Source organism: Ammodytes marinus (assembly GCF_949987685.1).
Source record: "Ammodytes marinus genome assembly, chromosome: 6".
Taxonomy (NCBI): domain Eukaryota; kingdom Metazoa; phylum Chordata; class Actinopteri; order Uranoscopiformes; family Ammodytidae; genus Ammodytes; species Ammodytes marinus.
This window is the reverse complement of record NC_137235.1, coordinates 10,480,530-10,624,708: the sequence shown is the minus strand read 5'-3', so window position 1 is coordinate 10,624,708 and position 144,179 is coordinate 10,480,530. Positions and strand designations below refer to the sequence as shown.

The 144,179-nt window shown below is 40.1% G+C and overlaps 7 protein-coding genes and 1 long non-coding RNA gene across 9 annotated transcripts; 1 reads left to right on the top strand and 7 right to left on the bottom strand.

The window, feature by feature from the left end:
- Window positions 1-14,341: 14,341 nt before the first annotated feature.
- On the bottom strand, window positions 14,342-37,479 carry ncf4 (neutrophil cytosolic factor 4). Of its 2 annotated transcripts, XM_080029478.1 has the most exons (10): window positions 37,343-37,479; window positions 36,516-36,600; window positions 36,268-36,427; window positions 31,595-31,665; window positions 30,708-30,835; window positions 28,717-28,765; window positions 21,213-21,311; window positions 17,962-18,113; window positions 17,216-17,281; window positions 14,342-14,705 (listed from the first exon to the last, which is right to left on the bottom strand). In XM_080029478.1, the coding sequence occupies exons 1-10, from the start codon at window positions 37,372-37,374 to the stop codon at window positions 14,498-14,500; spliced, it is 1,050 nt and encodes a 349-aa protein (XP_079885604.1). In that variant the 5' UTR covers window positions 37,375-37,479; the 3' UTR covers window positions 14,342-14,497. The 2 variants fall into 2 exon arrangements, with proteins under 2 accessions (XP_079885604.1, XP_079885605.1); XM_080029479.1 differs by lacking the exon at window positions 36,516-36,600 and having other exon boundaries at window positions 37,343-37,399.
- An 8,024-nt stretch (window positions 37,480-45,503) lies between these two features.
- On the top strand, window positions 45,504-47,034 carry pvalb7 (parvalbumin 7; the record flags this gene model as incomplete). The annotated part of the gene is made up of 4 exons (XM_080029218.1): window positions 45,504-45,567; window positions 45,763-45,892; window positions 46,027-46,136; window positions 47,009-47,034. Exons 1-4 carry the CDS (start codon window positions 45,507-45,509, stop codon window positions 47,032-47,034), a joined length of 327 nt encoding a protein of 108 aa, XP_079885344.1. The 5' UTR covers window positions 45,504-45,506.
- Window positions 47,035-48,340: 1,306 nt separating this feature from the next.
- Window positions 48,341-57,793, bottom strand: baiap2l2b (BAR/IMD domain containing adaptor protein 2 like 2b; the record flags this gene model as incomplete). The annotated part of the gene is made up of 14 exons (XM_080029677.1): window positions 48,341-48,416; window positions 48,949-48,992; window positions 49,112-49,418; window positions 49,743-49,808; window positions 49,972-50,179; window positions 50,366-50,468; window positions 51,121-51,225; window positions 52,075-52,206; window positions 52,341-52,430; window positions 53,254-53,325; window positions 53,896-53,957; window positions 54,740-54,826; window positions 57,402-57,477; window positions 57,740-57,793. 14 exons carry the CDS (start codon window positions 57,791-57,793, stop codon window positions 48,341-48,343), a joined length of 1,482 nt encoding a protein of 493 aa, XP_079885803.1.
- A 1,686-nt stretch (window positions 57,794-59,479) lies between these two features.
- On the bottom strand, window positions 59,480-111,445 carry LOC307252287 (extracellular serine/threonine protein kinase FAM20C-like; the record flags this gene model as incomplete). Its single annotated transcript, XM_080029924.1, has 10 exons — window positions 59,480-59,726; window positions 60,042-60,101; window positions 60,203-60,284; window positions 102,379-102,488; window positions 103,163-103,343; window positions 103,569-103,684; window positions 103,912-104,004; window positions 104,382-104,460; window positions 106,115-106,286; window positions 110,915-111,445. The coding sequence occupies 10 exons, from the start codon at window positions 111,443-111,445 to the stop codon at window positions 59,480-59,482; spliced, it is 1,671 nt and encodes a 556-aa protein (XP_079886050.1).
- dnhd1 (dynein heavy chain domain 1) lies at window positions 62,334-99,511 on the bottom strand (the record flags this gene model as incomplete). The annotated part of the gene is made up of 43 exons (XM_080029831.1): window positions 62,334-62,762; window positions 62,920-63,545; window positions 64,241-64,390; window positions 64,471-64,562; window positions 64,736-64,961; window positions 66,506-66,580; window positions 66,706-66,880; window positions 66,977-67,987; window positions 73,136-73,314; window positions 73,719-73,895; window positions 74,445-74,543; window positions 74,954-75,365; window positions 75,485-75,904; window positions 76,040-76,231; window positions 76,427-76,555; window positions 76,934-77,036; window positions 77,422-77,608; window positions 77,741-77,852; window positions 78,045-78,150; window positions 80,218-81,772; window positions 81,880-82,153; window positions 82,262-82,421; window positions 82,661-82,775; window positions 82,861-85,972; window positions 86,092-86,189; window positions 86,324-86,449; window positions 86,600-86,828; window positions 86,982-87,073; window positions 87,155-87,353; window positions 87,730-87,857; window positions 88,044-88,320; window positions 88,435-88,560; window positions 91,069-91,226; window positions 92,951-93,194; window positions 93,287-93,519; window positions 93,714-93,825; window positions 95,351-95,494; window positions 95,871-96,095; window positions 97,301-97,457; window positions 97,642-97,752; window positions 97,843-98,046; window positions 98,503-98,700; window positions 99,150-99,511. The coding sequence occupies 43 exons, from the start codon at window positions 99,509-99,511 to the stop codon at window positions 62,334-62,336; spliced, it is 13,539 nt and encodes a 4,512-aa protein (XP_079885957.1).
- LOC307252399 lies at window positions 108,217-110,168 on the bottom strand. Its single transcript, XR_013844927.1, has 3 exons — window positions 109,780-110,168; window positions 109,354-109,419; window positions 108,217-108,838 (listed from the first exon to the last, which is right to left on the bottom strand). It is a non-coding gene; the product is annotated as an uncharacterized lncRNA (long non-coding RNA).
- Window positions 111,446-121,102: 9,657 nt separating the features above from the next.
- On the bottom strand, window positions 121,103-124,520 carry LOC307251364 (dynein axonemal light chain 4). Its single transcript, XM_080028713.1, has 4 exons — window positions 124,441-124,520; window positions 123,869-123,948; window positions 122,312-122,395; window positions 121,103-122,085 (listed from the first exon to the last, which is right to left on the bottom strand). The coding sequence occupies exons 2-4, from the start codon at window positions 123,938-123,940 to the stop codon at window positions 121,921-121,923; spliced, it is 321 nt and encodes a 106-aa protein (XP_079884839.1). The 5' UTR covers window positions 123,941-123,948; window positions 124,441-124,520; the 3' UTR covers window positions 121,103-121,920.
- A 10,110-nt stretch (window positions 124,521-134,630) lies between these two features.
- Window positions 134,631-142,518, bottom strand: nptxrb (neuronal pentraxin receptor b; the record flags this gene model as incomplete). Its single annotated transcript, XM_080029037.1, has 5 exons — window positions 134,631-134,876; window positions 136,101-136,280; window positions 137,388-137,629; window positions 138,809-139,235; window positions 141,793-142,518. The coding sequence occupies 5 exons, from the start codon at window positions 142,516-142,518 to the stop codon at window positions 134,631-134,633; spliced, it is 1,821 nt and encodes a 606-aa protein (XP_079885163.1).
- Between the last annotated feature and the right edge of the window lie 1,661 nt (window positions 142,519-144,179).

The window sequence follows — 144,179 nt, the reverse complement described above, 5'->3', positions numbered from 1 at the left end:
CAGTTATTTTTTACTGTGCCAGGATCTCAAAGCCATTGAGGATTTATGGGATGAGGTGGAAACGGTTTACAGCAAGAATATGCAGCAATCCAACTTGTAGAATCCGTGTCCAGACATATTCATGCTGCTCTAAAAGCCACCATGCTAGATACAAGATAGCTGTTCCAAATACACTGTAACAGAAAGGACTTACATGCACTGACACACATTTACTTTACAAAAAAATCAACATAATTATTCCAAGGTGAAGACAAATACTGTATGACTACAGAACATCACAAATGTATGTCAAATTGCATCACAGTTGATGTTTTTTTTTCTGTAATGGCATAATCATTTTTCCTTAACTGGATACGTCAATAGCCTACACACAGTGACAGTGTCAGTATCACACTGAATCCATTGAGACATCGAGCCAACTTCCATCCCATAAATCCTACTGATGCATTGTATGGAGGCAAAGTAAAATCCAAATGGTAGAAGGATAAAAAGAGCAAAAGATGAAAGAATATGGTATTTTTCCCAGCAAACAGACTTCTTTCTCTTCCATAATGATCTTGATTATGAATGGCTGCCCCGAGGACAAAACAGAGGAGGAAGAGGGCAGAGAGTAGGACGAAGAAGGGGAGGGATGAAAGGAGGAGAGGAGAGGGAGATCAGAGGCTGAGGAACGTTTGTCATGGGAGTGCATGAGCACTGAACGCACAACTATGAATGTCCACATGCATGACCTTGCACATATATTGTATACCCGTAAACAGGCATGAGAGTTGGGCAATTATAAACATGCAGCTGCATAAATAGCCAAATGCACAGATGCGTGAAACGTAGACCTGCGCACACACACAAACACACACACACACACACACACACACACACACACACACACACACACACACACACACACACATACACACACACACACACACACACACACACACACAAACACACACACACACACAAACACACACACTGTTCAGAATACTGCACACACACCATGTTAAGATGCCGTGTGCAGCAGCGTATTAAAACTCTACAAATCCTTTCCTTCAAGGTTTAGAGAGGTGGAGGACGAGTTAGGAGGATTGTTGTATGAGGTGGGATTTGGTGGAAAGATAAGGGATGACGGGTTGTGTGTGTGTGTGTGTGTGTGTGTGTGTGTGTGTGTGTGTGTGTGTGTGTGTGTGTGTGTGTGTGTGTGTGTGTGTGTGTGTGTGTGTGTGTGTGTGTGTGAGTGAGTGAGTGTGTGTGTGTGTGTGTGTGTGTGTGTGTGTGTGTGTGTGTGTGTGTGTGTGTGTGTGTGTGTGTGTAAATAGGCTATAAACCCAAGGGGGACTGCAGAAGACACAGCTGTTTCACATCCATCCATCCAGATGTCAGTGGAGAAATAGAGAAGGAGTAACAAAGAGGGAGAGAGACATGCACAGACCTATACTTTATACACATCAAAGTCCTACAGTAGCACACACACACACACACACACACACACACACACACACACACACACACACACACACACACACACACACACACACACACATACACACACACACATATATGTTGTTAGGACTCATTGAGTATCAGAAAAAGCTTTGAACTATTCTTCCTCACTGTAGTAACAGGGTTGTAGCCACACAAGCATGAGCTATAACAAACATAGTGTGGCTGCCAATGGCTGTCGTGACAGAGAAAGATCAGAGTGATGTTGGTCTAACTACTTTACTTTAAAGGCAGGGACATGAGCAAGTGTATTCTTCAACTTTTATTCAAAAGTTAAGTTCCTGAAAATTGGACAGCTACTGATCGTTCTAGGTATGTAAAGTACTGTACATGGTGGAGTTTTCAACTGCCACTAGCTATACTGAGCTGCTAGTGTTTTGATTTTGTGCTTGTATCCTGTGTTTCATTAGCATGATCAAGAGTGATCCCATTTTAGGACAGTGTATTTCTTTATAAGATAGCTATTAGTTCAGATATCACATTTACATGATGAAAAATGGTTGCTGGACGCAGACCCGAGAATGTTCTTTTTTATGGCCGCTGCATACACAAGGAAAGCTTTTCAGACTAACTGTAAGTTTATTTATTTTGTATTATTATTATTAACTATGCTGTCTTAGTACTTGAACTTATTACATTATGTACATGGACAATAACTTCAAGCAGGAGGAAATTTCAATGATCGAAATGCCGAATATTATAGTTGTTATTCTGTCTAATGTTTATCACAAAGTGTTGTGCAGTGGAGCACGCCTCCCTTCAGGTTCAAGCATGTGAGCTGCTCAGATAACTTACTACAGAACATTTCCATTACACACAAAAACACAGTACTGAGTGATACAATGGAAACTACTGTTCACAGAGGCAATATGATGTTTGTATGATGTCATTGGAGTTTGAATCTTCTATTAATAACACTAAACCAATGTGTTTATGAGTCCACTGGTACACAATGTATTGAGATCCATTCATTTTTCAGGCTCAGTGGCTCTGCTGTTGCTGTTGAAGAAACAAAGCTCTGTTGTATCTTATGACTGCGAGCGTTGGAAACGGACACATTTGCCCCATACAAAGTTTCACAGTTCTGTTTGGTCTGACACCAAGTAGGAACAAGATATTCTCATCTACTCACTGTGTACCCCTATATATCAGCTTTTGATGTTCTCATCAACAGCTCAGGCTACATCTTCTAGTCCAAGTTTCCTTATACTCAGAGTGAATAAAAGAAAGGATTATCTTACACTGTTTTACTTCTGGTTATTCAATGTTGCATTCACAGTGCAGCTCATGCTGTCCTTTAACAGTAAACCATCCAATGTGTTTATCTCTGAGTGATGACGCACCACTTAAACTCTCAAACCTGACATAACTCTAAGTAATAATTAATATATAAACTCCTGTTGCCAATTAATATCACACTTCTGAAATATGCTTCAATTAGACACAGCTTTTTCAGACATCTTTGTAATTTGTGATATACTGTATACTGCGACAGCCATGGAGGAAAGCAGTGAGCTGTGTGTTTGGATTGACAGCATGACTGATCACCACGAGAGCAGCACAGAGTGGGAAGTGTCAGCAGTTCATCCAGCTACACCTGACGACTGAAACACAGAAGCCGGGCAGTTTGGTTTTGAGTTGAAATAAATCAGTCGGGTTCCTCTATCTGCAAATCCTTTATTCACCATTAAAGTCCCTGTTGCATGTTTCACTTACAAACTAATGTTGGTAAATGGTAAATGGACTTGACTTATATAACGCTTTTTAGCCGATTTTCTCAACCCCCGAAGCGCTTTACAGCTCTTACCACATTCACCCACACACTCATACACCGATGGCATGTTAACCAAACCCCTACTTCCCTAGTTCTGTAAGTGTATGCTGTAGGTCTCACTGTGAATGAAGTACAAATTAAAGTAAAATAACTTTAATTATGATTAAGTGCCAACAAAACAGGTAGTTGAAAATTATGATAATGTTTACAATAAAGAATAATTCTTTAAACAAAAAAAACATTGGCTTACGCGCCGTTTTTCTCAAGATCCTGCAAACCAGTTTTGTCCACCCTGTATATGCAGGGCCTACGTGTCAGTATGTCCTATTTGAAACGTTACAAGCTGTGGTGGTGGTAGTGGAAGTGGTTTGGGAGTGAAAGAGGATCCTTCTCCCGTCAAGCTGTTGATAGGGGATGAATGCACTTTGGCTAACTTCTACCTTTTTCACACACTGAGTGTCTCACTAAAAAAGAACCTAGTGTATCTATTTCCCTCTTCAGGATGTTTTGAAAGTGAAAGTGGAGCCTTTTCTGTCTTTCTTCTATTGTGTATACGGGTACACATCCACTCAGACACACACACAACACACCAGCATCTTATCTTGTATCTGTCACCTCTTTAAGTGGAAATGTTAATGTGGTGCAAGCGCAGCTGCATGGTGCGGCTTGTAGGAGACGACACAACAAGAAACTCAACATAAACGTGACAGTGGAGAGTCTCCTCCTTGAACAATAACTGACGTTTCTGAGAGCTTGTTATACTTTTCTTGTTATTCTACATAATATTCATGAAGAGAAAGAAAATAGTCCCTTAAGTAATGTCTTGTGCTGACAGTCATTGAACAACTGTAGAGGTGAATATAATGGACTATCGTAGTTTATCAAACAAACCTTTCCAAAACCATGAAAACATGTCTTGAGTGCTTACTGCTATACTCCAATATGATGGAGGTGAATGGTATTACAGCATACTTGAAGTTTTTTCAATTGGATTTGATGATCTGATTATCAGTTTGTAACAAGGACTCAAATGTGTGTTGATGATTAGTATGGTGCATGGCGGTTTACACACCAAAGTGCTCCATTGTATAGCCCGATTACAGAAGTTGTGCATTCAGCTGTGAGGCAAACCGCAGAGACCAACTCAAACACATCTAGGTCAAGAGTACACTGATACACAGCCTCCACCCCACTCACCATTGGAGGTGTGAGTCTTTCAGTACTTCATCCACACAAAGCCCATCAAGGGCAGCAGCTCTTTGTATGGGCAAACCTTAATTACAATTTGGATCGTCATGAAAAGGCTTCCGCTCTGACATCAAATACGAAGTCACTGAAGTACAAAGGCTTTCATTTTTGTTCCTTTTGTTTCAGATGCCAGCACAGCAGAAGGAGCGGAGGACTGAGGCGGAAACAGCAGAAAGATAACGGGATTAAGAAAGAGCTGGCATATATATAGAGAGAGAGAAAGAGAGAGAGAGAGAGAGAGAGAGAGAGTTTGGACAGAGACAATGGTGGTGACAAAAATGGCAAAACGAGACAAGGAGACAGATGAGAATGAATGAAAAATGTAAACATGATAAGAATGACGCATGTAGAGAGAAATAAGTACACACACACACAGACCAGTGGAAATGCCATTAAGTTTGGATGTGGATGGAGCGTTAAGAGATGAAGCAGATCAGAACAATGAAACACACAGAGATTATTCTCAAATTTCATGAGCAACTTTTTTCCAGCTTCCGCTTCAGCAGCCCATATCAGTCATAGTGTGTGCGTGTGTGTGTGTGTCTGTGTGTGTGTGTGTGTGTGTCAATTTGAGGGACTTTTTCTAATTGTTTTCTTTTCTCTGTCATTTAAGGTTAACAATGGTCTATTCTGTGTTGCACTGGGGAAGGAGACTGACACGCCCACACCGCTGTCTGACCATGGTCCAGTGTGTATGTGTGGGTGTGTGTGTGTTGGATATTTTTGGGCCAGTTATTCTTATGACAGTGTTGCTATTTGATAAAGATGATAACAGTTTATTTTCATGCATTTGTGCGTGTGACAAATTAATTTGGTGTGTGTGTGTGTGTGTGTGTGTGTTCCTGTTTGTCAGATGGGACCGACAGTTTATACTGCAGATCCTGTGGAGGTGAGGATGTGTATGTGTGTGTGTGTGTGTGTGTGTGTTTAGAGAAAAGTCTGTGTGTGTTTCTCCCACATAATATCCGCTTCTACCTTTGTACTTTGCCTCCAAATGTGTCTCTGTTTTGTCTCTGAGAATGAACATTTGATGGTTGAGAGACAGATGACGAAATTCTGTCTCATTGTCTGTGCTTGATGGACGTTTTCCTTTCTATCTTGTCCATTGAAAACAAACGTAAAAAGCAACACAAATTTAAAATACATTTAAACATCAATAAATCATTACATTCATTCAGACCCATTATAACAAAATAAAACACAACAAACTAATTAGATAAGGATTGGTACTATAGAGCAAGGTTCCAAACCCGTCAGTAATTGGGACTGCCATATGAGACAAGCAGCCCCCTTGCTTTGCCTTCTCTCATGACATTAATGCAAGTTTTTTTACATCCTGTTTGTGCATGCTTATATGTTGGGCCTGTGGGTGTGTCTGCAAATAACAACAGAGTCGAAAAATAGAATTTCCCCCGGGGGATTAATGAAGTATGACTTAATCTCCTTTCAAATTGTATTCACGTAATTCTATCTCATTTTGTTTATCAGTAAACAGCATCTATTTTCAACCCAGTCTCCCAGTGACATGTGTAATAACAGCTACACTGAGAATGGGTTGCTATTTTAAATGCAACCGGTCAGTCAGATGCTAGTAAAATCCTTAGCTGCCTGCCAACATTAAATTGTGAATAGGTAGTTAGTTACCCACAGAGAAGAAGCAAAAGTTCCCAGCCACAGTGCCCCACAGTATGTAGTTCATGGGATCCACATTGATGAAAGAGAGGAGCACAAAATAGGAGAGATTTTATTGCTGACTATGCCCTTTTCCCGTACTTCAATCATTTCACATATCAGAAGTTGATCTTTGATCTCTTTATGAAAATCCTCATCACCCATGCACAACCCCCCACCACCCAAAACACACAGAGACACACGGACACACACACACAGTGAACTATTTGCCCGGTTTACTGTAATCCAGGATTTTTTTTTACATGTAAATCTGCTGGTGTAGCCTTTTTGCTGTTGTCTTGCACATCAAAGAAGTTGCTTCTTTTTTTTTAACCCTCCCTCACTTCTCAAACCCTCATATGTTTTCTCGTTTCATTCTTCCCTTCCACCCACCTGTCTGAATCCCTTACCAACTTGTCTTTCATATTTAAGAGAGACAGATTTCAGACTCATGCACAGACAAAAATACACACCAACAAGCACACACACACACACACACACACACACATAGTATCCTCACACCAACATCTCAGGCCAAGTTCTTGACAACAGACTCCCAGCAGTCTCTGCCTCCTCCACAGCTTCATAATTGACCTTCTGTGTGTGTCTGGCCATCTGTGTGACTCCAGTCGCCGTGTTTGAAAATGTTCACTGAGTGCCGCTCACCGCTCCATCTCCACTTGTTTTTCTTTGCTCTCTCTTTCCCCTTTTTTCCCTGCCTATCCACTCCAACCCTGCAGGCCTAAACGGAGATGACAGTATCCACTGATCTCCCCCTCTCTCACCTCTGATGGAAAGTTGACTGCAGTGCTATACGCAGTTGTACCCATGCAGTCATGCTTCTTTTCTGACCGCAAGAGAATATGGGGTGAATCGTTTCTCTTTCTCTTTTAGGTATAAAAGAGAGCTTGCATACAAATATCAATGGTCTAAGAAGAAGTTGTGAAGCATAGAGAAGTGGCTGTCGTTAGCTGTAATGTTCGGTATTTATTTCTGCTACCAATCTCCTGCAAACACAATAAAGCAGTTTGGAGAGCGGTAAAGGGTAATTTTGTTTGCTTTATTAGAGGCTAATCTGCAGGAAGCTGCTAATGTCGATGCTGATAATGGTCCTGATGCTGATGACCTTCATGATGATGATTATGTCCCGTGAAGATGTACCGTGCCTCTGCAGCAGACAGTCATCTGACAACTGCACAGAGTAGATCAACAGCGCCCCTCTGTGGCAAGGACTGAAAGGTCAAGATGAGAGAGATCCTAAGCAACACAGGGTCTTTATATACAGTTTGTTTTGTTTTATTAAAGTACAAGCATCTGTCCACTACACACACTGAAGTTCTGGATTCATTTAAAATTGGATAAGCTAAACATATAAACTCTAAGATGTTAATTTTGTGGATGGAACTGAGATGTAAAGAATGAATTTATCCGTCAGGTCACTTTAACTCAAGTTTCTGATAACAGTAAATGGTCTGCAAACTTGTTCTCACAATGACCTCTTTCTGTAAATCGTAACAGGAAACCAGTCACAGTTTTCAATACTGGTAGTGATTGTCTCCACCATAACAATGTAAAGCTCTAATTTCCTCCCAAATATACTCTTTATTGTTATTATTCATAATCGCTCTTACTTTGGAACAGTTCGAAATTCAATTTATTTAATTTTTTATGTTGTATTTTACATTTGATAAAAGCACATTTAACCTTTTCTTCGATGAATTGATACCTGGTCACCCCTGCAGCATTTACAGTATTTATCACACGCTGCCCAAAGCAAATAAACAGCGCCCCCTTCTGTTATAAAAAAAATAACATTAAGCCACATTTTGAATCCAGCCTTGTTAGTGTAATGATATCATGAGTTAATTGTCTTTAAGTGACAGGGTTGTTATAATGTGTGTATAATCTCATGTCTCATTGCTGCTACATATTTCTGATTCTACGCTCTGGACACCTAATATCACATGCACTCATGTTTTATCCAAGGTCTGTCTGAAGCCTCTGTATGTGTGTGTGTGTGTGTGTTTCATTGTGTGCTATGTGTGTGTGACATATCTCTACATGATCATAGATGTGTATGAGGAGGGTGAATGTCTGCTGGCCTGAATAGATTGAGATAAAGATGGATTGAAGTCATCGCCGAGAACCAGGAGCAGACAGACAGATCCATCTCTCAGTAGCAGCCAGTGTGTGGAGGCTTTAGCTCCATGTCCCCCATTAAAAAATCATTCATCACTGTCATTATACAGCAGACATTGACCACAGCACCATGCTGCCCTCATGTGACCTGACAAAATCATACGAAATCAGTGAGTCAGAAAAGGTGACTGCAGCAATTAACAGGAGCAATGACACAGCGCTATATAGGCTGACTCTGCAGTACCTTATGAAATCCAATGAGTGGCAGCATGGACAGCTGATTTGGGAAAGGATCAGTGCAGAGGAGAGGGGGGTTACTTTCTCTCAAATGATTGTACAATGACTGTGACATGTCAGATGAAAAACAAAGTTGAAGCTCTTAATTCAACACTTGCTGTTCTATCCGTTTTCTTTGATATACTGTAATGTAACATGAACAACAACTATCAAGTGCAGCACCTCAAATTTTAACGAGATAACACAAAAGAGAAGAGAGAATAGAACAGCAATATAACTTGTTGTTTTGCTGAAAAAATCTGACCTTCGATGGGCATTTCAACAGTTCAGTACGGCTCTTAAAGGTGGAGACAGCATTTCTGGAGAACACTTCTTTTCAAAATCACTTTTTTTTTGTCAAAATCAGCTAATAGCTCCTTGTTATCAGCTACCTGTCCGTACTGTGTGTGTGCTGAAAATAAATCTGGTGTTTATACACAACCTAGGCTCTGGAAATTGGCATGTCAAAACCCTATCAGGGTTCAACATAACTTTTTTTTCCTACTGGCCCGCCGGGCCAGTGGATCTGAGTTTTACTGGCCCCTTGTATATTTTCACTGGCCCTGCACACACTTTTTTTTTCTTCATAATTTAGTGTCAATAATTATAATACCTGTATTAGAAAAATAAAGAAAGATAACCAGATCTAAAGGGAATATCTATACTGTAACAGTATAGATATTCCCTTTAGATTTGGTTATTTTTATTTTAGTTAATTATATGAAATGTTGATATTGCTCATACACATAATATAAAACCAGGCAAACATATTGAATTAGAAGCCTACAACTGAAAGTATGTTGAAAGAGTCGGCCAGTATTTTAAAGTCCAGTAGTTTGATTTTATGATTTTTGATTGTTTTTATTCTTGAATTTGGGCAGTTTAATGAATAGTTCACCTGCAGAAGTCATGTTCAAACATAAAAAAAAAATAAGAGATGAAGGTCTGATCATTCTTTGTGGTGTGGTAGGCTGTTTTTACTTTCTCTATATGCATTAGGGATGTGAATGTGTCGACCGAATGACCGGTTTTCCACTTGCGCTCAAGTTGACTTTAAAAATAGAATAGAAATACGAAAATCAGGGGGTTATGCCGTTTTTTTAATGGGATATTTCACCGTGTATGTGAGTTCACGTCTGGTCGTGAGCGCGCTGCAGGAGTGTCACTTCTCCATGAAGTGTCAGCTTCACATAAGAGTCCGGTGTGGGACCATTTTTTCAAACTATTGATAAAAAACAATGCAGTGCAAAATATGCAGCATAAGTTAAACGCTCGTCTGAGACTATGACGTTAAATCACCTTAGAAACACACAATGCGTTCGTCCGATCACAGCAGCGTTTCACCGTGTGATCTCGCCAGCGAGTGAGCCGCCGCGCAGATGAACTGTGGTTTGTGGCTAAAATAATAACCAGGGATATTCTCCCCGTTAGCGATTTCAATGGGAAAGACTTCCGCGATTTGATTGAATGTCTCGAGCCTGAAAACACAGTGCCAAACTGCGCGACTATAGGAACTGTACAGTGAGCGGAGTCCCTCCGTTCGTTTCTGTCTACAACCGACACAATCACCGGAGACGCATTCACAGCGTTTAAATAACGCCTCTCATTTGTATTACCATTGGGGCTTGTATGCAAATACTGTAACATTACGGTGGCAGATAAAGGAAAAGCGCAGTTATCACTTTCTGCACCTCAACCTCTGCTGTGGGAAGAAAGAAAGGGGGCAAAGCAAGTCGATTGATTTGTCGACTCGCAGGCGGACGGTAGGCAGCTCTGCCAACGGAGCGAGAGTGCACCCGCTTCTTGCTCCACCTGTCAAAACGCCCACGCATCGGTTGTCCATTAAAAAATATATTTAATATTAGGTTTATTATATTGAGTCTTAAATAAACACTGCTTTCATTACGACTCTCAACGCGCATTTCAATGAACCATGATAGTCTACAAAAAAGGTAGTCTACAAAAAGATACTGAACTGTGATTGGCCAGTCACTGGCCCGGGCGGGACAGTGACTGGCCAATCAACTTGCCCTGCATATGATTTTACTGGCCCCGGGCCATCGGGCTATACGTTATGTCGCACCCTGCCTATGGTGCACAGGTGTTGCTGGAGCCATTCCACAATCCTAAAAAGAATACACTAGGCATAGAAGTATCCCTCAACACTGCACTTAAATGAAAGCAATTCTCTAACTATTCTAAGCATGTTGGTATTTTAGATTAAGATTTAATGTAGTCCTTCATCCCCTGTGTGAATGCAATTCTCAGAACATGGTTGAAATAAGCAGCTATACATAATGCATGTGGGATAAACCTAAGAAGAAGAAAAAAAGCATGCCATTGTAAAAGCAGACATTCACCTTTTATTAAAAGGTCCAAGAAACAATTTTAGATGGCTACATAACTCAAACTAATGGCAGGGCTTTACGCTATCTGGAAACTTTAAATGGATATCCTCCTCACTACAAAGCTCTTCAAAAAGCAATTTGGATTGTAGAGTAATGTGATTTTAAAAAGGCAATCTCCCAAAACAACTGCAGTGAAAAATTGCTAGAGCCGAAGCAGTAACTTTTCAGGGTGTGATTCAAATACCTCTTGTGCTATTCTGAGTGGGGAACCTACTGCAAGTGTAAAACTGTTATTTCAGTAAAGGGGAAATGTATGCCAAATGGGAGAATAACAAGAGAGAGAGAGAGAAGAAGAGAAGGTGAAAAGAAGGTCAGGGAGGTAAAGGAGACAGGAACAAAATGGAAGGAAGCCAGACAGCACACAGGAAAATGAACACCATCCACAAACCACACGTTGGTAAATTTAGGCCGAGACTGTTACATTTGTCCAGTTCAACAGTCACTTAAGAACGACCACCAAGTCAAGGCACTTTCTGACATGAAACCCAGTATCTGCACTTATTGCATCTCAAACAGGGTAAAGTTAAATAAGATGAATTTTCCCAGTCAGGATCATTGGGTTTTGGTCAACATACAGCCAATAACTGTGATCCGCCGTGTAGGTCTTTGGGTGAGTTTTGAAATATATAGTATATTAGTATACAGCATCTAATAAAAAGTTAAAAATTAAATGTTAATGTTTTGTTTCCAACTGCCTCCTACATGAGCATGTACCCCATGTTTCATTGACAGCGCATGGTACAGTCTTAGTTCTCTGGCTGACATGACTTTGGGGCCCTAATGACATTCATAATGGCCTTAATTAGATGTAAAACAGGCCATCGTGACAGCAAAGATGAATGTTGATAATTAAATTCTGTGCAAAGGTTAACTGGAGAATATTCTACTTAGATAGACTCTGCCCTTTCTCTCCGAGTAAATTATGACAAGACTGAGGATGACGGACGGGGAGAGATACATATTGTGAAAGTGAGAGAATGACAAATGGACAGACAGACAGAAAGACACTAACTCACATAGGGGAATATGTTCAACATGTATGCAGAGACAAGGTGAATCATTCCTCTTCCTCAACTTTCACCAACACCAGGCTTCTGTTGTGTTTCGTTAAAGATTTGATGTGAGCATTTCATTCAGCAATTCTGGAGAATGTTTGCTGACAAATTACTTTTTGTCAAAATCAGTGAATACCTCCTCACAATCTACTACTGCTGAGGAGCTATTCAGAGAACGGAGGAGGTGGAGAAGTGTTAATAGTGTTATTAGTGTTAATAGCGTTATTAGTAATAGCCTGAGGGATGGCCTTGGTCTTGGTTGTCTGCGCCTGAGTACTGATGTCCGGCCACAGCATAAATGTCCTGCCGACGCAAACACTATGACAACTGATTATAGAATATCTATTCATGCATTTCCCTAACATTGTGTTTCTCTGTCTATCTTCCACGATCGGCCGAGCGATGCCTCGGGGGTTCTCTCTCTTTGTCTTCCAAGCATTCTCCATGTTGCTCTGACTCGGGGTTCTGTGCGGAATCAGCCGTCCAAGGAATGGACCCTCTACTGCTGATGGTGCAGGATAGTACTCTTTCATTTTGCTTTTCTCATTGGTTGCTGTCTGTCCTCTTCCAGGTTTCCCTGGTGGAGACGAGACGGTGTGGAGTCCTTCCTCTGGCAGCATCTGAAGTCCTCCTGCATCCACACTATTCATATTTTACTTAAGTATACCATGTAAACATCTGGTCAATGATTCGACTAATTTTCTCGACATATGACATATTCCAGGATGTCCGTCCCGGGAGAGGGATCCCTTTCTCTGGCAACTCTCCCTGAGATTTCAAAATGTTGTAATTCTGATAAAGGGTTTTTACTTGGAGTTTTTTCTTAGTCGAGCTACGGGTCTAAGGGCAGGGTGTCATACTGTATGGAAAACTGATTTGATTTGATTTAAAAAAAAATAAAAATAAAAAAACACTTTCCATCACAGCTCCACTTTAAATATAGAGAATAAAGATAACGGTTATACTTATTATGTTAGTACACACCATTAGGGAATTTTGCTAAATGCTTAACCTAAATAAAGCGATTACTTCTGTCTTCAGAGAAGACCTATAACAACACCTCCAATCTGCCACAGTGTTCGTCAGTAAGCTGTGTGTCCTTGAACAGGACCTGGAGCCTCCCATGCTCACTCAGCGTTAAGTTCCCCGGGATGAAAGCATCAGCTAAATGTGAGTGGAAAATGTGACAGCAGGTTAAGACCATGGTGCCGGCGATGGGCTCTTCTTTTTATCATAACGAAACCAAAGCAGTAACTGAAAGCAATCACACAGCCTCATTTGGAGAAGGCATTAACATGTGCAATAAAAAAAGTGATTGTGTTCATAAGTCATAGCTGCCTTTTGAGTGGCATCACTGAAGCAGGCCTACCACAGAGTGTTTATTTCACTCCAGCTCTGCCAAGGTCACATCAAGGTCACTGTGCATGTCAATCCCTGGAAGCAGGGGAATGTCACTGGTTCTATAGAAATTAAAAAAGGCAATAAATGTAATTGGAAAAACAGGAATATGTATAGGAAAGTACTACACAGACGGACTGGTTTATCAAGGACACGGCACCCTTTCATCCATTTAATCCCCATTGTACTTCAAAGTGTGTATTTGTGTGTGGTCACTTGTGTGTCTTTACATGAGTGTATTTGCATTTGTATCTGAGCAGTGTCTGTTGCTTACCTCGGGTTTGGCTTCCCCTGTTTTACAAATTACATTCTTTCATCCCAAAAATATCATTACAATCGTAACACTTTTCGCATAAGGCATGCAAACTTACATTTGCATGACAGGCGATTATAGTGGTGTTCCTCATGAAATCAACAGATAATCACAAAAAAAACATTAACACCTGAGAACACACCATTTGCACCAACATTTGTCCAGGGATCCCGAACTATGTTTAAGCTGTTCTAAAAATGTTTTTGAAAATAAAATATTAAACTGAAAAAAGGACAATTTGCTGTCATATCTACACCTGTATCATGAAATAATGTAATTTTCCTTATATTAATGACTGAAAAGTGCACATAATTAGCTTTAACAGCCAGAATGGCCATCCCCACTTCTTCTGGTTAACCTAAGGTTCATGTCCTTTTGCAACTCTTGGCTCCCAGGCGAACGATGCACAAGTCAGGCTATGTTTTGTTTTGCTCTACTTGTACAGTCTGCAGCAACTGATTGCATCAACCCCCCTACAACAACAACAAAAATGACCAAATGCAAAAAATGTATTTAATATGTTTATTACTAGGTGAAATGTATTGGGCATTAACTGAGAAGAAGTGACATTTTTTAGCTTAAATAAGACTGTTAATTAATGCAAAAGACAAACCAAAATCAGGCAAAATCAGAAACAACATCACCTGGTCGAGTTCATTGTTCTGATATAAGAATATGAAATATCTCTTCTCTACTTCCTTTGACTTCCTCTCTCTCAGGCCTCAGTGTTGTAAACAGAAAGGTCGGAGGCCATAGTCGCGTGCAGCTCCCAGGGAAACTGATTGACAGGTCTCTTAACTTTGCCCTGCTGACCTCTGCTCTCCTTGATCATCAGCAGCACGTCCTCGTCGTCCAGGATACGGATGAGGTCGCCTTCGTGGTCGCGGTAGTTCAGGGCGATGTCATCCTCCTTGAAGACGCTCCTGAAGAGGGACAGAGAGAGGGGGCAGCTGGAGAATTACTTCAGGTTGATTTGAACCAAAATAATCATATTAAGATTGAAGATTGTCCAAAAATGGGAAATAAAATGGGGTTTTAGTCGTGTTGTGTAGCATTATAACCTGTATAAATAACAATCACATGTTGTGATTTTATCAAAACGTACATGTTATCAATAGATTAGAAATGTGTTTTAGACCAATTGAAATGTAGCTTTCAACATTCTTTAAAACATCTTAACAAACACACTTAGAGCATTGAGACAAAATGAGACCAGCAGCAATAAAATCTGTATTAAGTAAAAAAGGTTTGATATTAATCGTACACATTTACACTTTTTGTGGTTTTGTGAATCTTCGTAAGGTTCTTATTTAGACTGCTCTATGAGAATAACCCTGCTTTTATATGTTTATTTTATATTGAGAAGTTGTTTGCTTTAATGGTAAAAATAATATAAAGATATTTAATGATGACATTAGAAGAAAGCATACACTGTGCTCACACGGCAGCAAATGACTTCCCCCACAGGTTCTTTGTTGATATATTAAAGTTTAATTAAAAAATTGCTTTGAGAAACTATCACAGAGAAAACATATGCTGAACCGAAGGAGGTGGGTAGTAAGTGCAGAGATGGAGTTCAACAACGGCACCACTTTCTCTTTGGTCAAATTTAATGTGTGTGTGTGTGTGTGTTCAGGAATTAATAAGACAGAGAAACAGAAACCATTGAAAAGAGAGACACAGTTTGTGAAGTTTTCTGTAGGATTCCTGGAGGTGCAAAATGATGAAGTATTACATCGGGTGAAGGACGTGCAAAGAGTAATTCAAATTCGCCTCCTGCCATCGGTAATGAAAGGACTTTTTAACAGACAACCATTACCAATCCGAATCTTGTACAGCTATGTAAAATCAACATGTAAAAAGATATCCTTTTATATTGGTATCATGGTCATAATGTTTACAGTTACACATTATACATATTCAAATACTGTATACTAGTGGTGAGGGGAGAATCACCACCTGCAGCATTGTTGCAGTCTTTCTCTACTTGTACCAGCTGATACAAAACCGATGTGTGGGTATGATGGAAATATAGTCAAGTGTTTTTAAATGCATTAAAATGTGTTCAAACATGTTGAGGATAATCATTCAAACTCAAAATCCAACAAAAAAAACAAAATTAGGCATTTTAACAAGCTGATGTCATGTGATGCTGCGTGACAGCACATTCAAATGTAATGATTTTACTTATTGTTTCGCTCATTTATCAAGTAAAAGTTAGTTTGCAAATGTATTTCATTATCTAGTTGTTTAGCAACATTTGCAGTTGCATCACCCCTTCCTCACCGTTTCTTTGATCCTTCCTGTTTACTGTTTAACACGATACAATCCCCTCTCTCTCTCTCTCTCTCTCTCTCTCTCTCTCTCCCTACTTACTTACTATCTCCTCATGCAACTACCCCCCCCCCCCCATCCCATCTCCCCTCCCTTAATCAGTGCTAAGCCATAATATTAAAAACTCAAGGCCAGGGTCTCATCCATTCTACTCCAGGGCACTATAGGCCCAAACAACGAAAAACAATAATGAGCAGATTCGCTGAAGGAATGAACCGATTATGAACGGGGAGGGCTAATCATCGTGGCGCTCACCTATCTAAATTAGCAGATAATGAGAGATGGAGGGAGAGGGAGAACGGAGGAGAAAAGGACAGAGAAGAACAGATTTAAAAGCTGATGAGCATATGCATCCGGTGATGGCGATGCTATGGGTGTAGGGGTGTGTGTGTGTGTGTGTGTGTGTGCGTGCATGCATGCATGGGTAGGAGGTCTCGCAGGAACTAATTTGATGAGAAGTGATGAGGCAACTAGCAATTTGCAGGTTTTAAGTGCACAACGGCTAAATATGCTGTCCCTCAGGGAAGGCCAGTGAATGAATTGACTTTTACTCATCCCTGTATGTTCTGGAATTAACATACACACTGACAAAAATAAGAAAAACAAAATACCGAGCAAGTGAAAATCTGAAATTAAGGTCACAAACACCAGATATCTGCTCTGCTTTGCAAATATTTATGAAAAAAAAACACTTTAATTTGTGATTTAAATCGCCACCTTTTAATTTATTGAAATGGATTCAAACACTTTTGAAATGCTTTACAAAGCTGAGGTCAAAGACTACCAAGCAACAATAATATTTATTTCTCAGAAAATGGGAAAAGATTTGCATACAATTTCTGATTTAATGGGATTAGAAATGTGAAGATTTTGAAATGGTGGAATCATCAGGTGGTCCACAACCATCACTTCGCTTTTAACTGATATATCAGGTTTACCGTATGTATATTATCACGCTTTTTGGAAGGTTTCATAATTCGCCCACAGGTGTAATATTGAACAGGTGTATGGGTGTTCAAGAAAAAAAAAATATGTCAAATCAAATCCAGCTCTACTAAAAAGTTACATAAAAATGGTCTAGGATTCAGTGTACACCTACCTCATACGAGACAGGAGGTCTTTGTACTTCGGCTGGATAGTGAGGTCCTCTTGTACACACACGTCTCTGTGAGAAGGAACACACAACACACACCACACACCGGCCACTATTTAGAGGTCTGCAATATTCACTCCTAAAAACTTAACTAGACAATCTAAAATCCATCCATAAAGTAGAATTGCTTTCTGCACAACATTTACAAGAACGTTTCACAGAGTTTCACTTGTTATTTCATACAAGTGAACTATTGAGGAATATAAAACCCCCCTGGTGTGGAGTGAATCAATCATCACAGTCTAATCTTGTCAGGCCTCTTACTGCTAGTTTGAATACAACTGTGCAGTTAGATAATATCAGACCTAAAGTTTGAGATGCTGTGAGTTAAACTTCACTTCATTTCCCCAACAATATTGACGTCAACATGGTGCAATGTTAATGTTGGGTAACTTTAAGAATGAAAATCCCAGGACCTAAGCATGGATTCTATGATATGTCTGTAATATCAAAAGAGTCAGGAAATGAGATCTGAAGGGGACACTCAACATCCTGACATCCTGTTAGCTAACCAATATCAAATTAGTAATCCCTTTGATGTACACACACACACACACGCGCGCACACACACACACACACACACACACACACACACACACGCACGCACACACACACGCACGCACACACACACACACACACACACACACACACATACACACACACACACACACACACAGTCCATCTGAACTGACCTGGTGCTGACACCAGAGGGGGTAAGCAGGAAGCAGCGCAGACAGCTGTAGGTGTGGCCTCCACCTTCACCTTCTGATTCACTCTCTGGGAGGGGCTTGATGATCTTCACAAAGGATTGTGGGAAAATACCTGTTTGATTGTTCACTGTGCCCTGAAGAAAAGACAAGAGGAAAGCACAGAGGAAAGAAGCGGATAGGAGAAAAGAGAAGCGAGGAGAGGAGAAGAATGAAGAGGTGATGAGACTCATAGACTGTATTAAAGCGGCTGAGACATTGCAAATGACTCCCAGACGATGGAGTGATAAGGGACTGACAGAGAGTTTTCCAGAGTAATTAGCCTCTTCATAATATCCTGCTGATATTAGCAAGCACTCAACACAACCATACAGCCTTTTTACAACCCTCCTGGTGTCTGAGTTTGTCGACATGAAAGACATACACGGCAGCACAAGGCGACCATTTTATGAAAAACCTCCCGCTATGCGTGATCAGGCAACAGTAAAATAATTTCTAAAAATGTGGGGCTACAATCACACAAATTTCTAATCTCCAATGAGATGTTGAGCCTGCCTACAATTAAGCTTTACGATTGTACTTCCTTCTCTGTTTGCCTAGTCAAACAGAGCCACCAGTGCTGGCATAAAGTGGTACGTGCAAGATACAGAATAATAAGAGAATGGGTAGAGGTATGATGGCACTTAGTCCCTCATATATGGACTATGCTTCAAAGCCTAAAATAAGTCCCCTCATAAGCCCATATAGTAGGCCAACATTACTGTTACTTGAGGAAATGTCTCAAACTTGATAAAGCTCCTCCTGAGAGACAGGCTGAGTGGTTCTGCTCATGTGATATGTGGATTCACTGGACTTCTCCTTCAAGGTGAAATGGATGAACGGTCTGAGGAAACATATCAGCTCAATAACTCTCTTTCCTGTTGGCCACTGAACACTGCCACCCGCAATAATTTACGCTGCAAGTAAATTAATGCAGGTGGCAGAATGGGGCACACACTCAAAAGAAGGAAGGGCGCATTTGGGAGAGTAAAAAGGTGTTACACTTGAATATAAAGACCTGATTTAGGGTAATAATTAACCTTATTATGTTACTATAGATATTATGTATAGTTACAGTGTGTGTTCAGTGTAAGAAAAGGCACATATACAACTAGAAGTATTATGATATGACATAATGTCAATAAATAATTCCCATTAGAAATGCAAATCAGCCATAAACAATAAGGAAAAGTTTTTCTTAACTCACATATTAGCTGTGTTTTTCTCTATGCATGGTGGGGCAAAGCTTACCCTGACTGATAGATGTAGAAATGTCAAACTACCCATCTATGTCAACGTTGAATTCATCAATAAGTTTAGAACTTTTAAGTCTTGGTTTTTGGCCATCCCTCACAGAAGCTGCTCTTAAACGTTCTCATTTTCCCTAAACCCTAAAACTTTTAATTTTTCTCTTCACGTCTGTTTGAAACATTTACCTTTATCCACCAGTCCGCCGGTTGGATTTGTCACGTTTTTGACCTACAGCCGCTCTGTCCGCTAACTAAATTAAAGGCACTCACTCAACTTTTCTCTAGTTGTAAGTGTAAGCTCACCTACCCCAAAAAACGAAACGTTTAGGGTTGCTAAAAAAAGAGCAACAAGATAGTGTTCTGCAGTATTGTTTAAGGATTAACAGCTTAACAGTGTTTTCTGTTACAATTTTGAATCTTTCTAGAAAGCCAAGGGCAGGAAAAGTGCAGAGTCCTCCTCCTTCATGTTGATTCTCACTCTCTCTCTCTCTCCCACCACATCAACTTCCACCGCCCCCCTATCTCACTACCTGTCTCTCTCTCTCTCTCTCTCCCACTCACCCACTGCCGGCATCTCTCTGGCACTCTATCTCAAGATCTTACACATTTTTATTCAACGTGTTTCAAGGCCAGTGCCAGCAAGTCACAGCAATTCTGTTTTGTCACAATGTTGCAGTGTTGCATTTTGATTTTGAGCAGCAACCTAAAATGTTATGCAAACATGCAGTTTTTTTGGAAGATGACTTACACGTGACATTGGATTGAATTTTTTTAATATCTTTTTTTTCCATTGAGAAACTATTCCTCTAATGGATACTTGAGCAGGACACCTCCAATCAGATCATTGGATACACCTTGTGGTCACTGTACTTTGTGGTCAGCTGCTGATGATATGTGTTATTATACTCAGTACATTACTGTTTGACTGTTGCAACTTGTCAAGGGACTGGAAACATTTGGCAAGGCAAAAATACTAAATTAAAACAAAAAAATACAAACAGAAATAAAATAATTAAATAAAGCAGAAATGGAAATACAAACTACATTGGCTAAAAGTATGTGAACACTCAAACAGATTTTTTTAATGTATCATTCCCAAACCCCTGACACTTACCTGCTGATATAACAGCCTCCTCTCTCTTGAGGGGAGGCTTTCTGCTAAATTTGGGGACCTGAAAAAGCATTAGCGAGTTCGGGCTCTGACATTGGATAGTCAGTGCTGGCTCACAAGTGAGGCTCCACTTTGTCCCATAGGTGTTGGATGGTGTTGAGCTCAGGTCTCTGATGACATCATATAACACCACAACCATCCATAACCTCATACCAACCTTGAATACCCGGTTAGATAACACATTGTACTGCATGCAGACGCATGTGACCACACAGACACTAGAAATGTAAAACCGTACTTAAGACATTGTGGTCAGCCTTTTCGAAAAGATGGAGAGGAGGTGGTTGCACCTCTACATATTCAGGTAGCACCAAAATATCACTCTGTTCCCCTCACTCACTTTCTTTCCATTTTGTTTGAATTATTTATGCCTTCACTTTTCCCCTCCTTCAAGCCCTTTCTCAAGCCTCTCTCTGCTCTATAATCTCTACTCTTTTCCCTCTTTTTCCCTCCCTACTTTTTCCCTCCCTTCATTCTTCTCTCCTTGCACTAAAGCCTTTCTTCTCCATCACTCTCCGTTCTTTCTCGCCTCCACTGTCCCAATCAAGACGCCTCCTTCTCTCTTTCCATTTTTCTCTCTTGTGTCTCCTCTCCCCCTCCACCTCTTCTCTATCTGTCCCATCCCTCCCTCCTTCCCTCTCACTCCCACCCATCTCTCACTGCCTTCCACTCTCCTACATCGTTCTCTCCCTTACTCATTCTCTACTACTCTCTGCCTCCCCCCCTCTTCACACACACATCACCCACTCTCTCTCTCTCACTCTCTCCGCTTTTACCTCGAGCCAGTCAGAGTTGACTCGTTGCAGCAGGAAGATCACCTCTCCCTTCTTCAGGTTCAACTCCGCCTTGCCGTTGCCGCGAAAGTCAAACATCGCCTGGGAAACACAGACACAGAAGAAAAGCACAAGTTAGTGAGAGGAGAGAGGAAAGAGAGAGGGAAAAGTTCGGACACACTCGGCACAAAAGAGAGTCAAGAAACCGTGAGAGAGGACAGGTAAGACTTCACACACTTTTTTGCTGATGGAGAACAAAGTTTGAATGTAAAAGTGAGGGAAAGACGATATAAAAAATAATTCAGTTTGACAAATGAAGGAAGTTGGTCAGGGAGGGGGAAATTGACGGGAAAATAAATAAAGCAGTAAGGTGTGTGAGAGAGAAAGCTGGGAAATGTAGAACATTTAGGGTAATGATTATTTTATGAAAATAGTGAACAATGCCAAGCAGAATTGTGTAATGCATCTTCAAATGTCTTGTATTTCCAGGCCGACAATCCAAAACCCAAAGATGTTGATTTTTGCTATGACATAAAGCAGAGAAAAGCAGCTGAGAAGCTGACCTTGATTAACTGTGATTGATCAGCTTTCTGCATTGTCAATCTGTCATGATTTATTGATTTATCAACTGACTGACCATTTCAGCACTGCATTCACGTATGCAGCGCCTGTGCACTGTGTGTACAAAAGGTGCTGTACTAACTAGTGAAAGTACTTTTGCATCTTGAGTGAGTGAGTATATGAAAGGGTGTGTGAGAGGGTGTTTGTCTGTGGCTGATGGCAGTAAAAAGTATGGATGAGTAGTTTGCAAAGGAGGTAGAGCCTGAGGAGAGAGGTGTGTATGTATGTGTAAGAACAGGGGCGCTGAATGCTTGACCATCCTGGTTAACATCCCTGCATCTGCCTAAAAGCCTGCCACAGTAGAATTAGAATAGAGTCCTTGCAGGTGCTTTAAACCTATTCCGGTCCATTAGAAAAGAGAGTTTTCAAACAGACAGAGTATATATTATTACACATGCACGCACGCGCACACACACACACACACACACACACACACACACACACACACACACACACACACACACAGGCATTTGGAACTTGTACTTTGCAATGACAACTACCTGATGTGCATGTGCATATATTGATCCAAAAGCTGACATAGTGTATGAGCTAATCTTGTTGATATACACCCACACACACACAAGTATACGCGTCTGCTTTCAATATCATCTGAAACATAGAAAGGAAGAAAGAGAGACAAATATGAGCAATTATTTTTGAAAGAAGAAATCGGGGAGAGAATCACAGCCACAGTGGGAGAGCAATCACCAGAGGCGGTGAAAAACCAAAAGGAGATTGGGAACATCAGGAGAGCTACAGAGAGACTAAAAAAAGACAGAGGAGCGGTTAAAGCAGTGGGAGGGAGGTGAAGAAGAGGAGGAGGAGGAGGAGGTGGAGGAGTAGATATGGAAGGGAACGTTAAACAGCGGTGCAGAGCTGCAGAGGACTGATAGAATTGCTGTTGTCTTTACGCGCATACAGCTGGATTAGTCAATTTTTTCACATCGACAATAGGTCCAATGACCACGTGTAGTATGAAAAGTCTGGCTCATATAGCGATGAACCAACAGACAAAGGAATACAGTTCCCCTCAGCACACGGAGCACTCTAAATAAAGTATAATACTGAACATGTAAACTTTTAACGTGTTGTCTATATCAGCTTTCTAAGGTAATAATAAGTCAGTGCTGTGTCGACCCCCTGCCCCATGAAGGGACCAAAATAAAATTAATTTTTACAGGATTGACATTGCAGTCCTGGTTGATTTAATGCATTCGATCTGTAGTGGTAACAGCTAGAGTAATGGAATTATACTAGCGTGTGTCAACCACTAGAGGCAGCGAACACACGTTGTATGTTAAAAAAGAAACTCAGTTATCCGTTAACAATGCATCACACAAATCATTGGATAAGAAGATTCATCATAATGCGCTGTTGTAACATGAACTAAATAAAGACAGCAGCTAAAGTTGAAGAACACACTGAAAAGATGCAATGGACAGACAGCATCACAATTGGAATTGACATGTTGGAAATCATGAGGATTATATGTTTGAAGTATATGTTATGTATAAGTGTGTTCTGTGTGCCATAAATGACTGCATGTTCAAGAGTGGGTGGTGTGTGTGTGTGTGTGTGTGTGTGTGTGTGTGTGTGTGTGTGTGTGTGTGTGTGTGTGTGTGTGTGTGTGTGCGTGTGCGTGTGTGTGTGCGCGTGTGTGTGTGGGTGGGTGTGTGTGTGGGGGTGTGTGTCTACAGAGAATGCCATAGAGGCATGGTGGCAGATTAATGAAACTGGGGAGAGAGGGAGTCGGCTGGATTAACAATCCATTGAGATTACCCTGACACAAAAACGCCTGCGCACACACACACACACACACACTCACTCACAAACACACACACTCTTTCAATTCAGCGCTGCTATTTTTAATGTATTATTCCAGGCGGTGTTTTATCACAGTGTTGACCTGCCGCTGGTTGTAATTTATAGATGATGTGAAAATCTGTTGGAGGCGATAAACTACTATCTCCAACACAAACACCAAATGTAATGTGACAAAGCAATTCCCGATCTCGCTGTCTCACCTTTCATCTCTCTCTCTTTTCTCTCCATATCCTCACCATCGTTGTTCCACCTCTTCATCCCTTTACTTTTACTTGTCATTTTCACTCTGTTTTTGTCCCCTCTCTGTTTTCCTCTGTGTCTATACTAAGGGTTAAGCCAACTAATCAAGTGATTTGATGAGTGAAATATAATAACTCAGCGCTGTGGGCAATGCAGTAGTTGCATGAGCGTACACCATTTAAACAGCTGCACAGAACAGGCCAATATGCATCAGTGTTTTTTTTTGTTTTTTTTTAAGATTATTTTTTGGAATTTTCAAGCTTTATTAGATAGTACAGAGTTGAAATGGGGAGACAGAGAGAGAGGGGGAATGACATGCAGTAAAGGTCCACGGGTCGGATTCGAACCCGCGACCACTGCAACAAAGGCCGGAGCCAATATGGTAAGTGCTCTATCCACTAAGCCACCGGAGTGCCCAATGCATCAGTGTTTAACTCAAATGTTATTTTTACAGCAACTGGCGAGCAAAGACAACTTTTATTTTGTGTTATTCTGTAAAAGTAACACATTTTAAAAACGATTGATAGCTAATCATAAAACATTGCTAGATGGTACCTGAATTGGTGTTTTTCATGACTACCAACATGCAGGTTTAAGAGTTTTTTTGTTTATGTAGATTTCCACCTGTTCAGCTGAATCACTTTTCATTGATATGTTCTATTTTTCAGGAGTATTGCTAGGTGATTAATTGGTCGTACCATATGTATTAAAATGATGCCCTAGTTTTAATGTCCCCAACAAAGCGCAGTTTTATCAGCTGGGGGAAGAAGCTGTCAATGTGCAATATACCAGACCAACTGAGTAATTAATTCAAGGCTCTGCACATCCCCACACATGTTCTTTGATAGTTGCTGTGAATGATGCGAGATCAGTTGATTGCTTAAACAAATAAGAATGTTCAAGGTGCAGATAGTCCCATCCTCACAGGTGCAACAAAGCTAACCAGAAAGTCGGGAGATGTCAATCAAACAATCAGCCCACATCAATAGACATGGAATCATCCGTGTGGTTGCACCATAGGTGTTAGACTCTTCCAGAGACTTGAAGCTGTGGGCATCAATTCAGAGCTATGGATCCATATCCATATCCAGGCCATATGCTGAAATCTGTTGCTCTAGCAACGTGATGTAACAAACACAGCCATTTGTAAGCAAAGACACAACCCTATAAACAAAAGAGAAAGAGCTCAAGTCGAGTCTATGATTTACCACCTGCAACGTTTCTCAACAGTTATGCAAGATAAAAATCATTCACAGACGAAGCAGAGACACACTTTCTCTATACCCGCAACAGTAGCAAAATACCAGAATGCAATGCCCTTACAAATCTGGCTTCTCTAATATCTAATATGTGAAATACAGTTGCCTCTTCAATGACCTTTGTATAATTTGATTGTTCATGCGAAGCAATAATAAGCGACAATGAGATAATTCTGTGTCCTCTAAACTGTATACACAATCCGGTTTATCTAGAGCAGGTATTTTGTGTTGGTGTTCTGTGCCCAGTGAAGTGCCAGCCTCTAAATGTAGCCACACAACCCTTGGGTTCAGAAAGCCCCGGGAGCAATTATCTGGTACAATTAGACTCACGCCGACCCTGCCTTAATGAGCTTGTTAAACCCTCAGCTTGTTAGTCTTGCAATAGGGAGGATGAGATGAGAATTAAGTTTTTTTTTCTCTCTCCCTGACGTTTAATGAAAAAAGAAAATTCTTAAGTAGATGGCCCAGTTCCTAGAGGGCCTGAAGTGAAGGATCATAGGAGGATTTATATGAATATACATGTACAGTAAGAGGTACAGGTTAGAGAGGTTGTGTGTGTATATCTGTGCAGGTTATTTCTATTACTATGGAGTCCTGACTTAAACCTAAAGCATGATTTGATTTTGGTGAGAGTGCACCAAATAATTTATTAGTTTTGAGACCAAAACAGTGAGCTACAACAGCCTAAAAAGCACCGTGGAGCTGCAGTTTAGGTATAAATCATTTACATGAGTCATTTCATCCATTTTTTAAATAAGAAATGTATGCAGTATTTAAGCCTGTGTCAACCCAGTTAACTCGAAGGAACAAGCACACTGAATTATTTGAGCTGCTAACAAATGTATTATCTTACCCATTATATTCACTGTTTAAACATATCCAAAAACTGGTTAAATGGTAAAAAGCAATTCCACAAAACAGCTGTTCTCCAATCTTCCTCTAGACTTTGCTATAAAACCTCCTAAATCTATAGTTATTTCAACACAATGGCTCACATTTATATGCACCAACGCAACTTACAAAGCACATGTCAATACAGGTGAAACTGAACATCTGATAAGTCATATTTCTTGCTGGTGAGGATAGATGCTTAGCGTACCTGCATATCAACGCTTTTTTGCTCAGGAAGGTCTTTATCTAAAATAGGATCTAATTTCTAATTTCAATGGCTCTCACTGCAAAAGAAGAAGGGCTGAGCCTCGGTCGATTAGGACCTGCTTGGTTTCACAATTTGATGGGTTCTTTTCTTACATTTTTGCACTCAATCTTTCTGCCTCTCCAATACTCCCCGCTTCTTTGTCTGTCTCTCTTCAATTTCACCACATTAGACAAACTGGCCTTCCAGCCAGTACATCGTTAAAATCATGCTAACCAAGGCCAAATTCTATCATTGACCTTGTTTTGCCTTGTTTGAAGCTCATGTTGCCACAATTACTCGTCATGCTGTTTGGGGCCAAACCTGAGCTAATACTAAGTGAAGTGGAATGAAGTGTTGCAGCATAAACCTAAACACCTGCACCAGCACTGTGACAGATGGGTGCACACTCCATATTTATCAGGCTCATAACGGCCATTGATCATTGTTTGTACAGAGCTTAACAGCCACTTCCCTACACTGAAAAGACACATGGCAGGACCCTCAAAAATACACCGAGAGGCAAGCAGTGAGAGCTAAAATAAAGGTTGAGTAGGCTGGCTGCTTCGTGAGCAGGGTACACCAATGTTTTACTTGTGTGTGGGAGAGAGGCAGAGAGAGAATGAGAGAGAGAGAGAGAGAGAAAGCGAGAGAGAGGAGAGTACAATTGGGTTGTTACTCTTAGTTTGGCAATAAAGCACTGCTGGAGAGTGCAGGGAGATACAGTTTTTATTTAATTTTTATTTATTTATTTAATTATTTCAGGACAATGCACATTGATAAACATAGTCATTCCAACATGTAAATGTGCCAGATTGTAGCCCAGGGGCTCATTTCCATCTGTTGTCGAGGGGTTTTTGCACGTATGTGCCACACTACATGAATTAAAGCTGCAAATCATTTGCTTGCAAAATGACGCAAACAATGAATCGGTTATCCAAATGAAGCCAATTTTCTGTCAGTCAACTAAGGGTTTAATAATGCAGCTCTAATACAAAAATCTACTTTTATAATGAAAATTATATTCGGAAGAGTGCTGCATTAAAATAATTAAAAAAATATATTTTAAAACTACAAGGTAGTGTATGCACACTCACATATTGTACCTAGAGCAAGACAACACGAATACTTCCGTACATTTTTGCAAATGTACATTTTCACATACCTTTTTAGCTTAACCAAGGACAGAAACAAAGGGTTGAATCAGGTGAAGAACACAGTATAAGATCGTAAAGTAAGACTTATAAATTATAAAGAATTCCCATTGCAACATCAGACAGAATGTGTGTAGACCTATTGTGTGTGTTAGTGAGGACATGTTTAAAGGGTGAAGTAATCTTGGCCTCTTCTCAGTTCCTAATGGGTTGTTCAACGGTTTTAACGTTGTTTAGGATTAAGGTTAGATTTACGGCCAGGCTAAGGTCAAGGTAACGATCAGGGCTAGGGCATCTAGCTGTGATTGATGAAGTCAGCTTTAGGGGTCAGGGAATGCATTAACTACAAAAGAATAGATCTACAAAGGAGTGTGTTTGTGTGGTCAAATGTCAGTCTGGAATTGTGCTGATCGTACAAAGAATAAAAGCTATTTTTTTTGCATCCTTGGAGAATATATATTGGCAGATTGTGAGGTCATACCCCTGTGATGTGACTGTATTCCCTTTCTGCAGACCTACATCTGAACCTCAGCTAAACAACCTCACAAACACACAACTTCTACGTAAAAAAAATAAACGACCTTAGAATACAAACACTCTTTATTTTCCTTTGTTTAAATTGTCGGAGCAGAGGGAGTGAACAGAATAAAAATGAGAGGATGAGAAGGAGATGGAGAGAAGGGGGAGAGAGGGATGAGAGATGGTCGCAACCTTGAAAAGCGAGAGAGGAAGGGGAGAGGAAAAGGGAAACAAGGACAAACTTGAGGGCTGTTTAGGGTGAATGGTGGAGAGGGGAGGGAATAGGGAGGAGGGCAGGAAGCTTGGAAAGAGAGAGAGGCTAATATGAGAAGAGAGATTGATACAGAAAAAGTAAGTGAAGAAGTGAGTTTGGAAACTATTGATGAGGTCAGTGGAGTCACAGGCCAAATGGACGTGAAAACGTGTGACAACATTGACGTATTAAGTTGTCTTTATTGATTTGATCAATCAATGTGCTTTTGTATGTTGTTTCTTCTATAGAGTCTTTAAATACATAGTTTGACTGCTGTGTTGTGGGCAGGACTGTGTAAACTTGTGTGTGTGTGTGTGTGTGTGTGTGTGTGTGTGTGTGTGTGTGTGTGTGTGTGTTACAAAGTTTGCTGATCATATGGTGTTTTTCGCAGGGTTACGTAGTGCATTATGCGTGGTTGTTTGACTAAAAAGTTTTAATCTGTGGGTGGCCATTGGAATGGTTACCAAAGCAACAACAACAAAACGACTGAAACGAGACGTACCTCTGCCCTGGGGGAGGAGAAGAGATCCATCTTTGGTTTGACTGTCTTCCTAAAGGACAAAAAGGACAGAGATTAGACGACTGATACAAGTGAAAATGTCATCGCCCAACATTCTGCAAAGGTGATTGATAACAGGATGTCTTTCCTTTGAGGTGAGATCACAATCTGACAATTTAAGGCCTTTTACAGTCTTACACTTTGACCTCTCATTGAAGTTCCTGTCAGCCAATGTCTGTATTCTTAGCCATTATTGAGGCCACCAGTTTAAGCAGATGTAAACGTCTCAACAACTTTTGGATATTTACATTAAATGGAGTAATGTATGACCCCCCACTATGAATTGTAATAATTGTGTTTGTCCCCTGACTTTTCATTGAAGGCCAACATCATATTAAAGTTTAAATGTGTCCAAAACCTTTGGGTTAATGTCCGAATACCAACAAGATATCAGTCCCAATCAGTCCAAATGTTTTAATTAGCATGCTAACACGGCCACACTTAAGAGGATGAGCATGGTTAACTTGATACTGCAACTTTATTCTTCAGTTAGCATTCTGATGTTAAGAATCACCACCGTCCTTAGGTCCAGACTCACAGAACAACAAGCATTTCTGTAGTGTTTTGTTTGAAATAACCAAGAAGCAATATGAATCATCCTTATACATTAATAAAAAAAACTGTCATGTCTGAGATATACATTTGAGCATACATTTAACTCTAATCAATATTGTTTCACCAATGGACCAATTTTAGGTTGACATTTGAAAAGTTTAGAATTCCCTTTAAATTGTTTCAACACAATGCATCTAGTTTTGAGGTCAATGAGTAAATCAAACATATGACAACGTTCGAAACAGGAAATGTCACAGTTCCATGTAATGAACCAACACATAAATCATCACCATGATCACCAACCATTTGTCAATATAAATAAGGGCAAGTCAGAAGCAAGAGCAGAGGAAGTAATGAGAGTCCAGCTTTGCATCATTTCCTCTTGAGAGAGTCCTCCTTTACATCAGCGGGACATTTGCTAATGTGACCACAAGAAAATGGGCCAATCAGAAGCCTGAATAGCCGTTATGAATGAGGAAATAGTCTGTGAAAAGAGTCTCAGTTTACTTTTCTGAGTGCCAAATGTATGTATTGTTGCCTCGATCGCTCCCTCGCTACTAAATTGCATCAATTTATAATGTGAGGGACAGATGCAGAGATTACAAGGAAGGAATCAATGTGGCACCCAGTTGTCAAATGCGACATTAGAACATAAGACATAATTTCTTTGTTTATTTTGGGGGACTAGTTCTCTCAGTAGAACCCTTATTTCCCTGATACACTTGTGTATCATTGTTTCAGTTTGCTCTCTGACCGATGCAACCGTTTTTGCCTCTGCTGATAAACAGTTCAAAACAAAAAAAGTCATTAAATATGTCTGATTATGATTGATGATAAGAAAAGTGCACATCTCCTCTGTATAAGTAATTGTTCACTCTAAATGACTTCCATGAATATAAACGAACCTGGTAGAACTAATCTAGATGGAAAACTCTTCCAAGTACAATTTTGATTTGATTTGGGAAGAAAAGTCCCTTCTCTCTTTCCCTTTCCCTCTTTTTAGGGGCCCATCTTGTTTTTGGAGACCCTACAGGACTTCTTACTCACAAATAAATTCATGCACATCAATGCAGGGCACAAACTAGCCCTCAAATGCCAATTACTAGCCTCCTTCATGATTCATTGCAGGTGATTCATCTTTAAACCTGCTTAACCAAGGCTGGCACCTTTGCACCTTCAAACTCTTTTTTATAATTGGAGTTTTGTCTCCTCTGATCTGAGGCACTGATTTAAAATAATAATAAAATAAGATCTCTTGCCTGTAGTGGAAATTACTACTTCATATTCAGACACATCTGGCCTGGTGCTCTAAGGGGTTCAGCTAACTCATTTGGTCAGTGTTTCTGTGCTTGTTAGCCATGTATGCAAGGGGGGCTTACACTTTGCGGGTGGGTGGACGAAGGCGCCTGAGGGCCCTTGGCTGGTGTTCGCTGTCCTTGTCCGTCTGGTAGAAAAACATCCTGATAGCCTCGTCTAGTAGCAACCATGTTGGCAAACCCAGCAACCTCTGGGAGGAAGGAGAGAGAGAGAGAGAGAGAGAGAGAGAGAGAGAGAGAGAGAGAGAGAGATGAATGGCAAGTGGTTAGAAAAAAAAGTAAGGTAGATGTAAAGGAGGTCAAAAAGAATGACAATGAGGAAGTGTTTGAGGTGACATGGAGGAGAGATTTAAAAAGAAGGAAATATGGATGAATGGTTAAAGATGTCTGAGAGAAAAAGAGATGTGTAAGGAGAGTGGGAGTTTGATGGAAGGAGGAAGAGAAGGAGAAGTAGGGTGATTGAAAATTCAAGCGAGAAGGGTGGAAGGAATGGATGAAAGAGTGGGAAAAGATGAAGGGAAAAAAGGTTCCAAGGGCAAGGCGAGCGAAGGCAAAGTCAGAACCACGTAGGTTGTGGAAGGAAAAAAAAAGAATAAAGCAGAAAGGAGAAGTGAGTGAGTGGGAGAAAGGGAACCTGAGTATGTTTCTAGCGATGGAGCAACAGTGAAACATGTCAAAAGTCCCACAACTACAGTTAAGTCAGACGTGATGTGGGCACAGGGCAGAGCAGAGAGAAGAGCAGCAACGCCTACACGCTGAGCTCCATCTGCAAACTACCACTGAAATATCCGAGTCAGTGCTTATCCACCTACAGCTTTGTTCAGCCCACTTAGTTGTAGGCTCCTGCACTGCACACAGCAGAAGATGCCAAGCATGCCAACAACTCAACAACCTTTGTTTGTGCAAGAAAACAAACGACTGCAGTGTAACTAAAAATCAAATGACGTTACCTTCATATACGTGTTGAGTTCGGGGATTCGGCTTTCTGCAATCTCCTTCTTGTTGCCAATAAAGACTTTTCCTAAACAGAAAAAATATTCACTTTAAAAAAAGGTGCAGGAATCAAACCACCAGGGGTCGGATGCATAACCACGGCCTACATCATTTCCCACACGTTCTGTAAACTGGTATTTATGGAAGAAGATTAGAACATGCAGAATGTGCACCCCTCACACCTACTGAACTTAAAGAGCTATTGTAAAATAGAAATGGAAAATGAAGGTGAATGACTTCCTGTTAATATGCAATTCTAAGTAAATTTCCCGATATTATTTTTGTTTCATGTATAGAAATGTAAAGATACCCTGTGCAGTATAGAGCAAAGAAGACAAGAAATGCACAGATGCGACAGAACAAATGAAGAAGAAATCTAGTATCAAGCAAACATGGAATAAGATGACAAAGAATACACATTAAAAAAAATCCTGCTTTGCATACTCTATATGATATGAGGAAGAAATCATTCAATCATCAAACCATTGTTTGTCATTTCCTGTTTATGTCCTTTTCAGTTTATCCTTACTCTGTGAAACACTACAGCAGTCAGCAGCCTCTCTAAGACCAATAATATAGGTGTAAATGTTTGTAATAATATTTATATCAAGCATCTAAACTATGCTTAGCTCTATATTTTTATGGGTTTTTTGTTTTTTATAGTTAAAAAATGCCTACCTATTGAAGCAATATAATTAGTTATTGGTATATTTAAAATCAACTACGCATTTTGTCCCAAACCTTGAGAAATGCTCTTCTACTGAACACATCCTTCCTTGGGCTTCAGACACTTTTGTCTAGTCACAGTGCAGACTTCTAACACTCTAAATCAAGTCCCTCAAAAATTCATCCAATGCCATCTAACACTGCTGTTAAATCAAATTTAGCACAGTCTTAATGACCCTCCTAAAGCCACACATTTCAGCCACCCCTTCTCTCTCGGTTTCTCTCGTCTCATTCGCCATAGAGAACGATCACTCACTCAATCACCCTTTTACTCACATACTGATGAATCACCCATCTGTTGAAGCCTCACTCAATAAAATGCTTATTTGACCGTGAATCTATTGTAGAGTAGTTTAAATTCCTATTCTGTTTTATCGCCAAGTCTCACCAATCTTTTGAAAAACTTAACAACACAGTAGGAGATTTTTCCATTAATTAGTTTTCATTAATTTGACCAAAACAGACCTATATCGTTTTCCATTACATTCTTTCTTTTTGCTTCTACCCATCACCCACCCTCTGTCTCCCTCCTCTCTCTCTCTCTCTCTCTCTCTCTCCCGCTTGTCTTTCTTATTCCCTCTCCATCCTGATGAGATCTGGCACTGCAATTAAAGCCATCACATCTAATATTATCCAGCAGACTCCTCAGTGGCAGATACTAAATTAGAGTTTGTAGAAAAGTAGAACTTTCCCAAAATAGAAAGCCAATGAGAGATGCTGCCTCAAAGTCGTTAAATAATTTATGTTAAAGATCTCTCAATAAAAGCACACACATTATTTAAACAGTATAACTGAAGAGGCCCGTACTAGTTGGATGATTGTGTAAATTAATTTGCATACCATAACATAACAATAATTCTTACTCCTTACAGATACACTATGGTAATTGCATTAGGATTACTTGGTTTCTACTGCTGTTCATAGCACATGCAGTAAATGTGACATAATGAATCATGATTGAACATAGAAGACATTTGTTTCATTTGTTTAAACACTGTCCACAAGTAGATATCTAAAATGAAGATATTTTAGTTCCAACAGAAATAAAACTCCACATAGGAGTTATTGAAGTGAAAATCAATGTAACCTGATTCACCATCTACTGTATACTATACACAAACACAAAAACCTAAATCTGTCCTTATCTCTCCTAAATAGATGTTCCAAGCCACAGGGTCAAAGCCTTCAGGCTTTTATTGGTGCAGATGCTGGTTTCCAGTCTCCCATAATCAATACAGACGCTCAAGGCGGCTCCTAGACAGACAGACTTATGGGAAAAACAATGAGCCGGGCAGATGAGGACTAGAGGACAAACAAAGACATACAGCAACACTGCCATTACTGAGTATACTGCATGTAGTGGAAATCTTATACACACAGTTTTATTTGAAAGATTATATGGCCTGCATACATCTTAAATGGAACGGGAGTCAAGCTACGATTCAAGCATGCATCCTCACTTCAATGCCAGATTTAAATAAATGCTCTATAGGTACTGTTATTAGCATATCAAGAATTGAGTATGAAAATACAGTTTCTGGTTTCATATGTTCAGGCCTCTGTCATCTCTGACTGAGCCTCGTTATTGAACTGTTTGACACTGTCTATTTAAAACTTTCTGTGTGAATATGGCCAGTCCAGGTGCTTCCTCACCTCACTTCCATTACAACAGATCACTTGCATGGGTCAATGACTTTCCCTTTTTGGACATCCTGTTAACTTGTGTGATTAATTATTATCTTTAAGCATCCCTGTAGGTCAATAGAGGCCATGAAAGAAGAGTCACTGGAGAACGAGCGGATGAGTCATAAGTCATAAGGTTATGACCATGAACAAGAGGTGTAACACACTATGTTACTGACTAAGGCCTGACAGAAGTGTAGAATCTCCCTCTTTTTTTGTCTCTCACAAACCTTTGCCCTTCAACATAGCTGTCTGTAGCTGTCCCAGTTTTTTTCTGTATTTTCTCAGTGACAATCATCTGTTCATCTATCCATCTGCTCATTCCTGACTATTCTGAATGTCACTGTGGATTGTAATTCTTAGTGTTACTTTGATGACTCAAGGCGATGCAGAGTCTTTGACATTTACCCTGACAGCATGACACTTTGCCACGGGCATATCTAAAGAGTTAAAAAAAATTTTTTTTAAATCCTTTTACATTATGGTTATTGAGTTCAAGAGAAGGAAGCTTGTAAACTACTATCTGATATTTCGTCTTTCTATACTGTTACCTCAGCCTGTTATGTTGCAGCACTGATCTCCCTTGGCCTACTGTGAGAATTTGGAATTAGGATGCAGAAATGTGAAAAATTATTTGTATGAGTACATTGTATGAGTACATTAGTATTACTCTTCCGACAGCAGATATCTCACTGGAAAATGATATGGTGCTCATCTTCCAATTATTATGTGATATTGATGAGATCTGACCTGACCTCCAACACATGTCATAGATCTTTATTTTTAAAGCCGCGTTCGAATTGGTTTCAGTTCTTCCAGCCATGAGGAGAAAATGTATCTTGTTGTCAGACACAGCAAAATCATTGTCAAAGTGGAAATTATAGTAGCCATGGCAACTGCACAATATTTTCTCTCAACAAGAAGGAAATGCAACCCATCTTATTAGAATGTAAGTGCTTGGCAATGCATCAAGAAATACAACTAGAACTACGGTGTTAGAAATAATGTTGGTCTAAAGTACCTAAAATCTCATTATCATAATCCTATAACACATTTCTACTTTTCATTTCTTGATCTAATTTCAGTTATAAGCACTTAGTAAAATTAAAATATCATCAAAATACACTAAAAGGTCATGCTGTCAGTGTCCTTCATGTATTTATTTGCTGTAGAGTTACAACAGTATGGTCCTACTTTACTGTGGCGGAACACGTCACGACAGTGACAGGTTGTAATTACTCATTAAAGAGTTGTCAAAACAAATAGACAAGTCGAATAATGAACAATTGCTTCCAAGACTTGATACAGCTTTTACACACAACTAGATTGATGGGGAAATTATGCAGTGTTTTCGTGTGTGCTGATTTCGTCATACACTAAAAAAAAACTTTGAAGAAATAAACTAATTTTGCTCAAATATGAAACAATAGTTGGTTAAGCGTCAACAGCTGATTTTAAGATAGAAAGTCAGCTTTGGGGTGGTGGGGGGGCATCTTGTAGGTTAAGAAACTATTGAAAATGAATCAAATAGGAACAAAAAGTTGAGTTTAATTGACACATCCATGAGTTTGAAGACTTATCACACGCGAAAGCAATCCGACAGTTTAGTATGGCATCACTCACCGTATGAAGTAATGGCTTGCAAATAATTGATTGACCAACATGTGTTGAAAGACAACATCACATTCTGTAATGTGCCTCATTGAAATGAATGAGGAGCTTTGTTTTGTTCATGCAGTGTTGCTGTCTGCATAAGAAAGCTTTTATGGTGTCGATATTTACCGTTGAGAATTGTATGTCAGGATCAAGACACACTGTTTTGTTTTTAATTCTTAGCGGCTGTTACATCTGTGGTTATTTGCACAAAGAGTTAAACTTGCAGTGCTCACAAATTATGGTTCCTCAGTCCAAGTTGTCTGGATTTATAAGGAACATATGTATTTACAATTCATCTAGCCAGGAAAAAACATCTTAATACAATTGGAAATCAGCAACCAAGACCGTTGACATAGTTTGAGTCAGAAATGTCCTCATGCCGATCATAAATAAAATGAGTAAAAAACAGTTTATTGCCATATTGAAGTGGCCTTTGAGCCGCAGAGCCCCTGATAGACATGTATTTGAGCAATGTGAAATGTGACACAATGTTGAATATTGTGACGGGATGTCTCTACATGCCGCGGCAGTTGTCAGTGCTATGAACACACTCACACACACACACCTGGAAGAGAAGGCAGCATGCAGGTGTTGGGACCAGGTTTCTCTGGGTTTTCAGGAGAGTATTTGGACTCGAGGATCTGGTGGAGGTTGAAGAACTCTGAGTACCTCCTGTAGATGAGATACTTACTCCCTCCTTTAGTCTTCACCTCCATCACAAACATCTAGGAAGGAAACATAGACAAGAATGAAAGAGAGTGCTCTGCTCAGCTAGACTCAATCGAAAGTTTGCGGTAATTTCTTTAGACTTACAAAGTAGACTATGAAGCCTTTCTTCTCTTCAATATCAGCAATGGTGGCTGAGATAGGGATGTTATGAGGCAGCTGATCAAAGTCACTGAGTAAAAGAAAAAAATCAAAACCAGATTTAACCTTGAATCTGTTTTATGAAGGTGTTGCTGCCGGAGGGGGACTTAGGCCTACTTATCTATAATACATCAGATTTTACATGCTGGTGTTGAACTATTAAATGTTGAATCAGTGAATTTTTTTTGAAAAATAAAAATAAAGTTGGATAGCTGAGGATATCTGCCTGTATAGTCTTCATTCTATCTGAAGCTATAGCCTATAGCAGATTTGGGATTTTTATTTTATTTTTAGGATGCAACATTCACATCTAGTAGCCTATTCAACTAATGACTTCCATCAATAACAGCATAGCCTATAGGCTACGACAATAACGCACAATACCTGAACAATAAACTACGGAGCTTTGTTGATGACATTTGTGAACAAAATATTTTTTTAAAACATTGCCTGGCCATGACTTTACCGCATGAACGAGATCATTAAGTCGTAGCCACACGATATTAGCCTATTTATTTATTTATTTATTTAATTTTATTATTTTAAACTTTATTTTCCCCTCAAAAAAAGTCCATCGCAAATCCACAATAGGCTACTTCTAGTTGCATTAGCCTACGTTGTTATGTTATGCAAAAAGTGAAACCAAAATAAATCGTGAATTGAGATTTATAACTCTGATAACTTATTGTGAAAGTATAAGCAGTGGGCCTTTTTAGGCCCCTACATTCATTAAAACAGTGGTTAGTGTTTTTCAGTCCGTCAAACAAACTCACCTTTCGTCTCGTAAATGCTGCGGCAGCGGCATGATGTTGCACTCAGAAGGGTAGGCTACTTACTGCAGACAAACGGATAGACTTTTGTGTGGAAAGAGAGAAGCTCGGGTTACAGAGGTGTAGCCTATGTTGTCACGTAGGCAGCTGAGTCTGACTGCGAATGAAACTGTCTGCGGGTGTAACTAGCTGTGCGGGTACACAGGCAACAGGAAGAAAGAGTTCCCTAAAGAGACTAGAGGATGGTGCGTTCATATGGACCTGCCGGTGAGGGTGGGGAGAGCGTCTGGGGAGACAGGTGGAACATGAGACGGCAGGTAACGTCTTTGAATCTCAATCAGCTGCTAATCACAGTGAGCACAGCTTATGCAACTTTCATTCAGCACTATTAGCCTGTTCATCTTCCACTATCTATGATCCATAACAGTATTATGTTTTGGACTGCTTGTGAAGTAGGCCTACCGGCAAAGACCGTACAATGTTCAATGTGTGAAGCCATGCCCAAAGCTATTAGTGGCAATGTGCCATGTTTCACTGGGTGTGTCCACAGAAAAGGTATTAAACAAGAATATGGTTAAACCAGCCCCCCTGTCACCTACGTACAATATGCTCATTCTACTTTGTGCTGTGCAAATAAGCTTCTGCTGCCTGTTTTTTTGTTTAGGGTGGGGCCACATCTTCATCATTTCAATTTTTCTCACCACTTGTGAGTTTCACATGCTGTGTGTGCAGTAGACTAGTGGCATTAATTGTACTTTCATGTTGCGTTTTATTTTGTCCCTTTTTTTTGTTGCGTTTTCTACCTTGTATAGAGGCCCCTTGTACCAAAATCACCCAATATAAAAAAATATCATGCCGTGGGACTCCCTAAGCACTTTACAGGATGTGGCCTTTCACTGACTATTTTTACAGGGCTTCTGCTTTATTTGAAAGTTCAGTTTCACAGTCACACCCCCAGAGCGGTCTCCTCCAGAGTGTGTGCAAATAAGTGGCACCAGATGCACCATCATAAACATGAATGAATCACTCCCACTTTCATTTTGACAGATTATTATAAATACTGACAAGCAGGAATATTGTTGACTATTTGCAGCCTCTTCCAGCCTCCCACACTGCATCACACAATGGGGGATTCATTTGTGACACATTAACCACAAGCACAGCCTTACTCCAGTGTTTGGATTATATTATTGCGTGATATTAGTTTGCAATGTCAACATGCTTAGGCTACTGGCTAAAGACAAATACATACTCCACAGTGTTCTCCTGCAGACTTACTTACTTACTCAAAACAGGTTGCACCAACCAAAATGTGTAAGAGAGTCTGTTGTAATTCTTCAACACATGTCACATAACACATAGTCATTTCACACATTGCTAAGAGCAGCTTGATTTGAGCAAGCTGATTGAAGCCGCTAGATTGAATGAATGATACTTAGTGTCTTTTTATTAGTGTCAAACTGATCAACACTTAGATGTCTGACAGGCTTTTTCCAGTCTTGCCAGTTTGAGCTACTCAGTGCAGCTCAGCTTAATAATATAAGGTCTCAAACTACTACTAAACTGCCTTAATATACCATGCATCCAAAAATAATTACTCATATCATGTATAACACTGTAATCCAGTTTTTGATTTGGAAATGTGTTGTGGGAAAATGTGCATCCTTCAGGAGACAACCTGTCCACTCACATATTTAGGTCAATGTCAACTCTTTTCTTGAGTTTACATTCTTACTTTGTTCTCTCAATTCTTATCATACTTGGAGCAAACACACCCTTACACAAACACGCCTTGTCATCGTGTTGACTTTTTACCCATTTGCAGGGCTGCCTTTACCTGCCACTAGGCCCCGGGGCTGAGAGGTTTCGTAGGCCCCCCCGGGCGGCGGTCTTACAATACAGATGCGTTAAAGCCATGTTTGTCTACACCACAATATCTCTATTGATGAAATACAAAATCACTTAAGGTAACATGTACTTAAACCCCTTCCTGGTCTAATGACTTTTAATAACCAGACACACATGGTTGGTTACAGTGTTTTTCCAAGTTATTGAGGAGACAGCGGTGGGGACCCAGGACCTTCTAGGGTGGTCCGGGGGCATGCCCCCCCGGAAGAAAAATGTGAACCTTTTAAAGTAAAATGCATCAATCTGGTGCACTTTGAGAAGAAAACTAAGGCTAAATCAACTGTGTCCTATGTGAGCTATTTTCTGGAATCATTTGGAGACACAGACCAAAAAGCAGAAACAAAAATATACAGGTTTAAAAAAATCCAGTCAGTCAGCATTCCATTTTTTTAAAATAATCCCTTATCCTAAAGCTACTTCTCTCTTTGAATTCTTCGTTTTGTTTTTAATGGCTCACCTCAATGTAAGCTCTTGATCTGCGTTGCCCCAAACAATGTTAATTAAACAAAAATAACAAAAATGTACTAGTGAATGATAGGCCCCTTGATCTTCATAGGCCAAACATAATGTGATTTTTTTTCCTTTTTCTTTACTGGTTCATGATGGGCCCCTGATCTCCGTTAGCCCCCCCTACGAAGATTAGGGGCCTATCATGAGCCAGTCAATAATTTATTGTTTTAAATGACAATGTTCGGGGCATTCTTAGATCAGGGGCCTATATTGACACAGTAAAAAAAAATACATGTTTTTTTTTAGAGGCCCCTGGTCTTCGTAGGCCCTGGGGCTTCAGCCCAGGTAAGCCCGTGCATAAAGGCGGCCCTGCCCATTTGTTATAGTTGACAATTATTAGGGGACACAACATTAAATCTGAGACGATTAAAGCTTACAACACTAGATGTCAGCAAAGTTGTTGGTATGCAGGATGCTTAATGTGTGTGCGTGTGTGTGTGTGTGTGTGTGTGTGTGTGTGTGTGTGTGTGTGTGTGTGTGTGTGTGTGTGTGTGTGTGTGTGTGTGTGTGTGTGTGTGTGTGTGTGTGTGTGTGTGTGTGTGAAAGACAGAAACAACATCCATGATTTATTGTCCAATCTTGAACCGTTTCTTGGGTGCTCAAGACGAAATGTGATTGTGGTCATAATTTATAAGGAATCTTGATCCATCTGATCCTCCCTTGTGTCTGCAAGTTCTAATTCAGACTTTCTGAACGCTGTCACCATCATTATATTTACCATCCACAGCCACTTCAAGCTAAGGAACTGCACACTGTTGTCTGGCCTGCAAAACAAGAATCACTGCATCAGTGGCAGTCACTGATGCACAGATTGACAATGATGGAATGAAAAAGGATAAAATATATCAAACAAGGTGTGTTGAAGGCGTTTAAGGGGAAACGTTGTCCTGTTAACTCTTTGCATTGAGATACAGGTGTTTACATAAATGTTTTAGAGTTGTGGTTACGCTGAACCAGTGTAAACACAGGTGTGTAATATTTGCTTGTGTTTCTTATACAAAGTCTGAGAAGTCAGTGTGTGTGTGTGTGTGTGTGTGTGTGTGTGTGTGTGTGTGTGTGTGTGTGTGTGTGTGTGTGTGTGAACAGAAACAAAGAGTTCAATAGCGTGTGCTGTGTGATTTACAAAATGTACTGCAACTTTTTTGTATATTGCATGCTAGTATGGGAGTATAACTTTTAAACATTAAACTGTACGCAGTCTGCTGAAGAAAAATAAGCAATTTAGTTGACAAACAGGTACCAAAGCACACACACACACACACACACACACACACACACACACACACACACACACACACACACACACACACACACATTTAGACAGCTGGTTACCATTGAAATATCATTAGGGAAGTAGAAAGAGGAAGAGGTCGACCAGAAAACAGGAGTTATCTTTTTGTCTGAGAATAAAGTCACATAAGGGCATTTGTACTGATGCAGCAGCAGATAGTTTGGGTTCACCTCTTGTGATATGTTATGTCATATGCATATCATAACCAAATATAAATTGACTCATCTTTCAAATTCATTCAGTTGTAATGTTATCACTGAAGAGATAATGCTACTAAATCTAAAGTGAATACTGAACAATTAGCATGACTAACTGGAATCTACCAGACAGATGTGGAAATGCATTATTTAAACCTGATCACTTAACAGATTGGCTGTGTAACAATTCGAACTTGGTGCATTCCTTTTAAAAGTTAAACAACTCCCACACCTGCCTCCTCACACCAACATTAGCACTAAATGTATCAATATAACCAGAACCTGCAATGCAGTCATTTGAGAAAGAGCTTGGATTTCTTCTCCCAATACTGTACATGTTTTTGACGGGGGCTATAGTAAATTCACTATCTATCTATCCATCCATCCATATGTACATCCAGCTATCTATTTATCTATCTAGCTATCCATCTATCTCCAGGTTTCTCCTGGCCCTTTTTTTCTTTCCAATGCAAATCCTTTGAGGGTATTTGCCTCCCTCGTCCTTCTACTTCTATGCTGATGAAATGTAATTCAAGATAGAGGAGAAAGCTGTGTGTGTCAGGTCAGAACCCAGACAGAGCTTTGGGTCAGCACAGGACATGAAGGGACAGAGTCAGACAGACATTTTGCATGCATAAAGTTGCCAAGCAACGCAGTTCATGGACTGTGTGACAGGGACATGACCTCTCAGATGCAGTTTGCATTATTATTTGATATGTATATGCGTTATGTTGTTCTATTAAAAAAGGATTATATGACAATAGGTTGCACTCGGTTCAAGAAACTGCCTTGTTATTTATGTAAGAGGACTAAGGGTCACCTGGAAGATATTCATCACACAACTGAGCTCATGTTTAGCCAATCTTACAGTAACAGATTTTCATCTTTTTTTGGATGATTAATTGACTTAAATAAGACAATAATCAAAGAAAGAAATAGACAATATTTGTAGGTGAGTGTGATCCAGGTGAACTTTTGATGTCCAATTTTTTTGTGTCATAAGTTAATAACCTATAACGACATGCATTCACATGCTTTAATAATAACATCAATATCATCATAAAATATTACTTACAACAAAAAGTCTACTTTGAGGTAAACATGTCTCATGCACTTTTGTTTATCTGGCTTATAAGTACCACTTGTCTTAACCTTGACTAGCATCAAGGAAGGAGATGGCCCACTCCATCAATCAACAAAAGATAAGGGAATGAGGGAGAGAACAAAGACGGAGATAGGATGGGACAGAGAGTCTGAAGCTGTCGGGGTCCTGACAGCATCTATATTGATAAAATGATAAAGGAAGAGGTAGAAGAAGATATGGATGCAGAGAAAGAGGAGCTCATTTGTTCTTTGATATGGAGACTGGAAAGTGGATGGGGAGGAGAAATGTTAGGGAGATTAGGAAGGTAATGGGCAGACTTCATGCCGAAGTGATGAGAGGAGATATATGGGAGTTAGGATGTTAAGAGTAGAGGTCGTTTGGGGTAAATAGAAGGAGATGAGCACATACAACTTCGGTAAGGCCTCAGGGGGAATCATAATAAACAAACCTTAACAAACTCCTAGGTTGTACACGTTCAGCATATGTGTGAGTGAGAAAGAGGGACTGAAAATGTGTGTATAAGGGGTTTGTGTTTGGGATTTTCTACAGATTGTGCTGCATCAGTTTTCAAACCACGTTGGCAAAAAACATCCACATCAGGCTAAAAATCTAATTTTTCATGCCATAACCTTGCAAAGTTTTCCTGCACACACAATATCTAATGCGTGCCTGTCCATCATGGTAGAGGGATCCCCCTTCTGTTGCATTTTTTAAATTTTCTTCCACTTTTGGGGAGGTTTTCCTTTTCTGTATTGGATGCTATGATACAGAAGTTTAAAAATTAAATTGACTTGGCATGACATCCATCAACACAAAGCAACATTAGATTCCATTTGGAGTTGTAATTGTACAGTAAGTCTGACATTGATTATGGGGGTAGCTGTTTGCATCCAATGTTTGTATTAAAAAAAAACATGATTGATTATTGTTGATAGTTTTGGTAAATGATTAGTACAGCTTTAATAAAAAGGCAGCATTGTTATTCTACAAAACGCAGATAAAAGTAGAAAAGATGTGTTTGAAAACAAAATAAGGACAGGGTCACATAGGAAATGAGAAGAGATACGGTCTGAGGGCGTTCAGATAAAGTGGTATTATCACTTGGCCTTTGAGAGATTTAGTGCCCAAGAGAAAGTGATCACACTCCATGGCCAACGGTGTGTGCGACTCATGTCATGACATAAATCCCCATCCCTACAAGATAGAGAGAATACGGAGTGGACAAAATGTGGTGGGTGAGCCAGTCAGAGTATATGGGTTAAGTGTGCATGTGTTCGGGGGAAGCTATTGTATCTTCCCACTGAATCTGCTCATCTTACCTCCATCTCTAACCCTTATCTCTCCTCTCCACACCATTCTCTCCATCCCATTTTCTCTTGCCCTCTTTCTCTCCTCTCAGGTGCACTCGTCAATCCCTTCATCCAGGTAAGGCAGAAAAAACATTTTAAATGTTGTTATTTGGAAAGGAAAAAAAACACAATAAATATCAGGGGTTATTTATGTGCTTTGGTCATTCAGAAGAATGAGCTTGGGGCTATTGCGAACAGAGGAATAAAAACTGATATAGTGCAACTGAATGAAATACCTCTGGTATTTATATTAATAATTAAGCCAGAGTGAAAGACTATTTTTACTTTTTTTGTAGCCATGGAGTGTGTAGCAGGACTGCTTTAGGATAAACGTCAAGGCTTTGCAGCAAACTGACTCCACTATAGAATATTAGTGAGCCAACATTCTCGTGTATTTGATGTTGTTTGATTAGCTAATAAACGTTTAAAAAAATCAGTATTGGGATTATTTTGGTATTACGTTTTTTTATTGTAGCTGACTTTCGATCTCCAGTAAGAGTCTGTCATTTGTTGAATAGGTATGTTGTGTTGCTCAAAAACAAAACAAAGAAAAACGTACACACATTGGTCTTATTAATTGCAACAATTGCAGACACGAGCTGCCATCGTGTCTGCAATGCATTTTTAAAATTGTAAGGTACCTTGTGGTAAAGGAATGCGATCAATGGCACTCTTTTGCTCCAAATGGTTACAACTTTGGCCTTTTGATTACAGGATGGTTTCCCCAACCACAGCAATCACCTGAAAACCTTCAAGTCAAAGCTGTTGTGCAGGAACCTGTGAACTTTACATTAGGCTGAAGGAATGCTGTCAAACACATGGATGACTGAGATGCATTTGTCATGATGACTGTCAGTTATTACCTTTTAAACAAGACTGACAGGATGTCAAGATCCGAAACAGCTTGTCAAGGTTTGCTGTTGATAGATAAAAGATGAAAACACACACACACACATAGCGATTACATACACAAGGGAGCTTGGTTCCATGATTGGCACAAAAACATTCATCAAACATCTGTCTTGACAACTTAACATTTGTTCAGTGCTCTATTCTTAACACATCAATAAGGCCACTACACTGTATTCAGCCCAGTTCTGACATATATTGCCATCTACAGGTTACTGCAAAGCACTGCCACTGAGGGATATATTCAACCCTTTTCCCAAACTTGACTTACCAGACCCATTACACTCCTTTGCATACTCCAGACATATTTCAGTCCTCCACTGTGAACACAGCAATCTTTTAGGGTAAGAGGTTAAATATCTTGACAAAGAAAAAGATCAAAGACATAGAATTACAGGAAGATGTGATTGTGTGTGTACATGGTTGAACAGTACGTGTGTACAAATAGTAAATGGTAAGATCATGTGGTTGTGTGTGTATAAATGTGTCCACCAATTGAGGCATATGTATTTGTGTCCCTTTAGTATGCCAGACTGAGTTTATGCCTTTGTCAAAACTAAAGTCTTGAATCCTCTCATCCGCTTTGCCTAATTCCACTGAGACCGTCTTTTGAATAGATGTCTGAATATTAAAAATCGTCCTTGCCCATGTTTTTTGTATACATCATGTACATTCATCAGACTATATTAATTTAATTTCAGTCAGTATCTCTAGTTCAGACATTTAGTAAAAAAAAATTAACAGCAAATAGTTAAAACTTGGCTTTGAGCTTTTGTACCAGATCATCCTCTCCTGTGCTCCCTTTTTAGCTGTTAAATGTTATTCTTATATTTTTCTCTTTGTACCTTGTGTGCCTTCTCTGCCCCAATTCTCTTTGTGCATCTCTCCAGCTGACAAAATGGCAATGACAGATCTGTTGAAAGCTGAGGAGATCAAGAAATCTCTCGAAGCCTTTGCAGGTCTGTAACAGTTGTATCATCAAGATGATATTATCAGCAGAAGTAGTTGGATACTGACACCGTATCTTCATAAGGTCTTATTCAGCCAACTAATAATAATTTTGATTTCCAAAACATTTCAATTTGGCTGTTGTGATGGAAGAAACAAGAGGTGTTTCGGGGTTCAGTCTGTATTCTCCGTCTTGCCTTTTCTAGGAGAAACATTCGACCATAGAAAGTTCTTTGAAATGGTGGGAATGAAGGCCATGTCAGCTGAAAACGTCAAGAAGGTCTTCCAGGTTCTGGATGTGGACGGTAGCGGCTTCATAGAGGAGGAGGAGCTCAAGTGAGGAACTCACACAGACACAAAAACATACAATACACAGAAGGAAGGCTCGGCCTAAAAGACTGCACAATGCCATATGTTCATGAACACTGTCCAGTGTTATCCTTATCTGCAACATCCTGTACTTTACTCAGGTTTGTACTGAAGGGCTTTTCCAAGGAGGGCAGAGATCTGACCGACGATGAGACAAAAGCATTCCTCGAAGCCGCAGACAAAGATGGAGACGGCAAGATCGGCATCGACGGTAAGGGAACATTGTAGGGATGAAGGGAAGTTATAGGTTGGGAAGTGTACAGGTTAGCATTAGAAGATTAAAAGTGGCTAACTGTAGCTCTCCACATTCAGCTTCTGGGAGAAATCCAACCTGGATATTAATGATGAAAACATTTATATTGTTGTTGTTACTTTTGCTATTTTATAGCCAGTATGCATTCTGAAGAGTTAAACAATTAAAATTCAATGGTGAAAGATAGCATACATTTTAAACAAGCTAAAAGTAAAAACGGTCTTACTTGTTTATAGAAATGATCATACCAAAAGCATGTTGGCAATGTTTGCTCCTCTGGTTTAGTTTAGTTTTTGTTTCGGTATTTAAGTGTTTAAGATGTATGGTGGATATATGATCATCATTTTGTAGTGTTTACATCATTTCAGAAACCTTTCTGAAAAAAATAATAACGCATTAGTCCGTGTCTCAATATTTGTCCGTAAGGTCCTCTGTTCACAGCCGATAAAATAATTTTTAAGAACTTTTCATAAATATAGAGTAAAACATTTTTTTAAAGGCTCAATCATTTTCTAAAACAGTTGGTCACTGTTGTTTTAGATTAGTTACTGAAATGGGAGTTAAATGTGTCTTTGTTGGGAGACCATTTTTAGACACAGATAATACACATCTGACACTATAGTGAGTTTACGTATTAACAGCAGCAGGATGGTGAATGCAGGGCTAATGCTTTATGGCACAGTGGAAATAAGATATATCGAGCGATGGCTACACAAACTATGCTTGTTAGTAGGATCAATTCATTGGATTTGTTGATAACATGGAAATAAAGAATATTGCCAGAGTTTTTCCTCATCATTTGTGCAAATGTTTTCATTTTTCTCTTACAGAGTTTGAGGTCTTGGTGCATGAGTAGGGGATAGCTGAACACCCTCCTTTATCTTCCTCCTCCTCTTCGTCCCAGCATTCATATTTTGTAAACGCTGCCTACAAGCTCCTCTTACCTTTCTCGGGACTCCGCACACAGAGTCAGACCGGGCCTGCTCTCTACAAAACCCTACAGAAGCAGGCCAACCGGGCGTTACCATGAGGAGTAACATGAAGCTAAAACTGGCGCCAGTTTCATTCTTTAGTTTTCAATTTTTCAATGTATTTATTTATCCTGTATGGGTTTCAGAAGCTTAATAGTTTCATGAAGATAGTTAGTGTTCTCAAAACAGGTGGAACTAGTACTGTAGATGGTGTAGATGTTCTCAAGACTCCTTTTATCATTATTTCCTTTCTCTGTGTGTATCAGGTTGTGCATTTCTTTTCTCATTGGTTTTACTTTTAGATGTTCACATATCAGCACACTTTCCTCCCACTCCTCTTCCTCACCCACCTTCCCTCAACTCACCTCCTCTGTTCTATCTCCTCCTCCTCACTCCCTGCCTCTGATCACATGATGTAGTTAATAAAATTATAATAAGGGAGAGCTGTGAAGAGAGAAAATATCGGTAGGAAATGATATTAAAGAACCTTGAGTAATAACTGTCTCTTTACTTATTGCTACAAACAGCAGTCACAATACACATTAAACTCACACACATAATGCACTGAACATTGCAAAACATATCAATCATAGCAGGGGGAAGAGATTACAGTCACTAGGTGAGAAGTGTAACTTTGAAGTAAAACAGTTAGTGTCATGTGAGAGATTCTGATATGCATCTTAGTGTTTTTAAGATAAAATATAAAAGTCTGTATGGAAAGGATTATATTTTCATGACCAGATCTGACGAATCAGATCTGTTTCATGTGAACAAACAAAAAAATCTGATTTGGGACAAGTTTGTGTATCATTATGCTTAGCTGACCAGTTATTGTCTGTAGATTCATGTTTAGCAAACACACAGGGGGTTATATCAATCTTCTCATCTAACTCTCAGCAACAAAGCAATCAAGCATATTTCCCCAAAAAATCCTCCTTTAACATTGACTTTACACATATATACTTTACAAATATTTGATGAAGAAATTACTTGAAAAATGTATGGTTTTTATATTAAATCTACTGTAACACTGTACAGAAATTCACCAAACCTTTCTCTGCCCCTCTGGCTCAAAGCCGTCACATCTCAGCGATGCCATTACATTCCCCTAAAAACAAAAATGTATATCCTGCCTCCACCACCTGATCCGGCAGCCTCGGTTACCAAGCGGCCTGCATGAGCGCTGATGGATCAGTGAATCTGAGGAGAGGATCTGTCATTGGTCGACGTGGGGCGAAGCTTTACTGTGGCGAATGGGTTTGTGCCCCTGAAACAAGAGGATGATGGAAAAATGTAACACAATACCTCACCCCGATTGTTCTCTGCTAACACAAATAAACCACGTATACACACATGCACACACACTCTAGGTTGGGACACTTACATCAGACCCATGCCAGAGGATGGAACATTTTGACTGTGGCTAGTGAGCATGCTTCAGTGGTTGTCCGTTTTTTACGCTTTACTCGAATTTCAGTGTTGCTTATTGGTTTGAAATGTTGCGGTTTGAATAAATAGCGGTTTGACCTTGGATTTGCTTTGATTGCTGATTTCTTTATGGATTCAAGCTGCAGTCTGCAATTCAAAATGTTGCAAACTCGGATGAAAAATCCAGCCAATATTGTAACAATCTTAAAACAAGTGCTTAGTGAAAACTATAAAACTAATGTGAATCTTAAAACAAACATTCACCCGAACTTTATATATGATGAAGGTCAAAAAGATACTAGAATTAATCCGACACTGAATTCAGTGAATGCATTTTTTTTATCATGTTATTCATACATGCTGAAAATTACCTGGGAAACAGTGGGTTTTCAGGTGGCCCATGGGGTGATAATGCCTAAGAAAAGAGAAGAATGCCAATGTGAACAAACAAAACAAATAAAGTAGGATGAGTGCACCATGCTTATTTTCAACAACTTTGAGAGTAAATTATTTTCAGATTAAAACATGTGGTACCTGGACATCAGATACTGATTCACCCTTCCTCTCAAGGAAGGGAGACACTGGTCGAAAATCTACTGCAGAGCCCCTTCTGAGATTGTGACCCGGGGGAAGAGGGGGGGGAGGGGGTGGAGGTGGGTGCTTTGTCTCCTCCACCTTCCTCTCAGGATGAGGAGAGGTCGGCCGGAAGTCCACAGAGGCTCTGCGGTTTGGTGTTGCTGGTGGCGGGACGTCTCCATAGCTCGTGCTCTCTGATTGGTCAGGGTAGGTGTCAGTGGGGTCCAGCAGATTGTTCATACTGTGGCTTCTTATAGAACCACCACTGAGGGGTCAAAGGTGCACATATATAGGAGCTTTTAAGTGAAAGATTAGAACATTTTCAACTTCTTACAGAGCAGCAATCTAAGTAATTAATATAGTCGTAATGTGATGTTAAAAGTTTCGGATCTGCATTAAAACAGTGCTCCTGAAAATGTGAGGCGTTCAGACTCTTGCTCAAAAACACTTTATCTTTTCATATGCTGTCCAACATCTGGGAGTTTGTCCATTTATCCATTTTCAGGTCTCTCTAAGTCCATTTAAATTGGTACGTTATAGCAGGCATCCTCTGGTGAAATTTGTTGTGCAGACTGACAGTAATTCCTACCTTGTCGCTATATTGTTGGAGAAATCCTCGATAGGGGCCACATAGGCAGCAGGGAACCAGCCCTGACTGGAGGATATAAGAGAGATAAGGAAACAATGAAAATAACTTAAACTCCATAAATCCTCTTGTCCTTGTACTAGGAGTATATATACATTATGAACACACCTAAAAATTGCATTAACCGATGGATTGCATGCATACACATTCATCTTCAATCTCAGCTACCCACCGAAGGCTGCTGTCGGTGCGTCCATACAGCCATCCGTTGCGTGGCTCTTGCACCAGGACAGTTACAGTCTCTCCCCTGTTGAACGGTAGAAGCTTTGGGTTGGATGAAGAGGGGTGAGACACTAGAGCTCTCATGGCTCTCCCTGCACCCAGGCCCAGAGACTCCCCCACTGAGCTGGAACGAGATCGGCTGGGGAGAGGAGATGGTGCTGGAGGGGGGAGAATAAGTGAACAATAAAGCAATAAATATTTAATTTGAATTCACACAATACAATGTACATACTAGTTTATATTAGATACTGTGTAAATAATAACATTACTGATATTGTTTGGCTTCAAAGGTTTTACAAAAATCATAGCTTGCACAAAGTACATACAAAAAGTCTTCATCCCACCTCTAGAGGGCACTCCGCCCAATGCCTGCTGCTCCCTCCTGGCCCAGGACATATCTTCGTCTCTGGCTACTGTCTGCAACAGCGAGCTCACTGAACCCCGCAGCTAAAACAGCATAAACAGGTCAATTAACTGCTATGTCCATTTAGCTTGAATTATTTATGAAACATAACACAGTAAGTTTTTTGCCCTAAGCTTTAGTTTACTGACGCTGATAGACCCTAAACAAGCTGGGTTTGTGCTGATCACACAGTCAGTCATAATAATTACTTTGTGATCTCAATGTAAACAGTTCAACATAAATAGTCGTCTAATTTTGACGCAATCTATGAATTCCAGATAATGTATACTCAGTTGCAACTTTGTTAGATACACTTGTGAAATCTAATGCAGTTCAACAGAGTTCAGCCATAAAATCCTTCCTCAACGGAGATAATAATAATGTTTATGTTTGATGTGAGAGTGTAAAGCAAAAGTATTCCAATGCAGTAAAGTAATTCAACCAGTTGGCCAAAGTGACCAGAGCAGATCAGAATTATTTTGTATTTTTTAAATAAAAATATAATAAAATAGAAAACGGGGATCAACAAGGGAATTATGTATTAATTAGGGAATAAACAAATTATATCTCTTCTCAAAATTAAGGCCGGTTCTCTCTACATTACATCTTTTTCACAGACTGGTGTTGAGAATGCTAATTAACAGAGTAAAATGTTCAAATTGGATCAATATAATTGACCATGTAATGCGTTGTTACCTGTGCCTCTTGGTCCATGTGGGTGGGTGTTCGAGGTCTAGACCCTCTGGTGTCATTCACTTTCTCTTTCCATCCATCGGCCTTTTGCTGGAGAGATGCACCAGTCTGAAAACAGAGAGAGGTGAGCAACTGAGCACCTCATTAAATCTCAACCCATTCAGGCAGCAACAAAATTAACAGAAACGCTTTAGTAAATGAAACTTTGGTTTTAATCAGATTACAAAGCAACTGAGATGCAATCACATAGGTGGAATACAAATGCTGTGTAGCCCAATGATCTGTCCATGGTGTCTTAAAAAATGGTACTGTTGATAATGATGAGGTTAATTTGGCATCAGCTAAAAGTACACCTTCAGCCGACAATTAACTCTGCATAAAAAAATCATAACTCATAATGTTATGAAAGTAATTGTGTTTAATCACAGTATTCACCTGTAAAAAGGTGGTGAAATTCTGTGAAGCGAAAGTATTACAAAACTTTTACAATAATCCCATAATTATTTAAATATTGCTATTAATGTGTGTGCTGAAAAGAAATCAGGTGTTAATTCACAGCCTAGGCTCTGTAAACTGGTATGTAAAAAGGGGCCCACCATAGCTAGCTACATGCTAGTTTACAGAGCCTAGGCTGTGTTTTAATACTGGATTTTTTTTCAGCACATACACAGTAAGTACAGGTAGCAGATCGTGAGGAGATATTCACTGATTTTGACATCAAGCATGGTTCAGAACTGCTGACTAATGATTTTAGTGCATTTCTCATTCACATTTTCCATACTAAATTGCTAATTTCGCTTTGTAAGAGAAGAGGCAGGTCCCTGTAGTTTCCCTGTTGTTGTGTGGTGCTGGAGTGTGTGTGTGTGTGTGTGTGTGTGTGTGTGTGTGTGTGTGTGTGTGTGTGTGTGTGTGTGTGTGTGTGTGTGTGTGTGTGTGTGTGTGTGTGTGTGTGCTAACCTTGTTTATAAGGAAAAGCAGTGACTGAGTGAGACCACAGTGTTTCTCTGCCAAGAAGCGATACCTCCTCTCCTCCTCTTTCAGAATCTCCTGCTGGCTCTGCCTCAGATACAGCATGTACTCACTGTTCTCCTGAAAATACACACACAGTGAGGCTCGCACACAAACACGTATGATTAATGACACATATTTAATGGTACAGAAGTATTGCTACATTTGTTCCAATATAACCTGCATGTAACCTGTGTTTATGTGTGTGTAAATACCAGAGAGTCTCTGTAGGCTCCTCGTCTGAGTTGTTTCTCCAAAGCTTCTGCCTGGTTCCTCACCTCCAGCTCATACACTCTGCGACTACCCTGTAGCACAGGAAACTGTTTCATTTTACAAGCCCTGATGGAATAGTGAAAAATTCCCTGAATTTGCTCATGATCAGATATTTTCTTTAAATATCTCACCTTTCAGATAGTTAGGGACTAACTATGTTTCAAATTAATCTGGTCTTGTCTGACTTAACCTTACTAAATAATTCAGACTCCAATAAGTATGTGACCTTCTCAGAAAGATTCAAATCTGCAGAATTACTTATAATGGATTATACAGTAGGTGTTGAATCTTAATCTGGTAGGTGCTGTATCTTAATCCGGTATAGTGACTGCTCTGCAGATAAAGATTTAAAGCCACAATGACGCGGTACACTCAAGTCATTATTGCAAAACCTTCCAGAACAACAGATTAAAGATTTTCTGAGGTTGCCTGAACTAAAAACATTGCTAGATGACAGTGGAGATCTCTTGAGCTATAGGAGGATTTGTAGAGATGAATTGTGTCGTATTTGCAAGAATATACTGATATCTTGAAAAATACGAATGCATTTGGAGAATAAAGAATACACAAATTGCAATACTTTATTTAGTGGCCCTTATTCAAAGTAATGTATATATATATATATATATATATATATATATATATATATATATATATATATATATATAAGTAATGTATATATATATATATATATATATTTATATATATATATATATATATAAAACAGAAAAGCTGTGTATAAATCATAGTCCTAACCAAAATATTCCAGTATGTTCCCCAAAATACTTCTTGACGCAGCAGTCCTCAAAAAGATCAGATGCATAAACACATGCTTTTCCCCCTCTGTAAACTCACATCAATGTACTCCTCATCCAATTTGACATTCTTCTCCATGGCTTGCAACACCTCTACCTGGAACCATCGAAACTGCAGCACGAAGAAAAACAATTTACCCTTATCCAACCAGTAGTTTTCATTATCCGTCCTTAGGCCTACTTTGAAATCAGAGGCCAAGTTTTGCTTATTCACGTGTCGTCAGTGAAAGCCACAGCAGTCATGTGTAAGGGTTTGAGTGGCATTGCGAATTTCAAACAGGCAATGAAATGCAAGAAGGTCCTCGTCTCCCCACAGCATTCTGGTAAACTCAGCTTTGGTCCCCAAGTATGCTTACAAGTAAATCTTCTAAACCTCCCAATATTCTTTTAAACAAGATGCTATTTTCCAATTTAGTACTATCAGCACAACATTATCTGCTATAGTGTCATTGCTACACATAAAGTTAAATGTCTACTGGGTTTAATAAAATGTATTTTAGAAAGATGAACCAGTCAGTTATTTTTTAATATGATACTTTTATATTTAAATATGAACTTATCACCACCAGCCCAATTACAATATTTTAAACATTTACACTTTTATCTTAAATTTTCACAATTGTTTGGAATGGTGTGTTTTTGCTTTGAATAACGAGAGTATTGACTGAAGGCATTAACTTACCACGCCCTCCATCTCTGCTGTGAGTCTCCTTTGTGTTTCCGATATCTGGATTAAGACATCCCCTGTTTTAAAGAAAAAGACTTTGGTAAGTCAGAGATAAAACTGGCAAACACCAGACTACATCATCAACACACACATCAAAAACCCTACTGTCCCAATGTAAAATATATTCAAGTGATGCAAATACGCATGAAAGAAAAACTTAGCCAATGCCCTTCATAATATCGGTGCCTCTGCTCTCGTCTATTGTCATGAATTGTGGTTGAGTTAATGAATTGAGTGCAGCTGAAAGACTTTCCCTATCAATAATTTAGAGGCTGTCACTCAATAGGGACCCTGGACACGCTGTGGCTCCCTGACCTTCTCAGTTAGCCAATCTAGCAGAACCCTGTGTGTCATGCAGAACACACATGCACAACTGACGTAAGAGCCCTACACTATCTCAAATGGGATATGTTTGTATACTGCTAATTACCGCTGACAATGCCATCACACGTCCCCAGGGTCAGAGTGAAAGTGATGCTTGTGGAAAATATGCACTCATGCATGCACTCAGGACTGTACACAGACACACACAACTACACATACATGAACACACATACAGATATACTGTACACTAGAGAGGGTAAGTGGAATTAATTTTATGGTTACTGAGTGTGTGTGGTATTTTTCAATCATGGTGGCATCAGTATGATTAGGCTCAACATTAACTTGATAGAGCACTTGGCCATCTCTATGACACAACTCTGTGTATGTAATGAATGCAATAAATTAAGGCTGAACCCTGTAATGGAAAGACTCATCAATCACACATACCTACAAACACACACAGACAGACACTTACCAAGTGAGCGAGATGAAAGTGTGTGAATGGCCTGGTCTCCCATCTTAGCCACAGCGCTGAAGTAGGCCTCACTAGAAATAGCTAATGCTGCAGAGAAAGCACAAAAATGCACATCAAACTAAAAGCGTTTCAGGTTCATTACTTTATAAACTTTTAGGCTGTAACAAACATCACATCCAGATAAAATACTCTTAATTCTGTTGATCATGTCTGCCTTTATTCATAAACACAAGCCTCGCAGTGCATGTGATATGTGATTTTGGTCTAGGAATAGCCCCCTAGGAATAGTGCTTATAGTTTTACCAGGCTGCTGCCTTGTTGCCCCATGACTGACAGTCTGGTGTTGTTTTATGAGGCACAGAGGCACATTAATGAAACATGCTGCTCACCCAATTACCAATGTAACGCACAATAGATATTGGAGAAATTTAGGAAGGATTAGTGAGGTCAGGCAGGAAAATACAACGGGAGGCACACACAAGCTTCTGTTTTAAACCTTTGTACACCATGTTTTGAGGAAACACATTTCAGATTCTGCTTTTAAATTGTTATTAGTACCGAAATCTTAACTTAATTTTACATATTTAATTATTGCATTGCTTTTTGGCCACATACAAGCACAGTGACTGACTACCAGCTGTATTGAAAGATGGTGCTTGTTCACAAACACTGAACAGAAAACCTAGTATGTAGTATGTATCTACATGATTTACAAATGAGTATTAAAACACGTTTATAGTCAGTGGCGTGCACAGGTAGACCTGAAGTGGTGCTGAAGCACCTGTCCTTTTCCCCTGGCCCAATCAAATGCCATTTTTTTATTTATTTTTTTTTTTTTTTACAGTGTATGTGGCCCATGCCGACATTATCATCTATAAATGCTCAACGATTAAAAACATTTGACAATAATGCCCCAATAAATATGCCCCCCCCCCTCCTCCTCCGCACACACTTCCTTAGTCAACGTGAACGCGCAGAGTGGACTCAAACGGAGGTGCGTTGCCGCAGCAGTTCACAGCTGCTGCACACACACACACCTACTCCCTGGCCTGCCCTGCCCCACCAGTGAGGTAACACATACATTGAATGGAGTCAAGAGTGTATTGTTTGCCCCCTAAGCCTCAGTTGCCAAGCTATAACTTGCATTTATTTGTCTCTGTTTTAAAGTAGCCTCTATCATGCAGCGCCACACAGCTGAGCATAAATTAGCCGACTGTCCTGCTTAACAAGCTAGCCCAAAAAAAATATTGATATGACGTGATGAACACAACTAATGTCGGCAGAGTTTGTCATTGGTGCAGCATGTGAATCTATCAGTATGCTGAATATTTAGTGTTGTTTAGGTTTACTTTAGGCTATATAATTAACACATGCAGTAATTTATTTGCTATATGACAAACAGGCAATTCCCAATTGCCTGCAGATAAAGTAGCCTTGTGCCTGGTTGTAATGTAACCAAGCAGTCTTATTTTATATGGTTGGTCTCTTTTTATTTACAAATTGCAGTATAATGCCAAGAAAGGAGAGGTTAAAAAGGAAAAAGAAAGGGAGCTACAGCAGGCAGCCCAGGGGAGCAGCTCTCTGCTCTCCTGGATGAAAGCATCCACCAGCAGCAAGGAGGAAGATGAAGATGAAAGGTCAGAGTCAAGACCAGAGTCATGTTAGCTGTTCAGGGCCTTTTAAAGCTCAGATTTTAATGTTGAACTGTTCCTCAAATGTTATTGAAATATCTTAAAAGCTGTCCACACATTTTATTTTAACTACGCAAAGTGTGTTAGTGGTACTAAATCAGTCATGAAGCTATACAAGCTAATTATATTATTTTGTCCCAACCATAAGTTATTTCTATGTTACAAGACTTGCAGTAATCTTGTATTTACCTTAATAGGATATTGTTAGTACCGAGATCAGGGGCCTAACGAAGACTTCAAAGAGAGAATTCGGGATAAGGGATTATTTAAAAAAATCCGAAGCTTTTTTTTCAAACATGTACATTATTTCTTTCTGCTTTTTGGTAATTCTGTGTCTCCAAATTATTCCAGAAAATAGTACTAAATAGCCCACATTGACACAGGTGATTTAGCCTTAGCTTTCTTCTCAAAGTGTACCTGATTGATGAATTTTACTTTAAAAGGTCCAGGGTCCCAAACACAGTCTCCCAAATTCCTTTGAGAAACACTCTATGTGTGGCCGGGTATTAAAAGTCATTAGGCCAGGGGGGGATTTTGTACAAGTACCCTTAAAATGATTTGGTCATTCATCGATAGACTATATTGTGCCCTTTTTTTTGCAGTGAGCACCTGCCCCCCAAAAAGTCTATGCACGCCACTGTTTATGCAATGTCTGTAAGTGGTTGGTTAAAGAATCATTTTCGATTATCTATGATAGAAATAACAGCAACTCAGATAATATAATCCAGTTATAGGTCCTACAGTGGTATTTTGTGTAGTTAGAATTTGACTGTTATTCATAAAAACATCAAAGAGTATAACATTAATCTTTTTTTTTAACACATATGAAGAACCAAATTAAAACATATTGGTTACAACATTTTATGTACTTCTATATACCTTCAAAAAATATATTTAAATAAAAACACATGCATACATACCTACACACACAAACAAGCATTATATTACTGGTCCCTTACAAGCTCACTCACCTTGGAAAGCTTTGACATAGCTGTTTCCTAGAGCAACAAGCTTCTGGAGGCCAGGGTTGAAGTGCTCCATCAGGTTCTACAGTAAAATTAACACACACACACACACACACACACACACACACACACACACACACACACACACAAGAGAAACACATGCAAACCAACACACCAAAAGAAACACTTGTTACTTCAGTTATTAGCAATCACACTGAAAGAGATTACTCTGGCCAAATTAGGATAAAATATGCATCAAGTTCATAAATGCTGCAATAAAGCCCATGTGTCCATGCCATCAACATAATCCAAAAGTAGAGAATAAGGAGACATAATAAACTCACCAAATAGACGGTCAAAGTTGATCTGTGCAGCTGGTCACTGGTAGCTCCAGACATAGTGATCAATTTCAAAGACAATTTGAACAATTAGAAAAAAAGAAAAAGCCTCAAAAAATGAACGTCAGAGGCCGAAGAAACTTCTGTGAAGAGTCTGTACTCCCATTCAAACCTCTGAAGATGCTTGCTCCGGTGGGTTCTTGTCCTATGTGTATCACTGTCTTAAGGCCGTGAAAGTCACCTTCACTGCAGTCCCACAATTCCTGCTTTTGTTCTAAGGACCAAAAACACCTCTCGAATGATAGTGCTTTCCTCCGTCTCTCCTTTTCTCTCTCCTGTCATTTGTTAATGGGCCTTTTACTTCCCCTTGTCATCAACAGTTTTCATTGAAAGAACGAGCGAGAGGGTGAGGGAAAGAGAAAAGGGAGCAGGTGCCATCGATATGACCGGGCACGGTAAATTATAGATTATAGCCCTGAAAGGAAAGGAGGACAGCCAGCTGCCCAACTAGCTGTGACGTACACTCACACCTAACGGATGACCTCAACTTGAGTAAAAAAAACCCGACTACCTTATAAAAAAGGTACATATTAGGTACTTGTATACAGTTAGATAGAATGACATAACTAAACTTGCTCTTCAAAGCTTCAAACACTATGAAGAAATAACTCAGATGCTAAATATACCGTAGGTATCTGCTTCATAACACTCACATATCAAATATCTATGAGCCACATACTGTAAGCCGATCACACACACACTGTACATGAAAATGATATAAGGATCACCTTCTCTGCCCATGAATAGACCTACGTATATCTTGAATCCAGATGAAAGTTTCAATCTATAACTCTAGTTGTCAGTCAAGGTTAGTTGAAAACAGGTCTTAAAACAATTCAAATGTGAATCAAAGAATCAGAAGGTTTTGAAAATTAAGAAGCGGCTTTTCACGTTTTATACTTTATTATACACGTTGTCCACACCACTAAAAATATATTTCCATTGTTGATGTTTTAGATCATTTAAATCATGTCATTAATTTATCAAAAGAACTTCACACTGCCTTCGGTCGGGGTAAATAACAAGTTATTAAGCACTAGACCCCAGTCCCAAATGGTATTTTAAATTTAAAAGAATCTGACATTATCTGTAAATCGCTTTAATATTTTAAAATTTAAGAATGTTATCATCTTCACAAAATGCAACAATTAAACTTCCTGAACTTAACAAAACTAAAATACATTTCTTGTCACCAGCTAAACTGATCTACATCTTAAACATGTGGTCACAATTCCTCTGCCTTACTTCAAAGGCAGAGGAACCAGAGGACCCAAACATTTTAATCCGTAGCCACCAATTTTATAATTTTAGTATTTGATTTACAGTGGTTGATCATTTCTCCCAATAGTTGGTACAATGGTTTCTTAAAAATCGTGAAATTGCATAAGATATCGAAACCAACAATCAATTCCATTGTTGCTTCCTATCCTAGCAAGAGACTATATCATCAACACTTTTCAAAACATTGTAAGTTGGCAGTATGGATTTGAGGTGCATGTTTTTTTATAGCTATAATAGGTCCTTGTGACACTAACCATTTTTCAGCGATTTACAGATAATGTCAGATGTATGTTTTAAAATGTAAAATACCTTTTGAGACTGGGGCCTAACAGCGTGATGTGTAATCATTTCAGTCACTTTCAAAACACAAGGGCGGCACAAACTGCCCAACCCAGCAGGTGTGACCTAGTCTTTCAAGTGGGCAATATCGTCATAGATGACCTCATCGTCTTCATTTGATCCCTTCTGGCAATGACTTACAGTATCCAGCACAGTTTTTAAACGTCTATCCAGAGCAGCAAGGTGTGGCTCGGAGAGCAGTGGCGCCACTCTGTGAAGGGGATCATTTTGGAGTGAGGCCCTCATGATGTCACTTAGACGATAATCTGGCAGAGACAGTAGACTAAGGCGTAACCAGGTGGATCGACGGATTCTAGAGAAAGAGCAACATGATAGAGAGAGGTGGTGGACAGAAATTAGTACAGGCTGAGGTGTTTGGGGAGGAGGAAATAATGGATAGAGGAGAACGAACAGGTGACATCAAGGTGATTATATTATTATATGTGATTTATAAATCCTGACAACATAGTAAAGACAAAGAGTATTACAAATAACTGGATTAACCTCAACCGTGCTAAATTGAAAACTATTCCAAGTAATTGAATTTCACTAAAGACAAAAAAGATAAATAACTGCAGAGTAGACAGGCAAAGATTTGATCAAGATTTGATCACATTCTTGTTTTTACCTGCAACACTGTTCTAGAGGAACTAGGATAGACGGCTCATCTTTGGAGTAACGTCCAAATCTGCAATGAACACAGACGAGTCAGTCAGGAGACTTCAAAATAACAACCCCTGCATCTTTTACAAAAAAAAGGTCAACAAAGACACACACAGAAATACTCACGCCCTGCCATTGTCAAGGTGTAATAGAAAAGTGCTGTTGCCAAACTTTTCAAACGTTTCATAATGGTGCCTGTCCATGTTACCTAGAGTTTAAGGACAAAAGAGCTTGGTTATTTTTTAATATGAAAAAACATTATAGAAGTTAATTTTCTTCTGAGCTTTCTGTTGTCATTATCAAAAAAATTTAATTATCCAACAATCAGTTGAAATAGCCAAAACATGTTAAACAATGAAATAACATAATTAAGTTTCAAAAAAGTGCTATTTGATGTATTGTTTCACTAGGTATGCAACACTAAAAATATTTTGAAAGCACTAAAACTAAATAGAGCAGACATTTCTGACATGAACAGTTTTGTGTTTACAAACACATATTTTATTTTATTTTTCCTTGATTATAAAATATACTTGCAATGTTTTTGCTGTATACATCTGGACAAACTACTTACACAAATAATTTAACATTATATAATACAATATGCAAACACTGAAACACCCAAAAACCAAGAACTGAGGATAACTGCAAATATATTATTTATTTATGGGTGCAAAATCATATGTAGGGGAGAACGGGGTAATCTGAGCCACTTTTTACATTTGCTCCCCTCTAAGGGAGCTAAAATTATTTATCACTCAAATTTACACATTTCCCATTAATTCAGGATGTTTCCTAGAAATGGGCATTCGCAGAATTTTTTCAAGACAAAGGGCAGTGAAAATATGATTGTTTTAAAAAAAGTTGTCATGTGGCTCACTTTACCCCAGCTGTGGGGTAAACTGATCCACTTACTTTTTCCACTCAGAAACTACCATAACAACACATATTGTAACAGTAAGAATCCTGAAAGCTAGCCACACATTCCAGAACTAATGTCGGACCAGTAAAAGAATGATGGGGTTTGGTCAATTAAGCAAAGCTCATTTTCTAAACACTTGAAAGTAACTCTGAACAAAATCAAATACAACATATTATAATTCAAAAGGTTTTAATAAGATTCAAATGAAAGATAGAACCAGTTAGATTAGAACACAGTCTGGGGGTCAGAACACAGGACCCTTAGAGCCAGCTAGTGTCTTGGGGGTCAAAGCATAGGAAAATCAGAACCAGCGAGAACAGCCTGGGACTCAGAACACAGGAGAAGACCCAACTGGATTATAACATCAGCCTGTCATACTCTACAACTAGGCCTACTCTACATTCCAGCCCTGAAGGTTACAGGGAAAGATGAGAAGGTGCTCTTTCCGTGTGGTTGCCCCAGGTCGTCTTCCTGGTGTATTTCCTTGGCATGATGGCTTTTCTACAATGTGTATGTCATTAAAATAAAACATATGTTATGTAATATTACATTAAAATATGTTAAAGACTAAACTTAACTTGTGCCTCATGGTGGGGGAAAGTGAGACAGTGGCTCACTTTCCCCCACAGCATTTGGCTCACTTTCCCCCACCACCACAATTTGAGAAAAAACTACCTCTCTTCGCATTTCAGGCTAATCTTCAGTTATCAGCATCACATGGTTTCATATGTTGGTAGTTCATCAACACGTATGACAGAAGTTTTTCTACGTGAATACATTTGCTTTGGCACAACAGTTGATTAAGTTGACAGCAAGAAAATTTACTTTAACATGCAAAATACCTATTTTGTTGAAAAAAACATGCTTACCACAGCACCATGAGGTCCTCTCTTTCAGGGCCATGGGGAAATGAGAGGGGCTTGAAAACATATATCTCACATGACCACAAATGTTTTCCGTTGCCTAGATACAGGGGGTGGCTCACATTACCCGATGCCTCAGATTCCCCCGTTCTCCCCTACACTGTAAATACAGTATATGAACTTTTTACCAGTTTTCACATAACTTCACACCTGATGAAAACTACCTGGGCACAGCTGTATCACATACAATGCTCTAAATTGCCATTTTGACATTGTGTAAACATTTTAATGAAAAGAACAAAATTCAAAACATTACAAAACTTCAAATACAAATAGGCATTATACAGCAAGAAGAACAAACTGTCACATTAATGTATTTGAACACAAGCCCTCATTATAATGGTGTATCAAACTGCATTGCATTAAAGCGCCAGCCTGTTGCCTCGCTGCAGGTAAAACCAGGTTGTTTCAGTCAGAGCATACTCACTACCCTCACCTTTCTCAAACTACACAACACAGGATTTAGCTTAGAAGGAAGGGGACACGTAGTGATAATGTTAACATCTGCCAGTCCCCAGTCTCCACTGTCCCGCTCTCCATCGAGATAGAGCGGGCAGTGGTAGAGTGGTAACTGTGGGTCAATCGATAGAATATCATATGCATCCTGGACCATACTGGTATCCTCTAAAGATGAACCTGTACAAGTTAAGGTATCTTGTGCATTATTTGTGCTCTTGTCTTGAGCCTTGACACAAACAAGTGGCAGTGAGCATGGCTGCATAGAGAGTGTGTCCTGTATGGCTCTTAGCTGTGGATCCCATGATGCTCCTCTCAGCTCCAGGCCACACAAATACACAGCATCCAGAGGAATTGAGGTGGGGTATGTACTATCACTCAGAACCTGTGGGGAAGAGAATAATAAAAGTGATCAACCTTTTCACAGTAAACCTCAGAGCATGCTCTAAATATTTAGCGCAATATTAGGAAATCCACTGGATTATTTCACTGGGTTTGAAATTCAAAAGGCCATATTATCATTCCCTATTTGTATGCATTACCTGAAAATGCAGAGCTATATCACTGATATGTTTGCGATTCACTCGAGCAATCTCTGTCATCACTGCCACCAGAAAACCTTTGGCATTTTTGAATGCAGATAGTCGGTAGGCACCAGGTGGATCTGAAGTGTTGTGGTGCCAGTGATAAGCACTGAGCAACTCTGCCCTCCTCTCCAAGAGAGACAAGTCAGTGAGCTTGAGGAGGGAAGCAAAGTTTGATGTGCTGTATTGAACGGGCTGTTGGAGCTGTGAGAGAAGCAAGGACACTTGAGCAATGAGATCATCCCACTCAGAATGGAAGAAGTTGTGTAAGTAACTGTGAGATACAGCTCCTGCATTTGTATCTGCGCTGTCCTTCTTATGTTCAAGGTAACTCTTCAGAGCCTTAAGTCTGTCTATAGCGTGGCTGTAGGCTGGCAGTATGGCAGGCTGGTTTATCTGGCCGAAGAAACTCCTCACTTTTCCAAGAGGGGTCTGCGAGGCCTTCAGTAGTATGTTCAAATTGTGGCTATTGATCTTGATTATCTCAACTGCCACATCTGCATTGAAGCCCAGCACGGTGGGTTCATTGAGGTTTGCTGAATCCCGAAGACCCAAGTCGAAAATCTGCAGCAGTCCCGACAAATCTGAGGACATAGACATGGACACAATCAGTACAGTGTTCTCACACAGAATAGCTAATTAATAGCACCAACTGTGGCCCTTTTGCTTGTAATCCATGTGAGAGTTTATTGCTCTATTGATTTGAAAAGTCTCTTTTTAATAATGATGTAATCACCAAAAGTAGCAGGAACCTTTAGTTCCCGGAAACATACACTGTATCTAAAAGTAGACTACTGCTGCGTGGATGCTCTTATATGTTAACACTGCACCTAAAAAAAAAGTGCAGCAGATCCATCCCTGGCATTAGCATGGAGGACGTTCAAGTTGTGCTCTTGCTGATCGTTCTTTATTACATCGCAATACATCAGAAAGGAGAGTTTTGAACATGACCGGAAATAAAATACTCTCTCTCCCCAAAGTTCCTGAACCTTTATAAAGTACTTCCCCCAAGCAGGGTATTTTACAAAGAACCCAGGAACTATGTTTAGACCCTGGTTTTTGAGGTGGAAACACAGAGTTCCTACAAAGGTTCCTAGTTCCTTGGGAAAGTACCTGTTGTGGAAAAGCGGCTTCAATGTTTAAGAAAGAAAGAGTAGGGGGGGAGGGGGAGAAAGAGTAAAGAATAACTCATGCATGATCCCTTCCATGCAGTTCACCATCTCATCAACCAGTTTGTAAACAATATACTATGCAAAATACAATGAAGTGGTTTGTTTACCAAAGTGGCCTGGATTGCTGATAAAATGTGGGAAGATTTGTGGTTCACTGCTCCAGAGAGGTGAAGCTGTAGAGAAGCAGGTTTTGGCAACGGTCTCAACCACCTCCACATCTGTAGTGTCTTGTACATGGCCACCATGCACTAGATTGACTATGAATGAAAAGTATAACAAGGTTAATGTATAAAGTAACTGAACTACAGAGACATTTTATCTGATAATGCTGCCTCACCTGCAATATACTGTAAAGCCTTAGCATTGTCATGGCACACACTAGCAATGGAGATGTGTGCCTCCGTCAAAGCTAGGAGGTCTTCCTGGCTCCTTTGAAACAAAGACAACCACATGCACAAGCATAAACTCTAAATCAATCATGAAGGGCGTAGGCCTTTTTCAAATAAATTCAGTTCACAAAGGTCATAGCAGGCAAATATACTAATTTACGAAGAGACAACTCTACCATATATTAACTACAGTACATGGGCCCATTCCCTCACCAATTGTAGATTCTTCCTTGGTCTCTGTGGTCGTATGTCTGTCTCTGCAGTAACACAGAGTGGAAGATGGCACAGCGGAGGAGGAGCTCCATGTTGTCTGTTGTGACACCTGAAGGTGACTGACTCTGCATGATGGACAACACCTGTCCCAAGGAACTGCTCAGCTCCTCCCTCAGATCCCAAGGAGAGTCACAGACCAGTGGCAGGGCACACATTCGCACTGTTGCTGATAAGTAATAAAAATAATAATCATCGTTAAAATCATAATTATTATTACAATCTGAGCAAAACAAAAACATGTCACTGTTTTACTTGAGGCAGTAAAATAAATCACTTCATAAATCATAGATTTCGTTATTGAGAGAAAAAACTAAAGGTTGTGAGATCATCCCTTAGACTGCAGCTAAAGTGACTTAAAGCTCCCATTTTGTGCAAATGCACTTTTCCGATGTTTTTGAACATAATTATGGGTCTACGGTGTGCCTACAGACTGCCAAAGTATCAAAAAAAAGAAAGCTCTCTCCTTTTCTGAAACCCTCCACCTCTCCACCCAATATACTCCAGTCAGAATTCTCCCCGTTTCTGACGTCAAAAACTGGAAAGCCAGAAGCTTCCACTGTGCAGTCCACCCCCCTATTTCTTATTGGTCCACGGCCCCGAGATCGCCTCGAAAAATCACCCCCATGTTGTTTGCTTGTTGCTAAGCGACAAGATGCCTGTAGTACGGCAAAACATGATGAATGTTGCATAATCCACTAATTTATCTTAACCACAGCAGCCTCGTTTTTAATAACACAACGGATAGGAAGCTAATTGTGCTTTTTTTCAAACAGTGAAACTGAAATAAATGTTTTATTGGTATTTTTGCCTGACTGGTGTATAGCTATTAGCTTTGGGACAAGCATTCAGCTTTTGCTCATAAAAACATATTTCTATTCCCCACACCAGTCTGGAAATGCCTCGTTTTTAACAGGACAAAGGATTGGAAGGTATACTGAAGAAGTCTGACTTTGAAGATAATTTTTTCACTGATTTTAGTGGTATTGTTAGCAGCTAGCTCCCGAGCTAGCTTCAGGACAAGCATTCAGCTTTTGCTCATAAAAACATATTTCTATTCCCCACACCAGTCTGGAAATGCCTCGTTTTTAATAGGACAAAGGATTGGAAGGTATACTGAAGAAGTCTGACTTTGAAGATAATTTTTTCACTGATTTTAGTGGTATTGTTAGCAGCTAGCTAGCTTCGCAGAAGCCACCATCTTTTGCAGCATTTTTATTGTGAACATGCCGTTTCCATTAGCGTGTGGCTGTCAGTGCATCTGTATGAACATAGTCTTTCATGTAGACAAGGATAGGTCATGTCAAACTGTTCAAAGTGCGTTACTAGCACTAGACTTGGTTCTTCTCATGGGTAGGCTAAACCTAACTGTGCTAACAGGCTATACGTCATCATTGTTTACAAACAGACAGAGGGCGAGGCGTATCTGGCTTCGCTTCCGGACAGGGGGCGGGGGAGCTCAAAGATTGTATATTTACGAGGGGAGCTGCAGCTCTTTTTAAAAAATAGGTCATTATGAGATTAGCTGAACATCAGCATAGTACAATAAATTATCTGAAAGTTTTTTTCAGCAAACAATTGAAGAAAAACGTATTAGGGACCACTAAGACCATATAATATGGTGTATAATAGAACCGAAAAGTGTATAATATGGGAGCTTTAAATAAGAAGGGAGGCTTTGAAAAAACTGTGATGGACATATAATAGATCTACCTGGTATGGAGCATGATGCATGTTCTTGAGTTATAAACCACAGTCTGAAGCGCGGGTGAATCAGGCATCGCTCCTCTATGCAATAGGAAGTTAAGAGAAATACATACATATAAAGACTTGATTATATCTTGGGTTGTAAGCATTTTACTAATTATACCAATGATACAAATTCAGTTTAGAGTTATACATTTCTCAACTACCTCTGAAAGATGAAATCAATAGACTGAGGTTAGCCACAACTTTATCATCCCATTGTTCCAACAGGTGACAGTTGTTAAAAACCAACCAGTGGCCATCTTTAACAGCTTTGTCCAGGATTGAGAGAAGCATCTCTCTGTCAAACAGCGGCCCACAAGAAATCACTTTCACTTGAACCTAAAACATATTCATTAAGAAAAACATCAAGCACTGCATGATTGATTGGTTACTTACAGCTCATAAGTTTAAACAAAATGAAACAGTGTGTGTTACCTCCTTTGTTTCTGATACACATTTGGCCATTTTGTCTATAAGGTGAAGAGGCTGAATGCTTGTCCCCTTATCTCCTCTTGAACTGGGCAATGTAAGGATGATGGGTCCCTCATGTTTGACAATATATTTGAATAGGGCCTCTGGGTTCGCAGTGTGGGGGACTTCAGTCTGTCCTTGCAGGTAGAGGTGGTACATGGCCATGGCATCAGCTAGTCCCTCCAGGCAGTGCGGGAGCATGGTCTTCCAGAGGAGAGCCCGCTGTAGCAGGGATAGATGAGAGTGAGAGCGACAGGGAACAGCCCCTGCTACGGTGGAGGAGGGCAAGTGTAGGTACTCTTGCCATTGTGTGGGGCAAGTGGAGAGAGAGGCAATCAACCCTCTAAAGACTGGGATCTTCTCCAAGCAGAGGAGCTCTGGTTGGATATGAGTTGGTATCCAGCTGGGCAGTGCACTTGTGGAAGGAGGGTAACAGGGTTTCACTTTGATGACAGGATGTTCAATGTCCTGAAGGCCCCTGAGGAATGCCACCCTTTCAGCCTTAGAGCAGAGCTGGGTGTGTTGGAGCAGAACCACAGACACCAGTAGCTTCAGAACGGAGACATGACTCTTGTTGAGACAAGGCCTGTATTGGCCAATCAGCTGGGCTACCATCCGGTGTGTTACCTCTGCTATTATGCCCTTTGGCACTTTCCCAATGTTATATGATATTAATGGCCTGTCCTTCAAAATAAAGGCCTCCCGCATGATTGTGGTAAAGCCACGCAGGGAAAAGTAGTAGGCAGGGGAGAGACGGGACACCTCCTGCAGAGCCTGGTACAGAGCAGCAGCAAGCCTCATTAAGTGTCGGGGCGCAGCCAGCAGAGACTCATGGTACCCCAGCTCGTCACTCAGCTGCTGAATCTCAGCCTGGGGTTTCTGCTTTGCTTCATCACAAACAGACACACGGGGGAAAAAATGAAGGTCCTCCAGCAGTGAGGTCTTACACTGCAGGATGTAGTCCATCAGAGCATCCTAAACAAGAATATAAAATAGTCAACTGATGCACAGCAGCAGCAAAAAACAACAGATTATTATTTGTCAAGTTGGATTTCATTAATTGTCCAAAATCACAGTGGCTTGACTGAGAATTTCATGGACCACTCTCAGGCCCAGTACAAAATTGGTGTACAGTATCCTCGCTCAATCACCAAATCGTGTCTAATGCAAATGGTCTCCATTCCAACTGCAGCCCAGGAAATTTACACATTTCAAACTCTTATGTAACTAATGTGGACATGCAAAGTCAGACTACGACTTGTGGACACAACATACATAAGATTTAAGTCTGAAAAATGATTAACAGATGTCGCCAGATCATTTTGCAAACTGCAGAGGGGATTTAGATGATGACATGACACCTCACCAATGCTCAAGAAAATATTTCTAAACAAGGTAAAAAGGATGCTCCAATTAAAATAAGTATGTTGAATCTGGTGGTTAAACACTCTCTAGTGATATGGGTGCAATTGAGGAAACATTTTGGGTTGCATAACTTCTCCCTGCTGAGCCATATTGCATCAAACCACCTTTTCAGACCATCAACCCAAGATCCTGTCTTTAAAGAATGGCATAAGAAGGGTATTATGCACTTCAAGAACCTGTATATGGGTAACACTTCAGCATCATTTAAACAACTAAGCAACAAATTCGGTCTTCCAATGTCAGATTCTTTCAGATATTTGCAAACAAGACATTTTGTGCTATCCAAATTGACCAGCTCTTCTATACCAGCAGACACAACCCTTGTTGATTTTGTTCTTTCCATCAAGGAAGAAAGCGGCAGCAAAAGAAACGGGGCACCGTGTTTACCGCGGAGGAGATGGGCGTCTTAGTGGAAGAGGTCTGGCAGCACCGGGGAGTTTTATTCGGGGGAACAAGGGGCAAAAAGAACATCACGGTGAAGAACCGTGTTAGGCAGGCCATAGCCGAAAATATGTCCCCCTCCAGCCCATGTGGCCTGCGTGACTGGCGTGCTGTGAGGAAGAAGTGGCAGGAGTTCCAGAACCAAACAAAAAGGAAGAGTGCGAAGATTTCACTAATCAATCTCCCTTTGTTGCGGGTGATGCAGACGCCCAGTAAAGACAGGGCGGAGTAACCCCTCCCCCATATGGTTTCAATAAACTATTTTGGTTTCTTTTCAACCATGTATTGTGTGGATAATTTTGCAATGAAACGAGGGTGTCAAACCTAGCAAAAAAAAGTCCCATGCAATTTGTAATTTATCTAACCGTATAGGATCAAAACGTGTGCGTATTGTGCGCCCTTTCAACACAGCATGTTTTGCCGCTAATTTCTCACTTGTTACATGGTCACCTCAGAAACGTGGACACTATAGTCCCACATACTATATGCAACAATACTTTCAGGTAAAGCACCCGGACACTGCAGCAATAAATTATAGTGTGCAGGACGTTACATGTAGCCTACATCTGCTGGTTCCGTTTATTTATTTCAACCTTCAGGCCTGACAGTTGATATGGGTGGTGTGGTAGTTGTGGGTTTATGGTTTAGTGATCAGTGCTTGGTGACTGGTGGTGAAGACGTAGGGGCTGGGGTTGTTGGACCTCCTAAAAACGCAGCGCAGCCAGGAGCTGCATCTCCGGGCCGAAGGAAAAATTGCAGCGGGTTGCTCTGGATGTGTGGAGACACCAGAGTGATCAGCCGTTGGATCTCCGCACGGGGCAGCCGGTACTTTGCCTGGACGGCCCGGTCTGATAGCACGTCCAGTGGGGAGAAGTGCCGACGCACGTATGCATTTATGTAAACCGTCTGGCTTCGTGCATGGTGAGGCTGTTGGTTCGCAGCGAGAATGTGTTGTATTGCAGCCATGGTTTCTCACACGCGTGGACTTTGGCAACGCCTTTATAGCAGGTGGAGCCGCTCTGGATGAGGTTCAGCTGAGTTCAATTAAATCTGTTTCCTTGATATCTGTGAAATGCCACAGGGTTGTTGATGTTTTTTTATGTGTAGTAGTAGCCTAATATAAACTATTGTGTGTGGAAAACGTAAACGTCTAATTCAGGGGTTTTCAAAGTGTGAGAGAGTGAGCCCCCCCACAGAGAACAAATTTCAGCGGAGACCCCCCCCCCCCCCCCAACAAAAAAAAGTTCTAAATCCCTGTGTGTTTTGAAAGATCTTTTATTTAGTTATATTTAAAACACATTTTAAGCATATTTTTTAAAACATTCTAAAAAATGTTGTGCATTTTTAAACACATTTTTTAATACATTTTAACATCTTTATCTAAGTATGTTTTTTTTTTTTTAAATACATTTGAACATCTTAATCCAGTGTTTTAATCCTGCTTCCTTTAAGCATGGACTGAGTGAGCAAATGTTAATGTCATTCACACACCCAGTGTTTTTTCGCTAGAGCCTCCTATGTCCTAGTGGGGGAAAATAGTGGCCAGCAGAGAACCTGACCCTCCTAGGTGGGTCCAGGGGTATGCCCCCTTTTTTCACCTTTTTAAAGTGAAATGCATGAATCTGGTAGCCTGGCATTCCTAGACCTGCCACTAGGCGCTGGCAAATTAAATTTGCTGCGCGTGTTGGTCTGGACACGCTCCGTTGAAGCTTTATCAAGAAGACCAGAAATCTGGGCTCACGTTTCAATTGGTTCTATCTCATATGGGCGCGCCAGAGCCCTTTATATGGTACTCTGGGGAGGACGTAACCGGATGACGACAGTGACGTGCATGCGACGTTGAAGCCGTGATAGTAAACATCAGAGATGGCTGCGGATATGTTGTGTGAGTTTGAGACTGCTTTGGCCTCGACCCTTAACGATTTGGAAGACGGCACTCAAATCTTTCATTAGCAAGTAAGTGGAATGTTCTATTTTGCCGACCGACAATGGCAAACGTTTAATTTAACAGTTTAACAGCTGTTCGCTAAACGAAAGGGGCTTACGTCGCCTTGTGCATCGCTCTGATTGGTTGTAGTGCTATCCAACTGCGTGCAGTGGCATTTGAAATGCACGAGTAGGAGCCGCCCCTTGAGTTGGAAATTACAATTGATCGTCGCCAGACCCTCTATCGTTCAAGATATCAGGGTCTGGATTTCCAGGCTATGAATCTGGTGCACTTTGAGAGGAAAATTAAGAGGCTTAATATGAGGAATTTTGTGTGAACAAATACTTTGGAGACACTGGGTCGGACGAATTAGAAGCTATTGAAGAAAAACACATGTATTTTCCATAAAAATATTAATTTAAAATAAAAAAATGTATGCAGGGTCCTCTGGGTTGGGCTTGGAGCTCTTTTTCTTCAACAAGATCTATTTCTCTGTAATATAGTGAATGCATTTAAATGCAGTGAGAGGAATGAAGCAGAAGAACTCTTGTCCAGCTATGCAGTGATGTTAATATAAAAAACACAAACTAAAAAAAAATTAAATAAAAATGTTTCACATATTCATCCGCGCCCCACAGTTTGAAAACCACTGGTCTAATTAATAAATAAAAAAAAAATCTCTACTATTAGTCTATGTTTATTGCGCCAGGTTCCGCATTGAGCATTGTTTTATTATTTCGAAAAGTGGAGGAAATAAATTTACCAGATGCGGCATGATCACTGACGATTTGGTTGCTAAGAAGGCTGTAAGAATGGGTCAGCTCCATCTTACAGTTCCGTCTTAGTGAAAGAGCTTCTTTCGCAAATCTGGGAAACACATTCTTCTTTCACATCATTCTTTCAGCGCTCCAAAGAAGAACTTAGTTCCAAAGAGGCTCTTAACGAATCTGTAAAACGCGGCCAATGACAGCTGCCATGATAATATCATCTTATCAAGTGAAAGATGGATTGATGCTGATGTGTGAGAGGAGAACTGGTTACTCATCAACAGTGTTGGGAATAACGCCGTTTAAAATAACGGCATTAGGTAATGCCGTTATTTTTCCAGTAATGGGGTAATCTAACTAATTACTTTTTCCGTCGTTACAACGCCGTTATCGTTACTGAACGTTAAATGCGGTGCGTTACTATGAATTGATTGAATAAACTGTGTAATCCGAACGCACCCCTGGCTCCATACTACATAAACTGCTAGTGAGGAGACCGGTGTGTTTTAAGTTGTGTTTTATTCAGTGTGGATGACATTATAACTGTCAGTTAGCGCCGTCACGTCAGTCAGCCGGAGCGCCTGTTTCGTGAAGTTTATTTTTCTTTCTCTCTCTGTTGTGTGAGCGTGCACGTTGCAGCAGTAACCACCTATCAATCCACGGTTGAAACGTGCTCTCCCTGAGTTTGTTTGCATCGCCCTTGTGAGTAAGTGCATGGAGTTTCCCGATCTCTATAAATTATAATTTATGCACGTTATTAAACGGCCGCGATTCGCCGGTTGCAACAGCTGTTTAGCGTGGCATCACGAGACGAATATTGCTATTGTTCTTTTCCTGGGATCTGTATGCTGCTGTGCATGTTAAAGAAGGAAATAAACAAAGGATAAATCCTTACTCCTCCTCATCGTTTCATGCTTCATAGTCTGACGTTTTTGAGTGGTGTTTTAGCTGACACCCCTGAAGTGAATCCAGTGATATAGCAGATCAGCACGGTACATTCAGCAGTTTCCTCTACTACTTTTGTTGAGAACAAAATACTTGAAGTGCAGGATAAACCTTTTGCTGTCTGTTGATGTGTAATACATATTGAAGGTTATGTAGCCTACAAGTAGGCCTACCTGTCTGTTCTACTCATTTCAACTGACTTGTGAAAACTGCTTAGAAAAATCCAAATTTGTTGACATAGCCTATAGCAACTTTTTTTTTTTTTTACAGTAGGCTAACGCAAATAGTTACTTTCCGTGGTAACTAGTTACTTATATTATAAAGTAATTCAGTTACTAACTCAGTTACTTTTTGGAACAAGTAGTGAGTAACTATAACTAATTACTTTTTTAAAGTAACGTTCCCAACACTGCTCATCAATTATACAGTGAATTAAAGTCTGACTGTCAGACAGAAACCAGGTTTTATTCCAGTTACAGATTAAGCCTTTAACACTAAACATACTGAGAAAATAAGCCACGTGTCCCACATTTCATTGGAAATCACTGTATTATATGAGACTTAATAACCAATAGAAATAGTATTGATTGATATGATGGTAAATAGTGGTCTCGTCACCTCTTCTGCGATCAGTTTCTCCTGCAGCAACTGCTTGTCATTCTGGAGCTGCAAGTGTTGACTCAGCATCTCTTTACTTTCATACTGCAGCAGCTGTGTCAGCATCAGCTCCTCAATCTCTTCTGAGCTTAGAGAGAGATCAATCACACGTACTTGAGCCAAGATGGACGGATGGATATCTAAAGAACAAAAGCAAGAACGCCTAGTAAGCCACTGCTTTCACATGAGTTAGGGGCTTGTTTCTGGAATGTCCATGTTATTACTTTCTCTTTATAAATATATACTTTTAGGATATAACACTTTATTCACAGACTAATACCAACGGTATTGAACCGTATGTTGTTTAAAACTGTGTGTCATTATGACATGTGAAAAGTTATTGTCTCTTTATAAATTAAAACCTCAGATGATTACCAGTACTAAGAACTGCTCCAGTGCATACATTGTACTAAAAGATGAATGAATTTGAAAATCCTGTAATTCAGTCACCAAAAAATTTAAAAAGCAACTTTGACAAGCAACTGTAACAGAGACAATACCCGATTACCAGTACAGTTGTATAGACTCTACCAATCCTTCTTACCTCTGTGAAGTAGTTGGACAGGCAGATGGGTGCTTAGGAAGAGGCGGAATTCAGGGTGGGTCGGCTGAACATGCTGTTTTAAACCAGGGAGGCAACAACCAGTAGGGTGTGCATATCTGTCCAGAAATGTTGGACAGTGGAATGCATTTTCCACATGAGTTACCAGGACTCTTAAACCTGCAAAATTAGAAAAGGTTAGAATAAGTTAAAGGTGCAGTGTGTAATATGACATCATCAAGAAAGTTCTACAAAGTTCTAGAATGCAACACTCCCTGGGTAACCCCACCCCTTTAGAATAATAACAGAAGCTACAGTGGCCTTCAAGGACAAGAGCAATTCTAAATTTTAAACAATGCACCTGATGACATTCCAACTATGACACTTTCAAGATGGCGGCACTAGGCCTTGGTCCAAAATATGCAGAAATATGGACATTTATGAGACCCTTTCTAAGGGGAAAAAAAATATTCAAAAAGGTTTTTTCAGCTATTATGCACTAAATTAAATGTACTTATGGATATTATATTTACTTTCTACAAAATCTGCTAGGAAATAAAACCCCAAATTCTACACACTGCAGGTTTAAGGCTGAAAAATGATACTTTTACTTAGAAATGTGTACAAAGTTAACTACTACATATCATATAAAAGTGGTAATATTATTATTATTAAATTGTTATCTTTTTATTCATTTTATATGCTGATTTAGGTATCCCCTTAACTTACCCTTCTCTGCAGACTGGTCCAGCTTGTCCAGCAGCTCTGGATCATCAGCACAAACCACCATTCCACACTCTAACTCCTTCTCAAGCTTGGCATTCTCTCCTGCAAATAAGACACTATTGTACTTAATTTAAGTTTTTCAATACAATTCACATACATTTTGTAATGATTTTATAGAAATCATTGAGGGTAAAACACTGAGATTTGCAACATGAAATGCCTGAGCACAATGTTTGGCTGCTTGTAATGGTTATCCAAGTAGGTACAATCACAGTTAAAAGAATACTTTGGGGGTTCTATCAGTTTTGGAAAGACATTATAAAGTGATGACATAATTTCAGCATGGGGAAGTTGCAATAGCCATTTTTGTAATTATTTCTTATACAGTACTTTGAAAACTACAAATGTTAAAGTAAATTTGAAGGGATTTGATTAAAGTATTAAAACAACCTGGGACATAATAACATAACACAGGGTGGAAGAAATAAGCATATGTAAATCTAAGCACCTACCTGTGATAAATCGGCTTTGAGATCGTATATCTAGAGGTTGCTGGGTGTCTGCCAGTAGATGCCAGCGCTGAACCCAGGTTCTCCTGCAGCCCAGCAGCAGCAGCTTCACAACCATTTTTGCAGATGGAGTGTCCTGGGACATACCCAATGCCTGACTCAGAGGCAGCTCCAGCCTCTCAGACACAGGGACAGGAAAACCAAGAAGGGGGTTTGAAGGTGCAGCTTCAGAATGTGTAAACAGCGAGGTTCTGGGATCCTTGGGGTATATGTTGATGATCCCAGTCTGACATAGCTCCCTCCACTTGCTCAGTAGTTCTGTGCGCAAATCAGGTCCAAAGGGGCCTAAATAAGAGATGATTGCAGCCAGGATTAGGGCATCTCCTGGTAAAGCTTGTTTACTTAACTTTGTCTCCTAAAAGAAAATAGAGAAAAATCATAATTATTTAAACAATAAATACAATTAGTAACACTTATGTAGGAAAGTAAGAGGTGTGAGAAGCATTTACAGTTTATTTTCACATTCTGTGTTACCTGAGCAGCAGCCTTCCAGTCTCTGACATGTGTCTCCAACTGGCTTTGGGCTGAAGCAGTTTCTTTATGTGAGCTCTCAGCTTTCTGCAGCCGCAGCATTTGCTCCTCTATTTCTTCTTGTACATCTTGCAGGTCATGCTCGATATAATCTAAACGATCGTATGCAGCCTTCTTGTGCAGGTTGTCCAATTGCAGAGTACTTCGCGCAACTTCAGCCAACAGCTCCAATTGCTGCCTGACCATTAGTTGGTGATGCATAGAGCAGTACTCATACACAGCCAGTACCCATCGACACAGGGACTCACAGGCCTTGCTCACCTCTCGAACAGACTCTGGCACAAAATGGGGACTGTGGACTATCTGGCCAAGCTGCTGCAGCTGCTCATTTGTCAGATTGTAGCGGTCAAAAAATTCCAACTCCTAAGAAAGCAATGCCAAACGAGACTCTTATTTTAGTGTATGCAGAAATTAGACAATTCCTTCACCATTAACGGTAATATCTTGTATATGATTAACACAATAGGTATTTTCTAATGTGAATATTTTTCCACAAACCTGGAAAAAGTTGGATTGTCCAAGAAGCTGTTTGGCATTCTCCCAGCCTGGTGGACAATTAAACAGCAAACAAAGGGCATCCATTATTTTCACCACTCCATCGGGTGGATCTCTGTAGTGACGCACCTCTTCCAGGTCAGACGGATTCAGACAATTAAGAATCTTGAGGCCTGTCAGGAACACAGGCCTCAACTGTATAAAAAAAAAGTTTAAAGACATTTTGTCATTTTTCTGTGACACTTGTATTAAATGCTCAAAAGTATTCATGTTCAAAATTATTCTCCCAATATCTAAATAACCTAAGACGGTAGAGTTGGATGAAAAGGAAAATTAGGTGAATTAGGTGATTTTGGAAGCAGATTTAAATACAACGGGACATCTGTTTACGTGTTTCTGGGTGGACTGTATCTGCTCTTCCAGATAATACAGCTTGTTCTCTCCTACTACACACGCCTCTTGGGCCTCTTCAAGCACCTTCTTCTGGACTTCAAAAGCTCTGAGGAGCTCGTTCTCACCCTGCAGAGGAGATGGACATTAATGCAAATATCTTAATTTGTAAGGTACAAATTAAGATAAAGGGTAAAATTACGGAAAATTCTAATTTAAATATCAACTGAGGTGCATAGGGTAATCTCTTTGAAAAAGTGATACAAAAATATTTGTATGTCACTGTTAGGCGTTTCTCAGTTTGAAATAAATAAACAATGTGTCCTGTGTGTGTAGTGTGTTCTTCAGCCTTCATTCATCTGAAGCACACTAAATACATGTATGTTCGATTGAGGTGAAAAATAATATATTGTTCTATAGAAATGATGGCAGTCAATAGGCCTTCTACTGCTATCTAGACAGAATATTGATCCCACTTGAACTGTGTGTTGAATTGCTCTATATTACCTGCTGTATCTTAGCAATCTTCTCTTGCAGTCTTGTTAAATGGTATTTGAACTGTTCAGCTGTGTTGTCCAGGTCATCAAAATTAGACAGAACCATGGCAACTCTGTAAAAATAAAATTGTTATTGTTGGCCAGCATGTGTAGTTCTGTTTTGTTAAAGAATAAAAAATTAAATTAAATATTACAATAAATATAATTTGGACCTATAAAGGCTACTGCAATCCAACTAAACAACAACTTTGCGACAAACAATTTGTGAAGGTTTTTATGTTCAAATTAATTGCTGCTGATCTATAAGATCATGAAGTTGTTTTTGATTCTCGGCTGTGTTGGACTGACACACGCTATCTGTATGTTGCTGTGCATATATCTGTATATTTCTGTGTTGTACTGGCAGTGAAAACAAATCTCCCCTAGTGACTTTAATCCAAATATTAATATTGTACAGACAGTGAGAAAAGACAATGAGAAAAGTACTGGTTTAACTACCTGTTGGCTTGGCAATGCTGTTGCTTGTGCAGGTGCTTGCAGAGGTAACGAAAGTGGGCAATGAGCTCCATATAAGTTTGAGGGCTGAAAGGCTGAGTTTGTAGAAGGTCAGAAGCATATTGGCATGCAGATTGATGTATGCCCGCCATAGTCACAGACAGGCTGGCCTCTGAGCCCTCTCTCTCCACTAGATAAAAAGAAAATTAAAAATTATATGTCTTGCACACCCTGGGAGTAAGAGGGCGAGTAAGACTTGGTAAAAAATAATATATAAATATAAAAATGATTAAGATAGTATACATTTGGTTGCGTGACTCACTGTGGGTATTGGTTTTGAGAAACTGAGTAGCAACCTCCTCTAAAGAATGGTTGGACCAAGGCTGGTATACCTCCACACAGCAACTGAGGCTCAGAGCCTTGGTCAGTTGTGCCTGGATGAAAGAGTCATTCATTTAGGCCTACTATTTAAAATTAATTAATTTAGCTTAAAAGCACAACCTACTTTATATTAACATTTAGTATAGCTTCCAGCCCAAATATCACATCACAAGGTTTTCTTTTGGATTAAAAAGGCACAAATGTTCAATAGCAAGTTTAGTCATTCAAAGAAAATACTTATTTACATTCCACCCATTGGGTCCATTGTTGGCAGGTATTTGACCACTGTCTGACATGGTAAAGGGAAGCAACAGGAACACATGTATATTTTTGTGGATTTGGCTCAAGTACCTTTGTTAAAAGAAACAGAATACATTCAGTTTACAATTCACAAGTACTATTCAAAATGATTTAAGGGATGAATGCCTACATCACAGATATACTAGCGGTAAATACATTTTGGGTGTCAAGAAATACACTATTATGTAACATAACACAATTTGATGCATTTAGTTGGTAATGAGTACCAGTTGTCTCCATGTTATGCCAAAACAATGTGGCAAACTAACATGAGTACTAATAAGCCCCTCTTACACAGAGATTGCAGCATATTGATGGAACGACAGTACGCCAATATGCCAGCTCTGCTTGAACCAAGCACAGCCGGCATGCTGGCGCATCAGTGTGCCAATATACACAGCGTTCTACATTCCGGAATAAAAGAGGGTGTCTGTCAGGTGTGACGTGTACATTTAGCGCCGCGCCGGTCATGTGCATGTAAACAACACTGGCCGGTGAATCGAGAGCAGAAGTCTTTTACTGTCCCCATGATGTGCCGGTTGATCTCGCCCTCACACACTAACTCACTCACTTACTCTCTCACATACACACACACACACACACACACACACACACACACACACACACACACACACACACACACACACACACACAGTGGCGGCCTTAACGATCTGGGGGCCCCCACTTTTTTATTTTCTTGAAAAAAAGAAAAAAGAAATCTAAAAAATGTTTTCCGCACATATACAATTAATGGTAAAAACATATTAAGGAAGTCAGTGTTTCTCAAAGGGTTTAGGGATACTGTGGGAGGGACCCTGGTACTTGTTGCGTGGTCCGGGGGCATCCACCCGGGAAGAAAATGTGTGCCTTTTGAATTAAAATGCATCAATCTGGTGCATTTTGAGGGGAAAATTTAGAGGCTATATCAAATCCTGAGATGCAGAAAGGAACATTATTTTTCAAATTTTTCTTAATCAGGCAGCACTCTTTACTCTGCAACTGTTAAACAGTAGATTGGTCTGCAGAGTGCAGACTCATGTTCTATGATGGAGAGACTCATTTCAACAGATACAGGGTGGATAGCTACTTTTTATGAACAGTATAGAATTTACACATATAAATCTTATTCCTGTCTGTGTGTGGGGGCCCTAAAGGCTCATCATGAAGCCCCTTAGACAGAGCTACTAATGCTGTTTTCTTATACTTTTGTATTTCTTCCCTACTAGTTGAGGGGCCCATGATGATTTATTTCCTTATATTCAGGCTTATTCCTTTTTGGACCCTGCTATTGACATGAGTGACTGAGCTCTTTGACAATGCGACATGAAAAGTTACTCTGAGTATCTCTGGCTTAGGGCCCCCTGAGCCCGGTAGCATGCTCAAGAATTATAAAAAAAAAAAAAAAAAATGTTGTGGGTTGAAACATAGCTAGGCCGCTACTGCACACACACACACACACACACACACACACACACACACACACACACACACACACACACACACACACACAGTGTCTGAAGTCACATTACTGTAGACAGAAATAAAGTGTGGAGTTACGTTCAGACTTCAGGATAATAATAGCGGCGGCGTTCCAGACGCAGTCTAGCTTAGCCTAGCCTAGCTTTTCCACTTCATTACTTCCCCCGGGCAGAAATACACTCAGGAAAAAGAAGTATGGGGGTTTGGATTGAGCAGCGGACCTAATAACCAGCTAGATTAACCCCAGTTCCTTATCTTTGGGGATATTTACGGGAAATTGGGCCACATTGATTCATGTGACACATTTACATTACTCCCTCTTATGTGATATTGCCATATTGCTTAATCTATCGTCCTTCAACTACTACCATGGTCACACGTTTAGAACGTAGGCTATTGAACGTCACACTCGCGCCCCTGTTCCGCAACAACATGCAGACGCATTTAGACAGAGAGGCGCAACAGATTGTGTAGGCAATTTTCCTACCTAGTAAAATTGCAAACACAATCTGTTGTGCCTCTCATCCCCCGTCCCACAGTGGTACCATTTATACAGCATGGTGAGGTGCAGGAAGGCCGGCATTGTCACTGGCTGTGTAAAAGGGGCTAGTAGTGATTAATGACATATTTTATTCTTACTTCTCAAACATCCAAGTGTCCATAAGGTATTTTCTTGAGTTCTTCTCAGCAGTTACTCTGGAAACAATATTTCTCAACTCTTCATCGGTGTATAGCCCTGGGTAGGTTCTGTGGGTCATTGCCACCAAAAGTTCTTCTCTGATAGACTTACTAATTCCTTCATGGACCAGGATGATGACATGAACTCCATCCACTCTAGTTTGATTTCCAGCCGCTTTAAGGATTTCATGCAACATATTTTCATTACCAGGATGCACTTCCATCAACTTGTAGCCCGTTACATATGCAGCTAAACGCACAGTTGTTTTACGGCCTGTACCTCTGTCTGAGCCGATGAGCACTCCGTGACCTCCAGGTGTGAGCAACACCCTGAAGATATGTAACAGCTGACTCGACCTCTGTTTAGATACGATGTATTTGGTTGTAATGTTGTTGTCATCATCAACTTTCTGTCCTGTTTCTTCCTCTTTTTGGTTGATTATTGCATAGAGCTCCTGCTGTAGTACATCAAGGTCTTGGTCCTGATAAGAACAGCTATATTCAAAATCGTGTTGTTGATTCATTGACTTTAAGGCTTCAAAGAGTTCAGGACCATAAACGAGCTTAGCCATTAGGTCTTCCATATTCTGAAGAATCTGGGGTTTCAAATGGTGAGTTTTTGGACTTTCTGCTTTGGAGTTATTGTGTTCAGAGAGTTGGTTAGGTTCAGACACTGTATGTCCTTTCTTCGGTTCTGAATGGCGAGCTGGTTTGAGCTTTTGAGGCAGATTTAGTGTGCCTAGGCTTTGAGTTACTGCATTACAGGTGTGTGCTTTCTTCGCTGGTAGTGTTCCAATAACAAGCTTTCTGATAGGGGGTGGTTCATTTAAACTGACTGGTTGGGTTTCATACGCCAATTTAATTCCATAGTATGTTGTTGCTGTCTTGGCTATGAGTGACACAAGAGTTTTTCTTTCATCCTCTGAGCATAACCTATCACTGAAAGTACGCATGCACTCATGCATCCAGATATGTATAACGTTAAGAATTGATGCAGCAGGCCCTGACAGGACTGATATAATACCTGGTAAAGGGTTCGTATTTGTCTGCATTGTACCTATATTTGAGATGGCTGGCTGCCACAGGTGCATTCCCATAAACACCTTTTGAAGGTCATGATGGGAAAATATGAAATGGGGCCTCTGAACAGTATACTTGAATTGGTCACACACTGCATGATACAGATTCTTAGTTGCAGTGATGATACAATATGCCAAATTCTCACCACTCTGCTGTAGTGGCACGTCCTTGAGCCACATATCTAGCCGAGAAGCATGCATGGATAATATAATGTCCATAGATAGGCTAGGGAGCACAAAGATCGAGAACAGGCGTGACAGCCTGGAGGATATCACATTATTGTGATTGCCAGATCCAAAAACACAACAGGTAGCCATGTAGCTGATGCTTTCAGAGCTCAATAACTTGAAGTTGATGGTATCAAATGTTAGAATCCTTCCCATTGACAAAATCTCCCGTAGTGTTTCTAGAGCCATTGACGTCTTTCCACAGACATCTATCAATATAAAACCATGAAATATCAACCATATTACACTTCAACTTTACTCAGTGAAAAATTGTATTAAATTCAATTAAAGTAAAAGTAAGTAATTTCTTACTCACCACTGGGGGCTTCATGCATATCATCTACAAAAAGAAGCAGTCCTGGCTGTTTTGTTATGGAACCAATACAGCTCTTCTGGTAGCGGATGTTGTTCAGTATAGTACGAAGGTTTCTGGAGCTCAGGAGTGGACTGGCTGGTAGGCTGATATGTGGCTTGTCAAAACTCAGCAAAGTTTTGCACAGAGTGGTTTTTCCAGAACATGGCTCTCCCACCAGCAATACTGGCTGGTTTGCTTCCAACATGAGGTTCAGGAGATATGCATATTTCCCATACTATGTAAATAAGTTTAAGAAAACTTGTTAGTTATATGTTTAAATTCGGAGATCACTACTTTTACAGTATGTATTTTCATTATATTTGACATAATGTTGAGGACAAACCTGGGGAGTGACAGAATTTGTCAATGGTGTGTTTTTGAGGCATATTTTGCTGTCAAAGTTTAAAAAGTGTTCAAAAACACTCTCTTCATCAGGAACCAAAATGTTGTATCGGCAAGTTAACAGCACTTGGCGGGCCAGTAAGTCAAATTTTGACTGGTGGCTGAAGTCAACACATGAAAATATGAAGAAAATTAGTGATAAGTGATTAGTGATGTTCATCTGGAGTGTTTTTGAAAAAACTAAAGGGTGACTATATGTGTTTAAATTTTATTTAAAAGCGTATTTCACGGCTCTCAAGAACACCGTGCAATCAGACAAATATACAATATAATCAATGCAGGTACACATAAATTCTGTAAATATATGTGACTACATAAGTCCCAAAAATAATCTTCTTACCGAGGATGCAGATGTCCACCAAATCCCCAAATATAAGCCACCAGAAAAAAGTTCCTTGCCAGCAGGTTTGGTATAGTGTGGGAATCTGTTTGTGCTGTGCCAGTTTGTTCTTTATCTGGAGAAAAAAGTGAAACAGTATTAACAAAAGTTAAGTCCATAACTGAATTTGTCATGAATGTTAATAAGTAATGTTTAAATACCTCTTTTGTCTTCTTGTGGTATTGGCTTAGGTTTTTCAACTTCCTTCCAAAAATGCTGTAAAAGGGTTCGTAGGATCCGAACAAATGACATGATTTCTTGCAGTCCATACATGAGGAAAGATTCTCCTTCATTATGGATTGCAGAGGTTAACGCCTTTTGCCTGAGCAAACTCAGAGTGCTGGAGAAAAGATCTTCAGCCAGACGATTCCACATATTCAAGGTTCCTTGATCCAGTTTGTGATCAAAAAAGAGAGCATCCATTTCACTCTTCCACACAGCCTTCCACAGATCAGTACTTTTGATATAAACAAGGCTGCAATGCGTCACTGCAGATGGACTTGCATCACATAAGTCAGTGATCTCCATAATTAGCTTAAGGTGTGATTGGGATAGAAGTGTTTCACCTGATGGCAGGCACAGAAATGGGTCCTCAGGAATGCAAAGTGTGGTTAAATAATCTAACCAGCCAGGCTGCCCTACAGGATTCCCATCCATTACCAGCCATTTAACTATAGGTGTCTGATCACTTTTTTCCTTATTTCTGCTGATTGTAGATCTTGTTGGTTCCTGTCGTTTTGAATCTCGCAGAACCTTTGCAACAGCTCCATCTTGCCATCCTCTCTTTTCACAAAAAAAGCCAAATATCTCTTCATGTTTCATGGCGTTAGGGAATAAGACCACAGTGTCAACAGAGTTCCAGGTTGAAGCAGAGCTTTGTGGTTCTTTCCGTGGGACATCTCCTTCAATCATTTTGTCATTTTCAAATACATATTCCACTGCCTTGGCATCCAGCCGATTCAGTGCTCCAGCAAGAGCACAGTAACAGGTTGTCTTTCCACTACCAGGAGGGCCTATAAGTATTACTGCCTGAGACAATTTCATTGTCTGGTAGAGTGTAAGAGCACTGCAAATTATTTCAGGGTCAGATTGCAAAAATTGCCTTTGTAATTCTTCTGTAACTCCCTCTTTTAGTTTGTTTTTTTCTTCTTCCTCAATGTATTGCTGGAAAAGGGGAAACTGAGAGGATATAGGGAATGTGTGCTTGAAAATGTTGTAGAACTGTGAGGCTTGCTTGTGCTCACACACAACAGGATATAAGACAGAATAAATTGCTTTGGTAATGGCTGTCTCCTCCATTATCCCCTGAATAACTGACAAATGCGAACTGTGCAACCTGGAAGGCTTTTCAGTTTCTTTCATTTGTTCTTCAGATAATACTTTTACCTCTACTGACATTTCATTTTGCATTACGCTTTGTTGTAAGTGTATTTCACAGGCAGAGATGATCTTTTGCAAGACAACAAGATAGCAGCTTTGGCTATCAGTAAGAAAATCAGGCAGACAGAGGGAATCCTTTGCAAGGCTGATTAGGGACACCAGATGTCGACTTAAAGACATGGCCTCTAAGAAACCAATGGAAGTAAGCATTACTTCTGCAATGATCCTGTAATCTGGATGGGTTAAAGCAATGGGTCTGGTTGCACACCGCAGACTCTCTGGAACCACAGATGTATACCCCTTTGATGAGATGAGAACACATCCATAACTTAGGCTGGCAGAAATGCTTTTCCCTGCAAGTAGCATATGGCATTCTGCATCAACAATGTTTTTACCCTGTGTGACCCCATCATCAGCCCCTTCATTCAAGTATTCATTCACTCCTGGATTCTTCTTTCTTGTGAACTCAGAGAAGGATTGGTGAATGTCTACTAGCTGCTGTCCTAGTAATGACAAGACCTGTTCTCTCACTAAGTCCACAGAGTCCAGCAGAAGCCATGCTCCAGTCTGGAGGGCACCCAAGAGCAAACGCTGAAACATACTGGGTCTCATGATTGGACAACACTGTATACTGACAACCTGCCGCCCCAGTGCTTTTCCTAACTGGACCACAGTTGTCTTCTTTCCAGACATGCAAGGCCCACTCACAAACCCACATCTGTAGCTTGTCAAAGCAAGGAGAATCCCCAGTATTGCCCGATCAGTGGATGGAGCATGCACCATCACCCAATCTTCTGGACCAAAATACTCATGATCATACTGGATTCGATGGCCCAAAACATCCACATGACATGTTGGATCATCTGTGACTTTCAGACTCCTATCCTCTGAGTTTATCTGATACTTCATCAAACTTAGCCACTCAAAAGATGACTCCAGAGGGACAAATTGCACCTCCATAAGTCGAGCTAGCTGCTGTGCGTGATTCATTGTAAGATGCACTAAAGCACGCAGACACATCATTGTGTACTTAGAAACCAGGGATTCACATTTATCCCCTTTGATGCAATCCCTTATGGAACGGCCAATGTTTTTCAGTTTTTCAGAGTTGTTGTTTTTTATGTCGCTTAACTTCAATGGGCTGGATTCTTGGAAAGCTTGCAGAACATCCTTGCACCAAATTGCCTCCTCAGCCACTAGGAGACACTGAAGAGGATATTCAGTAAGCAGATCCAGCAAAGGTAGTGCAATTTTCCGCCTATCAGCAATGTGGAGCAGAATTTCTCCAACTTTTTTATCACATGAAAAATCTCGACTGGTGGGTTCAAGCTGGTTTCGCACGACAGCACATTGTTTCACGAGTTGGACCATGGTCATCTTTAATTGTTTCTCAAAGCTACAAAGCCAAACCATGGCATTGGTATTTGTTTCCAACGGAGACAGAAATGTAATGTGTTCCTCTAGGCTGCCAAAAAAACCTGGGACCTTGATCCCTCTATGGCTTTGAGATGTAACTCCACAGCTATTTACATCACTTGTATTCAATGGTATTTCATAATCTATTTCAAGCCAATGCACTCCTTTAAAGCATTTGCGTACAAATGGTTGAAGTGCAGAAGGCATTGGGTGAAAGGAGAATAGTTGTATCACTTCCCTGTTACTCAAGAACCAGAGTCTTGGAAACTGTTCACATAGGGTGTCCAGAAGATTCCCCATCTGGTTGGAGATAGCTTCCATTGAAGACAGACCATCAATTAGAATCTGGCAAAGGCTAATACCATGGAATCTGTCATTCTGCTTCTTGAAATTAACAAAGTTCAACAGGTGAGGGTCCTTTGTTACAGAGTGCATTATTTCCTTAAATGTCTCATCAACTGGTAGGAATTGCTGCAGCTATGGAAAAAATAGCAAAAAACACACAATATGATATTTGAGTTTAAAGAAAAGTTCTGGAATTTATCAGTTTCATAGCATTGCAAAAATAAGATATGTTTGAGGATACAGGGACATACCAAATCCACTCTCTGAACGATAAAGGATGTTTCATGGTACATCTTGGTGAGAAATGCCCATCTTTCCTGGTATCTTCCAAGTAAATGAAGCATTTTCCCTATAAATATTGAAAGGTGAAGCAGATGATACATGATACAATACAATGTTGTTACTATTTCCTGCACTTGGTGTTTGTTTTTATACATCTTTGTTTCTTTAAAACACATATATTTATAGCAACCAATACCTTACCAAGATCTTGTAATGATTGCACCCAATCTTCCATCTGGTGCCTGAATTCAACACTGTGTGGGGACTTCGACATGGTGGACAAAGCCATCATATCATTGTCAATCTCAGCCAAGTGCATTTCCAAACCTGAGTGAGAAAATACATGGCATATTCCATTGTTAGCAGGATGTTGCTGTCACTCATTTCTCCACATCTATGTAGAAAAAAAATATTTTAAAAAGCATACTTAAAATTAGTATATTTGTATTATTAATGTTCTAGGTTGTTCAGTCTCACCGATGATGGTGAATCTTGCATCATTCCAGTAGCATTGACTGTTAGTTTTGAGATTTGAATCAGTATCTTCTATGGGTTTTCCTGTCTCTGGTAATCTATCTTGTGGTTCACAATGCTGCCAAACAGGGAGAGTAAATTTATCCAGCTGGAAGACTCTGGCTTCCCAACGCAGTCGAAGCTTTTGGAAGGCCTGCTCCATTTTACACTCCGTTTGTGCATCCCTGCATATCTGAAAAAGTAAAACATGCCATGAATATCATGAGTTATATGTATATAAAGATTGTTGTTGTTTATTGAGCCTGTTTTCACAAGTAAATGTATAAATAATTTATTTTAAACCTGCCATACCATGCCCAACATGTACGATACATCTTGCTCTCACCTTTGTAATTAGTTTCTGGTCAACTTCTAGTTTTAGAGTCATCAGTTCAGCAACAGTCATCTTCTTCTCTGGGACATATGGTAGGCCCATGCCTGCCAGATGGAATGTATTTTAATAATTTTAGATATGCTCTGGTTGAATGCATGTTTTACAAAATGGGCAAAGTGTATAACCTTCAAAAATAGCTTTCCAGTGTTTATGTTTGAAAGTGGGGTTCTGCAGCTTGGCCATTACTGCAAGCTGTTGGCTTAAGCTTTCCAGGTTTCCCAAAGTCTCCTGTAGCACTACATCATGGATAGGTATGATACTTGTTAGAGATAGAGCTTGCTCCTTCCACTTGGCAATTCTCCCCTTAGCCTGTAACACCAAAACCTGAAAGAAAAAGATTTAAAAAGATTTGTTGGGTTAATTCACATTAACAATGCTAAAAGTTCAAAGGGTTTTTATTATCACAAAATATGTATGTATATATTCTTAATTTTATAACTCAATGGTTTATGAATGTTGCTGAATGAATGTTATGAGATTTAGCTGAAATTATGCCTGTACTTTCCTGTTCTAAACATTTGATTACTTTTTCCCCAAAAGAAAAAAGGAGAACATTCATAAGAGAGAAATTCAAGTTTGAGAACACCTTAAATAGGTTTGTGATACATTTGTGATTACTATTGATGCAAACAATTCCCTAGCTCCTTCAAAGACGTTGTAGCATCTTGTCAATAAACAGATAGAGGTTCAATGATGTTACCTCACTGAAAAGCAGCTGTTTCCATTCTTCTATCCATGTTGTGTACACAGCGATCAGCTCCCACAACTCTTTACGGGCTTTTACCTTATGAACACATGTTGTCCAAATGCTCAAATCCATTGTACGTTCTGGGAGACAATAAAATGTCACAGTCATAAGATAAAATAAAGATATGGAAGATTTTCGTGGTTATACGACCAAAGATAATTTTTTTCAGATTTTAAGCCTTATTTTTAGTTTTCTTGTTTTGTTGCTTCCAAAGTTAACTTTTTGAACCTGGAGATAGTTAACATCCATCATTTAATCCACCTCACCTTGTAGGTTTTGACTATTCCTACTAAGTTCTTCCAGCTTTGCATTGAGAACGTGCACATGTGCAAACATGTGGCTCAGTGTGGTGACCATCTCTTTTGCATTTTGGGATGGGTCAAGGAAGGGTCCAGATGTAGCTTTAGAGACCATATTTTTAAGGTCATGGACCAAAAATGAGAACATTGTGTCCAATGCATTAGTTGTTGAAGGAAGTTGGTGGCACACATTGATATCTGCCTGCTTCAAGAGGGCTATAAAGCATTCCCACATGGCCAGCATCTACATATAAAACACAAAAGAAGCAAGCTCACATTTGTGTGGATAAAAGGTAAGGCGTTGAATGGATGTAATGTGGTTAATCAGAGCAACGTTTTGATTGTTAAGCTTGCAGACCTTTTCTTCCAACGTCACCTCCTGTTCAGTCATCTTCCTAAAGTTCATGCAGATAGTATCCTGGAGGGAGTGAATGTACTCCAAACGTGTCTGCATGTGAGTCAACATTTTTGCAGACTCCCTCACCTGAACAAAAGAAGACAGATTAAGCATTTTTATCAATTTTACAAGTTTATCAGAGCTAAAATATATACTGTATAATTATGTAAATGTGGCCCTAAAATCATGGAATGCCCAACAACAATAACCTCAAGTTCTTTGGTTTTAGGGGCTGTTTATACGACAACACGAAACGGTGCATACGCGGATGCACTATATCATTTACATGAAAACAGCAAACGCAGGCATGAAACCGCAAGTTTTTGAGATCAAATCCCAGGGAGGATTTTTTGGAAAACACAACGGTTTTGGTTTCTTGTAAACACCGAAACCATTTTCCCTGGTAACGCTGACGTCACAGCTCCTCTTCACGTATGCGTAGTCTATAACATTTGCTGTCAAAATACCCACACGCGAGTTATAAAGTTAGAAGACAACATAACATGCAAGGTGTCTCCGCAGCACCATCACTGTGATCAGCGGAGTGTCGTGCAGGGCTCAAATATAACACTCGCCAATTTAGTCTAAGCAATTAGTAAGTTATTGAGACCACCCGTCGCTTTGTCTGGGGAAAGATTTGTGCTCTGCCGGTTTTTCTAGCAAAATAAACGTGTGTAGCTTCTATGCCGGGGACACGGCTCTCTCTACATTAAAAAACACTATCCATAGTTCAGCGCGCAGCGGTTAAGTTACTGTTCAACAAAAGGAGCATTAAGGCTACGGCTTCACAGTAAAAGCATTTCACTGGCTAAACATTAATAGCATTTCACTGGACAAACGTGAGTCGACTTTTATTTGGAAGTACGCCTAACAGGAAAGTAGCTGCTCACAAAGCCCCTTCACTATCAGCATGTCTTCTGTTTTCACGAGTTCAATGCGTTGAAATAAGAGGACAGAAAGCTTGTCATTTACAATACTTGTAACCCCAAGCTTACACCAACCGCTTTATGAACGTTAGTGGCATTAATTTTCGGTTACAGTAAGGTTTTATCAGTGTTGCCACAGTTACTTAGAAAAAGTAATCCGGTTACTGATTACTAGTTACTCCTTGAAATAGTAACTTAGTTACTTTACTGATTACTTGATGTTAAAAGTAACTAAGTTAGATTACAACTTACTTTAAACGTTACTTTACAGGTTTTGAAACCCATATATCTCAATTTAAAACATGCACATATTAAGAATCATTGAAAATATATAAAATAAAGCTTGTAGGCTAGTAGCCTATAGGCATACTGTTTTCAAAATAATAAAAATTATGGTTTGAAAAATGTAATAAATAAAAAACTTTTTCCCCCCATGAAAATAAATGCATTCCTCCAAAATGTAAAGACAGTAGCAGTGTCTTTAAACTTAACGTGATTGGCCCTTCACTCTCATGCATTAATTTGACTTTTCTCTACGATGTCTCATGTGTTGATAGACTGGGTGTGTGTGGCCACCGGTCGCCACGTGACTATAAGTTTCCAAGTTTTAAACACTTCTATCTCTTCAACGTCACCGTACCCGAATCCTAAATATCCCCATAGCAGACGCTATATTTCATGGGGGGGAAACGTTTGTTTTGCGCTACAGTTCAGCTTAGACTCGGCCGTAATGCTACTGCACACACACACACACACAGACACACACACACGCTGCATGTCAGAGACGAGGGGTGCTACCAAAAAGACGAGAGGAGCGGTTGGAGCAGTTGGAGCGTTTAGAGACACATGCGCGCACATTTATTTACATTAAATCGCAATCGCAGTCATTTGTGCATTTATGTAAAATGTTTCACTAAGGAAAATGACAGAAAAAGTAACGCACAGTGACTTTGATGAGTAACTTTAATCTGATTACTGGTTTGGAGATAGTAACGCGTTAGATTACTCGTTACTGAAAAAAGAGGTCCGATGCCGGTAACGCGTTACTAAGTAACGCGTTACCGGCATCACTGGGTTTTATGCATCAAATTGGGTTTTATGCATCAAATTGAGCTATCTACTAGGCTAAGTGTCACCGCTGACTATTGGCTTGGCATGCCTACTACAGCGATTTCGGCCCGTTTCCTCTGAAAACATGTGAACGAGTGAATATTTCAAATAAATTGCGTCTGAAAGTTTTTTTTTTTTTAAACCAAAAACGGGAAAACTGTCACGTGTTCACTGTGTAAAGGGCCCCTCAGTTTGTAACTTGCTGCAAAATATTAGTCAGACAAGAGAAACATGTAGAATGGTTGGTTTTGGTTAGGTACATTTTCGTATTCACATTGTATAGGTTGGATAAGCAACCTGGGTGGCAACAACATGAAATACAACCAACCCGTAAACTGAGTCTGACGTCAAACTGCATTTGGAAAGTGTTTTAAGACTCATCAAGTGTACTGGAGCTCATGCCAGTTACACAAGTACATACTGGTTTTCTTCACTGGTGTTTTTTCAGATAACAGCACTGCAGACCTCAGTGCACTATGCATCACCTGATCATTCTTGGATAATGGAGTCTACTAGTATATTCATGCAAGTAGGTTCAGTTTAAAAAAAATGTCTATACCAGGACAGCGTATTGAGAAAGGTCACGTAAGTCTCTTGGTTCGGTCTTGAGTTCAGCAGTAGCTTCCTCCAAGTCTGATATGAGGCTTTTTGAGTGCAGCTTTATCTGCTCAATAAGCTGTTCTAGCACTTGCTCCTCAATAAGTCTCAGCTGTTGCCCTTGAAACACAAAGGTTAAGAGTATTAGAGCATTCAGCATAAAGACAGGAAAGTCATTTCTCAACCCATCAGCTGTACATCCATAATATTGTATGAAGCCAAGGAACATTGACTAGTCGTTTTTATAGACACCATTTTCTTATTACTGTTTAAGGGCCCGTGTCCACCTAACGCCTTTTTCCCACCGCAAGCGCCTTTTTTCAATTGATTCCCAATGAGAAGCGGCCGCCTCTGCAAAAGGCGGCCGCTTGGAGAAAAGGCGCAGCGCCCAGCGTTTTTTTTTTTCGAGCGTTTTTGCCTTTTTGTGCGGCCGCTTCGAGCTTTTCCAGTTGAAAAAAGTTTAAGGGCCCTTGTCCACCTAACGCCTTTTTCCCACCGCAAGCGCCTTTTTTCAATTGATTCCCAATGAGAAGCGGCCGCCTCTGCAAAAGGCGGCCGCTCTGAGAAAAGGCGCAGCGTTTTTGCCTTTTTGTGCGGCCGCTTCGAGTTTCTCCAGTTAAAAAAAGTTTAACTTTTCAGAAAGGCGGCGGGGACGTCACCGCCGCTTTTTTCAAAGGGCCAATCAGATAGTAGATCGTCGGGACTCGTCGCCTTGGCAACAAAGAAGACGGAAGAGAAACTGCTTTTTTGATTCGCTGTATTTTTTATCTCCTACGGATCGTTTCATGCGCACACGTCAGCCTACAACTTGCTCCGTGTGTGTTTGCAGGAGCCGCGATAACTCCTCATCCAAACAGAGGATGGTGGAAAGTATTCTCTGTTTCATAAGACTACTCATATTAAAATGTAACGATTTAAATAGAAAACAGCAAGCCTAAAGAGTTAAACCAGTGTTGATAGGTCTCACTGACAGGTGACGATCAGCATTTTTTCTCCCCCGATCACAGCACTCTCTCTCCCAGCTCATAAAACGCTTGAAAAAAGCGGTCGAAAAAAACGCTCAGTAGACACACTCCCGAGCGCACAGCCAGCATTTAACGCTGGAAAAAGGCGTTAGGTGGACACGGACCCTAACTTTTCAGAAAGGCGGCGGGGACGTCACCGCCGCTTTTTTCAAAGGGCCAATCAGATAGTAGATCGTCGGGACTCGTCGCCTTGGCAACAAGGAAGACGGAAGAGAAACTGCTTTTTCCGTCTCTGTTTACCCGAAACAGTACGAAAATAGTGACTTAAAATGACCAGAACAGAGGGAGGAGAGCCCGTTTGTGGGAGCAGAATAGGAGAACACTTGATTCGCTGTATTTTTTATCTCCTACGTATCGTTTCATGCGCACACGTCAGCCTACAACTTGCTTCGTGTGTGTTTGCAGGAGCCGCGATAACTCCTCATCCAAACAGAGGATGGTGGAAAGTATTCTCTGTTTCAGAAGACTACTCATATTAAAATGTAACGATTTAAATAGAAAACAGCAAGCCTAAAGAGTTAAACCAGTGTTGATAGGTCACCGTCTGACTGACAGGTGACGATCAGCATTTTCTCTCGCCCGATCACAGCACTCACTCTCCCAGCTCATAAAACGCTTGAAAAAAGCGGTCGAAAAAAGCGGTCGAAAAAAACGCTCAGTAGACACACTCCCGAGCGCACAGCCAGCGTTTAACGCTGGAAAAAGGCGTTAGGTGGACACGGGCCCTAATGCTGATAAGAAGTGTCCTTCAATATGAATCTGTAATATAGAGACTTAAATGACTCTGGAGATTAACTAAGTGCTTTAAAGCAGACATACCTAGATTTTCCTTTGTGCGGGTGCACTGGATGATGAACAGTTGGTTGGAGGTAGAGATTGATGAGGGAACTGTGTGTATTATTTTGATCCACTGGCGTACCTTCTTTATGTTTCCTTCATACAGTAAAGCAGGCTGACCCTTCATGGATTCCAAAGAGGCTTGACTCCATTGGCCAATGAACAAATGGATGTCCACCAACCATGAGTAGCTGTCACACAGCTGCAGGATTTGTAGTTTGGCTTCCTGTCCAGGGAAAACACATGCGAAAGTGTGAAAATTCTTTAACAAAACTATTATATTAATTAATATTGGTTATTGTTTTGATTTGTATGTGCCTCCATTATCTTAGTCTGTTCTTCCACAACTTGTTTTGTGGCATCATTGATGCTGATCTGCCACTCCATCTGTTTCTTGTCGAGGGGATAGTAGCATCCATGCACCCTGTTGCCATGCAACATTAGCAAGTTCTGTTTAGGCTGCATCAGCTGGTGATAGGACAGGTCTCTGAGCATTTGCCAGCAGCAATACTTGCTGTCAACAGTCATTCCATCATTGTCCTCATCCTCCCCTAGGGATTAAACACAAGGACACTCAAAAAAAAATCTTAATAATAAAAACTATTTTCTTGTTTTTTTCATCCATACAGAAACGCCACCTTTTGGTCCGGTTCAGTCACATTTATTAAGAATAATGCAGGTTATGGTTAGCAAAATCAACAGAAATCAGAGCTGTGAAATTTGAAGTAATAATTTCAATGCAAACCTGTACTAGTACGTTGTTCAATACAGTTGAAGTCTGAGGCAAAGGCCAGAGCAAAACCAGACCTGAAGACCCTGTTGCTGATCTCTAAGAAGAATCCACAAGTGTCACACATCTACAGAAGAAAAGTTTTATGAGGCTTGTGATGCAGTCATTATCAAAAATGCCATTTAAAAACACAAGATACTAAATATAATGCAAGTATTGATCCTATGTAATAGTTACAATATAAAATAACATATAAGATACCGTACTTTTCGGACTATAAGCCGCTACTTTTTCCCCATTTTTCGACAATGTTATTACACAGCACAGTATATGTTCTGTAGCTACTAGGGGTGGGAGTTAGTAATCGAGTACTCGAGTACTTTTTTTTTTTGTGTGTCTGTAGCCTTTAGGCCGGCGGGCCGCGGCTGCCCCTATTTTAAAATGTTATATAGTGTACAAAACGGCACAAAACGTATAAAATAAAGTTTAACAAAATTAAATATTTTGATGCAAGTGCAATAAACTGAGCGTTGTGTCAAACATCAACTGAAAATATCGGCCACCTCCGTGCCACCCCAGCGCAGCCTGTGCTCTTCACAGCACCGCGGAGCTAAACACGGTCTCTCATTTCTTCTCCAGAACATTTTCAGGAATATAACTGTCCAATTATTTCAAAGCAGATGATAAAGTTACGTTTATAAAAAGGGTAGATGACACCCGTTACTCTCAGTTAGTAATGAGTAGACTCCAGGTGAGCATGCAAGGTGCCCTCCGCTTGGAAGCAAGGCTTACTTCAGGCACATTCGCTCCAAGCCAACAACAGTTAAGAAGCCTTCAATAAGGAATTTGACGAGTGTAATGTTCCGTTAATGAGGAATTAGTCGCGGTAATTATTCACGGACACGGAGTGAGCATTACGCGGTTGGATATAGGCCTACAACTATCTGCTTTGGTGAGTTATTTATATGTATTTAAATTGTATGACAATCATTTTATATTATCTGCAGCCCTTCTTATTTTAAATGGTGACTTAGGCTATTTTTTTTTGTTACAACTACAGCCCATGCTTTTTTTCTCTTTTTTTCTCCCCATTGCAGACCTACTCGATCGGTTTAAATTGTGGCCCGTCTATTTAATTACTTTCAGTGAGGAAAATGTGTTTTAAACTTGTGGAAAAAAATCCTTAATATCATATGGCAACTGTGACTGTTTGACATAAGCATTGAGCGCTTTATTGCGGTCAACCGTTGTTCTGTAAACAGATGCTTTGCGTTCTAAAAATAGAAAAAAGTTTAACAAGGAATCGATTGATCCTCGAGGAATGCAAGCGATCACACGAGTAGCGAAAACACTCGTGTCCATCCCTAGTAGCTACTATTGCACTAAATGGTAACACTTACGTACGTTATGCAAATATGCAACTTGTTTGTTGAAATGTTAATAAATGGGAGCTTCCTCAAGCAGCCATCTCTTTCCCGACAATCCCCTCTTTGCACGAACTCTTACATATGGTAATTAAACATTATAACACCTGCGGCTTATAGTCCAGTGCGGCTTATAGTGCGGAAAATACGGTACATGAAAAAAAAAAACATTTTGGAGATAATGTGTAGTTGAAGCTGTATTTGCAACATTGGAAATTGGTAAACTACCTGAATTATAGAGTCGCCATAAGTCAGCAGCACTTCACTCAAGGCCTCTTGGAACCGATTAACTGGTGGGTCCACAGTCAGGTGACTATCAGCACTGAAACACAGCTCAGTTTGGAAAAGACAGTACTGCTGAGATTTCTTCCTCTAAAAAACAAAAATAGATGAATGGCATATATTTTACTGAATGTTATTTCAACTCCCTCTCAATTTGATTTATCTTTAAGTTCTCTTAATTGTTCTGTGTAGCAGTGGTGCTTCAAAGTAATTCAAGTCTCCTATTAGTAGGAGACATTCTATCCATGTCTCCTACTAATAGCTAGAGATTATGTTGCATCAGTGATCAATAGGAAACTACTGTGTGTTAAAGACAACGGTTTATATAAATCAATGTGTTATTATGTTATGAAGGAAGGTCTGTGTTATTATAGCAGAACACTGCTACAGAAATGGAGCAAATGTTTAAATAATTTGTCAAATTTGTCTTTTTCACCTTCAAAACATTGTTGAGAAAATAAATGACATCTTGTCGGATGATTGTGACGAGTGTCTGTACAATCATTTGATTAATGAGAGCAGCAAAGTTGCCCAATTTCTGCAATATGCTTTCAGACTGGACCAACTCTTTCCTCAGCTCCTGCTGGTGAGCCAGATGGAGGTGAATAGGTTCATATACTGTTTTTGGCTTTTTAGCACATTCCAAGTGCTGCTGCAGTTCCTGGTGTGCCTTGTAACTGCCCTCTTTCACCTGGGGATAAAAAAATAAATAAAGATGCAGTAATATAAAAAATATTAAAAAATAAATGTACTGTATATACATATGGTATTAGAGTAATATATATATTAGGGCTGTCAAGCGATTAAAAAAATATCTAATCTATAATAATCTAATTAATTACAGGCTCTGTGATTAATTAATCTAAATTAATCGCATACCTAAATGAGACTTTTATGCCTGTTTATAAACAGTGGTTTAGCCTACCGTTTCTCTCTCTCAATCTCTCTCTCTCTCCCTCTCTCTCATAACTTCTGTCTCCTCCCCTCAGCCAGGTTTCTACATGAAATAAAATTAGGAACTATGGCCGAATTTTCCACTTAAAACCCACAAAAAAACAAGCAGGCTAAATGGCGACTATCTATCTCCCACAACAGACAGCACTGCTACAGGTGTGCATAGCCTGTGCTCACTAATTCTCCATCCTCCTACTCGTAGCCAAAAATATTGACACACACACACACACACACACACACACACACACACACACACACACACACACACACACACACACACACACACACACACACACACACACACACACACAAACACAAACACAAACACAAACAAAAGAGGGAAAAAGGCAGGCATAGGCTAGGAAGTGACATGGGGGCGGGAGTCTGTCTATGCGGGAGACGAGGCAGCTAGTAAACAAAAGTGAGACACATGTAGGAAGATTGAGAGATACTGAGAGTTTTGAACCTACATTGTTAATAAGGCACCCACTAAATCAATGCACAGACACAGCAGAGAATGACCTAAGATGTCTTCCTACCTTCATGCTTATTTGCCCGAAGCATCCCATAACACATCAATAGAACCCTCGGCCCTGTCCCCTGCTCCTTTCTTTACTCTTTTATCCCATGCGGGCCGTGTCTGCAAGCAAGCTACAGGTGCAGCTGCGCTATCATTGCACCCCTTTTGCACCCGGTCAAAGGGCACTATAGAAGAACGATTAATCTGCGTTAATTTTTTTAACGCGTTATTTTTTCTGTGATTAATTAATCGAAATTAACACGTTAATTTGACAGCCCTAATATACACACACATATATATATATATGTGTGTGTGTGTGTGTGTGTATATAGCTCTATCATTACAGCAATTCCTAAACTCAAACACAAGTTCGAGTCTTTAACTGTTTTGTTACATTTTACGTGAGAATAAACTTGTTGTACCAGATTTAGAATGACAGAGCGATGTTGTGATAACTTCCACAATATCTGCAGACAGTCTTGATTCATGGCTATCAGTATATTCTTGAATTCCAGTAATGTGTATGTTTTGGACTCATCCTGGGGCAGCTGGTGCATCACTTTAAGTTCTTCAAGTATTCTGTAAAGGATATAGTTCATTAAAAGGTCATCAGAACATCAAAAGTAAAAGCTTAACAACTGTAGGCTACTATCCGACAATTAAACATCAGATCAAATTGAAATGCCTAATTGATCATTAAGCATTACATTCAAATAAATAATTTAACCAATTTTGCATGCTTTTTTTTATTGGTGGGACTCACCTGATGAACTGAAAAAGGGAATTTCTGAACTGGGGTACAGCTATGAGTAGCTTATCCTGCATATCCTTGCACTTGCACTGAAAAATCATCTTGCGCACCTTTATACGCCACCTGGCACAACAACAAAAGACAAGCAGACAAAGACTGAAGAAAAAAATATATAAGGAAGTGACAGAAAGGCAAAAGCTTGTAAGTACTTACCAGTTGAAAGCTTTACGCAGTTTAAAGTCTCTGAAAAACGGTTTTTCCTGCAAAGCTGTGCACAGCATCGACTCTTTGTGCCACTCAGCCAGACTGACAAGTCCACCATAACCCCTTTCTGTCACATGAAGTACAGAATTGGGAGAGAAGATGTAGTACTCGGAGCCAGCCTCACTGGAATGGACCACCCGCAGTTCATAGGGTCTAAAACAAAGAGGACATATCACTGAGCATACTTAGTTTACTTGTGTGCATTCCAGCATAAATTCCAGGGTGGAATCAGCAGGGATTATAGAGAATGCTTGTTTTCAAAATCACTTTTTGTCAAAATCAGTAATGAATATCTCCTCACAATCTGATAACTGTCCGAACTGTGAGCAGTTAAAAAAAGCCAGTGTTAATACACAGCCTGGGCTCTGTAAACTGGCATGTTGCTAACTACGGTGGACCCCTTTTATTTACATAACCTTTGTTTGCATACTAGTTTCCAGAGCCTGTGTATTTACATCTCTTTTTTTCAGCAGTAGCGAATCGTATTCACAGATGTTGACAAAAAGTAATTTTGACAACAAGTCTTCTCTAGAATCGGCTACATAATCCTACATAAGAAAATCCATGGGAGTCTCAAATTAAGGTGTAGTCGATAACGTTTCAGTGTACCTGTAAGAGGCGCCATCCACTTCTTTCAGGTAATAAAGCTCCACTTCCCCGCGGTCTCTTTTCTTGGAAAAGATATGAACTACCTCTGTGCCACTGAGAGGAACTTTATTTGGTTTGGTCCCTTTCCCATTCTTCACATTTGTTAACTTGTTATCCTCATATGCTGTTACTTTCATGGATTCATCTTTCCCTAAAAGACTGAAACAATAAAAACAAAGAGTAAACAACAGAGCATTTAATTCAAATACTTTAAGAACTAAATGTTGGCAGCTCAATGTGACAGCTCTTTATAGCACTTCATTAGTGAAACAAAATCACTGTGTGACAAATATATATATTATTTATATATATATACGATATATATATATATATACGATATACTGTATACGATATAACTACCAGAGAACATTTTTCCAGCGAGCATTGTGTCAGAGGAATACTAAGTCACACATAGTCCTATCAACCTCGTCATTAGATATTTAAATGCTTATTTTTTAAGAACTAGTGTGACAACAGTATTGTATTCATGATGTCACAAATTAGCATAACATTTCCGAAAATTAGATTAGGAATGACACACCCCATATTTTTCTAAATTAATGGGTGAATTCAATTATTGCGTGTAGAAATTATTCCATGCACTGTACCTCTGTGACACATCAGCAACTTTGAAGGGGATGTCGGCCCCTAATGCTGAGGCCATCAGTCGAGGTCCATTTGTCCATTTTGTTTCACCTATGGCGCTCTCCGGTCCTACCTGGGAAATAAGACGAGGGAGTTCCACCACTGATAAAGGTCTGTCAGAAAGGACATTTCTGAGGGGACGACTGAACAGAGGCCGGGCCACAAAGGCTGCTGAGAGAGAAGGTTTCTCCGGGCACAGAGGAGGTAAAGTCACTTCAGGAGCGTTGGCCCTTTTCTTCATCTTGGATCCGGGGCCAGATATGTCTTTATCACAAGTCTGAGAAGCTTCATCTTGGGATCTTTCCTCTGAAAGTGCAGCGAACATGCTGCAGATCTCTCTATGAATACCATCAGCATGTAGGTTTATTGGTGCAACAAACTTTGACCTGCCAGTCTATGAGGGCTTTACTCTGGAATCTCTGGAAGACAAAACAAAAAGGTGACGTAACTAATAATAAAAAATATATAACGTAAAGAAATTTTCCATTTAAAATGTGGTCCATTTCCTATAATTGTATGAGTCTCCTTCCCGGCATAGAAGGGAATTGTTATGCGTATTGCTTGCCATATCTATCAGTTTACAGAGATAACCTATGTTTCCCTAATTAAATGAGAAAAAGTTGACTGAGATTCATTAAGGTAATAGAACAAAGGATGCATCCTGCAAGTAAAATCCTATAAATGGATAGCACTGTGCAGATTGCCTACACTTACATCCAATACGTCTTGCCAACAATCACATAGTAGCCTACTGATATAACTTGTTTAGACACTTTAAGTAAGCTATGAAGTAGTTACATTAGCATATACATAACAGTTTACCGTTCTCCTCCATGGCATTTGTTTACTAGCTAGATAAACCAACAATAGCAAGCACTTTTGCTAGATAGCGCTAGAATTCTAACCTTATTAGTTAACTGCGTAAGCAAACCAAATACTTTACACTGACCTTGACGCACCTGCGCTTAATACTGCAAACACTCAGATACCATAAGACTTAGAAAACAGACAGTGTCGTTTCTAAAGCGAAATAACTAGCCTACTTCAAAACCAATATGTAGTCAACAACATAAGGAACAAAGCAAAGTGTTCTTACCTGGCTGTTAATACGTTTCCAGCGCAACCACGGCGACGGCTTGTTGCCACGGTAACTTGCAATAACTTAAACTGGGCGTCCTGTTGGTGAAGGTCAAGTAGGCTAATGTCGACAAAAAACGGCTCATCATGACTTTAACTTTGTAACTTTTTTTAAATTAATTCTATCCGATATAGCTTGTCAGTGTAACAGGAAAGACTAGAAAACACCAGTTTAAAAAAATCACAGTAAATCATTCCAGTAGGCATAGGCTCATACAAATAGGCCTATTGGGGGGGCATTTCCACTGCAGCCAGTGCTTGAGACATTTCAACTTGTTATGTCAAAAGCACAACAAGATCATGTTACTTAGCCAATAGCATATAGTTTAGTCTAGGATAACATGTCAACATTTCTGCTGGGAAAAGTCTAACATAACAACTTCAAAAATAATTTGCCAAACTATTCTACTTTGTTAAACCTGCAGTGCGTAGAATTTTGGGTTTTATTTCCTAGCATATTTTGTAGAAAGTAATTATAATATCCATAAGTAATTTAGTGCATAATAGCTGAAAACATTTTTTAATAATTTGTTTCCCCTTAGAAAGGGTCTCATAGGCTATATGTCCATATTTCTGCATGTTTTGGACCAAGGCCTAGTGCCGCCATCTTGAAAGTGTCATAGTTGGAATGTCATCAGGTGCATTGTTTAAAATTTAGAATTGTTCTTGTCCTTGAAGGCCACTGTAGCTTCTGTTATTATTCGAAAGGGGTGGGGTTACCCAGGGAGTGTTGCAAAAGGTGCAGTGTGTAATATGACATCATCAAGAAAGTTCTACAAAGTTCTAGAATGCAACACTCCCTGGGTAACCCCACCCCTTTACAATTCTACATTTTAAACAATGCACCTGATGATATTCCAACTATGACACTTTCAGAAATATGGACATATATGAGACCCTTTCTAAGGGGAAAAAAAAAAAAAAAAAAAAAATCAGCTATTAGGGGAGAACGGGGTAAGTAGGCACACTTTTTACTCTAGTGAGAATTGCTCATCACCAAAACATCTGTCAATAGCCATTCCTACATTAAATTGAAGCTTAAGGTGTTGGCTAGAAATGTGTGTCTCTCTTTTTTTCCAACTTATTGTAATGAAGAAGTAATTTACCATCAAAGACACTCTGACACATTGTGACAACCAACCCCATCAAGGGGTCGGTTGTCACACACTATGGGGTTGTTTGTCACAATGTTATCTTAATGGGAAAAATCTTAAAAAAAAGGCAAGGAGGCAGAACCAAATTTGAATGTTTAATTGCATTGTCAAGTTGACAAATAGGCCTACATAACGTTCTGTAGCCTTGGCAGCTGGTCTAGTTTGGGATGCACTGGGTTGTTTTGATTTTGTTGCCCTTTTTTCTTTTGCTTGCTAGCTGCCTTTTCCTGCTCTATTCTTTCCTTCTCTGGGGTGTCAGTGAGGATACAGCTTGACAATTTCTTTCGTTATTGGGTTCCTTTTCTGGCTGCAGCCTTGAGATAACATGTGACAACCAACCCCCCAAAAAATTTGACGACCAACCCCAACTTGAATTTCTTGCTAGCATCAAGGCCAACAACCATCTGACAACTAATTAGCTTGCTAACCACAATCTAAACTATAGTTTACCCTTCACACTTTCTGAGGGTAACAAGTGTTTTGTTATAAACCCATTGTGTAAAAGCCTAGAAGAAAAATACTGAGAAGCAAAATATTTTGAATTTAACATGAAAAACACAAAACATCCTCTCACCTGAAATGCAGCTGTCTTCCTCCAAGGAAGTCTATGTATGTGACCTCTGATCCCAATTCTGGACCTTTTTTATATCAACATTTCAGAGCTAGCGCGCTCTGGTGGCGAGATATAACGAATGTGACATCCAACCCATGTGACAAATTACCCCGTTCTCCCCTATGCACTAAATTAATTGTACTTATGGATATTATAATTACTTTCTACAAAATCTGCTAGGAAATAAAACCCAAAATTCTACACGCAGGTTTAAGGCTATAGGCCTGACCTAGTTTGACATTTCTGTACGAACAATATAAGTAAGCTAGGCTATGCAGATAAACCTACTCATCAAGAAGTCCAGTATGACCAAATCCATGAAATCCACCAGTCGTGTGCCTTTGTTGTATGGCGGGGTCTTTTTCACCATGGAACAGTAGTCTGAGTCTGACTCCCACCTGAAACAGACAAGACATCCTTCACCCTTGCATAGCTAATTAGGCCTACCTTAAACCAAAGCACTTGTGGCTGATACGACTGGTAGCATCCATCTCTCACTGTTTTTATTGCTTGTGACCTTTAATCTATAGCCTATTTCCAGAATAAATTTGCCTCTTTTCTTCAATCAAATAGTTTTCAGTTTTGATTTTGCTGAAAACAATAGACACATGGCTCCACCTTCCACGCTGTTGTTTTGTATGCTAAATGCTGAACACACATCCATCATATTCCTGTGTTTTTTGCAAAAATAAACCCACAGCAGTGGTTCAAATTTTGCATGCTTGGGCCTAAAATAACTTGCTGGTAAAAGCAGCCCATTTCAAGTTTTTGTTTATGTACAGCGACTCTGCCAGTATATCTAAATTAATGTGTTATAATGGTGATCAATATAAAAAACTTGTAGCTGTAGCCCAAATGAAAAAAAAGATTGATGACGATAATAACCTCCTGTTATTAAAACAAATGAGTAAGTTGATTAACAACATTTAGGAGCCTTCTTCATTAACGTGGTTTCATTTAGGCTAGAGATTTGTTTTGTTTTTTTCACATTGGGTGGGCGTGCTGAGGTGACATGTTAAATCCCATTAGGCTACATCATCCTCTATGACTAAGGACCTCTATACCCACTAACGTTGCCAACTTGCTGCGACTATAGGATCGTCTCCAGGGGGATCTCCAGCTCCTGCGTTCTGCCAAGGACATATCTGGCAGCATCACAGCCAGAGAGGCCTCCAGGTCTCTGGGGCGGCCACACACAGCATGTTCTGTTGAACAGTAGTAGGAGCACTGGCCATAGAAACACACATTACCCACTAGGGGGAGCCAGAGGAGCACAGAGAGCGAGAGAGAGAGAGACAAAGAGAGAGAGAGAGAGAGAGAGAGAGAGGAGAAAATTAGGATACAAGATGTTGTGCGTGGTTGTGACCAGATAGAATTAGAAGAAAGGATGAACATTCAAAGAGATTCCTTATCAGTTGACACATAAGGGCATTTGAAGCAGGTTAAATGAATAATGGAGGACTTTGTGACAGGTATACCCGGGGAGTTGAAAAAGGTCCGGGCCAGCTTTCGGTCAGTAGTGATGTTTTTGATCTCCTTGACCACATCCACCAGCCTCCCCACCACTGGTGGAACTCGCCTGTAACCCAAAATTCTGCAGAGGGAGAGTGGATGAAGGTGTGAAATGATAACAAAGACAAGTGCAAGGGACACAGAGACAGACAGAAAGAGAAAAAAAACTGAGAGGGGAGGGAGAAGTGATGAAAATACAGAATGGTGTTGCATAAAACATAATCATTATGTGGCTTTTTCACCCACCATTTCTCCCACTGTGCATAAACCCACGCAGTGTTGAAATACAAAACGGACTTGGTAGGCTACCTGTCCAGATGAAAGGCTCCGATTTCCGCATTGTGTCTCTCAAAGTCTGAGAAGTAGTAGAGGTTAGAATTGGTTTCTTCATATCTTTCCTGCCTGCAAGGAAGAAACAAAGTCAAGCTACAACAGCTAATAAATTAATCAGCTTGCCTACATATTTACATGAAGTAAACTTTTATTTGCTGGCTTGCTTTGGAACAGGCTGGCATGGAAGTTTCTGTTCAGCACAATATCAACCAACTAACATTTAAGATTATAAAATATTAGACACCTTCTTCCCTAATATTTATACAGTACATGTCTCAATTGTCTGAAGGCTTATCTAAAGGCCCCCTCGTTGTTTAATGGATTCAGTAAAAAAAAAGAAAAGTAGCCTAAATAAATAGGCTAATAGAAAGGAAGGATTTAATATTTCTTGAATTGTATACATTGTCTGTAAGGAGCAACGTGTTGTATTTGCCACTGTGACTCACTTCATGGGTTTAAACATGGCTTGTCCATAGTTGGGAAATGACATCACCAGCTTGAGTTGTGTCCCTCCAGATTTCTGCACTGCAAAACAGTACTGAGAATGTTTCCATAGCAACAAAGCACAGGCGTAAAGAAACACCATGTTGTGACATATATCCTTGGCCATCAATGGGACATACACAGATAGTCACTGACATGCAAACACACACACACACACACACACACACACACACACATGACACCCACACATACACATAATGTAAAATCTAACAAAGAAAAATATGTGCGTCATGACCGACATAAAATGGTTAAATAAAAAGTTGGTGGATTCACATGACAGTGTCATTGCTCACACACACACACATAGGTCTACACACAAGCCTGCTAGGACATTGTATTTATTGCATTCATTTCCATAAGAACTAAAACACCCCCACAATATATAACATTATATTTTCAGAAGCAGTTGGAACATATAGTTTGTGTATAGTGTCTCAATTATTTTATTTGTCTGTAAATGCTGTAAATGTCTGTTATATACCTGTTTTTTTTTTATTCTTTCCATATCTTCAAGTATCAGGACTGAAAAGGGTTTGGGGTTAATGGAGTAGGGTCAATGTCAAAAGCTGTCTTTTCTGAAGGGTCACATGGACTAGCTAACTTTAAAAAAGGAATGTGGGACTTGATTGATTGTTTGCTACATGGCCAGTGGTATTCTTGTACATTCAGTGCTGAGCCTCCAAGGCCCTTCAAAGCTTCGCAGTAGCTTTCATCGAAGGAGAACTTCAAAGTGAGTCTACAAAGTCTAACCCTACAGTAGACCTCAGATGTCACACATTCACAACAACCTCCGCCCCACTTGACTAAAATTAGTTCTGGTTCTGACAGAAATCAGACACCATGTTGTTCTTGTCCCAACTGCAGCTCTTCAAAAGAGGTTTACTGAGTCACCTGCCGTACTGACTCTCTAAACTCTACTTGAAAAAGAATGTTTGCGGAGGTGTCAGGTGCCTTTGCTCGTCTGACACCTCCGCTGTCTCGCATGATCAGTGTGTTGTTGGTGTAACAGTGTCTGGCTCTGCACTCTGCTCCCACCAAACTGTGGTGGAGTTAAAGGTGGAGTCAAATCTGAAAAAAAATCTTGTTTGTTGACAAGATCACTTTTGTCAGAATCAGTGAATAACTCCTCACAATCCGCTACCTGTACTGTACCTGTATATGGTGTTAAAGGTGGTCTCCTCATGATTTGCTAACTGTGCGTTCAGTGTGGGTGTTAAAAGAGATCCAGTGTTAATACACAGCCTAGTCTCAGTAAACAGGCAGGTTTTCTTGCTACGATGGGCCCCCTTTGTTTACCAACCCTTTGTTTACATACCAGTTTCAGAGCCTAGGCTGTGTATTAACACCAGCGTTTTTTTCAGCGTTTTTTTTGTAAGGAGATATTCACTGATTTGGATAAAAAGTGATTTTGACAACAAGCGTTCCCCAGAAACGCTGACTCCACCTTTAATACACAGCCTAGGCTCTGTTAACCGGTATGTGAACAAAGCGTATGTGAACAAAGGTGGCAAAAGTGATTTTGACAACACACATTCTCTACAATTGCTGACTCCACCTTTAAATAGCTACTTGCAGGGTTAGAGACCCCAGTAGGAAAATGTGTGAGTGAATACAAAGAGCATAGCAAACTATGACCCAGCTGCAAAAAAAGAAGCCCAGAAGTCTTGTGTCACACCTGCACTGACGATGCGGTGTGTAGCGAGCTGCTTGGTCAGCGGCTCCATGTTGGGGTCATGATGTGGGTACAGCTGCCAGCGAGTGATGCCCAGGTGGAAGCGCAGCCAAGGAGGATGGCTGTTACTGCTGCTATTCCACTGGACGCCCTCGTAGCCTTCCTGGCTGGCACTCTGCCTGGAGAGAGACGGAGGCCAGAGGGAGTGATGGGGTTGAAGGTTGAGGAGGGCAAAAGGACAGAGGAGAGTGTGTCAGCATGATGTTATACAGAGGCTCGACCTAGGAACGGTCCACTGGTGCTGGAGATGGAAAATGTCCAGTAGAAAATTACATTTATAACAACAAATGCTTAGTCAATTCACAAAATATTGCATTGACTAAAGTTGACCTGCAAAAATGTTGATGATTTGAGTCAAGTATCTTGGATTGCCTTTCTAAAGCTTCTGAATGTAAACTTTTTTAATTGAAAACTGGACTTCTTCGAAATAATTTCTGTTGGAAAATGATTTTTAGAATAGACAATAATAAAACAATAAAATAAAAGTGACAAATGAACCAGTATTGACAGCAATTGTTTGTCACAGCAATCTCATGTTTGAGGATGTATGATCTATTCACCTTATTTTGGAACGTAACCATGGAAGACGCCATTGTTGTTGATCCTGTCATCGAACTTCCGGTTAGCTTGATCTTAGTATAGCATACCTGCGGAGCCCCGTTGTTTGTTCCGTCCACTTTATGTATAAATAAACCAACTGAATAGCATCCCTACCCGGAGAAGTGACTTGGCTATGAAGCTACGTTGAAGAAACCACTCCGGGTGCTATCCAGGTATGTCAAACTATCAACAGCCTCCTCTGTTTACTGGTTTGATTACAAAGTTTGTGAACAATTTGTAGCCTACTAACAACAAAAACTATGGCGGAACGAAAATTATGTATCATGTAACGTGTGTTACCTAATTAATTCTGCATTCAATTCTATGTAAACATACATATTTTACTTATTTAACAGTTAAACCAGATAATAATATAGGCTACCTACTAATGTAGATTGGGCCGAATAGGCCTATGATGACCACAATCAGGCTGAGTAGCCTACAGATCAGATATTTGCAATCATTGTGGATTATGGAAATAGTAAATGCACATGTTATCTAAGAGTTGTTTACAGTGGGGAAATTATTATTTTGTTTGTAGGCTGCATTAATGAAATACAATTTTCTATTTTACTAGGTGACAATGCAACACCCAGCACCGAGCCATGGATGTGGATGTGCCAAACTCACTGAGATGCTGTGACCCAGTGGGAGGACTGGACCCTTTGTGACCATAGTTACAGTTCATGTCTCCCCCAAGAAATGTACAGTTAAATGTCAATTGGTTTACTTATTACAAGACATATGCAAAATGTACAGTAACATTTTAAATTTGTACTTATTACAAAAGACATGCAAAATGTACAGTAAAGTGCCACAAAGTTTATTAAAAACACATACTTATTTCAACAGCATTCAACAAAGAAATATTTTGTTTTAATTCCTTAAATGTATTATATTAATTAAGCAATTTTGGAATCAGCTTTTGTGAAAACAAATAATTGCTAACATACTACCGGAAACTTTTTCTTCTTTGAAATACATTTTAACTACATTAACAGAATGTTTAACATTAGGGCGAGATGGGAGAAATGAACAGCTGGTTTAGATCTAGTTTTTACAAAGCTGCTTGTATTTCATATAGTGACAACCTGCCTGCCTGAATTTCATTTGCAATACGAGGCAGCATATATTTAAAATAGAAAGCCTTTAGACTTGGCACAATTTCTGTACAGAAATTTGCATCATTAGCTACACCCAGCAATATTGCTGCTGGGATGGGGTTACACCAACTGGAAATTGAAAATATGTCTTGTTGGTAAACTCTCCTCCCGTCATGTTAAGACTCCACTGCTCTGCTTCTTTCAGTTTAATTGTTTTTCTAAGTATTGATAACACTCTCCTTATACTTTGTGAAAACCAGCTGAGGCCAGACACTCTGTTCCTCACGTAAGGCAACCGATTACAGTACCCGCTGAACTGTAATTGGTGTCCTTGCGTGAGGGACAGAGCGTCTGGCCAATTGCAATTAAAAAAAAATCTAAAATCCACACAGCAACTTCTTTACACATTTTAATGTACAACATTTTGCACAATCACCTGAAAGAAGAGTGACTGTCGTAACAACAAACACGGACCAGTGGGTTTTCCCAGGAAATGTGTCCCTGCCCTTATTGGCAGTGAGTAAAGGGAGAACTGCCTCATGGGAGGATCTCGCTGTCTCTCAATCCACAGCTGAGTTCAAAGCTTTTCTTAGACTGAAAGTAAGTTTTACTTTGTTAGCCTCTTAGAAATGTAGTGGTCTCAAAAGTAAAATGTATGTCTTAGAAAAATAGTGAAGTGAAAGTCATAAGTTTCCAAAAAAGCAGATACTCAAGTATAGTACAGACATTCAAAAAGTTGGAACTCAATAATTTAACTTATTTACTGTCCACCACTTCATGTAATAGTCATGCGGCCCATGTGATTGTGATTTTAATGCCCCCCATGTTCACATCTGAGATCTTATTACTGAAGTGGTCTTCCTGAGAAGTCAGAGGATTTCTCCAAGGCTGGACACTTGGAACAGTACTCAGTGTTCATCACTCCATCAGGGCTTCCCGACAGCCATGGCTCCTCTGCTGACCACTGTGCAAAAAGAAGAAAGAAAAAATATATTTTTGTCAAGCAGCAATCGAGTGGTTGAATCAATATACATGTAGGCCTACAGCAGTTCTAAATATTTCTGATTAACGATGGCAGACATCTGAATATTATAATAAACAACTTACTTTGAATCAAAGTGTTATTATTAGACTTGTACTTTCTGTGACATAGAAATAGACTGAATATCACAGATTATCCTGAATAAGTCTCAGAACTGATATTAAAATGTGTTGATTATGTAAGATTTAGTCAATCTTATTTCATTCCAAATAATTTTGTGGAAAAGAGTTGCATTAAACTGTGTAAATGTAAAACACGACTCCATGCACAGAGATGGCAGTACATCTCATTTAATAGTTGCTTGCACAGTGTTCCACTTAAACGGAGCGAGCAACTACTAAACATGGTGTATTGCCAATGCCATAATGTCTTTGTGTATGGAGTCATTTCAAATGGGATATATTTTGTTTTTATGTAGAGAAGATTTACACACTTACCTCAAATCCATTTATGTACATACATTCTTCCTCTGCCAGATTCTGCCGATTCTCATTCTCGTTGTGCTGTGATACACGAAAAAGCATGTTAGCAAGTTAAATTTGATTAGGTTTAAATAGAAATGGTATTGATTGTATAAGTAATCGCAAAGTTTTAGTGTTGTCAGAGGCTATTTTAACTAAAGTAGCTGCAAACATTTATTATGCTACTTCACATGAGTCGATATTTTTCATGTTATTTCTATTTTCTGGTTAGATAAAACATAGAAAACTGATCATTTGAACTTAATTTAATCATATAATTGTATATTGGGAAAGATTATCAGATGATATAATTTGAGATTACACTTTAGAATAGAGAAATATGCCCTTTTATGATTGACAATCATTGTAGGTTTAAAACAAAAAAACATCATATTGTCTTACCTTCCTCAATTGAAGCTGCTTTACTTGGAGTAGCCTAGTACAGCCCGCTTTACCCCTCTGAAGGTACTGACTCAGTGCTCTTGACATTTTTCACCATGGCTCCATCTTCTCCAAGGGACAGCTAAATATGACCATAGTAATCTGGCCACTTTCTCATGTCATCCTCGTTGCGGGCGTCTGACTGCCGCATCGTAATAAGAGGATGCGACCACGATGTGTGTAGATGTTAGCGATGTAAGCTAGTTTATCGAAAACAAACTACTAAATTACAAATGGCTTAGTACTTAACTTACTAAACGTACTACTTTTACGTTTAGAACCTTTCTGTAAACAAATATTTCTTCCCTACGATTCAATTGTGCTTCATTGTTTGCCGCTGTTTACATTCTTTCGCGGCTCTGCAGCGCTGAACCGGAAGTCGCATGATAAACTCGCTAGAATCGGAAGTGGAAAACGGGGCGTTCCAAAATAAGGTGAATACTCATTCAAAAAATGTCTTGCATTGTAATTTGATGGCTTCTGTTTTGTCATGCAGTATGAAAAAAGGTAAAGATTACTTAAAAACAAGAAATTAATAGTCACAATAATATGAATGATCAATAATATCTATCATTTTGAGTATATGATTGATTAATTCTGAATATTTTAGACATGTTAGAACTGTCCCTGACATGCGTTACAACTGTCCCTGTATACTGGGACAGTTGTAACAGTAGATAGTATGTATTATAATTAATTTTGCAATCTTTACACATTTCATAAATCCACTTAAATACATTGTTTCAGTAGCTAACAGATTGAAGTTTATAATATAACAAATTGGTTACTCCAGTTTAAATAGTTTTGAATTTATCGCAAAAATTGCGTGTTACAACTGTACCTGGTCTATATGTATATATATATAGTGTGTGTGTGTGTGTGTGTGTGTGTGAGAGAGAGTGTGTGTGTGTGTGTGTGTGTGTGTGTGTGTGTGTGTGTGTGTGTGTGTGTGTGTGTGTGTGTGTGTGTGCAGATAAAGTTTTATAGAATTGAAAATTGACATTGAAAGATGTGGAGGACACAAATACACACACACACACACACACACACACACACACACACACACAGTCTTTTGCACATTTGCTGTATAATATACTGACCACATCTGGGAGCTCTTCCCTCTAGCCTTGACCTTTGCTTTCACTTTCAACAGCCAGTCCTCCTCAGGGATAGCATGGCTAGGCATATTGTAGAGAGGATGGTCAAACAGCGCCTTCAGCTTTAACAGCCCAGACTCCACAATACGAGCTCGGTTGCTGCCATAGCGACCCACATTGACTCGTCCTTTCATTGAGGCTTTTTTACCCTCTGTCGCTATGAACATAGTGTCAGAAAACATTCTCACACGGCCCTTGGCATCCTTATTGGCATCCTTTTTGGCATCGTTATTGGCATCGTTATTGGAAGATTCTCTCTGTGTGGTGTCAGCTGGTGCCTTGGCTATACCCCCGATCCCCACAGAGCGTGCCATGCCTGTGCGGATGTGTGTGGTGGGTGGCAGTGGGGGGTCCCAGGGCAGGTGGTCAATGGGAAGAGAGAAAAACACCATGAGGAGGTGGAGGAAAACGGTGATGAAGGCCAAGGACAGACAGATTGTCCCGGAGCGAAAGCGCATATGCCACATCATGCCACTGAGAGAACGGTGAGAGAGGTGAGCACTTTAAAGGAAGAAGAGAAAAAAAATGTGGTCTAAGAGATTTTGATTTTGAAATGAGAAAGAATGTGAGAAAAGCCCTCTGGTGTAGAAAAAACAAACTTTCTATCGTGTTCAGGTCAAATCTGACACATTTTGAAGTAGGTGTAGATATTTAAAAAAATATATATTATTATTGATATAACCCTGCCTTCATTAAACCCTCAATGATGGCCTACTATAAAGAACATTACTTTGTGGGCTAAGGTATATTCAAATAAAGCTTAGTATATCATGGTTATGGATGGATAATCAGTTACTGAGCACATTTCTTTGAATTATAGTTTTTTTTTCAGTACTTGGTAATGAATTCCAACACGGGTTAAATTGAATCTGCAAACACAAGTGTGTAACAGCTTTTTCTAACATAACCGGAGGGTTAACAGTAGCAGCATTAAGTAAAGAAAGGCTGACATTTTGAACAACATGGTAGCTTTATAAAGGCATAAAGGAAGCTTTTTACAATGTCAATAAAAGTCAATGTCAGTCCTATGGCCTTGTACTCTTATTTATTGAAGTCATTGCAAACATAATCTTAGACATAGAAAGTAGCAAAAGGCAACTTACCCAAACATTCCCAGAGGAATAAGAGGGGACTTCATCCAGTATGCAGTCAGCCTTTACTCAGTTGGTTATACTTTTCACTATTTTCTTTTCACTATTTCAGGCTCAGGAAGGGACGGTTGCCAGGTTAAAGTGACCTGGACACAGATCAATGTGTTTACTCTCTCTCTTTGAACGTCTCCTGTTTATTTGTCCTGTGTGTTGGTGGATTCATCAGTTAGACCTTTTTCTTCCCCAACTGGAACCTTACTACAGAGTCCCCAAACGTCACATCAGAGAACGGAATGCTTTACTTTAAATAAAATTAAATAAAATGTATAATGTAGTTTTGAAATGGCGTTTTTCTGCTTGATTGTCTTAAATGACGGCCAAGACTGTGTAAAAAGCCCAGTCAGACCTTATTTGAATACACATATCAACAAACTTGAATGTGCACTTGATGCAGATTGCAGGACGATGTACTCTGCATTAAAGCAGATCGTTTTAGATTTAAAACAGGATTGTAAAGAGGCAATGAGCAAATCAAGACAAACTTATGTTTTTTGATGTGGAAACCTTGCTTTTATGAAAGATAGAATTATTAATCAATTAATTCAACAATTTCTGAATCTACGTTCTGCTTCTGCTTCTATGCACAAAAATGAGAAAAAATGTAGACTTCAAGTCCCCTCTTTGCTTTATTGGCATCAATCTGCAGCTTGTGGTTATTGTCTTCAATAGAGGTTGGAAACGATCTCCTGCATACTTCACATAACGGCCCTGTCTTATATAGTGTCCTAAACCATAATGTGTCACATAAACGTAAATTAGAGCAAAGCTTCAGTGTCAAGTAATGAAATAACACAGAAATTGTAATATTAGCATTGGTTTGTTTTTACCTGAGTCTAGGGGTTAAAACAACATCTTATTTGTTCATTAAAAACTAATTGTATTTCTCTATATCCTCATTATCAGACATAATTGCCGTTGTGTTTCCCCACAGTATTGAATGGCTGAGAAAAATAGGAAATGTGGACATCAATTTATAAGACTGGAATCAGACTTATTTCCTCCAACAGGTTGATTAAAGGTTTTGGTTTTGGAAATGCTCAAAAAAGTATTTTAGACAGTTTTTCCTGTAGATCTAACACTACTGCAACATGCAAAACAAAAAGGAGAGAGCCAGAGAGTCAGTGTGTTCTCGGAAAATGTATGTGAAAAAATAGACAGTGTATACATAAACAGTGAATTGAACTGAAGTCTGTCAGACATTTTGACGAGGCACTTCACAGACAGGCCAGTGGCAACACACATGCTTGATATTCTGTGGGTGTGTTTACTCTGAGACTTTGATTCAGGAATCTCAGACATCATGGAGAGTCCCGCAGGACACACTGGCTCTGTGAAGTACGGCTCTTTAATGTCTGCTGTGACTGCTTGTACGTATCTAAATGTTGTGTGTGTGTGTGTGTGTGTGTGTGTGTGTGTGTGTGTGTGTGTGTGTGTGTGTGTGTGTTCACGTAGAGCAATCCATGTGAAAGATCTGAGTTTGTCAAAATGCATGAGTCATACCATACATTTGTATCAGCTAAATAGAGTGCATTGAACAGGTTTAATGCAACCTTTCCCCCCTGTATTCATTCAGGTGGTCATATTAATTTATTATTTATCGTTGCTCATAAAACATGGATGGTTTTGACTACAACATGGGCTACATGCAAATGAAGCAAACCAAATGAACATAATAGAAACCACAGTATGATTGCAAGCTGAACTCATCATAACTCATAGAGTCAGAGCAATGGCACACATTGTATTGTTCATGTCTTTGCCTCAACTTAAAGCAATTAACATCACTGACACCTTTCCATCAACAAACATGTCACATATACAATTCAAAGTTTTGTCATAATATGTTGATGATATGGTTAGGATTTATCCTCTGGAACAATAGATATATGTATGAAAATGTCATGGCTAACCCTGAATCAGTTGTTGAGTGTCCAGTAAAATGTCCTTGTGCCCTGCAGGGTATCATCTGGGTTCATGATTCCCTTATTTATACATTTTTTTGTTTAATCTGTTTGCCCTCATGGCCAAAGCTTTGTGTACGAACTACGACTGTGGACCCGGAAAGTGCAATACTACTTACAGTGATAAAAACAATGATTCAAATTGCTTTTCACAAAACCCAAGGACACTTTAAAAAAAGAAACAAAGCACCCAGTTTGTTTTTCTATTTGCCACAATAAAGACTTGACTCCCAAACCGAACATCCCACATTCAAAAACTTTACATCCCCGGATTATATGAAGTGAGCGGCCGGCGGCATGGTCTGCGACGCCCGGGTCCCGATTTGCGCCGGAAGGCTTGGCCCCCTCATAACTGCTTGCAGTTCTAGTTATACTTATCTTACTTGTTTTTTGTGTTCATCATTTGTTCATTCATTGTCATATGAGTGTCAGCACCATCTAGAATTACAATGCACATCATATTTTGTGAGCCACTAATCCACTGGCAGATGTCTACTTTAGTTGATAAATATTACAGGCGGAGCAAAAAGTTCTCAAGGATATGCTCAGCCCTTTGGCAAGATGATGAAAAAATAATTCTGAAGGCAGGACCCTAACAGCATCATAACTGTCATGACATCCATGAATTTTCCTCAAATATTTCGATTTAGTCTTTCTTACTCAGCTCACCTACTGGGCCCTCATGCTTTTTGCTAAGTGCCCTACTTTGTGTCTAATGCACTCTCTATGTCCCTCACTGATGCATTATAAACAAGTTTGATCCACACATCTACTACGCATCTCTTTTATCCCCCACTGCCGATAGTCAATATGAAAGCTGCCTCTCTCACACACACACACACACACGCACGCACGCACGCACACACACAAACAAACACACACACACACACACACACACACACACACACACACACACACACACACACACACACACACACACTTGCAGAGAGACCTACACTCATATTAATATTGGATGGTGTTTCGGATTCCTCAATAAGAAGAAAAGGGCCCACTAGCAATGTTCAGATGAAAAATGTATCCCTCCCGCTGTCCTTTGCCGTCCTTTGTCGCACTCCATCTCTAACTTTGGGCTCCCCAATGCACTCTGCTCCTCTGTAACTCTCTGTATCCTTGAATGACTGTTGAAAAACATGTTCTCTCTATCTCCATGTCTCTTTTTTTGTACTAGCTATTGAATTATGTGACTTGTCATTCACTTCATCATCAATCCTCTATATGACTTCTCCCCTTTATTTCCTGTGTCTTTCACTCATACTCACACAAACAAACATGCACACAGGTAGGCCCATCATTGCAGGTGGTAAGGAGGCTGCTAAGATACAACACAGAGCTGCTTGGAATGAGGACACAGTGTGAAGGCATACAACTGTGTTTGAATTCTAAGCGCAGACATCATCAGTTAGAGTACTAACAATGGTACGTCTGCTGCAGTCATTGAAAGTCTATTTCCCCACTGCTGTGACACACTATGTGAAAGCCTTGGCAGATGATGGCAGCTACTAACAGATGCGTCAGTTGTCAAAGAAATGTATTGGCATTTTTAAAGTTAAACAAATAAATAACAAAGAAAAAAGCAAATAAAATAAATATTTTAAACTAGAAACCAATACTTAATTAATAAACACATAGACATGAAGCAAAAAGAAACAAATAGAAAAAATAAATAAAAAAAGGGTAATAAAGAAATAACAACAATTCATAAGTTAATAGGCAGATCATAGTTTGATATATAGAGCAATAAGCAAAGTCAGTCATGTAACAGAGGGAAACATTGACAATAAGGACATAATTTGTATGTAATATATTTAATCTATTTCTCCCATCTTTATTCAAACACGTATACTTGATTTCTAATGCTTATTTTGATAATACGATGTATCGTTTAACTAATTTTCCATTACAGTTTTTGTATTTTAATTAAATTAAAAACAGTTTAAGTTGTAGTTGTATTTCCCAGAGTTTCCCAACATGATTATAAAAATGCTGGAGACCAAGAGATTTGTTCAGTCGGCCAGCAATCACATTTCGGTGAGGATTATTGTTAAATTATGTAATTTATTTTCTATGCATTTTTATTTTTGGTCCCTTAATTCCCAGAAAAATATAATTACCGAGGGCATGACTTCTGTATTGTCGATGGTAGCTAAAACGCTGCCTGCAGCAACGATAAGAGTAGAAATCAAAAATAGAAGTAGAGAAGGAGAACTTTAAGCTACAGTAACCAATGTGCTAAAATGTACTCTGGATCAAATTGCTATGTGTGATGTGAAAGGTGTTGTTCTCAGTGGCAAACCCACAGAGAATTATAACCAGGCTATGGCTTTCTCCCCAGCTAAACGTCCCTAAGCATCTTTTAGCACTGTATTAGTTCACTCTCACCATTATCGTGTGTCCTCGAAAAAGCCAGAAAAAGAAAGTGGCTGGCTGGTGAAGATGGTGGAGCATTCAGCATCTAAACAGATATATCCCTCAGGAGTTGTTGGGGAGCAAAACACAGCTAAAAAGGAGAAGTATGTTGGACAGTTACACAACTACAAATGACTGTTGAACGTTAAACCATGTCTGCTTGATATTTAAACGGCTAGATATTAAATATTTAATGTAAGATTACAATATGTCAAGGTTTTGTTTACAGCTTGTTCAGCTGCCTCCAATGCACATTCAACATGAACAGAAATTGCCTGAGCTGAGCAGGCAGAATAGAGCAGCCTCTATGGAATCTTATTCAGTCGGCCTTCGTTTAACTCTTATATATACACTTGGCATTGTTAAATTACACTCATACATAGGAAAATAGTACTTTTTTACAACTTTAAATGTTGAGGTTAAGAATATGATGGACACTTGGTAAAGAATGTAGCAGATAAAAGTAATTGTACGATAAATGTATTGCCATAACTTCTGCCAGTGGTACGTATCTGGGGAGTGACAATGCTGCAAAGCAACACAGTAATAACCTCAAACCAGCAGCTGAAGTAACAAGAACATTGGCATCAGGAAGCTGTGTGCAAGATATTTGACATTTTCCTTCTGTGTTAATGAGTCTTTAACTTCACTGAAAATCCATGTGAGCCACTTGCAGGATAACAAGCGTTGGTTCTTTGCACTGGGGAGAGCACATCAGTGTTGAGTTGGAGCAAACAAGCAGATTCTTTAAAGTGACTCTGCGGCTCCTGAATATTTAACCCAGTCAAGCAGACACAGGAACAGAGCGTCTGAGGTGAATAATGAATTAGATTCATTACGTATTTACTGACACAAGACCCACCGGATTAATCAGGGGGTTGTTACAAAAAGAGTCACAGAGTACAAATATCTCGGCATCTGGTTAAATGATAAACTCACTTTTAATTTCCATATAAAAAATCTTGTTTGTCGACTACGACAAAAAATTGGCTATTTTTATAGGAACAAAACCACCTTCCCTTTATTTAGTAGGAAAAGGATTATTGAGGCAGTTTTTATGTCTGTCCTTGATTACGGTGATGTGGTTTACCGGCATGCATCTCATTCATGTCTTAAACTCCTAGACTCTGTTTTTCACTCTGCTTTAAGGTTCATCACAGGAGATGCTTATGACACACACCATTGTCTTTTATATGAAAAGGTTGGGTGGTACTCCCTTAAAGAGAGACGTGATGCACATTGGCATATTTTTATTTACAAAGCCTTGACCGGGAAGCTTCCTCGTTATTTAACAGAAATGTTGCAAATTTCAGATGGGCTTTATCAGACCCACTCCACTGACATGCTCATGCTTTATGTCCCACAAGCCCGGACTGAGCTGGGAAAGACAGCTGTTAGCTTCAGTGCCCCCGACTCCTGGAACAACTTACAGCAACAAATTAAACTAAATACCTTCATATCCTTTAATCAATTTAAACAAACTATCTTAAATCTGCCAAACTCTACCTGTAACTGTTTTAATTAGGCTATATTGTACTTTCACCCATTTAATTTCATTTTAATTGCTGCCACTCTTCACTTTATGTAAATGTTTCAATAGTTTTTTTGTTTTTTGTTTTTTTCTTCTCTTCACCTGTTGTTGTGTATTTGATGTATTTGCATTGAATATTGTGTATGCATTGTTGTTTTTCCTTGGAATTTGTTTGAACTCGACGTCATTGAAAATGAGGGTCACCCCTCAATTGGTCTCTCGAGGATAAATAAAAGTTAAATGAAAAAATGAAATGAAAAATAACAGCTGAATTTGCAGGTTCCTGCCTTCACGTAAAATATCCCAACAAGAATCTAGGTGGAAGTTTCAAATCAGTGTTTTTATTCTGATTATATTAGCAGGAATCCACAGAACTGCAGCTGTATCCCTGATAAATCTATCCTTAACGGTAGATGTTTAAGGCATGGAGAAATGCCAAAGGACTTTTAAGCCATTGGTTCTCAAATCTGAACTGTTCCTCAACTCAACATGCATCGACGGATGATTGGATTGGTGTTGTTAAAAATTAATATTTTGCAAAAACACCCTTTTGAGGACACTGGCAACATCCCAAGGAATGAGATAGCACCTGATAGTATCAGTGTAGACACTGTTTTTGATGCAGGCCATGCCAACTTGGCTATTAGCTGTGGTAGTTACACAGCAAAATTGGATAGGTAGCATTCAAATCAGTCATTAGTTGTAACATAAATCATGCAAACTGAAACCGGATACTAAGAGGCTAAGCTATCTCTCTGCCAACCACTCTCTAAATGACTAACTGATAGATCGAGCGTATTTATATATAGATTTTTTTAAGAAGACCAAACCTTGGAATGACAACGGTTGTGGTTTGCCATTGTCAAAGCTTGGAATAGTTAATTTGCCCTGAAATGTTATGTTGACGAACATATCAAGCCCATAACAAACAAGAACAATTCATGGCCCATAATAGATAGGCAACTGCAATAACCTAGTATAGAAGACCATAGGGTTAAGATAAAATCTAAGCTTTGAGACAAAGGAGGACTTTAAGCACTAGAAAAAGACTCTCCGGACACTTTACAGGAAGCAAAAGGAGATTACGCCTGTTACATACTGTATCAAACAACTGTGGGTACATGTATGATTCCCAGATCCAGTATAATTAAGCAGAATGCATATGAAATTAGTTTGAATATTAATTTATGGCTTAACCATCAGTTGATAAAAGTAGAAGATAATCGTCAGTGAAGATTTATTGCAGACAAGGAGAGTTTTGTGAGCGACATATTAGAGGAGCTGGCCACAAGCGTGTGAGCATCAGAGCATGGTGAGATGAGAGTCTGTGCAGCCTGACCTGATTTAGGGTCATGGTGTTTGAGTACATAAATGCTGAGGTGGTTGTTGCCAGATTCTGCTACTCCGTCAATAATGGCGTCCTCCCTCCCTCCCTCTGCTACTGGGTCAAAATGCCCTCTGCACTGTCATGGTGAAAATGGGGTACTTCTTTACATCACATTATAGTTTTTTAGTGTCACATCATTCTCTCAGTTCCTACGGTCTGCAGGAGCAATATTAGGAACGGTGTTGTTTTTAGGGAAAGCAATTTATTTTGAAACGTGTCTGAGAGTACTTTTTTAAATTGTTTATTTCATATCAGCTGTTTCCAAAATCCTTGCACAAGACCATCTCATAGAAGGCCAGCCACACAGTAATATACTAGACATTAGAGAAAGTGTTCACACAATTGGTTGGTCTATTGACAGAAATGTCACAACTCAAATGTCTAAAACTACGGAGTTTCACTCATTGCAATAGTGTAAAAATGAGTTAATGTTTATTTAATGTAACTGCTGTGGGGTTTTTTGTTTGGCTTCAGGTAAACATAGCAATAAGATTTTTCTTTGAGATTAGGATTAAAATAGCTTGACGATTATAATATGGGTTCATTTAAGGTCGAGGTAAGGGATACATTTACAAAAACAACTGTAATACATATATAAATGCACGTACAATGGGTTTATATTTACATTAATGCATTATTAATAAAGATACTTGCCTTTTTGACTGCAGATTTAAAGGTGAAATGTCTACATTAACACAAGCAGCTCAACATCTCCATTAAAATGTGCTGTATGTTTATGTAAAGAAATATGTACTATTACTGAAATTAAAGAAAATATCCTTGAAACTCTTACATCCTTTGGTATCATACAGAGTAACTTACTTACTGTACTTTATACCTTCAATAAATGTACTATTTCTACATGATCTTCACTTTTAAATTGCTGATTTTAACCAACTTAAAGTTTATAATAAGTGTGCTTGTTTTTGATATTCTTCTTATTTGTACTTATTACTCAAAGCTCTACAGACAGCTGAGAATTTTCCTTGAGATTGACTTTTTTAACTGCTGGATTGATGCCTTTAAAATGGATTGCATGAATTGTAAAAAGTATCCTTGGTTGAACCACATAGCAGAACTCCAAGGAACTCTACAAAGACATTAAGGCAAAACTGGCAGTTTGACAAACTTTTCCCCAAAACTATGTCAGTTGCCTTTAGAGGAAAACAACATTTACATTTCAAGCAACGTTTTCTTTTCTACACAACTTTCTCTGGGAAAACCTGCCTTCTCGAATCTTCATAACCCACCCTGACAGGTCCCAAACACTCCCATTATTTACTATTTTTTTCTACGTGTGATCGTCAACCCATGTTTGTTATTTTTGGAAGCTTCTTTCTTAGTCTCCTCCTCTGTATTTCTTATCTATAAAAGGCTTTGCAAAAGCAGCTGCTGGTATGTTATTTCTCTGTGTGAAGCATGTACGTTTAACTCACCTAACGTTCAAAATTGCTAAATTTACCTGAAATCCCTTCCACCTTTACCTGTCCTTTTTTGCTGCTGAGGTTTGCTTAGAACACATTTCTCCCCAAATGCCTTGCCTCAAAAGTAATGAATGTAATTGAAACCCTTCAGCTACAAACAAATATAAGAAAGAACAGGCAAAGTTCCTATTTCACCACATTTCAGAGTTTATTGTACAATCAGATCAATTCACACAAAATGTTCCATTGCACCGGATCATTTAAACTGGCATCAACATGAAAACAATCACATTGCAAATATCGCCCAGCCGGTGATATCATCAGGGATTATAACAAACACCTTTACAGCAAGAGAAGGTGGATCTGCTTTAGTGTTGTTTGACTCAGGAGAGTCTGAGCCTTTAGTTGTAACAAGAGGACACTAGTCTTTAAAAAGAAGTTTTTCAAGTTGCATCAAAATATGTACACGTAAAAAATATTAAAAATTTTATTGAAAGACTAGTGCGGTCAGAGAGAAAAAGACACGTGTGAAAGGTTACAGATGGTATGGACAGTTTAGTGTTGTACACACTGCTGAGGACGGTGACGGTGAAATGAAACTTAAAAAAACAGTGTGTGTCCAGCACACACAAACATATAAACTCACTCACACATACACGTTCCCTGAATAGGAATGAGGATAAAGGGACTTTGGAGACCCTGGCTGTATTATTTGTAAAAGTTAAACTTGCGTACAACATGCACGCTCAGAAATGTTTAGGACCATGGATGCGGCTTCAGAGACGGGTGGACGGCTGAAAACAAAGAGAAAAAGGAATGTGACAGATAAGGCAGGAAGCTATATTTTGGGCTACCAGCCAAAGTCAATGCCGCACTAAAATTCCCTTTCAATTATTTTCCCTGCCAACGACATTTTTAAAGTGGAAAAGATGATGGTTTATTGTCGGCCACAGTGGCTGGTAGTGTGGACAAACTAACCTGCCTCAACAAAAGTGTAACCAGTGTCTGGCTGGTAGCTAGTGTTCAGTCCCAGCCCAGTGACCACGTCACAGGGGGAGGATGTGCTACGAGCACTTCCACACACACACTGCCAGGCTGCCGCCAAAGAACATGTAGAGCAGATTCTTCACTTCATGTGTGACCTCAAAGCCGAAGCCTTCGCCGATCACCACGTGCCACGAGCTGCCGAATTTCTTGTCCATGGACTCCTTGATCATCTTCGCTGCACTCTGAGAAAGTGAGCAAAAAAATAAAAGATCAAGCAACAAATATTATGATCTTAGTATACGGGAGAAAAAAAGAATAATAGCTTTAATAACAAAATACTGCTGTCAAGAGTTTGATTTAATTCCTTTTAAACGCCGTTTACTATTGGTACAACATGGCAGGAAAATAACAATTTCTGACCAAGCTACCAAAGAAACCTCAAAGACCGGCAGCACTATATACACTTACCTCATTGTTGGTTGCAAACTTTTCACAGGCTGTAACACAAAGCTCCATTGTCTCAACCCTCATTTCCTCTGGCATGTCCGTGTGCTTAAGACAAAACACAAACGGTTAGGGTCTACGTTTTTCCTGTCTGAATCTGTCTTTACTAAAACAAGAGTGTATGACGGAGCTACGGACCAACAAGAATTAAACATTTGGATTTAGGATTTTTAAAACAATGTCAAAACTTTAGATGAAGAAATTGTCTCAAGTTTAGGTTAAAAGCAAAAGTTTGCTGAATGCTGCAATCTCCAGTGTAAACACATAAGCTGCATTGCATCACTTGCTGACTGTAGCACTCTCTGAACACACCACAGAGGCACAGCGCAGTACTTGGGATGTTTTCATCTGGGAAGCAAAAGTGATCAAATTGCAGCTTTTCTGACACATATGATACAGGGGAACCGGACAACTTGCCATCCTTAGTGTCTCAACTGTGCTTCTAAAGAACAGCTTGTAGGAAGTTGAATAGCTTCGGGACGAAATGTTTAGTTTAGTTTAGTTTAGTTTATTTGTTTATAGTTTTGTGGGCAGTCCCCTTTGAGAAGGAGCAGCTTTAGCCTATTTGGCTAATTTCCAGCTGTAGTCCCATGTTGAAAAATATGTTTTTTTAATTTGTCGCAAAATAACCATATTGTATCGTACCATGTTGATCTTCGTGATGATATTGCAAAAGACATTTGTAAAATATATAAACAATAAAAAGCTACCAATTGTTTTGAGGTATTAAATTGCAATACAGATTTCATGAAGAAATTATAGATCAAAATCCTACTCCCATGTCTTTAAGTATTATATAAACTGACAGATATTAACAGACACATTTTCTGTACTTAGATTTTCCCCAAATACAGATTGAGTTCCAATGAACATACAGTTAATTTGCAGCCTGCCTGCTCACACATCACAACTAAAGTAGGTGACTCTTAATAAAGAGAACAAAGTGATAAGGAAGGCTGATACTCTAACGGGGACTGATCTGGAGTCCTTACAGTTTGTTGTGGAGAGGCAGATTTTGGACAATCTGCTGAAGATAATAGACAGCACTACACAGTCCCTACTCAACCTCTTAACTACTCTACTCCAAGTCTCTACAGGAGGACTGAGTTTCTCACCCTATGAAGTCGCAGCCACACTCCTGACTGAGAAAACCGTTGTCTGCTATTTGTACCCACAATCTACTTATTTCCGTCATGACCCAGCCTTATTGACCATAGGTGAGAGTAGAAAATAAGAGCAACTTAAAGATTTGGAGATTTGCCTTCTGAGAAACCTGCAATCACAGGAAAGTGACTTTGCACATTTGAACTTGTGGTTTTTGATTATTAACTACTGAAACAATACAATTTCTCTCATGGACAGGCACGAAAAAAGTATCAATACCACCAGTAATCTACACAGCAACATAATGAAACCAAAATGTATATTGGATTTTGTTGTCATTGCAGAACGCCCTGCTCCCAGTCTCGGGTAGGATGTTGTTGTCCTGTACCCAGAGCAACTGTCCCGCCTCTCTCTTACCCTTATGAGAGGGAAGCTGTGCAGCCTCTTGTAGTCGGCCTCTTCTTTCTTTCCCTCGCCAGTCCCAGCCATTCCGACTCCTACAGGGGGAAAACACGTTAACTTACATGACATCCTCATTAGCTGAGGGTTTACTGAAATAAAAGCATTTGATGAGGATCCAGTGTTGCAGATAAAAAACATTCTATGACATGACCCGAGTGGAGACGAGGTTCACTTCGCTAAAACCCACTCAGCAAATGCTAGCTAGCTACAGTAAGAATATCATCGCAGTTTACACCAAAATATGTTTGTTCGTCCTATAGAAAGCCTCGATAGGTACTGCGCATCACTGCTGGTTCGTTAAAGTGTCCGGAGTTGATGCAGTTAGAAACCGTTAACCAGCGAACCAGGTTTTAACAGCTAGCTAATTAGCATAGCTTGCTAGATGGCAAACAGCTGATGCTACCGGTTGCTACCCCAAAAGATCCACTATTTTAAATCAATCTTCGTTGAATGCGAGTTCCAATGTATTGCCGATAGTTAATGTATGCATTGACTTAAAGGTGAATGCGTAAATATGAGTTACTTACGAGGCGTTTGTCCAGCGAAAACTTCTGCTGTTTGACTCTCAGTTCGGTTGTTAGGGAGACATTTTAAACAACTGATGAAGGTACAGAGGAAACCCCGCCCACTACAGACTAATAGCTTCGTTCCTATTGGTTCAGAGCCTGTCAATAAACTGAGCGAATCTTTCTATCAACATATTTTCTCAGTAGGCCCGATAGAAAAGAATAATTTGCGACAAAATTACTGCGGAATGATCCACTTCAGTTTGATATTACTATTATCAGCATTACATTTGATTGATTGGCATGAGCATCAGTTGTGGAAGAAGTAGACTATAGCTATAGGCATAGCCTACTACATAGATATTTTACTCAAGTAAAAGTAACAGTGCTGCTACAGTAGGCTAAAGGTAAAAGTCCTGAATTAAAAATATAACTCAAGACTATCAAAATAGCCCAAATAAAGTGCCCAAAAGTAAACAACATATAGGCTAAAATGACTGGATTATAGCACAATAGGTAGGCCTAGGTCTAAGTAGGCCTATAGCCTATATTCAACTACTAGCCTACTACTGGGCTACTTCATTCGGAATTATACATCATAATGTATAAGTTGGTTACGTTTTGAATTTAAAAATATGTTTTAAAGCTGGGGTGGGTAACTTTTTCACTGTAATATTTGGCAAAAAGCTAGCTATATGTCAAATCAAATCAAATCAGTTTTATTTGTATAGCCCAAAATCACAAGCACATTTGTCTCAGTGGGCTTTACATTTCATACAATATGATAGCCTATATGATACAATATGACACCCTGCCCTTACACCCTTAGCTCGGCTGAGAAAAAACTCCCAGTAAAAACCCTTTACCGGGAATAAAAAAAAAAAAAGAAATCTCAGGGAGAGTCGACAGAGTAAGGGATCCCTCTCCCAGGACGGACATGCTGCAATAGATGTCATAAGTAGAGAAAATCACGAAGGAATTTGATCATTGACCAGGTGATTACATGGTAATACTAAGTAAAGTGCGAATAGTGTGGATGCAGGAAGACTTCAGATGCTGCCAGAGGATCCACACCGTCTCGTCTCCACCAGGGAAAACTAAGGTTTCCATCGCCGGGATTACATCCCACGTCTCCAGGTGGCATCCTTAACCACTGCAACATCTTTCGCGTTGATGGTCCATTCTCAGATGTTACCGGAGGGGGGACCAGATCCACACCGTCTCGTCAAGACCAGGGAAAACTGGAAGAGGACAGACAGGCAACCAGTGAGCAAAGCAAAAATGAATTTAAAGATTGAACAAGCAAGCGAGTAGAAAGAGTACTATCCTGATGGACGGTGAATCAGTGCTGATGTGAGGCAATAGCAGGCGGGGAGCATCCGTTCCTAGCACAGCTGATTCCGCACAGAACTGCGGAATATGTAGGTGAAGTGGTGTGCCGCCCCCAAAAAATTGCCACCGCTCATGTACACTTTGACCTATCAGAGTGAGGCTCAGATTCTCCGTTCTTATTGGCAGTTGGGACTGTCCGTTCACCTTGGCAACAAAGTTGTTGCGTCAGTTGCCTGAGCGTTCATGACCCTGACAGTTTGGCACTATGGCAGCCAACAAACAGCAATGTCTACAATCAACGGCCCCTAAATGTCCTATTTCCCGTTTAACAACAACTGCTTACACCACTATGACAGCCATAGATATATGTGTATTTATATCTACACTCAACAAAAATATAAACGCAACACTTTTGTTTTTGCTCCCATTTTTCATGAGATGGACTTAAAGATCTAAAATTCATTCCAGATACACAATATTACCATTTCTTTCAAACATTGTTCACAAATCTGTCTAAATGTGTGATAGTGAGCACTTCTGCTTTGCTGAGATAATCCATCCCACCTCACAGGTGTGCCACATCAAGATGCTGATCTGACATCATGATTAGTGCACAGGTGTGCCTTAGACTGTCCACAATAAAAGGCCATTCTGAAATGTGCATTTTTTTTTGCTTTATTGGGGGTCTGGGGACTCAGAACCAGTCAGTATCTGGTGTGACCACCATTTGCCTCATGCAGTGCAACACATCTTCTTCGCATAGAGTTTATCAAATTGTCAATTGTGGCCTGTGGAATGTTGGTCCACTCCTCTTCAATGGCTGTGCGAAGTTGCTGGATATTAGTGGGAAGTGGTGCACGCTGTCGTATACGCTGGTCAAGCACATCCCAAACATGCTCAATGGGTGACATGTCCGGTGAGTATGCTGGCCATGCAAGAACTGGGACATTTTCAGCTTCCAAGAATTGTGTACAGATTCTTGCAACATGGGGCCGTGCATTATCTTGCTGAAACGTGAGGTGATGTTCATGGATGTATGGCACAACAATGGGCCTCAGGATCTCATCACGGTATCTCTGTGCATTCAAAATGCCATCAATAAAATGCACCTGTGTTCTTCGTCCATAACAGATGCCTGCCCATACCATAACCCCACCACCACCATGGGCCACTCGATCCACAACATTGACATCAGCAAAGCGCTCACCCACACGACGCCACACACGCTGTCTGCCATCTGCCCTGAACAATGTAAACCGAGATTCATCCATGAAGAGAACACCTCTCCAACGTGCCAGACGCCATCGAATGTGAGCATTTGCCCACTCAAGTCTGTTACGGCGACGAGCTGGAGTCAGGTCAAGACCCCAATGAGGACGACGAGCATGCAGTTGAGCTTCCCTGAGACGGTTTCTGACAGTTTGTGCAGAAATTGTTTGGTTATGCAAACCAATTGTTTCAGCAGCTGTCTCAGTGGCTGGTCTCAGACGATCTTGGAGGTGAACCTGCTGGATGTGGAGGTCCTGGGCTGGTGTGGTTACACGTGGTCTGCGGTTGTGAGGCCGGTTGGATGTACTGCCATATTCTCTGAAACGCCTTTGGAGACGGCTTATGGTGGAGAAATGAACATTCAATGCACGAGCAACAGATCTGGTTGACATTCCTGCTGTAAGCATGCCAATTGCACACTCCCTCAATGCTTGTGGCATCTGTGGCATTTTGCTGTGAGACAAAACTGCACATTTCAGGGTGGCCTTTTATTGTGGACAGTCTAACCCCGGAATTCCACTGGCTGCGGGTGCGGTGTCCAACGGTTTTGCTCCGTGCGCTCACGTCCGGCAATACCCACCGGCTCCGTTTTCAAAGCAGGCACGGCCAGCTCCGCTGAACAGCTGGAGTCGCGAGAACGAGGAGTTCCCGCGGTAATAAAAGTGACGGGCGATCGCTCTTGATAATATGATTCTCCTATATGGTATTTACACAACAACGAACGCACGGAAGGTTATTGTTCCCATCAGAACGAGTAAAAGAACAGTGGACATGCTTGTATGTGTCTCTGTTTTGAGAATGTCACCTGCAGTGAACACCGAGTGTCTTATTTTGAAAATTAACCGGAGGTTTTATTGTTTTGTCGGCGCTTGTGTTCCTGTCTATCTCGATGTGTTCTGTGCTACATTGATGCGGTGAGCTCAGGCATCCGGCAGAAATAGAAGCACTGCGTATTTCACCGGAGAGCTGGAGCAGCAGCGGAGCAGAGAGACGGCGCAGCGGCCGTGGTGGAAACTCACCCACTGACTGCTCTTAATTCTATTTTTGTTTCTGCCGTGCTGGAGCGGAGAAGGACCGGAGATGCAGCCGGTGGAATTCGGCCTTTAGGCACACCTGTGCGTGCACTAATCATGATGTCAGATCAGCATCTTGATGTGGCACACCTGTGAGGTGGGATGGATTATCTCAGCAAAGCAGAAGTGCTCACTATCACACATTTAGACAGATTTGTGAACAATGTTTGAGAGAAATGGTAATATTGTGTATCTGGAATGAATTTTAGATCTTTAAGTCCATCTCGTGAAAAATGGGAGCAAAAACAAAAGTGTTGCGTTTATATTTTTGTTGAGTGTATGTAAGACAGCAAGGATACGAGGAAAGACCGGGAAAGACACTAGTTGAAAAGACATTAACCATTAACGCGCATTACTGTCATTTGGAGGGAGGAGCCACAGCAGGTAGAGCGTGGGAGGGACCAGAGAGAACACAAGTGGAGCGGTTAAGGTATTTAGATTCAAATCTCTATCCCAACTGCTATTTTCTCACAAATCATATAGGCCTACCCCAGCTTTTTCACTGTAATATTTGGTGGATTGAAAAAATACAGTGAAGGCTTCCAACATTTAGTGGAGTAGAAGTAGCCTAGCATGACATTGAACGAGGCTACTCAAGTAAAGTAATTAAGTAGCCTATAATTCTCCTTAAGTATTTTGATAGGCCTACATTTGGCTACTCAGTTAGGTTACTTTACACCACTGACTTTTAATGTTGTTGTTTATCCAGATGGAGCTAATCGTAACTTAATTAAATAGCCTACTGTTTTACTCTATAAAAATGCAGTAGGCTACATTCTATAAATGATTTGTGTGTTCAATTCCGTAAATCAAAAGTATGGAGAGAATATATCATGACTCTAGCCTATATACTGTAGGCCTACAGTAGGCCTATACTATAAATGCCTACTTAACTATACTCTACTGTCTATCTATCCATCTCTGTAGGCCTATATCTGTTTGTCCGTCTGTTCTAAAATAATATCACAGTCTATCAGCCCACTGACTGAATCTGACCCACATTCAGCAGGAAACATCTGGTTGGATTCCCCAGACAGTTTTGAGCCAGAATTGACCTTCTGCTTCACACACAGAGCTTTGATAGTGAGGTAGTCCCAGATTCCCTGTGATTCAATCCGGGTTGTGAATTTTGCGTCACATGCCTCGAATAACCCAGTCGGAAATAACATCATAAACTTCTGGAGTAAAATGGTTTCTGTAGCTCAGTGGTAGGGTGGTCGACCCACAACTGCAGGGTCAGTAGTTCGATCCCCCGTCTCCCCGCCACATGTCCAAGTGTCCCTGGGCAAGACACTAAACCCTAAATTGCTCCCGATAGCTAGCTTGCACCCTGCGTGGTATCTGCTGCTATCGGTGTATGAATGTGTGCTCCAGTTGTCATTTGTTTTGGATGTCATTTAGCGACTGCTAAATGACATCTTATGTAATGTAATGTTTCTGAAACAATAACTCTCCTCTGAATTTTTGTGGATTATCAATAACTGGGAAAACAGGCAAGCAGACAACATGATAATCTTTCTCTCCTTCTTCTCTCTATATGTCTTCCGTCCTTGTCTCACCACTATTGAATGATGCAACTTGTTGACTGTAGGCTACATTTAAACCTCTTACCTCCCCTCACCTCTCAGTCAGCTCAGAGAAACACTGATCCATTTACTAATTGCACAGCTGCACAGCAACAGATGATGTCATGGAAGGTTTTTGAAGGGTCTTTGATCAGCTTTAGTTGACCCCGTTTGGTCACAACTTTGGTTGAAGGGCCCAAAGAATAGACAGAATAACTTACTTTGTTCAAAGCTTTGGTCTTTTTCTAGCTGAAGGAGTATGCTCAATTTTCAAAGAAACGCATGTGTTAAAAGTATCTTTTCTGATATATTTTCATTATCTTTTTCTTGCCTCAACCGCTAGACAGACAAATACATACATGTATACATATTAAAAAATATATTGAAGTCAGAATTAATCCATTGATGTTGCAGTAATATGGTATTAGCCCATTAGGCTGACACCAAACTTCATTCTCAATCTTTGAAACAGCTTTTTCCAAAGCTTCAACTGTATCAAACAGTCATTCACTTTTTTCATTGTGGACCTTGAATTGGAATTGCTTTATTAAACCATAATTTCCAGTCAAAAATGAACTTGAATGCTAAACAGATGAATACATGTGTTTCCCATAGATAGTATAATAAAAGGTGTTTCCGTGTCCATGTTGCATTAAATCTCAGTCCTTTGTGTTTTGTTCTTTTATTTATTTATTTTTGTCTTTGAATATATAGACAAAGCGTGTAACATTTATTTGTTAGATACTGCTAAATCTGTGAAAAGAGTGGAAAGAAAAGACTGTTTGAAATCGGTAGAAAAACAAAATTGAGCCAGGTGGAAGAAAATTGATTAACAAAAGAGAACATGTAAAATCACATTGCATATTCAAACAAATACATTTTATTATTAAGATATTTCAGAGCAGGGAGTGGACAACAAGGTCAATGCATTGTTTTCAGAGTATACTGTATTTTATATTAATACATTGGTGTTCATGTAGTGGCATATACTGTAGTTCGAATAATGTTGTTTTGAGATATAAGAAATCTCTATTCTCAACAATAGGATGTCAATTGTTAGATTTTTATCAGTGTTTTGTATGTGTGTGTGTGGGAGTTTATGTTGATTAGAACATAAGCGAAATGGATATGATTACAACAACTTTTGCGTGGGAACTCATTCTAGATCAAGCATGAAACATCCTAAAATACAGTGAGATAGAGAGAGAGAGAGAGAGAGAGAGAGAGAGAGAGAGAGAGAGAGAGAGAGAGAGAGAGAAAGAGAGAGTGGGGGGAACAATACAGGTGAGATACTTGCAGAGAAAAGTGCTGGAGGGCTGGAAGGTGAGCTGATATAAGAACGTCAAAGCAAAAGCAGAAGGACAGAGGAAAAGCGAGATGGAGGTATTTTTGACAGAAGGTGCAGTGCAAAGATGCCAAATGATGGTGAAAGGATAATAAGAGAAAGAGGAGGCGGAGGTGTAAAGACCTTGAGGAACTTGAGTATTCATCATGACGGGAAAATATTTTGTAAAGGATTTGTGTTAAATACGAGATGAGCCCTTAACAAAAACAGAATATACCCCTGCACACAATGAATAAAAATCAAGGAAGATTTGATAATGGAAGACAGGTATAGAGGACAGGTATGGAGGGCGAAGCAGTTCGTGGTGAAGGACAGATCAACAGCGAAGCTACAGAATGTATGTGGGAGATGTGTGGTGCTCGACTGGAGGGCACACATTGATGAACTGCAGAGAGAAAAATTATTTTTAATCAGTTTCTGTATTCACGAGGAAGGCTGACACTCTGCGAAGAGGAAACAAAAAGTTGAGAATAATTATAATAGAAGTTTAGGATTTTGCTTTCATTGTAAATGTGGATATTTGAGCTGCTGTGTTTTTGCCTGTGCTGTGTGGGACAGAGAGTGTTGTGGAGGGTCACACAAGGACTTCCATCATGTTTGTCTGCCTCAGAGAGAGAGAGAGGTTATTAAGGCAAATCTATAATTCAGCAGCAGAGGAGGCGGGTTGTTGTGGGGGTGGCGAAGGAAAGACCCCATGTGGCTCTGCTAACAAGCTGTGACAGTGATCAACAGAGATAACAGGGAAGGAAGATATTCCCTGAATGGATGACTCACTGACTGACTGGCTGACTACCTAATTGACTGACTGCATGGTTGATGACTCGGCGGCTGACTCACTAACTCATTCACCCACTGCGTGATTGATTTTTAGAATTGATCAAGGGCTCCAGGCTGCCAAATCAGCTGAGAAATGGGCAGGGTGAATTTATCATCTTCAAGGCACTCTTTATGCTTTTGCCAATTGTGTTGTTTATTCTTGTTTGCCATTAATGACTTTTTGAAATATGTCGTCATACCACACACACACACACACACACACACACACACACACACACACACACACACACACACACACACACACACACACACACACACACACACACACACACAAACCTGACATCAATGATAAATTGTGTGTTGAGTCCCCGGGAGCTACGTGATAAACAAGAAATAACACTACATGGTGGCTCTACTCGACTAACACCTGCCCCTGATTTTATGCTCAACAAGCAATCTTTACAACCGGTGTGCTAAACAGTCAATGGCAAATATTTGTATTCATCCAGCAGGTGTGAATCAAGAGACACATGGAGACTATTTTGAAATCTTATACTGTATATCCTTAAGCAATGACATTGATAAGTGTAGTGATTGAGTTACTTCTACAATTCAGGTTTTCGTAGGGCTTTTTAGTGGTTTGTGACAGGACTCTAATCATATTTCTTCTCTCAAAGTAAACAGATACTAGGTAAAATACAGAAAATTAAGCTCAAGTCAGACAAATGATATGATGAAATGTTAATAGTTACACGTCATGTGATCACAGTTCAGCTGAGCCAAACGGCAAGAAACATGCATGTGGGCAGATCAGCAGTCACGAATCAACAGTCTTTCTTAATTATGAGTAATCTATTATGTTGACATCAAATATCAGACTTTCTTTGTTGTCTCTGCTGCTAACGTCTCCATGTCCAAATTGACATTTTTTTGTGTGTATGTGTGTGTACGTGTGTGTTTGTGTATGTGCGTGCAGTTGCTTAGATTAGAGATCTGTCACAAAAAACTGAGCATAGTCCATCAGTGTTGTCATAACCATTTATTTATATTTTTTTATCCACCTATTTCACAATATCATAGAGGATCCATGAGGATGCACATAAGGACAAGCGTAACACTTTCACAGCCTTCAACAACCAAAAGCAAGAGAGAGATAGAGAGAAAGAGAGAGAGGGACAGAGAGAGACGACAAAGAAGAGAACATAAATACATTTTACTAGTATTTTTGGGCATGGTGGCCCAAGCAGGCACTTTACAACGGGGTGTCGAATCGTACGTGGGGCTGACATCTTGAGGTAATAAGTGAACAGAAGCACTGACTGTATTTTGACTACAGTCCACTTTACTTCACAGTGTTGACTGGATACATGTTTAGTGTAGTTGGCCGAAGTGGGATTCAAACCCTCACCCCTGACAGTTGGAGCTTTAAGGACATAACATCACAGTTTAAGGTAATACATTTTGCACACTAAATAGTAGCTAACTAATACATCATATGCTGGCTCGAGGTTAAAAAGCATGCAGTGGCTGTGATTGTTTTTCTTTGATTTAACCATCCTTTATCAGGCAGGGAGACAACCTTCGAAATGATTCTCTTTGGAGTTTGAGACGGTTTATTTCGGCATGCTAGATGCCTTGTATTTATGACAAGCCGCACCTTTTTTATTTTTTCTCAAATTAGCTGTTCTTTAGTTTGCTAAGAGAATAACATATTAATTTTGTACTGATCCTCTATACCGAGTAAGATGTTAAAAAGTAAATGGCCACCATAAAATTAAACCAATTCATACACATGCCTCCTTGTCAAGTATTCTGAGGATTTGATTAAGAGACATCTGGGTGCATCAGAGTATGGGGCACTGTGGGGATTTTCACATTTTAAGTCTGTTTCTTTAGTGACAGGAAAAGTGACCTTGCTCATGCAAATACACTTACATTCCATCTGGTTTACAGTCAAGGATACATCACAATTTAACCAAACTCACGCAGAGTCGTCACAGTTTGATTGTCTGAAGAGTGCTTAGAAAGTGTATTTCAGAGGTCAGTTTGGAGCTCTCCTTTGTCTGAGTTGCAAACGAAAATGCTGCAACTTGACTTTGCAGGACTGTGAGTGGTGTGAGAGGCTACGGCAGGGGGAGCAGACTGGCACAGAGCAACATTAGCAGAGATACATTACACAATGCATATTTATAAGACCACTGTTTTACCAAATCATGGTATGCGATGTAGAAAACTTAAAAAGTACACAGACATTACTTGACAGGAACATATACAGTTCAAACAGAACAAAACTCATTTAGTTTATATCAATGTAACCATGATAGCATCTCAAGAATTCAGTTTTAGCATATAACACAATCAATTGGACACAAGATGAGAAGAGACAGAACTTTCTGTCACTTTTGTAAAGATTAAGACAACCTTTAAATAGGGCATCATCAAAGGTTCCTTCCAAACCTCAAACTCATCAAAGCAGATTATCACCTTGAATTTGGTGGTACATTTTACCAGAGCCAATAATACTGTAAATCTATTATGGAATTCTTCCATAAAAGTCCTGTTCATGCCACAAGTTGATTCACCAAAACAGCTTTGACAAAGGTGAATTATGTGACTAAACTCACTGTATCTCCCTTCAGAACAAAATACACGCATGGACACCGACACTATAAAACAGATACACTGACTGCCCTTACTGGCTAAATAGCTCCATCACATATTTCAGTCCAGCAGCAAGCTTCCCCATCGCCAACAAATACACTGCCAACCCCCATGTGACACATCGTTATGCATCTCCTAAATGGACCTATCCAACACGACCATTGTTGGTTGACCTCTCCCAGTCACCCCTCACTGTTTGGGGCTGGAGGGGTTGGACCGCTGGGCGGCGTGGCACGGGTCCAGGGACTCCTTGGTGGCACCGCCGTAGACATCCACGTCAAGGTCGGTCCAGGGGGCGATGTTGCCCAGCGCTGCGGAGCTGCAGTCGGCCAGAGCAGCCACCTCTGCCGGCTTCAACACCCGATCCCACAGGTTGAACTGGGAGAGCTCCCCAACCAGGGCCTGGGAGGCATCAAAATGCCCGCCCAATGTATCCTTGGGTAAGAGAGTGGAAAAGAAAAACGGTTTGAATGTCAGATTGTTAGCATAAATAGCCAAAAGATCAAGCTTTGCTGGAGTGATGTTCAACATTCATCTATTAGTTTTTTTCCACGACAGGAACTTCTACGGGAACTTTATCAGGAAGTCTTTTACGAACTATGGAACTTTACTTGAATTTCAAGTGGAGAAATCGGGGTCTACAACTGTTTCAGACCGCTCCAAGAGTATTACTTTAGAAAAACTACTAGAGCAAAGTTTCAGTTGGCATGTATTTTGGGATTTATAATCATATATTTAATTTGATGCACTATCTCCGATCCCTAAAAAAGCTGAAACTCTTCCCAGATGATTTGTGTATAGTACATACTGTACTACTGTGGTGATCTTAAAGAATGAAAAAAGCCGGCTATGGCTTCCTCCATACAAAGACACATTGTGTTTTGATTGAAATGTTTTATCTCCCTTCAGAGAACCCTTGTAGGAGGGATGTCCTGGGATTTTCCCCATAAAATCTCAGCACGACGGCATTCATCATCAGCAGAGATTAATCAAGCGCTGGCTCGCTATCTAAAACCAACCTATTTTAATCACGTCTTGAAACATCATTGCAGCATCTTGCAGAATTCCCAGCTCTCTGCCTTTTATCATTTATGCATGGGCGATGGGCGGCGGAATGAGCTGTAGGTTCTAAATTTGACCCTGGGGAGGAGGAATAATGTCAGATTTCATAATGGTTACGTAATGTGAGTTTCTCACTAATGAAGGAGAGAGGCAGCCTGGTGTGAGGATGAACACAATTATTTTTCTGTCTGTTCATGTGTGAAAAGATAATGGTGCTCCCTCTATTTATACATCTTTCTGTCCATTGTCCATCAAGCCATTCATCCATTCATCTATCCGTCCATCATCCATCTATCATCCAACTGTCCATCCGACTTTCTATTCATTAATTTGATCATCCATCCATCCATCCGTCCATCCATCCATCCATCCATCCATCCATCCATCCATCCATCCATCCATCCATCCATCCAACCATCCATATATCCATCCGTCAATGAGTTTGTTCAACCACACATCAATTGATAATTCTGTCCATTCATACACACATATACATCCGTCCATCCAGTCGTCCACCCATCCATTGATGCTCCCATTCATCTGTCCATAAGGTCAAGTATCTATTAGTTCATTTGTCCTTCCATCTGTATATCTCACCTGTTCCTGTCCCAGTATGAGGACTCCTCCTGGTTTGATGGGATGCCAGGCAGCCAGTCCTTCTCCCCTCCCCTTCATCTTTCCGCTCTGGTAGGCCTTCCACACCCCGTCCCTCAGGGTCCAGCTCACACAGATGTGCTGCCACTGGTCCTGTGGTAGGGTCAGAGGCAGCTGCGCCACCTACAGGTCAGAGAATACAGGGGCTGTTGTTGCACCTTTTCCGAGTTATTTCAGGCTCACATCAAGCTTGCTTTATGAATGGATATTGGACAAGTGGGAGCAGTATTCATGAAAGAACATGGAGGCAGTCGGGATTAATGTCAGCAAAACTACACTCTGTGGAAAGTTGCAATCTTCCTTCTGCCACGGATGCAAACCCCCACTCCTCTCTGCCATGGGAACCATAAGCGTAAGCACAAGGAAGATTTGAAAACATTAATAAACTTTATAAACAAACAGCTTGCCTTTGTGCCGTCTCTCCTGAATAACTTATGTTTGCTGTGAGCCACTCCATAAAAATAAACTGCGAACATGGACTCTTCCTGCACCATCTAACCACTTTTTTTTGTGGATGAAAAAGATTTGATTTCAAATCAAAAGTCAAATATTATTGTGTTAATGCTGTGGTTAATCACTGTCTTTCACACTAAGTTACTTTGAGATTCTTTTTCGAGATTATATTTTTGCTCTTTATGCTTTTACATATTTAATGCGTTGTTCAAGGGCAACATCTGTTTTAGTTCTACCTTTTCTGTAGCAAGGGGAATACATATTTTTTATCCATGACTAAACAAATGGTTTAGATTAGGATTGACACGCGAGCACACGTAAGGCTATCTGGAGAACCAATCCCGATCCTTATATGAACTCTAATCCACATCATATTGACTGAAAGAATAAGCACATGTTGTGCCATTTTCAATTCAGCCGTTTGTTCTCTACACTACTCATAAAGAATGGCCCACGAAAGAGGCTCTGTCACAAGAAAGAGGCTTTGTCACGCGGATGAACATGTTTTCATGACTCATTTTAATCAATGAATTATATTGAGCCACCAATTAGTTTGGTGGAGCCACACACTGAGCTAATGATTTCCTTGGCACATTATTTCTACTGACTAATTATGAGGAAACAGGCGGGTTACAAAATATGAATATTTTTTACCAGAAGAAGCCATTCCTTTTCCAACCCAAAATACAATTTCAAGAAAAGGCGTTTCAATTTCCTACAACCAGATGTATCTTTTTTAACTCCCCATGAAAAATGATATACCATAGGATCATCTACCTTGTCGTTGATGAGCAGCTCCACAGGGTTGTGTATTCCCTGTAGCAGTACCAGCTCGTTAGGCTGCCCCGGGACAGAGTAGGAGAAGGGGGTCCCGATGCCCCCTTCCTTAGCCTTCAACCATACACAGGCGGTGAAGGCATACATCTCTGTTATCTCCTTTCTCACCAGGCCGTACATGTAGTTGGTTCGCATGGGGAAGGCCAGGACGAAACCATCAGGGAAGGAGGGCTCTGTCAGCGCTTTGGAGATGAAGGGAAGGGGAGAGAGAGATAGATAGATAAGGTAGACAGGGAGACAGAATTGCCAATGTGTTAATGACAAAGATACTGGTATTTTCTTTCTTCTTCCAGTGCCTGGCAAGAGCTCAAGCACTGCAACTAATGATCATCCTCTCTAACTGGAGGCCATGCAAACCCCAGCTCTGTAGAGAAGAGGCTGTGACAGTCGGAGAGGTCGCGAGAATGACAGGGCTAAAAAGGGAATAGATAAGTGCTTTTTTCTTTATTTTTTTACCTTGCTACCTGCACCTGGTGAACTCGCAATCTCTCCTCTAGGCACTCACTCTTCTCCTTATATCAAACATCTTTCATCTTTTCTCTCTGTACCTAGTACAAAAAAACAAGGGTCTAGTTACTTTGAATGTTTGCAATGTTTGAATGTTTTTCTTCAAAACCAATGTGATATGCCCAAACAACATACTGTAACTGCAAACCATAAACTAAGGATCTTTAATATAAAATGCCTTTGATTACAAAGACGTACAGGTTACAAGTAAAAGCAGCAAATGCTTCAAGGCTATTTCTTTTTTCCATTTAATTTCTCTTGAGCTGAACTATTTTCATATTCCGCTGCTGGCATTATATGACATTTCATAACCTTCAAGCACTCATTACTTATTATTATTTTAATCTACAGCTCATGTTTTCCTGCAGTGATGACCCAGTTCAAGCACAGCATCGCTCATTAAAGTTTCATTTTAGCCTTTCTCTTTGACTGCGCTCAAGTAAATCAGCTTGGTAATGGACTTGTTTACCTCCCTTTATGCATCAGTCTATCCGTACATGTGACGCACCCTTCTCTGCACCCTGTTTACTGTCTCTATAGTCTACAATAAAGCATGAAAAAGAAATAAACAAAAAATCTTTATCTCTGTAAACGGGTATGTAAACAAATGTTATGTAAACAAATGGGGACCAGCGTAACTAGCGACATGCCTGTTTACAGAGTCTAGGCTGTGTGTTAAAACTGGATTTTTTCAGCACATTACACTTGGTAATCGAGTTGTTTGACGGCAAATGTGCATCAGTTCATCCGTACATCCCTTCCCTCCCTTGTTATACCCACCGACCCACCCCATGTCTCCCCTCTCCACCTTTACCACGTATTTCTGCCATACAGCGTGCATTGCCTCTACTCACTCTGTTCCAGCTCAGTGACGCGGTGGCTGACAGTGTCAATGCCCTGGTTGATCTTCTCGTGTTGACCCTGCGTCTCCTTCCTCATGGCCTGACGCTCCTTCTCCAGCATCTTGATCTTGCGCTCCAGTTCCCCCTCCAGGTCCTCCACCCTCCAGGTGCCCTTTCCGCCACCGCGCCCGGGGGAAGAGGCCTTTGACGGGGGCTTGGGAGCAGGGGCGGGGGAGGCAGGCCGGCGGCCCCCCGGAGGAGCAGCCGCTGCGGGGGGAGAGGAGGCACTGCCGGCGGGTGGCATGGAGGAGGCCTTACCGATGTTACCAGTCGGGACACCGCCACTGCTGCTGCTTCCACTGTTACTGTTACTGCTGCTGCTGCTACCTGCGGCGGCGGGTGTGTCGGTAAGGTTCAAAGCAGCAGGGCCTATCTCCGCCTGCAAGAGAGGAGGGAGAGAAAAGAGTAGATGATTTAAGACTTGACAAATAAAAAAACTCAGACAGAAAAAATGGAGAGAGTAATCATTAAAGAAACGATGCAGGGAGGTGAAAACAACTGCTCTGTTGATAAGAGACCTGTAATGGGAGCAAGACGGAAAATCGTTTTCAGTTGTTATAATAGTGGTGGTAGCCGTAAAGACATATTAGTATTGATAGAAGGGTTTGTGTAGGATTGGTAATGGAGAAAGCAGATAATAATCTTTTTTTTAAAGCAACTTTGGGATTGGATTATCATCAATTGTCATTCATGATCCCCCAGAGGATGAATACTACTGATTTTGTTGATCCCTTGACCTGTCCGCTAGCGCCAGTTGTAATTTGACCAATACTTCACATCATCCTCAGTTGTACTTGCGAGTAGTATAAGACTTTCTATTTTATTTTACAATGCTAAACTAAAATTCTGAACAACTGAAAGTTTATACCTGCATCAGGATGTCATCCTTGCCATTGTAAGCATATTAGCAGGTTGATGTACACATTTAACACAAATCAATCTTTTGCTTACATGTTGTCATGTACTTTGATTATTTTGATATAGGCTACAGTTGAGCTTGCTGTGTATTTGAAATTCGGGGAACTACAATTGGGAACGGAATTTTCCATGTGTATGAAAAAGCAAGTGTGTGTGATCTTTTAATGAAATCATAAGATCCGAGATTTCCTTTCAGATTATTTCCCTAAAGAGGGTCTGAAGATGGACAGCTTGGTTTTGACTTAATGAACATTGTTCCTCTCACAAGATTAAATAGAGAGGAACAATCCACTTCAACACGTCACAGACTTATGGAGCTTTGCCTTTCTAATTATGTTTTGACCAGGTAATCACTATCTCAATCATATTGATCACTTTGATAACATACAGTATTGTCTTTTGGAAAGATTGTGTCATGATAGACTATTGACGAGCAGAGCTGGGGTCAATATAATCTTCAAAAGGTAACATCTGGTCCAAATACAGATTGCATTCTTGTTCATGGTAGCATAAATAGAAGCATTTTACTATTCATTTTAGTCATACGTAGTGGCCAATAAAGCTGCAATAAAATGTGTAAAATTATAAAGCAGCAACATGGCGCAAGGTGCTGAATTGATGATAGTATAAGCCCGGCAGTGGCAGTATTAGTATTCATAGCAGAAGTTGGGAAAACAAGGTGTTGGTGAAGCAGTAATAAAGAGAGAGAGGCTGTTATTGGTGTGGACAAGGTGGCTGCAAAGGCGATATATTATACCAAGGGAGTTGCTGAGGTAGTAGTGGATCTGGATGTCCTGGATATAAATTCACACTGACTGTGCTTAGAGAAGGATGGCAGTGATGCAGCGGTGTTTATGAGTGTGTTTGGGTATGTGTGTGTGTGGTCACAAGCCTGTCTGCGTCTCAATCTCAGCCCACACACGCACACACGCACACACACACACACACACACAAACACACACACACACACACACACACACACACACACACACACACACACACACACACACACACACACACACACACACACACACACACACACACACACACACACACACACACACACAGACAAACACAAACTGAGAACCTGACTCCGCTCACCACCACCCTCCTTCCTGTCCAGCCAGCTTTATGTTTTATTTATGTCTGTATCCTGCTGCTGTAGAGGGGTAGAGGCTGCTGACACAATGCGGGGGGGGGGGGGGGGGGGGGGGGGGAAGCAGGTGGACAGATTTCCCATGGGTGAACATGGGGAGCGTGACCAAGACGTAAGGTGTCCCTGTGTCACGAGTCGCTCGTCAGAGGGAGGTGAGGTGGAGATAAATGAGGTACAGATAGATGGGGAGGGAGGGGGGATGATGAACCAAGACACCACTGTACACCCAGGCCCGTAAACCCTCTCACAGCCAGTATGGCAATGGGTTGTGGCACTCACAGAAGTGGACTTATGATTTATAGGCAATTGCCTTGGGCCCGAACTATACCAAAGGCCCCATAAAATGCCTCATAAACCTATGGTTAAGATAATTTTACATAGGCCTAATCTCTCATTAATTATGTCGTTTTGAGAAATCAATTTTCGCAAAAAATGGCATCTTAATGAATCTGAATATTGTCCAATGTAAAAATACAGATAGGCTACAAAATAATACATACTCTAGTAGTTGAATGTTAATGTATGCTTTTGAATTTAATCAATAATTTAATGTGTTCAATGTTAATATTAGACGCATTGTGGCATTTTTCTTATCTGATTCGTTAAATGTTGATAGCTACAATAAATTCTATATCTAGGGCTATTTATCCATTTTTACTGGAGGGCTCTTAAAGCCTAGATCACTAGACCTAAGGAGGACAAAAGAGATCAAATTTAATCACTGGACAATTCGGCTAAATCACGACTTTGGTATCAGTCCAAATATCCTGCTGTCAAACACAATTCAAACAGGAAGGTATACAGCAAGTAGCCTAGCCTATGGTTAGCCAAAGTTTCTCTCCCCTTCATCTTTTCAGTTTACCTCGAGTTTCTCAATGCGGTCCTTCAGGTCCATGATGGCCCTGGCCAGCTCCTCCACAGCCCGCGCCGTCTGTAGCTGCGCCGCGGCGGAAGAGGTCACATCATCCCCGGCCATGACGCGGCGATTGCCGCTCCAGACTCCGATGCTCCGCTCCGGGATGTTCCTCTCATCCTCCAGCCCGCTCTCACACTCGCTCAGCTTCCCCGTCAGCTCCCGTATGGTCCGGTGGTCCATGAGGATCTGGTCGTTCTGCTGCAGGACCATCTGCCGGAGCTCATCCGCGGTGGTTCGGAGAGCATCATCCCCGGCTCCGTACAGCGGGTCGTCCGCTTGTTGCTGTTGCTGCTCCCGCCGCTGCCTCAGATCTTTGGACTTGCATTCTCCCACCGGTACAGGTGTGCAGATCAACCGACTGAAGCTGAACTGTTTGGCGGACACGCCTCCGCCAGTCTCCTCTCCTCCTAGGTTGAGTTCGTTCAGAGAGGGAACCTCCATGCCGATGCCGCCAAGCCCGTTCCCTCCACCGTAGGACTCGGCGCCGTGCAGAGCGCCCAGCGGCCCGGCGTGGGCCACCGAATCGGGCTCGAGCAGCGTCTCCGATGCCAGTGTGCTGTTGTCGCCGAGAGGCTCGGCGCCTTTTCGGGGATACACGCTAGCGATGATGCAGATGACCGCGCCAAGGAAGGCCAGGGTGCCCGCTCCCACAAGCACCACCACGAACTTCATGACTGTGGAGATGGATGGAAGAGATAAAGCTACGGCTAAGAGAAAAGGCTGACATGCACACAACTGGAAATGGAGCCAACTTGAAATGTCCTTTTCGGAGGATGTAGGCTAACAGACTAGAGCAGCATCAATCAGGAGGAATAGTGCATCACCCGGACATAATTACGATCCAGTCTGTAGATCAACTCATCTCAGTTTGACCTGTTTACTAAGGGCTCTTGTTTGCTGTGAAAAATGCGGCACTTACTTACTGAAGCTGCTGTTTCCCTCCTGCCGTCTTCTGTGTGTTCTATTGATGGCACCGAGCTGTCTGGATCAGAGATGCTCCCTCTCCGTTTCGGTGTTGCTAAGCTGCTCTCCTCCGCGCGTTACCATGGGGACCGTGGTGGAGAGGAGGAGCGAGGATAAGCGCATGCGTCAGTCAGAGTAAAGGTGAAACTCCAGTAGGCTAGCAGCGTGAACAAACAAGGCGGTAATGGATATCGTGCGTGTGTGAGCCCGCGCGCGCGCGTGTGTGTGTGTGTGTGCATGTGGAGAGGACAAGGTGAGTGAAGAGGGAGAAGCTAAAAATGGATGTGTGGCTGTAAGTGCATTTATATTTGAACTGGTTTGACAGATTTTTTGTTTATTTCTGAATTAAAATCTATCACTAAAAAGTAGAAATTCATAAATTAATAAAAATAAACTTATAGCCTAGCAGCTAAGCAATTCTACACATATATACATTGCACACCCTCACTCACGCACACACACACACACACACACACACACACACACACACACACACACACACACACACACACACACACACACACACAATTCAACAAGTGCAGCCTGCAGGTAATAGGAGTGACAATGACAAAATAGAGCTAGATTTAAAGTGAGAGGTAGAGGAAGGCAGACAGGACACTGTAGAATAGAAGCTGTATAAGGAGAATAAGTTAAACACTGACATCTTGGACCTTAAACTGAGTAGGAGTAAAAAACACGATTCCCTCAAGAGATCGCGCAAACAAAAACTTACCACTTACGCCAACAGAGATGAACCGACCATGACACATTATTCCTCTGTGGCCTAGTTCAACAAACATTCCCACTCAGAAGCTTTTCTTCAGGGTTGATAAACCACTCTTTAGAAAGTTTGCTCTTGTCTTGAAATTGGTCCAAATGAAACAGAGGCAGACCAGTACATTACGGGCCGATAGCCAATCAGGGAAGTGAATCTCCTCATTAGCACAACATTAAAAGAAAACTCCATCCACACACAACCTATATGAATCTGTGCTACCTCATTTATTCCAGAAGTTTCCTTTCACACAATACATTTTAACAACTTTGATTGACAACAAAAGAGCATAGTCTTTATGATTTTAACAGGTCTACAGTCAGAGCAGCACCTTTACAGCTGCATTTTGAGCTTCCTGCTAATGTCAGCATGAAAACATAGATATAAACGTTACCTTATTGTTGTATGTGTATTATTGCAGAAACAAAATAAGACACACTCAAAAATCTAAATGTATTAATTAATGAAAAATATATATTATATTTTAAAAGTGTGCATTCTTCAGATTGGAGGCTTTTCCTCTCCTGGCACCTTAGGGAGTCATTGTAGATGGTCATTTGCTTGAATGACCTTCTGTATCAGTCCATATTATAGT

Bases quoted from the DNA above. Each gene is read 5' to 3' on its own strand.
- LOC307251364 (XM_080028713.1), bottom strand. From the start codon at position 123,940: ATGGCTGGGACTGGCGAGGGAAAGAAAGAAGAGGCCGACTACAAGAGG. The intron at 122,396-123,868 runs GTAAGAGAGAGG...TTTTGTCTTAAG, and splicing joins ACAGCTTCCCTCTCATAAGG to CACACGGACATGCCAGAGGA. The intron at 122,086-122,311 runs GTAAGTGTATAT...TCACTTTCTCAG, and splicing joins AGTTTGCAACCAACAATGAG to AGTGCAGCGAAGATGATCAA.
- ncf4 (XM_080029478.1), bottom strand. From the start codon at position 37,374: ATGCCGCTGCCGCAGCATTTACGAGACGAAAG. The intron at 28,766-30,707 runs GTAAGCCCCCCT...TTTGTCCTTTAG, and splicing joins CGTCCACCCACCCGCAAAGT to GAAGACAGTCAAACCAAAGA. The intron at 18,114-21,212 runs GTAAAAGCGGAG...TCTTTTCTTCAG, and splicing joins TCAACTCTGACTGGCTCGAG to GGCACAGTGAACAATCAAAC.